The 141,976-nt window shown below is 49.3% G+C and overlaps 4 protein-coding genes and 1 long non-coding RNA gene across 6 annotated transcripts; 2 read left to right on the top strand and 3 right to left on the bottom strand.

Annotated features, from left to right (window-relative positions):
- Nucleotides 1-14,915: 14,915 nt before the first annotated feature.
- LOC125085106 (uncharacterized) lies at nucleotides 14,916-21,754 on the bottom strand. Its single transcript, XR_007122777.1, has 3 exons — nucleotides 21,588-21,754; nucleotides 17,622-17,703; nucleotides 14,916-16,693 (listed from the first exon to the last, which is right to left on the bottom strand). It is a non-coding gene; the product is annotated as an uncharacterized LOC125085106 (long non-coding RNA).
- A 15,295-nt stretch (nucleotides 21,755-37,049) lies between these two features.
- Nucleotides 37,050-40,838, bottom strand: FBXL12 (F-box and leucine rich repeat protein 12). Its single transcript, XM_047703281.1, has 3 exons — nucleotides 40,505-40,838; nucleotides 40,309-40,381; nucleotides 37,050-38,470 (listed from the first exon to the last, which is right to left on the bottom strand). Exons 1-3 carry the CDS (start codon nucleotides 40,588-40,590, stop codon nucleotides 37,649-37,651), a joined length of 981 nt encoding a protein of 326 aa, XP_047559237.1. The 5' UTR covers nucleotides 40,591-40,838; the 3' UTR covers nucleotides 37,050-37,648.
- Nucleotides 40,839-48,897: 8,059 nt separating this feature from the next.
- On the top strand, nucleotides 48,898-50,558 carry UBL5 (ubiquitin like 5). Its single transcript, XM_047703269.1, has 5 exons — nucleotides 48,898-49,054; nucleotides 49,332-49,398; nucleotides 49,599-49,682; nucleotides 49,829-49,866; nucleotides 50,352-50,558. Exons 1-5 carry the CDS (start codon nucleotides 48,922-48,924, stop codon nucleotides 50,393-50,395), a joined length of 366 nt encoding a protein of 121 aa, XP_047559225.1. The 5' UTR covers nucleotides 48,898-48,921; the 3' UTR covers nucleotides 50,396-50,558.
- A 6,845-nt stretch (nucleotides 50,559-57,403) lies between these two features.
- Nucleotides 57,404-69,459, top strand: PIN1 (peptidylprolyl cis/trans isomerase, NIMA-interacting 1). Its single transcript, XM_047703255.1, has 4 exons — nucleotides 57,404-57,536; nucleotides 59,566-59,778; nucleotides 67,806-67,916; nucleotides 68,836-69,459. Exons 1-4 carry the CDS (start codon nucleotides 57,479-57,481, stop codon nucleotides 68,943-68,945), a joined length of 492 nt encoding a protein of 163 aa, XP_047559211.1. The 5' UTR covers nucleotides 57,404-57,478; the 3' UTR covers nucleotides 68,946-69,459.
- A 3,367-nt stretch (nucleotides 69,460-72,826) lies between these two features.
- On the bottom strand, nucleotides 72,827-131,858 carry OLFM2 (olfactomedin 2). 2 transcript variants are annotated; one of them, XM_047703242.1, is made up of 6 exons: nucleotides 131,685-131,858; nucleotides 77,020-77,169; nucleotides 75,905-76,051; nucleotides 75,448-75,667; nucleotides 74,999-75,105; nucleotides 72,827-73,963 (listed from the first exon to the last, which is right to left on the bottom strand). In XM_047703242.1, exons 1-6 carry the CDS (start codon nucleotides 131,748-131,750, stop codon nucleotides 73,286-73,288), a joined length of 1,368 nt encoding a protein of 455 aa, XP_047559198.1. In that variant the 5' UTR covers nucleotides 131,751-131,858; the 3' UTR covers nucleotides 72,827-73,285. The 2 variants fall into 2 exon arrangements, with proteins under 2 accessions (XP_047559198.1, XP_047559190.1); XM_047703234.1 differs by lacking the exon at nucleotides 131,685-131,858 and adding an exon at nucleotides 115,524-115,747.
- Between the last annotated feature and the right edge of the window lie 10,118 nt (nucleotides 131,859-141,976).

The following is a 141,976-nucleotide window of genomic DNA, read 5'->3' as shown; positions in this document are numbered from 1 at the left end:
CACCAGAACCCTCCCACATCTGCAGAGGAGCGAGAATGTGCCAACCAAGCCTCTGCGGAACTGAGAGGAAGTAGTGTGTTTTCTCCCCGTCAAAGGCCAGTTTTTCGCCGGAAGCCACGCCTGGCATCGGAGACCAGACTCACACGTTGACCCAGTGCCTACCAGTGCCTACCACGTCCGTCCAGGGACCCCGGCCTGTTATGGTCCAGGACCAGGGGGGCCAGACCGGAAGCCAATTTCGTAGACTCCGCCCCCCCCCCCCCCCCCCATGTAGTGGGGAAGTTCGGCAGCAACGGCTGTGGCCCCAGAACGCACACTTCCGCTTCCGTTCTGGAGGAAGGAAGGGGTGTGGCCCACCGCCTACCATTTGGAGAGCGGAGAAATCCATGTTCCTTCACCGAGAACCTAGTTAAATATAGTGGTTGGACCAGGCCAGAGGCGTGGCTTGACTCGCATTCCTACCGACTTGGGAGGCCAGGGCTTTGTTTCTGCAAAGTGATATTTTCTTTTCTTTCCACTAGCATCTACCGCCCAGGACCATGACCAGTTATGTTTATAATGGCAGGCCTGCCAGTCTGTGAAATGTTATAGCCTCCCGTTCATTCATTTTTCTTAAAATGTACTTCACTGGTTTGCTTTTTGCCATGTTGGTTAGAGTCGTTCCTGGATGCTTCATATACGCATGTGTATATCTACATTTCATACTGATTAGTTATGATTAATAGAATGGTATTTTCATGTATCGATCACGAATCTAGTAACCTTGACAAAGACTAGTTCTAATAATTTGCTGATTTTCTTGTTTTTTTTTTATGTAAATGGGTCTAAATAGCTATAAACAATAATTTATTTTAAGATATTTTTCTTTTCTGCCAGTAATTGTATTTCATTTTTCTTATGGTGTTGATCAGAATTTCTAATATTATGTCGAGTAATAGAGCAGTGATTTGTAGGCATCCTTGTCTTATTCTTGATGTATAAAGCAGTGATTCTAGGGGCACCTGGGTGGTTCAGCTGGTTAAGCCTCCAACTCTTGATTTCAGCTCAGGTCATGATCTTGGGGTTGTGGGACCGAGCCCCAAGTCTAGCTCTGTGCTGGCTCAGAAACTGCTTGGGATTCTCTCTCTCCCTCTCTGAATAATAGTAAATAATAATAATAAAGCAATGGTTCTAAAGTTTCTCTATTAATTATGATATTTGTAGTGGAGGGGTGTCAATGACCTTAACAGGTAAAAGAAATTAATTTTTATCCTTGGATTGGGAAGGGATTTTATTGGAAAATGTGAACTTTATCAAAGGCTTTTTTATGCTTTTGATTTCTTTAACCTTAGGGAATCATAAGTCATATAAAATATTTGTGTAGTCAAATTTGTCCTTTATAGTTTCTGGCAACTATTGTGCTCTTTAAAGTGAGCTCATGAATGCCTGGGTAGCTCAGTCAGTTAAGTGTCACCTTCAGCTCAAGTCATAATCCCAAGGTCTTGGGATCCAGGCCCAGGTCAGGCTTCAGCGGGGAGCCTCCTTCTCCCTCTGCCTGCCACTCCCCCTGCTTATGTGCTCTACTCTGACAAATAAATAAAATCTTTTAAAGTAAATAAATAAATGTGTATGTTAGGTCTCCCAATATTGGTTCTGTGATTAAAGGAGCGAGACTGATACAAAGCGAAGGTCAAGCAAAGCTTTATTTTGCGCCAAGCATCAGGAATCAGACTGACCGTCAAACACACCAGTCTGGGCTGCCCCTACAGAGAGGAGGACCCCTCCCTGCTTTCCAGACTAACTTTTATAGAGCAAAGGCCATTTGGTTGGGCCTGGCCACACACAGGTGGCCAATGAAATTGTAACACACAGAGAAAGCTGCACAGTCATGCTAGGTGACCAACTGAATTACAATTTACCCTAGTAGACATTTGATATAGCCTATCACACCTTGGTTAGGATTGGTGCCAAAAGGCTCCCAAAGGGCGGGGGCCCATACTCCTTGGTAGCTAGGAGACAGTATGCACCCCCCGCTGATTGAATACCTCCTCCTGGCCTGATCCACCCTTGTACTTGTACTTTGTTACCTGGGACTGGTTTCCCAGACTTGCTTTTAAGTAAGTTCCCCTGGTGGGGGGCGTCAATTTAAGTTTTACAACAAAATGGCAGTTCAACCGGGGTGGGGCTGCTCTGGCTGAATAGGCCCTTACAGTTCTACTCTCATCCTCATGTTAGAGTGAAAAAACAACTTATGCACAGAAGGCTTACACCTTGACTCAATCTTAAATAGTCTGGTTCCACAGTCATCTTGCTTCACTATTGGGAAGACAAGTCTGTCTTCATTTTTGTTTCAATAAATTCTTGGCTGATCTTTGGCATTTATTCCTTATGTAAATTTTGAAATCATTTAGTTATTGTTTTACATTTATATGTTAATCTTGGGAGGACTGGATTTTCTTTCTTTACATAAATCTTCTCATCCAGTAATTATTTCCATTTGTTCAGATCTTGTTTCATTGCATTATTTTATAAGATTTATGTGTCTCCGGGCGCCTGGGTGGCTCAGTCGTTTAGCGTCTGCCTTCAGCTCAGGTCATGATCAGGGTCCTGGGATCGAGCCCCATATCCGGCTCCCTGCTCTGCGGAAAGTCTGCTTCTCCCTCACTCTCTACAGCTCCACCTGCTTGTGTTCCCTCTCTCACTATGTCTCTCTCTGTCAAATAAATAAAAATACTTAAAAAAAAAAAGATTTATGTGTCTCTTGTCCATTTCTTGTTATATTTATTTCTAATTTTTTGAACTCTTCTCCCTATTGAGAATGGAAGTTTTGCCCCATTTTTACTTCTACATGAATCTTGTGTGTAGAGGGGATTGGATGTGTGTGTGGGGTATTGTCTTGGGATGAGTGTGCCTGAGAAAATTAATTTAATGCTAAGTTTTAAAACAGAATATTTCAGGTAGCCTGAGTTGTTCAGCTGGTTAACCATATGCCTTCAGCTTGGGTCATGATCCCAGAGTCCTGGGATCCATTCCTGTATCAGGTTCCCTGCTCATCTGGGTGTCTGCTTCTCCCTCCTCTCCCTAACCCTCCCCACCACTCATGCTCTCTCTCTCAAATAAATATCTTTTAAAAATTTAAAAAGTAGAAGCTTTAAACCTGACCCCTATCAATCTGAAATGGTTTGCCTCTTTATTAATTTTTTAAAATGTAAATTCAATTAATTAACATATAATGTATTATTTGTTTCAGGGGTACAGGTATGTGATTCATCCGTCTTATATAATACCCAACGCTCATTACAACACATACCCTCCCCAATATCCATCACCAGTTACCCCACCCCCTCACCCCCTATGGTACCCCACACCCCCGCCACCCTCTTTTTTCTTTTCTCCCTTCCTATGTTACAGGGGCTGGTTTCAGATTACACCCAGGAAGCTCCCAGGGAGGCTGCAAAGCAACTCTATGTGCCTAAAATTATTTCAAAATAAAAAGAGTTTTTTAAAACATTATGATTAGGGGCGCCTGGGTGGCTCAGTGGGTTAAGCCACTGCCTTCGGCTCAGGTCATGATCTCAGGGTTCTGGGATCGAGTCCCACATCGGGCTCTCTGCTCAGCGGGGAGCCTGCTTCCCTCTCTCTCTCTCTCTCTGCCTGCCTCTGTCTACTGTGATCTCTGTCAAATAAATAAATAAAATCTTTTAAAAAAATAAAATAAAATAAAACATTATGATTAACTTGGGATACTATTCAAACCTTGACAGTTGCCCAAAATGCCTACTTAACATCTCCACTGCTGTGTGTGATCGTCATCTTAATTTTGAGACACCCAAAACTAAATTCATTATTTCTCCCCAACACTTGTTCCTGCTCTACCCCCTTTCAATAAATGACAATTCCATTATTGTAGTTGCGCAAGATGAAATTCTTGGGGTCATCTTTCATTCTTTTCTTTTTCTCATAGCCCACATGTAATCTAACACAAAGTCCTGTCAATTCCCTGTTCAGAATATTATAAAGAACACAAAAAATATAGTTCTAACTCATCCACATATCACTACCTTTAATGCTGCCACTGGACTTCAGGGCTTATCTGTTTCGGCAGCTAGAGTTAACTAGTATGATAGATGATAGATGGATAGATGATTGAAAGAGGATGTAGATTGATAGATGACTGATGGAAGATAGATAGATAGATATAGATCGATATCCTTGTGGCACTTGTGGTATATGTGTTTCTAGACTAAATATCAAAAGGGGAAGTGCTTGGTCACTGGGTATGCTGATTTTTATTTTTAAAATACATCTAATTATCCTCCAAAGTGATTGTTACCATTTATACCCACTCCTATTTGTGTAATAAAGTATCAGTTTTCCCACAAACCTACCATCGAATTTTAAAAATTTTTGCCATCCTGGGGCATCTGGCTGGCTCAGTCAATGCAGCGTGCAACTCTTGATCTCAGGATCATGAATTCAAGCCCATGTTTGATGTAGAGCTTACTTAAAATATTTATTTATTTCAGATTTTATTTATTTGAGAGACAGATCGTGTGACAGAGAGAGAGATTACAAGCAAGGGAGAGGGGCAAAGGAGAAGCAGACTCCCTGCTGAGCAGAAAGGCCTATGTGGGACTCGATCTGACCTAAGCCAAAGGCAGATACTTAACTGACTGAGCCATCCAGGCACCCCAATAAATAAATATTTTTTTAAGATTTTATTTATTTATTTGACAGAGAGAGAGAGAGATCACTGAAAGGTCCCCCAATAACGGGTCCATGATTAAAGAAGCAAGACTGAAACAAAGCGAAGGTCAAGCAAAGCTTTATTTTGTGCCAAGCATCAAGAATCAAACCGAAGATTCGGGGCCGCACCTCTTACAGAGAGGGCGACCTCTCTCTGCTTCACAGACTAGCTCTTTTTTTTTTTTAAGATTTATTTGACAGAGAGATCACAAATAGGCAGACAGGCAGGCAGAGAAAGAAGAGGAAGCAGGCTCCCTGCTGAGCAGAGAGCCCAATGCAGGGCTCGATCCCAGGACCCTGGGATCATGACCTGAGCCGAAGGCAAAGGCTTAACCCACTGAGCCACCGAGGCGCCCTACAGACAAACTTTTAAGGGCAAATGCCATGTGGTTGGGCCTGGCCATGCACAAGTGGCCAATGAAATTGTAACACAGAGAAAGCTGCACAATCATGTTAGGTCACACATACGTGACCAGTTGAATTACAATTTACCCTAGTAGATATTTTTTTTTAAGATTTTATTTATTTATTTGACAGAGAGAGATCACAAGTAGACAGAGAGGCAGGCAGAGAGAGAGAGGGAAGCAGGCTCCCTGCTGAGCAGAGAGCCTGATTCGGGACTCGATCCCAGGACCCTGAGATCATGACCTGAGCCGAAGGCAGGGGCTTAACCCACTGAGCCACCCAGGCGCCCTTTTTTAAAAATTTTTTTTAAGATTTTATTTATTTATTTGACAGAGAGAGATCACAAGTAGACAGAGAGGCAGGCAGAGAGAGAGAGGGATACCCTAGTAGATATTTGAATTAGCCTATCACCTTGGTCAGAAATGGCACCCAAAAGGCTCCCAAAGGGTGGGGCCCATACTCCTTGGTAACTAGGGAGACAATGTGCACCCCCACTCCCCCCACTGATTGGATGTCTCCACCTGGCATGATCCACCCTTGTATTTGGGCTTTGTTACCTGGGACTGGTTTCAGGGACTTGTTTTTAAGTAAGTCCCCTGGGGAAAGGGGGGAAGGGACAGTTTAAGGCTTATACAACAAGGTTATTATTTAACTGGATGGAAGCGCTCTGGCTAAATAGGTCCTTACAATCACAAGTAGGCAGAGAGGCAGGCAGAGAGAGGGGGAAGTAGGCTCCCTGCTGAGCAGAAAGCCCGATGCAGGACTCAATCCCAGGACCCCAAGATTACGACCCGAGCTGAAGGCAGAGGCTTTAACCCACTGAGCCACCTATGCGCCCCAAATAAATATTTTTAAAATAAAAATATTTGCCATCCTTATGGGAGGAAAATAATGTCCCAGTATTATTTTAATATTGTTGGGGCCGAATCCACATTAAAACCTGCTAAACCCCTAGGGCCTGCCTGGGCCTGCTTAGCCAGAGTGACTCCATGTTGCCTAGATAGCCATTTTGTTATCATGTTGCCTAGGTAGCCATTTTGTTGTTTAATAAACGCCTCAGCAGTTAGTGATATCAGTTCCGGGTAACCATTGCTAAAACACACACCTAAAATAAGGCCAGACAGGTAAAAGAGATCCAATCAGCCAAAGCCACATATGTAGAGGTCTGCGGGTTGTGCCCTATAAAAACTAGCCTGTAAGATAAAGGGGGGTCGCTCTCTTCGGAGGTGGCCCTGGCAGGTCAGTCTAACTTCTAATGCTTGGCATAAAATAAGGCTTTGCATAACTTTCACTTTGTCCCAGTCTTGTTCCTTTGATAACGGACCCAACAAATATATTTCTCCCTAACTATTCCTGTGTTAGGCTCCGTAATCAAAGGAGCAAGACTGATACAAAGCGAAGGTCAAGCAAAGCTTTATTTCGCGCCAAGCATCGAGAATCAAACTGAGCGGTCAGGGCTGTCACTTGCAAAGAGGCGACCCCTCCCAGCCTCACAGATGTACTTTTATAGAGGTAGTTTAGCCAGGCTATACACAGGTGGCCAATGAGATTGCAATACACAGAGAAAACTGCACAGTCATGCTAGGTCTGCCACACACAAAACTGCTAGGTTACACACGGGCGGCCAGTTGAATTTCAATTTACCCTAGTAGATATATGCGCACCCCACTGATTGGATGTCTTCACCTGGCCTGACCCGCCCTTGTATCTAGGCTTTGCAAGTAAGTTCCTCTGGGAGGGGCGGGGTCAATCTAAGTTTACTGCATGAACAACAAAATGGCTCCCTCTGATTAAGTAGGCCCTTATACTGAGCAATTGTTTTTTTCATTCACCTAATTTCAGGTCTAATTTTATGTCTCAACATGTGAAATCTTTTTCTTTTCTGTTATTTTTAACATAACCAACCGATGACACCATGTAATAGAAAAACCATTTGTATTTTTATATATTCTACTTTACTAATGAAATTTATTTGTAAACTACCATATTGTTTCAGTTCATTCTTAGACATACTCTTTATCTATTCTTCTGAAGTTTCTCCCATTTCTGTAAAATATCTTAAAGTTCTGCTCATATCTTTTTAAAATGTTAAACATTAACAATAATGTTAAAATGTTACTTTAAAAAAATTATTACAACTTACTGATCTGTTAAAAATAACAAACCATTACATGTAGACATATATAACATTTTTATTTTTGAAAATAGAAGTATATTTTCCAAACCAGAACATTTAAAAAGAAGAGTGGCATTGATATTTTTGTATAACTTTAATGTCTGCTTGACAGGTAAACAGCCGGACTCTCATATCTGCTTCTATAATCTATCTGTTGTGATTTGTTTTAATTGAAGCATATGAAGACTTTCAGCTTCACAAAGAAACATAGATGGAAAAGAGAAGAGGTTTTTTTACAGAATTTTCAGATAATTATGGATAATCTTTTTTGATACTGCATCAAAATTAACAAGTGGTCATTCCTTTTTTTTTTTTTTAAAGATTTTATTTATTTATTTGACAGAGAGATCACAAGCAGGCAGAGAGGCAGGCAGAGAGAGAGGAGGAAGCAGGCTCCCTGCTGAGCAGAGAGCCCGATGCGGGGCTCGATCCCAGGACTCTGAGATCATGACCTGAGCCGAAGGCAGCGGCTTAACCCACTGAGCCACCCAGGCGCCCCACAAGTGGTCATTCCTTAAAGATTAGTTACAATGTGGAATCTAAAACCGTATCAGTAAATTTGTTGTGTTCTGTCGCATACAAAAATAGAGATTTTTTTAAAAGATTTTATTTATTTGACAGACGGAGATCACAAGCAGGCAGAGAAGCAGGGAGAGAGAGGGGAGGAAGCAGGCTCCCTGCCAAGCAGAGAGCCCGATGCAGGGCTCGATCCCAGCACCCTGGGATCATGACCTGAGCCGAAGGCAGAGGCTTTAACCCATTGAGCCACCCAGGCGCCCCCAAAATAGAGATTTTAAATGTGAAACTGAACTTCAAAAAATAAAGAAGACACTAAAGCCAAAAACATTTATAATCACTTGTTTGGGGAAGGATTTCTTAAACAAGACACAAAAACTCACACCAAAAAGGAAAAGACTAATAAATTTGACTAAAATTCAGAATCTCTGCCATCAAGACACCGTAAAGAGAGGGACATTTATAGGCAAAAGTAAAAATTGATATCAAAGTTATCACACTCCTAAAAATCATGGGAAAGACAAAGATACAAAGAAAAATCAGCAAAAACATGTATAGGTAATTCCCAAGGGGAAATTAAAAATAGCCAATATTAGGGCACCTGAGTGGCTCAGTTGGTTAGGCAACTGCCTTCGGCTCAGGTCATGATCCCGGAGATCTGGGATGGAGTCCCACATCGGGCTCCCAGCGACATAGGGAGTCTGCTTCTCCCTATTACTTTCTCCCCTCTCATGCTCTTTCTATTGTCTCTCTCTCAAATAAATAAATAAAAATCTTTTTTAAAAAATAGCCAATATTGGGGCACCTGGGTGGTTCAGTTAGTTAAGCGGCTGCCTTCGGTTCGGGTCATGATCCCACGGTCCTGGGATTGAGCCCCGAATCGGGCTTCCTGCTCGGCGGGGAGTCTGCTTCTCCCTCTCCCTCTGCCTGCTGCTCTGCCTACTTGTACTCTCTATCTCTCTGTCAAATAAATACATAAAATCTTTTTTAAAAAGCCAATATTATTTAATATGCCCATTCTCAATAGTAATCAAAACACGAGTTAAAACAATGAGATACCATTTCCTAACTACTCAAAAATAAAAAATACAAGAAAAAGCATAAAACACAAGACAAATTTTAGCATTTAGATTCTACAGCCAGTGAGTTCAGTTTTAGAGTTAATTCAGTATATATGAGCAAGGGAGATGAGCAAGAATGTTTATGACAGGGGCACCTGTGTGGCTCGGTCAGTTAAGCACAGCTGCCTTCAGCTGTCCTGGGATGGAGCCCTGCATCGGGCTCCCTGCTCAGCAGAGAGCCTGCTTCTCTAGTTGTGTGCTCTCTGTATCTCTCTGTCAAATAAATAAATAAAAACCTTTTAAAAAAAGAAAAAAGGAATGTTTATGGCAGCAATTTTCATGATGGATGAAAGCTACAAACAACCCGAGGAGGTCCATCCACTGTAGATGGATAAATGAGCTGTGGTATATTCATAAAAGGCCCCCATGCGGCAATTAAATAAATCTAAAACTACAAGATACACAAATAAAAGTTTAAAAATGTGAGCAAAAATATGTCACGAGAATGTATAAACATGCTATTCACTTACATAGTGTTTTTCCTCCCTTGATTTTTTTTTTAGTAATTTTATTTTGAAATAGTTTCAGAATCACAAGAAGTTGCAACAATAGAATAGAGTTCCCATGTACTCTTCACTCAGCTTCCCCCAACGGTAATATCTAACATAACCACAGTATATTCTCAAACCAGGACACTGGCATTTCTATAATACTATTCATCTACAGACCTCATATGGATCTTATCGTTGTTATTTGCACTCTTTTCTTTTGTGGGGGGAGATAATATAGTTATGTAGGTAATATATGAGTGATAAAGTTCTCTGACTTTTTTTCACTTCCTATCACATATACAGATAGATTCAGGGAACCATTCTTATAATCAGGATACAAAATGATTCCATCTCTACAAAGTAATCTTCATGTTATCCTTCCCCCAACCCTTGGCAATGTTATCATGCAAGAAATTAATAAATTTAAGAATCACGATAGTTATTTCATCTTGAGAATAATCATGAAAATCCCACACATAAGACCTGAGGTAGAGTAATCTCCTATCTCTTGGCGTGGTTGATGGGTACAAGTTTATTGATCTTTAACTGTATGTGTATATTTTCAACAAATCTCTATTTCCAATTTTTCCAAAGAAAAATACAGAATAGAAATCACAACCATTACTCTTAATTTGGTAGAATTAATCCAAAATATTAGGTATCATAATAAGAGACCAGAATGGTTTATAAATTGAAAGATATTTTCAGATTGGACTTTCTTATCCAGCTACATCCTATTTACAAGGGACACATCTAAAGCTTAAGTACACAGATGGTTTAAATTAAAGGAATGGAGAAATACATAACAGATATTAAGAAAAGAACACTGGCATGGCTTTACTAATAATATTAAATTAATAATATTGAATAAAGATTAAAAAATCTTTCTCTTTCCTAACTCCAATTTTTCTTCTAGTTTGTCCTGAACCCATTTCAATCAGGCTTTTGTGGGCAATAGGTCACAGAATCAACTTTGACAAGGTCATCAAGGACTTATATTGATATTTTGATATTTACTGCCAATTCAATTAGGAAAAAGGGGTAAGGGCCAAGGAGGACCAAGTAAGGAGAATCTCAAACCTCAGCACGGTCTCACCAAGTCTGGGCCAGGCCAGTGCAGTGTCCTTGAGCCACAGACATCACTCGAAGAGCCCTACACAGGAGTGGGCTTGCACTATTACTCCTGCCATGCTTAGTCACTGCTAGGAGAAGTCTTAGCACAACACCAAAGGTAGGTCCTGGCATGGGTAGTAACCAGGGCCATCAGCCAACTAAGTCCCCAGGTGGCTATCCAAGAAGAGGGTTCTCATGGCTGCTACACAAATTTCTGATTGCTCCCCCACTATGAATCTACAATTAGGACTTTGTTTTAAAAGAGTATCTCTTTTTCTCATGTAACATGAGTCTAGAAATAAGCAGTTCAGGGCTGGTGCAGTCACAAACCCCCTGGGGAGCAAGGAGTCCTATGATCTGGCTACACCATCTCTACCTGTGGCTCCTGCCTACGGGTTACAAACTAATCTCCTTCCAACACTAAGCTCTGTATCCAGGGTCTAGGCAGAAAGGAGGAGGAAGGACCCTGAACAAAAAGTGAAAATAACAAGCATGGGGCTGTCCCCTTACCAAGAACTTTCCCAGAAGCTACACCAGTGATTCTGCCTACCTGCCGCAGGCCAGGGCTCTGGAACATGACCACTCCTTCAAGAAAGACTGAGAGAGCTGGCTGGGTTTTTGTTTTTGTTTGGTTTGTTTTTACAGTAAACATTAACAAATTGAGCAAAATCCAAGTTCTTAGAGTTAGAAGAATGAGGAGAATGGATAGAGGGGCAGCCAGCAGTGTCTGCTACACTGGGCTAGAGAGAAAGTCCCAACAAATGCCAAAGAACCTATATCCTACAGACCACTGACTCTGACCACAAAGCAGTTACATGTGAAATGAAAAACAAGCCACCTAAGAACTCCTGGCATTGCACTTGAAAACACATTCCTGAACAACCCACAAGTCCAAGAAGTTGTCAAAATGGAAATGAGACAGCATTTACAATTGGACCATAATAATACAAATATCACCTATCACAACTGGTTCAATAATTAGGGTATTTAGAGGGAAAGGAGTGTTCTTGACTATTTATATTATGAAAGAAAAAAACACATTAATGAGTTAGGGGTCCACCTTAAGAAGGCAGCACAAAGGCAATCCCATGTTCACAACATGAACATGGTCTCTCTCCCTCAGAATGAGTTCTCTTGTGTAGAGCAAGCAAAGATCCACACCTGAAGACCTTCCATATTCATTATACTAACAGGACTTTCCTCCAATGTGTCCTCATGTGTTTCATACAAGAAGGAGGTCTTATGAAGGCTTTCACACTTTCGTGGGGAAAAAAAAAAAAATATATATATATATATATATATATATATATATATATATATATATATATGACTTTTCTGTGCAGTTCCTGCCCTGATTCTGAGTTGAATAAAGTAACTTTTGCCAAATGGCTCTGTTAAGTGTCTGTTATCCCAGAGCTTCGCACATAAGATTTCTTAAAATCATTTTTATAACTAAATTATGTTCCAAATCCTCAATAAAGGATGTTTGGGATGGGAGAGATTTGATTATATTTGTGTGCTTGTAACATTATTTTGTTAATGCTAAATTTCATCAGTGTATTAACGATATTTGATTATAGAGGAAAATGTCTGTGGGAAGGCAATTCTTCATGGGTAGCTCATTTGTGCACACCTTATTCTGCTCTAGACTATGTCTTGGAGGATGTTTATACAACATCCTTAGAGCAGAGGGCGGGTTTTTTGTTGTTCTGTGTAAGAAAGATAACATCTCCCTCTGGGGGAAAGAAAGAGCAGGTTTGTGTGCAGCTCTTTAGAAAAGCTTGGGGCTCCAGCTGTGATACAAATCCACTTCATGTCACCCCTGGGGGACTTGGGAATCAGGAGGAACTGACAGCAATATGACGCTTGTACTGCCCGCTGGGCTGTAATAAAGTCCTGGCCCAGATGTCTGGTGTCTTTCGCCAACATCCATGAAACTGTGGCAGGCTAACTTGTTAGCCTGTAAGTAGGGGGAAATCTCAGATCCTTGAGTTCCTGACAATGTCCCTGTTCTTAGTATAAATGTTGAAGAAGTCTTATATCTGTAATGGCTCATCCATACAATAAAATTATACACAAATGAGAAAAGCTTTAACAGTCAAAAATGTTGACAACTGGTGAATCTAGGTGAAGGAATGGACTTTGGGAGAATTTTCCCAACCAGTACTATAAGGCTACCATATCCTTTAAACAATAACAAAAGGACAACATGAGAAAGAAAAACTGCAGGGCAATCTCATTCAAAGATGCAAAAATCCTAATATATTAGCAAACTAGGAAAAATGATGTGTAACTGATATGTGATGGCCAAGTTATTTAGGAATGCAAAGTTAATTTCACAATGAAAAATCAATTAAAGTAATTTACCACACAAACATGTTAAAGATGTTACATGTATTCATTCATTCATTCATTCATTCATTCAACAAATACTTATTGAGTGCCTACCCTGTGTCCTACCATTGTTCTAGGAGTTTTGAAATACATCAGTGAACAAATATCATCATCTCAGGAGATGCTGAACAAACATTTGATAAAATTCAACATCTGTTCATGAGAAAGGACGCCAACCAACATCCTAGGAAAAAGAAAGAAACTTTCTTACCCTAGTAAAGTTATCTACAAAAATGTTATAGAGAACACCACACTTAAAGATGAAATATGAAAAAAAATGCCCTGTAAGATCAGGAAGAAGACAAGAGTACCTAGGACGGCTTCTAGTCAGTATGGTTCAAGTCCCAGCCAGAGAGAGTCAGGCAACAAATGCATGAGAAAGGTACACAAATTAAAAAGGAGCAGAGGAAATCTGCCTGTATTGGTACATACGATCATCTACAGAAAACATCAAAAGATCCTCACATCGGTTATTAGAGTAAGAGTATAGCAAGTCTGCTACAGGCCAAACTCAACATACAAAGAGAATTATAATCTATAAGGACCAGCAAGATACACATACCTCTAGCCCTTCTCCAGAAAACTTATATCCTGGTTTTAGTCTGAAGTACCCAAAGCCTATGAAAGAAAACCATTCAAGGTCTCACAATAAGTCCAAAAAGACTTTTAAAGATCACAAGGAAAAGAACAAAATTAGAAAGTGTGGCACCGAAACTACTGAGTAAAAGGAGGAAGACTCTGAAAAGGATGACATCTCCAAGCTAAATAAATTCCTCACCTGAATCCCAATAAATGAGCTTATAGAGGGTCATACTCTTCGGTCATGCATCTACTCCAAAAAGGATTCATCAACTGAACTCACGCATCATTTGAGAAAAGATCATGCTGTTGCCCGCTACGAGGATTGCCACTATTGTAACGATGACTTCAGAGCTAAGTATTATGGACATATCCCACCATAATGGAGACCATGGCTCAATTTATCAACATGAATGTACAGTGGAATCTCCTTTTATAACAGCTTTAGTGAGATACAGTTTACATACCATAAAACTCAACCCTTTTAAATGTACATTCAAATGATTTTTAGTGAATGTAGTTGCAACAATCAGCACAAACCAGTTTTAGAATACTATCAACCCAACAAGATACTTTGTGCCTGTTTAATCAAGGTCCCACCCCCCAGGCAAGGCAAACATGAACCTACTCTCTCTATGGCTTTCCCTCTTCTGGATATTTCATATAAATGAAATCATACAATATGTGGTCCTTTGTGACTGGTTTCTCTCACTGAGCATAATGTTTTCAAAGTTCATTCATGTTGTAGCATGTATCAGAACTTCATTTCTTTGTATGGGCAAATATTGCTTCGTATGGAGAGCTAAATTTTGTTTACTTATTCTCCAATTGATGGACTTTCAGGGTTTCCTCCTTTGGGTATTATGAAACATACTATGAACATTTGTGGGCAAGTCTTTGTGTGGAAATATCTTTTTCTTTCTCTTGGGGGTCAAATGGCAAATTTGTTTTAAGAAATTGCCAAACTTCGGGATACCTGAGTGGCTCAGAAGGTTGGATGTCTGCCTTCGGCTAAGGTCATGATCTCAGGGTCCTGGGATTGAGCCCCACATCAGGCTCCCTGCTTGGTGGGGAGTCTGCTTCTCCCTCTTTCTCCCCACTGTTCCCCTGCTTGTGCTCCCTTGCTCTCTTTGTCCAATTAATAAACAAATAAAGAATTAAAGAATCTTAAAAAAAAAAAAAGAAATTGCCAAACTTCTTCAAAATGACCACACATCACTTTACAATCCCACCAGCAACACATGTTCCCTGAATGCTGGAGGCTGCTTTTTTCTGATCCCTCTTTTCCCTCAAGACCCATGTTTGTCAATATAGATGGTTATTTTAGAAACCAATTTCATATTTTTAAGAAATATGTTTTCATTTCATGTTTATTTCATTTCATATATTTAAGAAAATAATATTTTAAATATGTATATATTTATCAAATGTATAAAACTTTACTGAAAGACATTAGAGAATGACTAAATAAATGAAGTTATTGAGTTTAAGGCCTGAAAGACTTAACAATTCTACCAGTACTGATCTAATGAGATGTCAGACATGATACCAATATGACTTTTTGTGGAATTGTGCAAGTTTACTGTAAAATACGTATGAAGAAATGAAAGGCACAGAAGAGAGAAGCTACTCTTGAAGAACAGGTTGTAGGGATCTCTTAGATGTTACAAAATAGTATAAAGTTATTAAAGATGGTGCTGGATTGATACAGGATTAACAAATTTGATTATAATAGAATGGAAGGCCCAGAAACATAAAAACATGCACACAGAAACTTAAAACGGGAGCTTTCAGATTAGAGTTCTAGGAAAACTGGTTATCTACCAGGAAGGAAATTAAATTGGACCCCTCCTGACACCACATATTTAAAATATCATTAATGGATAGGAGAATATGTTGGAAGACATTTCAGAAGGACTTTTTAGAAACATTTTAGATGACAAGAGAAAGAACATATTTATGACTGTCTGTTGTTGTCCCAACATAATCAGCCAAAGACCACCAGGGACAAAACCTATAGTCTAACAAAGTCCAGCTTACTGGCTCATTGCAACAAGGGGGACCACACACCTAAGGAACCATGGATGTCCTACCAAAGAACTATGGATATTATAAAAATCTGGGGGAAGGAGAAAATTCAGGTGAAATTTAAATGAAGTTGTATTTTGATAGGCTCAAAAGAAAGTGACATTGTTGAGTTAAAATACGTCAAACAGAAATAGTATTTAGAATTAAACCAAAATAAAAAATACCTTAGGTCGAAACCCATGTAATGTGCTAAAGGGATGTGCAGGGGATCTCTATGGGTGCTTTTATTCACAAACATGATCTGAAAACTAAGGATTTAGATTTCCATTTTGAGGAGAAGACCCTGCTGAAAGCAATTCTATATTTATAACACTCGTAAGATTTCTCTCCCACTCTGTATTTCTTTATGCAGGAACTGAAGTCCCCGTGGAAGGCTTTCTCAGACGAACGATGTGCACAGAGTTGCTCACATGTGAGACCAATGGGGCTTTCCCATGTGCTTCCAATCCCAGGGCTTCTCTCCACCGTGAGTACTCACGTTTCCTCCGGGGTGGATGACTACTCAAGTTACTACAGTAGCTGCACTGGTCAATCTTCCCTGTATGTACCCTCTTGTGATCAGTCAGGTTAGGGCTCCTATTGAAGGCTTTTCCATGGTTACTGCAATGGTAAAGCTTCTCCCCGTTATGGGTTCTCATGTGTGCCATCGGATGGAATTTCCTGCTAAAGTCTTTGCGACAAACATCACACAGATAGTCCCTCCCTAGTGTGCGCTCTCTTATGCACGGTCAGGTTCCTGCTCCTGATGAAGTCTTTCCACAGTCCTTGCATCTACACAGCTTCTCCCAATTGTGTATCCTCTCCTACTCTGGTTAAACTCATAGGGTTTCTCTCCAGTGTGGATTTGTGTCATAAAGGATGGGTGATGACCAGAAGCTTTCCCACGCACAGGGTTTCTTGCCAGCATGAGAGCACACATGGGTCTGAAGGGATGAAAGACAACTAGACACTCTCCCACATTCTTTACATTCATTTCATTTCTCTCCTGTGTAACTTCCCTTGGGCCAAACAAGGTTAGAATTCCTTCTGATGGCTCTTCCACACAGATTGTATTCATAGGGTTTCTCTCCAGCTGGATTTAGTGCCTGTTGGGTAAGGGATAAGCGATAACTAAAGGCTTTCTCATTTTCACTGCACTCATGGGGATTACCCCCCACCATAGAAAGTCTGCACTAGGGATGCCCGGGTGGCTCCATTGGTTAAGCAGCTGCCTTCGGCTCAGGTCATCATCCCAGGGTCCTAAGATCGAGCCCCACATTGGGCTCCTTGCTCAGTGGGGAGCCTGTTTCTACCTCTCCCTTCCACTTCCCCTTGTGCTCTCTCTGACAAATAAATAAATCTTTATTTTTTTTTAAGATTTTATTTATTTGACAGACAGAGATCACAAGTAGGCAGAGAGGCAGGCAGAGAGAGGGGGGAAGCAGGCTCCCTGCTGAGCAGAGAGCCCGATACGGGGCTTGATCCCAGGACCCTGACTGAGATCATGACCTGAGCCAAAGACAGAGGCCTAACCCACTGAGCCACTCAGACACCCCTCAAATAAATAAAAATCTTAAAAAAAAAAAAAAAAGTCGGCACTATAAAAAAAAAATTCCTACTTGGTAAGTTGCTACCATTTTCAGAGCACATGCACTACTTCTGCCCTGAGTTCTTTCTAATTTTAAGTAAGGTGAATGCTCTGCCTCAAGGGCCCATCATATAGTCATGACACTCATAAAGCTGCTTATGTAGATTTTTCTTGATAATTACTTCAACAAAAACTGAATTATATGTCAACATTCACTAAGTCATATTTATGGAACTGATTACTTATGGCAACTCTCCATAAATAAATACTGAAACTGGTTTAGAATGTTCCCCAAATTCATGATACTCAGAGACTCTCTCCTGAGAAACAACTTCTTTTGGGTGAAGGTCACTGGACCCAAGTGTCTCCCCATGGTGGTTGCGTTCTTCTATGACACAGTAATCCCCTACTGCAGAGAACCAGCAATGTACCCTCATGAATCTTACCATTTTCCTGACAGTGGATGTTTTTTCCAAATTTTATTCCGCTTTGCAGTGGTCTTTTTGGTTTTCAGTTGAAACTTTTAATCTGAAATTAATGGGAGAGAGGAGGAGAAAGATTTAGTTCTTAGAGAAATAAATGATGAGATATATAATTAAAAACAAAAACAAAGAGCCAGGCCCACGTAGCTTTTCTTCATAAACAGACTCTAAACATGAGAGTCTCTAAATATGAAAGAATGCCCCAGCAGTTGGACAGACTTTAAGGATTTCAGCAATATGAAGAATTTAATAATTTTTTATTATATTTTATGTATTATTATTTTTCAAGATTTTATTTATTTATTCATGAGAGACAGAGACAGAGAGAGAGAGAGAGAGAGAGAGAAGCAGAAGAGAGAGAAGCAGAGGGAGAAGCAAGAAGCCCAATGTGGGACTCAATCCCAGGACCCTGGGACCATGACCTGAGCTGAAGGCAGACACTTAACTGACTGAGCCACCCCGGTGCCCAGCAATATGAAGAATTTTTTTTTAAAGATTTTTTTTAGATTTTATTTATTTATCTGTCAGAGAGAGAGGGGGAGAGCGAGCACAGGCAGACAGAATGGCAGGCAGAGGCAGAGGGAGAAGCAGGCTCCCTGATGAGCAAGGAGCCCGATGTGGGACTCGAACCCAGGACGCTGGGATCATGACCTGAGCCGAAGGCAGCTGCTTAACCAACTGAGCCACCCAGGCATCCCCAATATGAAGAATTTGACAGTGACAGGAACAAGGGATGGAAATGCTAAGAAATGATTTTGTTAAGAATGAGACAGCTGCGGGGCACCTGGGTGGCTCAGTGGGTTAAGGCCTCTGCTTTCGGCTCAGGTCATGATCCCAGGGTCCTGGGATTGAGCCCTGCATCAGGCTCTCTGCTCAGTGGGGAGCCTGCTTCCTCCTCTCTCTCTGCCTGCTTCTCTGCCTGCTTGTGATCTCTGTCAAATAAATAAATAAAATCTTAAAAAAAAAAAAAGAATGAGACAGCTGCTAACAGTCTGATAGAAGGCACTGTCAAAGTTTGAGGACAGTAGAAAAATGAATAAATAAACAGGTGGGGCCATGGTCCAATATTTACAAAGGTGGAAATGTTCAGAAAAAAGGAAGCAAGATAGAGCTTTCTCTGGGAGCAAAAGAAAGTTGGGGAGAAAAGGAAGAAGGAGAGGAAGGGAAGCCAAACCTTCAAGAGAAAACTCATTCTAAGTGGCCTGAGATGATTTCTCAGACAAGATAACATCTTAGACACTGTAAAATAGTAGTATGTTGTGGTAGATGCTAGCTACACTTGCGGTGAGCACAGCATAACATAAAAACTTGTTGTCAAATCCCTATGTTGTACACCTGAACTAAGGTAATACTGTGTCAACTATACCTCAATTTTTAAAAAACATTTTATTTATTTGACAGAGAGAGATATCACAAGGAGGCAGAGAGGCAGGCAGAGAGAGAGGGAGAAGCAGGCTCCCCGCTGAGCAGAGAGCCCGATGCGGGGCTTGATCCCAGGATCCTGAGATCATGACCTAAGCCAAAGGCAGAGGCTTAACCCACTGAGCCACCCAGGTGCCCCTGAGAAGAGCTTTTTAAATCAAACATCTACAGCCTTATGAAATGCACCCACATACAGTACCTTACATTCTGTAGATGGTGCGAAGCATACATCATTGTGCATTACGAAGGCAACATCATTTAATAGCACAGAATGTGCTAAAATTGTGGCTTTTATCACCTTCCTGCCTGGAAGATTCCAATGTTTTATAGACTGGCTCCTTCGCTTTCTTGTATCTCTATTCCTAATAGTTAATAATGTTCCATGAGGTCAACACAACTCTACTAGGGAGGGAAAAAGCCTACAAATCAGATCTTGCCCCTCCCAGTTTAGTTTAAGAACTTCCAGAATGTCTACTGCACATAGCACACAATTCCAATCTCAGCAGGTGACACCTTCCCACCTCTGGCCTTTCACACACCTGTCTTGCCCCTCCCTGGTGGGAATGCTTGCTGAATGAGGACCAGGAAGATGACCAGGGTTCTTCTGCATTAGTGCTGGGTTACTGGGACAATCTCTCCTGAGAGTCTGCAAACATAAGTCCACTCTCCCTTGGGTATTGGTGTAAATCACAACACCTCTGTGGTCCAAAACACCTTAAGCAAGAAACTAACATATGAACAAGCACAAAGTTTCTGGAAAAACTCAGTTCCCACCAGGCCACAGAAGAGACCCAGTCACGGGATCCCCAGAAACCGAACACTGACAGTAAAACAACAACAACAACAACAACAACAACAACAACAACAAACAATTTAAGTCAAGGAGGCCCAAATAATAATGGTTATAAGAAAGGAAAATAAGGAGCCCAACTCATTCATGAGCATAAGTGCAAACACCAGAAAGAAGGTATTAACACACTGAATGTACCAGTGAGCAGGAGAATCTAAGACAAACACACAGGGATTCAAGTTAGGGTTAGTGTCTTTATGAAAACGCTTAATAGAATTCACTACATTTGCAGACTAGAGAGAATCATATGATTCTCTAAATACATTCAGTAAAATTATTGATAAAATCATTATTCCATGGCTTCAGGGAAAAAATTAAATAAGAAGGGAACATCTTGGGGTGCCTGGTGGCGCAGTCATTAAGCATCTGCCTTCGGCTCAGGTCATGACTCAGGGTCCTAGGATCGAGCCCCACATTGGGCTCCCTGCTCTGCGGGGAGCCTGCTTCTCCCTCTCCTACTCTTGTGTTCCTGCTTGTGTTCCCTTTCTCGCTGTGTCTCTGTCAAATGAATAAGTAAAATATTTTTTTTAAAAAGGGAACATCTTTATCAGAAAACAGTTTTTTTAGGGCACCTGGGTGGCTCAGTTGGTTAAGCAACTGCCTTTGGCTCAGGTCATAGTCCTGGAGTCCCAGGATGGAGTCCCACACGCATCCGACTCCCAGCACCATGGGCAGTCCGCTTCTCCCTCTGACCTTCTCCCCTCTCATGCTCTCTCTCAATCTGTCCCTGTCTCTAATAAATAGGTAAAAATCTTTAAATTCTTTTTAAACCTACACCTTCCAGAATTTAGTAATTAGACTGAGGTTATAAAAGAGAAGAATGCCTGTTTTTGGGAGATCTATGCCCACTGAAGTCTTCAGAAGTAATGGGTTATGATTTCTGCAACTTACTCTCAAATGATCTAGCAAAAATAGTAGTTATTATATGTACACCAAAAGAGACAAGAAATGTGGCAAAACATTAACAAATGCCAAATCTAGACAAAGAGCAAGTGGGATTTCGTTGTACTGTTCTTGCAACGTTTTCTCCTATAAGCTTCAAGAGGTTTCCAAACAAAACATTTTATTTTAAAAGGGGGAAATATAGGGGTGTCTGGGCGGCTCAGTTAAGCACCTGCCTTCAGCTCAGGTCATGATCCTGGGGTGCTGGGATCAAGCCCCACATCTGGCTCCCTGCTCAGCGGGGAGCCTCCTTCTTCCTCTCCCTCTGCTGCTCCCCCTGCTTGTGCTCTCTCGCTCTGTCAAATAAATAAAATCTTAAGGAATAATAAATTTCCCACAGTCCTAGTACCTGATGTTGGGAGAGCTCCTTCCTCCCTTTTTCCTGGAGATCCCCGCGGTTTTAACTCACACAATTTCATGCATGTCACTTATGCTTTAGACTTCTATTGGGTTTTAGCCGCAAGTATATGCCACCAAAATCCGTTTTAATAATATCGAGAGCAAGAGATCCCCACGTTTTAAAACTTGGGAAGTACGGAGCGGAACCGCCTCCTTTAATTGTAAGGCTTGTTATTCACATTTTCATTCGCGCTGTTTCCTTCTCTCTTCCTGATTACACGTACGTACTGGCACTCACGCTACAATCCTGAAGAAGCATTTTCCCAAATGAATTTATCAAACGTTATTAACCGAAAAAAGTTTTAAGATCTTCTCACCTCAACCATTTCTCACAAAAGTCGCAAAAGTAAAAGTCTCTTGTGTGACGAAGGCAGAAAGGGACCTCCCTGATGTAAATTTCACCGAGGCCTCTTAACCCCCAAAACCAACGACACCCCAGTTCGGAAAAACCGAAGGATCGCGGCAGGTGACCAACTGCCCTTGCTCTACCAGCCCGCGAGACTGAGGTCACGCCCCCTACTAGACCACGCCCCGCAGCCCCGCCCACAGCCCCCTTTGTCCATCCTGAGACCCCGCCCCCCAAAGCCCCAACCGGAGCCCCATTTGTCCACCCTCACCGGAGATGCGCCTTCCCAGAGCCCCGCCTCCTCAGCTTCGTCAAGACCCCGCCCCCACCCCCTCAGGCGCTTCCCCCAGCTCCCGCCCCGACCTTGCACCTGCAGCCACTCTTACGTGCTGGAAGCGAATAACGAGAAAAACCGTGGTGCCGTTAGAGGCAAGATGGCGGCCGCCCGGGGGACGCGCACCCCACTTCCGGTCTCGGGGTTTGGAAAGTAGAAGGCTCCCACGGGGCGTAGGAGCGCTGAGGCAGCGGGAGGGGCGGTGGCCGCGTCCTCGGGCCTCCACAGAGAAGTCCTGTCGTCGGCCCAAGGCACTGCAGCTAGGCCCAGGCCCCGCGGGATCCATTCCAGTGACCCTGGGCTGGAGCCCGGTGGCGGGGCTGGGGGCGGGACCGGAGCCTGTTGAGCGGAGCCTCGTGCCCCCCGCACCTGACTGGCCAGGCAGCTCCCTCTCAGAAAAACGCCTGTTCTCTGAGTTCTTGCTGTGACCGCAAGGATGTGCGAAGCTTGGAAGCGCTTTGTTATGCGGCAGTACTGACTCCTCCATCCTCACTATTCTTAAAAACTTTCTTGTCCCTACTCAGTTTTTCAATTTTATCTTCAAACTTGTCTTACATTTGCATGTTAATCTTGGGACTGTAGACTTTGTTTTTTAAAACCTTGGGTTTTTTAATATTTTATTTATTTATTTGACAGAGAGATCACAAGTAGGCAGAGAGGCAGGCAGAGAGAGGGGGAAGCAGGCTCCCTACTGAGCAGAGAGCCCGATGCGGGGCTCGATCCCAGAACCCTCAGATCATGACCAGAGCCTAAGGCAGAGGCTTAACCACTGAGCTACCCAGGGGCCCCTAAAACCTGTTTTTGTATGACAAACAGTAAACGACATTTAGTCTTTCCTTAGGTATGAGCTTGTGTATATCTTTTATGTATTTCGATTGCTGTTTTAGTTTTATGTGGTTACCATCATGTCTCCTAATAATGCTTTTCCTTTCATTCATTAACTTGCTCAGACCTTCACAGAGCTTTTATTTCTACTGGGGAGGAGGACAGATGGTAGAACTAACAAGAAAACATGCATGTCAATGCCACATTGCAGTATTTCTAGTATATCTAGAAACCTGTGGAGATTTATTGAATCATTTCTTTTTAACCCATTTCAAAAAAATAATATGATAAAGTGTTGACCTTAAAAATAAAAGTTATTTTACCGGGAAAAATAGGTTTATTGAGGAATAGTCAAGAATTAAAATTTGGGACAAGCAAACTATGGCAAAACCATGTGCTAGTCCAACAAAGGACAGGAATGTTATTCACGGAAAAGAAGGATAAGTTGGGAGGAGTTGGTTTTTTGTTTGTTTAAGATTTTATTAATTCATCTGACAGACACGAGATCACAAGTAGGCAGAGAGGCAGGCAGGCGGCAGGAGGGGTGGGGAGCAAGCCTCCCGCGGAGCAAAGAGCCTGATGCGGGGCTCGATCCTAGGACCCTGAGATTATGACCTGAGCTGAAGGCAGAGGCTTTAAGCCACTGAGCCACCCAGGCGTCCCAAGAGGAGTTGTTTTGAAAAAAAGTAAATTGCATAAAAGCAAGAGTTGAGAGTAATGAGGAGTTTCTCATTGGCTAAGTTGCTTGAAGGATAGTCAATTTCTTGTAGGAGATACAAAGTACATCTTTTCCTTTTGGAGGACTGTAATGGACAGTTCTTCCTGTGGTTCACAAGAAGTGGTATAGCATGAAACCCACCCCTTCTGGCCTCCGGACTCCATTTTAGTGAGGTTTCCCTTTATTAATTTTCACAACAGAAAGTAAATTTATAGTTTAAATTTTATTTATTTTCTAAAGATTTTGTGTTATTAAAGATTTTGTTTTTATTAATTTTTTTAAAGAGGGAGAGACAGAATCTACTTCTCAACTCCATCAGGGGGATGCCCGTGGCTTGGTCGGTTAAGCGTCTGCCTTTCGCTCTGGTCATGATCGTAGGGTCCTGGGACTGAGTCCCACATCAGGGTCCCTGCTCAGTGGGAAGCCTCCCTCTCCCTCTCCCTGCCACTCCTCCTGCATAATTATGCTCTCTCTCCCTCTGTCAAATAAATAATATCTTTAAAAAAAAACACCTCAGCTCTTTAAAAAAAAAATAAACTCCATCAGGTTTGGTGACTTAATTGGCAAACTTAAATTCCTTTGGCTGTACTATTTGATGAGAACAAAGGCAAGAGAAATGTAGCTAAAAGTAAGTCTCCTTACAACTTGCAGCCCACTGATAAATCCCCAAGATATGTGGAATGTGACATTCCTCAAGGAATTCATGGCTACTTTACTGTTGATATTTCATTAAAAACTAAAAACAATGTTACCTTAATAGCTAGCCCTCCAAGGTCTTGGAGACCTCGCTTTTAACGTGCACAAATTCTTTAGAGACATACTATCCCTAACCTCCACTAACAAAGTATACAATCGGTTACTCCTCACAATCCCACTGTGGCTCTTTCTGACCATAGGTCCCTGTACTGTAATAAAAGCACCTTATTGCACCAAAAATATCTCAAGAATTCTTTCTCTTTTTTTAAGGTTTTATTTATTTATTTGAGAGAGAGCCGAGAGAGAGCACAGAGAGTGAGAGAGAAAGGAAGTAGCAGACTTCCTGATGAGCAGAGAGCTTGATGAGCAGAGCTCAACCCCAGGACCCCAAGATAATGACCTGAGCCCAAGCAGATGCTTACCTGACTGAGCCACCTAGGCACCCCATCAAGAATTCTTTTTTAATCATTAGCTCACTGGTCCACATCACTATTCATGAAAGCTTGCTGCGTCAATGCCAAAGAGAGGAAGACTCTGGAAACTACAGTCAGCTAGCAAGTTTTACATAATGCAGTAGAATTACAGGAGTGGTATCCCATCACCTCTGCCATATTCTCTTGGTTAGAAAGAAATATGATGGTGCAAATGTACACTCCCACACAGTATGAGCATTGCTGTTCTGCATCCTTATCCAGACTTGGTATTGTCAGCCTGTATATCTTTTTAAGATTTTATTTACTTATTTATTTGTCCAACAGAGAGAGAGCGAGCCAAAGAGGGTACAACCAGGGGGAGCTGCAGGAAGCATGAAAATCAGGCTTCCTGCTGAGCAAGGGCTCTAGGATCATGACCTGAGCTGAAGGCAGACAATTAACCTACTGAGCCACCCAGGCGTCCCAGCCTGTAATTTTCAACACTCTATTAGGTGTGTACTAGCATCTCTGGATGGTTTTATTCCCATTTCATTGATCACTGAAACTAAGCATCTTTTCATATGTTTATTGTTCGGAAACCTTTTTTTGGGAACTGCCTACTCAAGGCTCTTGTCCATTTTTCTTCTGGAACTTTTGTCTTTTTCTTCGATAATGTAGAAGTTATTCTGCACAGCAATCCTTTTCATACATATGTTACATGTATCTTATCCCTCATTATAGCTTATTTTCCCTTTCTTAATGGTGACTTTTTTTAAAAAGATCTATTTATTTGAGTGAGAGAGAGCACATGCAATGGGGAGGAACTGAAGGAGAGGCAGATCTTAAGCAGACACCAGCATGACTCCGTGGAGCCTGACATAAGGCGCAACCTCAGGACCCTGAGATCATGACTGGAGTCAAAATCAAGAGTCAGATGCTTAACTGAATGAGCCACCAAGGCACCTCATAGTGTCTTTTTTTAAAAGATTTTATTTATTTATTTCACACACAGAGAGAGCACAAGTAGGCAAAGAGGCAGGCAGAGAGAGAGAGGAGGAAGCAGGCTCCCCGCTGAGCAGAGAGCCCAAGGCGGGGCTCCATCCCAGGACCCCAAGACCATGACCCGAGCTGAAGGCAGAGGCTTAACCCACTGAGCCACCCAAGTGCCCCGTCGTGGTGTCTTTTTGATAGAGTTCTTTGTGTATTCCAATAGATCTGTCTTTAATGTTGTGGTTACTGTTATTTCCTTATCTATAAACTGCCTATTTCCATGCCAATTCTCTACTGAATTGCTTTGCCTTTTCATCACTGATACATAAGAGTAAGTTGTATATCACATATGCCTTCTCCTGGTTTACTTCCTGTCTTTCAATTCTGTATTAAATTTTGATGTAGTCAGATATCTTTTATATTTACATCTTTTTTAAAAGATTTATTGATTTGTCAGAGAGTGAGAGAGAGTGCACGCACAAGCAGACAGAAAGAGAAGCAAGCTCCCTGCTAAGCAAGGAGCCCAATGTGGGACTCAATCCCAGGACCCTAGGATCACAACCTGAGCCAAAGGCTGACACTTAACTGACTGAGCCACCCAGGTGTCCCGTATTTACATCTTTTTTTGAGGGAGAGAGAAGGCATTTGAGGGGACGTGGGGTGGCGGGAAAGGGAGAATTTTAAGCAGGCTCCATGCCCAGCGCAGAGCCAACAGTGGGCTCAATCTCACAACCCTGAGATCATGATCTGAGCCAAATCAGGAGTCAATGGCTTAACCAACTGGGCCACGTGGGTACCCCTCCTTTTGTATTTACATTTTTAAAAAAGATTATATTTATTTATTTGAAAGTGAGAGAATGAGAGAAAGGAGGGTCAGAGGGAGAAGCAGACTCCCTGCTGTGCAGGGATCCTGATGCAGACCTCCATGCAGGGACTCCAGGATCATGACCTGAGCTGAAGGCAGTCACTTGACCAACTGAGTCACCTAGGAGCCATACATCTTTTTTTTTTTAAGATTTTATTTATTTATTTGACAGACAAGAGATCACAAGTAGGCAGAGAGGCAGGCAGAGAGAGAGGGGGAAGCAGGCTACCCGCTGAGCAGAGAGCCCGATGCGGGGCTCGATCCCAGGACCCTGAGATCATGACCCGAGCCGTAGGCAGCGGCTTAACCCACTGAGCCACCCAGGCGCCCCTCTTTTTTTTTTTTTTAAGATTGTTTATTTATTTGACAGGGAGAGAGAATGAGAGAGCACAGGCAGGGACAGCAGCAGAGGGAGAAGCAGGGAGCCTGATGCAGAGCTCAATCCTAGGACCCTGGGATCATGACCGGAGCCAAAGGCAGACAGTTACCCAACTGAGCCACCCAAGCACCCCTGTATTTACATCTTAAACAGGATATCCATAAACAACATATCCTCCAAGTGTACAAGCTTTCCCCCTAACATGTTAAAGATTTTTTTTATTTGAGACAGAGATCACAAGTAGGCAGAGAGGCAGGGAAACAGAGAGGGGGAAGCAGGCTCCCCACCAAGCAGAGAGCCCAATGCGGGGCTCGATCCCAGGACGCCGAGATCATGACCTGAGCCGAAGGTAGAGGCTTAACCACTGAGCCACCCAGGTGCCCCTCCCCTAAAATTTTAATATCCAAATTTCCAAATACACAGCAAATCTGTACGAATTTTACAGTTACACCTTATAAGCTACCATTAGCATTTTCCTATAATTGCATGATCACATATTTATCTATCCTTCCATCTACTCATCAATCCTTTTTACATGTTTTTCAAAGTAACCTGTGACATCAGTACACATCTTCCCATATTTTTCAGTATGTATATCACCCACTAGTTTAGTATTTGCATACAATATTTTCTTTTGAGGAAATATTTACATAAGGTGAAATTAAAGTGTGCAGTTCAGTCTTGATAAATATGTCTCTGTAACCCAAATCTCTATCAAGTTATAGTTATCCTCGCTTGTGGAAGTTCATGTCCCTTTCCTAGTTACTTCCCACCCAAAACTTCTGCCCAACCACAGTTCTTTTTTTTTTTAAAGATTTTATTTATTTATTTGACAGAGATCACAAGTAGGCAGAGAGGGAGGCAGATAGAGAGGTGGAAGCAGGCTCCCTGCTGAGCAGAGAGCCTGACGCAGGGGCCGGATCCCAGGACCCTGGGAACACAACCTGAGCCAAAAGCAGAGGCTTTAACCCACTGAGCCACCCAGGTGCCCCTGCCCAACCACAGTTCTTAAGTTTTTGCACTACAGATTACTTTTTGTTTTTCTCAGAACTCCATTTAAACAAGATCAAAAGATATATACACTTGTGCAAAGCTTCATTCACACAGCATGTTTCAGATCATCTATGCTCATGATGAGGAAACAGAAGGCTGGCTGAGGACTAGGCAGAAAATGACACCCTACAACCTCTCCCCACCCCCTACTCGTAGGTGGGACATTTGTGACATTCTTCCAGGATTCTCCCATCCTAAGTTAATATCTTGCAAGAGGAGAAAAACCACCATAACCTGACAATGGCAATGTCTCAAGGCCTCCGGTATCTTGTGGGTCCTCTTTAGCATATGAAAGTTCTTCTTCTTCTTTTTTTTTAATGTGTGTGTGTGTTTAAGATTTTATTTATTTGACAGAGAGAGATCACAAGTAGGCAGAGAGGCAGGCAGAGAGGGGGTGGGGAAGCAGGCTCCCTGCTGAGCAGAGAGCCCAATGTGTGACTCAATCCCAGGACCCCGAGATCATAACCTGAGCTGAAGGCAGAGGCTTTAACCCACTGAGCCACCCAGGCGCCCTAAAAGTTCTTCTGAAAACCCCCTTTTCCTTAACTCCCCCAACCCCGTAGTATATAGTCAGCCACCCCTCACAACCCCAGGGCAACAGCTCTTCCTGCCCACGGGTCCTGTCCCCACGCTTTAATAAACCACCATTTTGCACCAAAGATGTCTCAAGAATTCTTTCTTGATCATCCCATATGGATCTCACCCCACTGAACCTCACTTATACTCTAAAACTTCATCACTGACGTCCTTTTAAAAGTTCTCACTGAAAACATAAAAACACGTTCCTGTCCCCCTATACTTTTGGGTTATAACATCAGCCTAGTGCTCTGGAGAAGGGGGCCAAGGAGCAACAGATGAGAACATGGGGGTCCAGAATCATCTGGGCACAGTACCCCGATACAACCAAGCCACCCCCCTAGATCCAAAAAGCCATGGACCAGCAAGGATCTCGCAAAACACACCGCAGGGACCGAACCACACCAACCCTTTGGCCTGGATCCTTCCCAGCAGATCCATCCGCCCGCGACACCAGAGCGCGCCCCAGGAGATCCCGGAAGCAAATCAGCCACCTGTGGGCTCCCGGCCAACCCACACTTCCACTTCCGGTATTGTGGGTAAACAAGGGGCGGGGCCCCAGGGCTGGGGCAGGGCCCCAGGGCTGGGGCGGCTGGGGCGGGGCGGAATGGGAGGAGGGAGGAGCTCGAAGAAGCCCTCAGGGAAGGCTGGGGGCTGAATGGGCCCATCCAGGGACGAGTACCAGGTTGAACGGGCTGAGCTAGAGGTGGGAACAGCCCCTGGGGGGGCGTGGCCTGGCTAGCAGAGACCGCTCCTGGAAGGCGGGGCTAAGAGTAAGCCTCGGGCATCCTCGGCAGGGCTATGGTGTATTCCAGGCTCAGGGGGCGGATCCCGGGTGGGGACCAGGTGTGAGGGCGGTGCTGGGCTGAGTCTCACTTCCAGTTGGCCAGGCCTCAGGATGCCTAATAAAAGCTTTTTTGCTCCTTCTCTCTTCCCTTCTGAGACCCTTTGTGACGAACATCAGGTTTACCAAGGTACCCGTCAGCCCACAATGTGGATCACACCTCCATTCATCCTGCTCCTTCCTTAGGCCCTTAAATTTTAAATTTACTTCTTCAATTGGTCGTATCTTTCAGTTAGGTCTATTCCTAGACACTATATATACATACATTTAATTTTTTAAAAGATTTTATTTATTTATTTGACAGGGAGAGCAGAAACACAAGCAGGGGGCATGGGAGAGGGAGAAGCTCGCTTCCCACAGAGCAGGGAGTCTGATGTGGGGCTCAATCCCAGGACCCTGGGATCATGACCTGAGCAGATACTTAAGGACTGAGCCACACGCAAGCTCCTACATTTAATTGTTTAAAGATTTTATTTGTCAGAGACAGAGAGAGCACAGGCAGGGAGGAGGGTCAGAGGGAAAGGGAGAAGCAGGCTCCCCGCTGAGCAGGGAGCCCCATAGAGGACTCAATCCCATGACCCAGAACCTGAGCCAAAGGCAGACACTTAACCGACTGAGCCACCCAGGCGTTATTGGGTTATTGGGAATTTCTAAAAGATGAGGGGGATGCTCTGGTTTAAATCACGGATGTAAATTGGATGTCCAGCCAAAACAATAGATGCCTAACAAATATACTTTCCTTTCGTTGTCCCTATTTATGAAGGGCGAAGAGGTACACAAATATTAGCAACTTAGAATTACTGTACTGTGAGAAATGACCTACATGACGAATTCGGTGGCGTGCTGCCATCTGGTGGTAACTGGGGGTATTACATACACTCTGTCTCAAGCAGCTGTTCTTCAAACCAACCCTACAAGTTTACTTCAGATTGGAAAGTTCTGTGAAAATGAATAAAAGGAAACCTCAGAATGCAGTCGGGGGACGCCTGGGTGGCTCAGTTGGTTGGGACACTGCCTTCGGCTCAGGTCATGGTCCCGGGGTCCTGGGATCGAGTCCCGCATCGGGCTCCTTGCTCGACGGGGAGTCTGCTTCTGCCTGCCTCTCTGCCTTCTTGTGTGTACTCTCTCTCTCTGGCAAATAAATAAAATCTTTTTTTAAAAAAAGTTACCCTCTTTTTTTGTGGGACTTATCTATGGTTTTGCCATAGTTTGCTTGGGCCCAGGGCTGCAACTTTTTGCTATTCCTAAATAAGCCCATCTTTGCTGGTAAAACAACCATCTTTTGTTTTTAAGGTCAACAGTTCTCACTTTAGAAAGCATTTTCCCTTCCCACTATCCCTTTGACTATAACATCTTCCTGGTGTTTGAGGGAAGGAAGAACAGCGGTTTGACAGTTGAGAAAGCCAAGGCCCAGAATCATGAACACACAGTATTTCCACTTCACCCCCAGCAATTTGGTTGGAGATGAGTATGAATGTCTGGGGGCAAAGGCCCTGAGGTAGGAGAGGTTTGGCCTCAAAACAACAGCAGAAGCCCAGTGTCTAAAATGTTTGAAGTTTAAAATAAATAAATAAATAAAAATTTAAATAAATTAATTAAATGTTTGACGTTGAGTTGGGCAGGATGGAGACTAGCTAGAAGTGAGGTCAGAGAAGTAATGGAACCAAATCATATGAGGCCACCTGGGCAACTGTAAGAATTTCGGGATTTGGGACAGTTGGTTAAGCGTCTGCCTTTGGATCAGGTCATGATCCCAGGGTCCTAGGACTGAGCCCCACAGGGGGCTCCCTTCTCAGTGGGGATTCTGCTTCTTCCTCTCCTTCTGCCCCTCCCACCTGCTCCTTCTCCCTCTTGAGTATGTGGTCTCTGTCTCTCTCTCAAACAAATAAACAAATAAGGGGCACCTGCATGGCTCAGAAGTCTCTGCCTTCAGCTCAGGTCACGATCCCAGGGTCCTGGAATGGAGCCCCGCATCTGGCTCTCTGCTCCGGGGGAGCCTGCTTCCTCCTCGCTCTCTCTGCCCGCCTCTCCACCTTCTTGTGATCTCTGTCTGTCAAATAAATAAATAAAATCTTAAAAATAAATGAAATATTTAATTTCTTTTCAGCGTAACAGTATTCATTGTTTTTGCACCACACCCAGTGCTCCATGCAATACGTGCCCTCCCTATACCCACCACCTTGTTCCCCCAACCACCCACTCCCCCGCCCCTTCAAGACCCTCACGTTGTTTTTCAGAGTCCATAGTCTCTCATGGTTCACCTCCCCTTCCAATTTCCCTCAGTTCCCTTCTCCTCTCCATCTCCCCATGTCCTCCATGCTATTTGTTATGCTCCACAAATAAGTGAAACCATATGATAATTGACTCTCTCTGCTTGACTTATTTCACTCAGCATAATCTCTTCCAGTCCCGTCCATGTTGCTACAAAAGTTGGGGATTCATCTTTTCTGATGGAGGCATCATACTCCATAGTGTATATGGACCACATCTTCCTTATCCATTCGTCCGTTGAAGGGCATCTTGGTTCTTTCCACAGTTTGGCAACCGTGGCCATTGCTGCTATAAACATTGGGGTACAGATGGCCCTTCTTTTCACTCCATCTGTATCTTTGGGGTAAATACCCAGTAGTGCAATGGCAGGGTCGTAGGGAAGCTCTATTTTTAATTTCTTGAGGAATCTCCACACTTTTCAAAAATTGTGGGTTTTACCTTGAGTGCAATGGGGGAGCTCCTGAAGGGTTTTGAGCTATAGGAGCAATATTATCTAATGTGTATTTTTATTTTATTTTATGTTAAAGTTCTCTTTGTTGTGTGACTCTAGGGAGGCAAAGATAGAATTAGGCAGGACAATTAGAAATTTGAGGCAATAATCCCAATGACAGATGGAGATAGCTGGACACAGGTGGCCGGGAGGAATGGAAGGAGTGGGACCAGCTCTGATGCTAAAATTAAGGCAGAGCCAATGGCTATCTGCTATCTGCTGATGGATTTGAGTAGTTTTAGGGCAAGGAGTCAAAATGGCTTAAAAGATTTTTGTTTGTTTATAATTGTCAAAAATTATTCTGGACAATGGTAAAGAAAGACTTCATTCAAAAGGATTATTTCAGGAGGGAGAAAAGCCTATTGAAATAAGAACACTCCAGCCATAAGAGCTATAAGTATCTTAAAGGTTAGTTAGAAAAAAGCTCTTCTTTTAGAGGGTGGAGTAAGGGAACCTGGGGAACATATGTTTGAGGAGGTTCAGTGTAAGGACCTAACATTAAGTTTTTGATTGAAGGGGCATCCATTTTATGAACCTGAATAAAGGAAATCTCATCTAAAATGGAGTCAGGAGTGGGGCACCTGGTTGGCTCAGTCGGTTTAGCATCCAGCTCTTGATCTCACTCAGGTCTTGATCTCAGGGTCCTAAATTCAAGCCCTGGGTTGGGCTCCATGCTGGCTGTGGTGCCTACTTAATAAAATAAATTGGAGTCAGAAAGCCAGAGGGATAACACACCACTTCTCCCAGCCCTTTGCAGAACGAGCAGGAAGAGACATACCTTGTATTCTCAACAGGAAGAAGCCTGCACATTTACTACCCCAGCAGTTGGAGGAAAGATTTACTCCTAGCTCAGCAACAGCCCAGCCAATGAGAGACTTGCACACCTCAGCCAATGAGAAGCCACTATACTTCAAACTCCGTTTACTCCAATGGGCTTTTTTGTTTATAATAACCCTTCCCAAATCCCTTCTTTCCTCTATAAAAGGGCATTCCTCTCCTTCGTTTTCCAGTCTTGCCCATGGTTTTGCCATAACTTGCATGTCCTGAATTGTAATTCTCTGCTATTCCTGAATAAGCCCATTTTTTTTGCTGGCAAAAATAACTTTAATTTTTAAGGTTAACAAAATTCACCAATAAAGGTGAATCCACAAAACCTTAAGCCCTCCACCCCATTCTTAACCCCCAATAAAGACAGAACTCCAAGACTGTTCACTCTCTCTCTCTCTCTCTCTCTTTCTCTCTTTCCTGGCAACTTTAGGTATGCTATGTACCCTCCAGTACATGCGATATATAACTCCTGAGTTATAAGTCTTATTTGTCAAAGTTATCTGATAGTTGTTGCCGAGGTGTATCTTGCAATCATAGTAAGAACCACAAGGGTGGGTCCAGCCACAACATTGGCTCCAGCCAGGGTAATGCCTGTGGGGGCTCACTGCCAGAAGTAGGGGCCCAGATGAGTGCCCCCCCCCCGCATTCCCAGCGAATAGCATCACTATTACAGGCTGAGACTGACACAAAACAGGTATGCATCTATTTTAGTCCATTAGAGAGAAAACATCATTCCCCTGGCTTTCCATATCCAAGGAGGGTAAATGTCAGCTGAAGTGACCTCTGCACATACACACGCATACCCTTTATCTCACTAGCAGATTTGGAAGAAAGAACTGAGGATCTTTGTATCTCACCCTTTCTCTCTCTGCTTGGGAGTCTAAGGGACTCCAGAAAAGGGCTAGTTTGATCAGGCTGGGGCCATACAGTAAGAATCCAAAGGAGGTTTGTGGTCGACCAGTTGGACTATGCCCAAGTACATTTGGCAAATGCAGTAGCAAAACATCGTAAGTCCAACAGGGGATACATAGCAACACCAGCATGCTTCAATCCAAGTTTTGTTACTCATGAAGCTGCTGTTTCCATATCTAACTCCTATGATTGGTCTAAAACTCAGAAGGGAGATTAAGAGATGTCATTGATTAGGGTGTGTGGCTGGCTCAGGTGGAAGAGCGTGTGACTCTTGATCTCAGGTTTATGAGTTTGAGCCCCACATTGGGTCCAGAGGTTACTTAAAAATTTTTTTAAACTTAAAAAAAAAGTAATGTCTTTGATTTTTTCCCTGAAGTCCCGATAGTAGACAAAATTCTAGAAGATTGTACATCTAACTTCTCACAGTGATTTATTTCCTCTGGGGCCTGGGATTAGAAAGAGGTTCACTTTCTATAATTTTTTAAGATTTTATTTATTTAATAAATAAAAGACAGAGAGAGGCAGAGAGAGCACAAGTGGGGGTGAGGGGAAGAGGAAGAGGGGGAAGCTGACTCCCCATGGAGTGGGGAGCCTTATGCAAGGCTCACTTCATCCCAGGACCCCAAGATCATGACCTGAGCCAAAGTCAGACACGTAACTGACTGAGTCACCCAGCCGCCCCTCACTTTCCATGTTAAAATTCTTTACAAACATATGTTATTTTTTTAATATCAGGAAAAATTATTTTAAGGAAAACATATGTTTAAACACAAATATCCATCTCTACTTACATAAAACTCCAGAAGAATAAAAATAATTTATAGTGACAGAAAGGAGGCCAGTGTTTGCCTGAGGACAGGAATGGAGGGAGGGTTAAAAGGAGCCAAAACGCAACTTTAGGGAGTTATGGAAATATTTGTTATCTTGATAGTTTCACAAGTTACACATGTGTCAGAACCATCAAATTATGCACCTAAATATTTGCTGTTTATTTGTGTGAATTATACCTCAATAGAGTTCCTCATTGGGCTGCTAGAAGAAATTCATGCATGAAGGACTGACACAAAACAGACACTCAATTAAAGTTTGCTCTTGTGATTATCTTTACCTTCAATGGAGAGTTTATTAGTCATGTTTTTATTTTCTATGTTTTGTGATGCTTTGACACCTTAGGGTCTTGCAAACCTGGGTAAAGTTTGCAACCAATACAATTACCTCCTTGATCTCAGTCTTACATGCAAACCAATATTCCCTCTGCCCCAAATCACCCCAGGGCCAAGTAGCAAACAACTAGAGACCACCTCTAGAGCCTAGAGCCCACCAAAATTATTCAAACTAGCCCATTCTAAACTTGCTCAGCTTGCCTGCCCTACCTTGCCCATTTCTTCCTGCAAAAGCCATAATAAAGGCTCAGGCCCATGCTTTCCCCCTACTCCTGCTTCCTACAGACCCTGGTTTTCCCCCCATAGTGGCTCTTCATTGCACGGTGAGCCCCCTGCTCTTGGGAATTTTAAGTAATAAAGTTTTCTTTCAAAGACAATTGTCTCCATGTCTATCATCATATGTGATTAAAATGAGTCTCAGGTACATTTAATAGCAAAGGGCATCCTCACACTCCCAAGCCCCTTATCCAGAAGGCAGCGGTCAGGAGTGGAAGGAGCTCTGTCTTATGTCCCATAATCCTATCGCCCCTCAGACCTACACTCAGGGAAGGGGTCACTAAAGTTGGGTGAACCTAGAAGAAAGACACCACTAACCAGTGGCATCCTGAAGCCAGCTCATGCCAGGTCAGGAGGGCCAATTGCTAAAGTTGCAAGGATTTTGTGAGCCAGTTGTTAGACTGGTGGTAGCTTGAAACCAGCCATCATGGGATACTTACACCACAGAAATGGGCAAACACTACAAATTAGGGCTCCCCTGTCCTATCACTACTTGCTAGCGCTGGCCATTAAACACCTCCATGTTTACCACTGCCTCCAATTTCACACCTGCTGCTCCATTTCTGCAGGAAAAGCAAGAATAAAGGAAGGAAAATTTTTTTCCTCCTCAAGCTGCTCCAGGTGGGGCATCAGCAGCCTACTCCAGGACCACCAGCAGATCCCAGCATAAGACTGGGGTTGGCCACCCCATCATACTGCCCACAACAGACCTCAGGTGTCCAGACACCCTTAAAACAGATCTCTTCCCCCAACCTGAGACTTCACCAGTCCCAACGCTCCAGCCTGCATCAGTCTAGCCCCCCAGGTGCCCGGAGCTGGAGCTGCCAGGTTTGAGCATGGCATGGAACAAGTAAAGTAGACCCTAACCATGGCCACACTGAGGGAGTACTCATACCATAGTCCTCATATGGCCTGATGGGGAATTTCTGTTGTACCTGCTAGTGGGAAAGCATGGGAGAGACACCCAGTCCTCTGGTAAGTGAGCTTGGAACAAGGAACCAAGGGTCCTAGCTCAGCCGTTTTCTCTTCTGGCTCTTCCCACCACAGAGCAGGCAGGCTGGGCTGGGGGGCCTCAAGGGTGGGCGCTCCTGATCACTATCAGCCCGCCATCTGCTTCTCTCAAGTGGCTCAGACTCAGCCGGCAGGAAAAGCATTGCCACTTACTGAACCTCTAAAACCCATGCCACCTGTGAGGAGCCCCCAACCTCACCCCATCAGCTGACTTCACTTTCTATGGCTCACCTCTTGTTCCCTCAGCCACACGGTTCTTCTTGATCCTGAAAAATGTCAAGTTCATTTACATCTCAGTGTCTTGGTCTTTTCTTTTTCCCAGCGCTTCCCAGAGTGGGTTCCTCATCCCCTCTCAGGTCTCCAGACTTGAGTGGCTCATTCCGCTCACTCTACCAGACACAGGTACCTCCATCATGTGAGCTTGGTTTATTGTCTCTAAAACTAGCCCATCAATGCATTCACCTGTTGATCGTCCTGCCTTCTACTCAGGGCTTGTTTGTCTACTGCTGTGGCCCCAAGACTTAGAACACGGCGTGTGATAGAGTGGGCACTCAAGAAAATGTTGAATAAGAAACCAAATGCTGGGCGCCTGGGTGGCTCAGTGGGTTAAGCCGCTGCCTTCGGCTCAGGTCATGATCTCGGAGTCCTGGGATCGAGTCCCGCATCGTGCTCTCTGCTCAGCAGGGAGCCTGCTTCCTCCTGTCTCTCTGCCTGCCTCTCTGCCTGCTTGTGATCTCTCTCTGTCAAATAAATAAATAAAAATCTTTAAAAAAAGAAACCAAATGCTTTTTAGAAAAAAAAATTCTTTAATAGCAAAATAATATATACTGTGGAAAAATTGGAAAATATAGAATACCAAGTACAGAAAATACAACTTAGAGCCTTCATTAACACTTTCGATCATCAAAGCCTAAGACTTGCTGGCTTTCTCATCATGTCCCTTGTGTGCAAGTAGGTATATCAATGGTGTGTGGGTGTGTGGGTGCACATGCATAGACAGTCTTTCCAGGCCTCCTAAGGGGCCTTGGCCCTTCAGGTCCCCCTAACTCCTAACACCACCCTTCTGCATCCATCCTGTTCCTGAGAACAACCCTTCATCAAGGACCTTTTCAGGCCAGGGCTGGTAAAGAGTTAAGGCTTTGCAACGTAACCATGAGGTAGCTATGATCTCCCCCATTTCCAGATGTGGGGACAGGCCCTCCAGGAGGCTGGCTGATGTCACAGAGGCCAAACTGGCAAACAGGGATTCCAATTGTCCGGAGGCCCCAAGGCTTCGGTTCTCTCCACCTGTGGCTTTCAGGCCCCATCAGCCTGACTATAGGCCCTCACAAGGTGCCGTTCAGAGGGTGTGGGGCTCCCAAGTGAAAGCTGAGATGGAGAAGTGGTTGTCACATCCACCAGTCCATGGACTCTTTGGGGCAGGCCCTAACGATGACCATACAGTGGGGCAGCCCCCTACACAGGATCCTCTCAGCCTCCTGACCTTCCCACCCCAGACCCTGCAGCTCAAGGACCCTGAGCTTGGGCATAGCAAGGCAGGAAGAGAGGATTTCAGCCGGGGAAGGCATTTCTGGGGTGATGAGAGGGCCTAGCAAACACAGACTCTCCAGGGCTGGCATGCCCTCCAAAACAGATAGGCCAGGGGCAGAGAGGCCCCTCACAGTCAGCCGGATCTTCCGCACATCTCGAAGGTGGCGGCTGATGGCCAGGAGGGTGCTGTCGGCCGAGAGGGTGCAACCTAGCACCTCCAGCCTCTGCAGGTAGCTCAGCTCCTGGAGGCCCGCATCTAGCCCTGTCTCTGTCACGCGGTAGGTGCCGCCGAGCACCAATGACCGCAGGGCACGAAAGCGTGTCAGGCCCTGCAGGTGCTCGTCTCGGAAGGCAGGGACTCGGTCCAGCACGATGCACTCAAGCAAGGGCAGCACGGTGGGGTCCTGCTCCTTGAGGAGCCAGGCCATAGAGATCTCGCAGCTGTGCAGCTCCAGGGTCCTCAGGGTGCAGGGCAAGCTGGTGATGGGCACCATGCTCAGGTCAGCCACGTGTAGGCAGAGGCGCTTCAGATTGGGGCACTTCTGGCCCAGGGCCCTCATCAAGGCGGGGGACAACTGGGGGGCCTGGGAGCCTGAGAACAGGTAGCCACCCATCCGCAGGGAATGGAGCCGGGATGCCATGTACCGTCGAAGGAGGTGCCACATGACTTTAGGCCTCATCTGTAAGAGCCAGAAATGCGGGTGACAGGGTGAGAGATATGGAGAATATTCCACAGCCCCTGACTGCCTGGGGCTCTAGTGCTCCCCTGGGCTTCTGCCCTTCCCCTTCCAGCCTCAAGTGACCCTATACCTCCCCAAGAGTAACAAGACAATATAACCCATTCACTCTGATTTCTAGGTTTGAACAAAAGCAATGAGGGAAAAGAGAAGATCAGAATAGATCTGTCTTTAGCAACAGCAGATTCTCATTACCTGAAGTAAGTAAGAAAGCAGAGCAACTCACCGGCATTTTATTTTATCCCTTTCCTCATGACCACCGCCAACAGAAATAAGCAACACAAAAGCAAACTGAAAAAGGCTAGAACTGCCTAGAGTAAATTAGACCTGTGTTAAAAATCATCACCATCACCATCACCACCTGGGGATGATGAAAGCTGCAAAAATTAACCGTGGAAAGTTAATTACTAGAAAACAAAGCAACTGGAAGCACTGTGCATTTTAAGGTAGGTACACCTTACCTTAAAAAGAAAAGGAAGAGGGGGCAACTGGGTGGCTCAGTGGGTTAAGCCTCTGCCTTCAGCTCAGGTCATGATCTCAGGGTTCTGGGATCGAGCCCCGCATCGGGCTCTCTGCTCAGCGGGAAGCCTGCTTCTCCCTCTCTCTCTCTTCCTGCCTTTCTACCTACTTGTGATCTCTCTCTCTCTGTCAAATAAATAAAATATTAAAAAAAAAAAAAGGGAAGAAAAAAGAAACTGCATAGTGTAAAATTTGTGCATAGCATAAAACCTGGGAGGTTGTTAGAAATTCAGAACCTGGGACCCCATCCCCATTCACTCAATCAGAATCAGCATTTTAACAAGATCCTTCGATGTCTCAAGTTTGAGACACTCCTTTATAACACTGTTTGTAATAAAAAGCTGGAAATAACTAAATGTCAACAGGAAAACAGATAAATTGTGGTATATTCATTTAACAAGTTAAAAGGAACGAACCAGAGTTCCATGTCTCAATTAAAATAAAGTTCAAAAGCAATGTTGTGTGAATAAGGCTAGTTTTGGGTGGTTATACAATAAATAGCTTTTTTTTTTATACAATAAATAGCGTTTAATTACCTCAACAGAATACCATTATTTAAACTTTCGATCAACACATGAACAAAACTATTATGTTGCCTCCTGGCACTCACACAGGAAGTGAGTGAGAAGTGAGAAAGTGAGAAACCTAAGTTTCTAGAAGACTACATTTCCATTTTATAATAGCGATGGCCTCTGAGGAGGGTTTCAAAAAATGCCACGATGTATCTATAAATGTTGCGTGTGTACATGCACCCATAAACCTTTGCATGTATGTTTCACAGACTCTGCAGCAAAAATGACCAAAGGTCAAAGTGGGTTAAATATAGGTGAAGAGTACGTAGCCGTTTCAGATTTATCCTCTACACATATTCTATATGTGTATTCGGAATAGTTCATACTAAAACAAGAAAAATAAATACGATGCAAATGGGGAAAAGTGGAAAAGGTTCGGTTGCACTACTCAGGAAATAAACTGTGGAAATTGAGTTGCATCTGGAAAATGATTCCTCCAGGAAAACTCATTAACAGATCATGTAAGCAACTAACGTTTGTCCTATGCTTACTGTATGCGGGACTCGGCTCTAAGGTCTTCCCCTGCAGGACTTGGTTATCCCCACTTTGGAGATGGGGAAACAGGCTGAGCAGCGAGTGTGCCGCGATGCATCCCGGACCGCCAAGCTCGAAATCTAGGGGGCGAGGGGGTGGGGCTCGAGACCCAGACACCCGGCCGCGGCCCAGGCCCGCCCGGTCGGCCCCGCGTACCGTGTACAGCGTCAGGTCGACATGTCGCCAGAGCCACCGGTCGTCCACCAGCCTCTTCCAGCGGTGACAAACCCTGGGGGAGGGGACCCGGCGTTAGAACCACCCCGCCCTGCGGGGACCCGATCCGCGCGTCCCAGGGGCAGCCCCACCCCCACCCCCGACCTTCCCGTCAGCCCCCCGCGGGCCGGGGCCGCACCTGGAGATGCGGATCCGGTCCCGGACCGGGAGGTAGGAGAAGATCTCCAACAGGACTGAGTCCGGCAGGTCCGCCAAAGTCGCCATGATCCGGCCGACACGCACTTCCGCTTGCCGCTGAGGGGATTGGGGATCTCGCCTGGGGGGCGCCAGCGGGTGACAGGGGGTGCCGGCAGGGCGATGGCCGCCGCCTCCGGCAGTGGGCGGAGAGTCTCAGCTTTCCTCTGACAGGGACACAGTTGGGTCCCGGCGACAGGCCCGCGGGCGATCACGACGGAGCCGGGAGGCGGGGACTGGGAACCAAGCCCGCGCTCGGAAGGCGTGGCTGAGGCTCTGACGCAGCCCGGAGGCGGGGTTGGGGGCGGGGACGAGGCTGGGGGCGGAGCTGGGGTTGGGGCAGTGACAAGGGACCCCGGGGCGGTGACTGGAGGCTGGGGGCGGAGCTGGGGTTGGGGCAGTGACAAGGGACCCCGGGGCGGTGACTCTTACCCGCTGGAAAGAGGCTGGGGACAGGGCTAAGGGCTGGGACGAGACTGGGGCTGGGCTGGGGGCGGGGCTAAGGGCGGGCAGTAGGCTAGTGGGGCGGGACTGAGGACCGGAATCGAGCCCGGGAAAAGCGCCCTGGGGAGGTGACGGACGGCCCAAGGGCGGGGCCAAGGGCGGTGACGAGCGGCCCGGGGTCGCGGCAAGTGTTGGGAGGGCGGAGCTGCAGACCACGGGACCCAGCCTGGAAGGCGCCCTTAGAGCAGTGCTGCTGGGGGACGACCAGCAGTTGTGCTAAGGGAGAGCGAGGCCCTAATTTTTCTACTTAATACCGCTTTTTGATGCCTATGAACAAGAATAAATCTGTAGGACCGAAATAGCTTGTTAACAAAGGGTGTGTTCTATTTTTCGTTTTGATAGCGCCAAACTGTTATCCAAAGAGGCTGAGTTGACACGCCCACCAAATATATATCACTCATTTGTGGGTTTTTTTAGAAATTTTTTTAAAGATTTTATTTATTTGGGGCAACTGGGTGGCTCAGTGGGTTAAGCCTCTGCCTTCGGCTCAGGTCATGATGTCAAGGGTCCTGGGATCGAACCCCATATCGTGCTCTCTGCTCAGCGGGGAGTCTGCTTCCCCTTTCTCTCTGCCTGCCTCTCTGCCTACCTGTGATCTCTGTCAAATAAATAAATAAAATCTTTTAAAAATTTATTTGACAGACAGAAATCACAAGTAGGCAGAGAAGCAGGCGGGCCAGGGGGAGGGGGGGTGAAGCAGGCTCCCAGCTGAGCAGAGAGCCCAGCTTGGGGCTGGATCCCAGGACCCTGGGATCATGACCTGAGCTGAAGGCAGAGGCCCTAACGCACTAAACCACCCAGGCGCCCCCACTCATTTGTTTTTAAAAGTTTTTATTTTTAAGTAAGCTCTACACCCAGCCTGGGTCTTGAACTTACAACTTGGAGATCAAGAGTCGCATACTCTACCACTCAGCCAGTCAGGCGCCCCATATCATTTTTTTTCCCTAAGATTTTATTTTCAAGTAATCTCTATGCACAACACAGGGCTGGAACCCATAACCCCAAGGTCAAGGATCGCATGCTGCATAGATTGAGCTGGCAAGATACCCCATCACTCTTTTTTTTTTTTTTTTAAGATTATTTATTTATTTATTTATTTGACAGAGAGAGAAATCACAAGTAGGCAGAGAGATAGGCAGAGAGAGGGGGAAGCAGGCTCCCTGCTGAGCAGAGAGCCAGATGTGGGGCTCGATCCCAGGACCCTGAGATCATGACCTGAGCCAGAAGCAGAGGCTTAACCCACTGAGCCACCAAGGCACCCCCATCACTCATTTATAAAGTAGCAATTCATTAGAAATTATCAATTGATAGGTGGCTCAGTGGGTTAAAGCCTCTGCCTTCTGCTCAGGTCATGATCCCAGGGTCCTGGGATCGAGCCCCGCATGGGGCTCTCTGCTCGGTAGGGAGCCTGCTTCCTCCTCTCTCTCTGCCTGTCTCTCTGCCTACTTGTGCCTGTCAAATAAATAAATAAAATATTTTTTTAAATTATCAATTGATAAAAACAATGAAATTTATCCAACACTTCTGTATTGATGAGTATTCAGTTGTTTCCAGATTGTTACCACCAACAATATTGGAGCTAAGCATTTATATATCTAATAAGCATTTATATATAAAATATATACAAGCATTTAGATTTTCTTTATATATAATTTGAATTTGAATTATATATATAATTTGAATTTGAATTATATATATATAATTTGAAATATATATATATATAATTTGAAATATATATGTATATATATATATATATATATATACACATACATACATACATTTGCATGTTTTCTACAGGATAAATAACCAGGAACCAGTTTGATGAGTCAAAGGACACATGAAGTTTAATTGTGAGGTTTTGCCAAATCACACCCCCAAGAGCCTATAACAGCAATACAATGCTTTCAATACACACACACAGAGGCAGGAATTGGAGATGCTGAAAACTGTCTTAAAAAGAAATGCAAGGGGGGCGCCTGGGTGGCTCAGTGGGTTAAAGCCCTTGCCTTCGGCTCGGGTCATGATCCCAGGGTCCTTGGATCAAGCCCCACATCAGGCTCTCTGCTCCGTGGGGAGCCTGCTTCCCCCTCTCTCTCTGCCTGCCTCTCTGCCTACTTGTGATCTCTCTCTGTCAAATTAATTAAAAAAAAAAAAATGCAAGAGCCCCCCCCCACCTGCCTCTCTGCCTACTTGTGATCTCTGTCTGTCAAATAAATAAAATCTTTGAAAAAAAAAGTGCAAAACTCATTAAGATGTATGCATTAAATGTGTGCAATTTCTGTGTATCAACTATACCTCAATAAAGCTAAAATATATATATATATATATATATATATATATATATATATATATATCTGTATGCCCGTGCTTATCCATAAACAAAAACACCAGGGCTTTCACCTATCAGATTAAAAAAGATGAAGAAGGGGCACCTGGGTGGCTCCGTTAAGCTGCTGCCTTCAGCTCAAGTCATGATCTCAGAGTCCTGGAATCAATCAAGCCCTGCATAGGACTCCCCACTGAGTGAGGAGTCTGCTTCTGCCTCTCCTTCTGCCCCTCCCCCTGCTCATGCACACTCTCTCTCGAATAAATAAGAAACAAAATCTTTAAAAGCAAAACAAAACAAACAAAAAGATGAAGAAGCGGGGCGCCTGGGTGGCTCAGTGGGTTAAGCCGCTGCCTTCGGCTCGGGTCATGATCTCAGGGTCCTGGGATCGAGCCCCGAATGGGGCTCTCTGCTCAGCAGGGAGCCTGCTTCCTCCTCTCTCTCTGCCTGCCTCTCTGCCTGCTTGTGATCTCTCTGTCAAATAAATTAAAAAAAAAAAAAAGATGAAGAAGCTGGAAAATATCCACACTGACCTTGGTGTGAGGTAACAGGCCCTTTCAACCCTGCAGAAGGGGCAGGATAGATTCAAACTCTTTGAAGCCAGTTTAGTAATTTAAGATTATAGCTTCTGTTGGACCCAACAATACGATCCCAAAATGTTAAAAAAAAAAATTAGGTAGGTCTTTCTATGCTGTTTGGAACAATCTTCAGGATACTGTTTGCTTTAAAAAGCAAAAGGTGTAGAGATCAATGACTATAATTTGATCTCATTGGAGATATATATACCTCCAAAAAATGCACACACAATTTATTGTGTTTCACCCTTTATACAAGGCCTGTATGAAAACTAAAACATTCAAAGGGTTCCTGGTTGGCTCACTTGGTGGAGCATGTGACTCTTGGTCTCAGGGTTGCGAATTCAAGCCCCACAATGGGTGTAGAGATTACTTAAAAAAAAAAAAAAAGTCTTGGGATGCCTGGGGGGCTCAGTCTGTTAAGCATCTGTCTTCAGCTCAGGTCCTGATCTCAGGGTCCTGAATAGAGTGCCGATTCCCAGGCTTCCTGCTCAGCGAGGAGTCTGCTTCCCCCCTCTCCCTCTGCCTGCCTCTCCCCCTGCTTGTGCTCTCTCTCTGGCAAATAAATAAATAAAATCTTAAAAAAAAAAAAAGTCTTAACAAAACCAAAAAACCCTAAGTCATTCGTTTCTGCCCTTTGACATAACTTAAAATATTGTATGTTACCTGAAAATACAAAGTCTCTCTCCATTGAGATGTGTTAATGTCTGAAAAGTTTTATCATTTTTTGGGGAGGTTCCATATCACACATTTGAAGATGCAGGAACTATCTCCAGAAATGGAAACTTTTTTTTTTTAAGATTTTATTTATTTGACAGAGAGAGATCACAAGTAGGCAGAGAGGCAGGCAGAGAGAGGAGGAGAAGCAGGGTCCCTGCCAAGCAGACAGCCCGATACAGGGCTTGATCCCAGGACCCCAAGATCATGACCCGAGCCAAAGGCAGAGGCTTAACCCAGGCGCCCCCGAAAACGGAAACTTTTAATGGTAGTTGCCCCTGGGGATGGCTGGGATCTGAAGGCAAGGACACTTTAGGCTGCCATATACATACTTTTATACTGCTTGAATTGTTACCATGTGCAATTATTACCTTAAAAAAAGTAAGTTCCAAATGTTTATTAATCAATCAAACCCCTTTGATATTTTTCCTCAAACAAAAGCACAGAAAAAATGCTTCATACTTTGGCAGCAATCCTGCAACTGTGGAAAGACCAAAAGAATCCCACAGAGGTCAAGTCACTTGCCAGGGCCACAGGCCCAGATCTGATGCCACAGTGTAGCCCTCTACCACACTACTCCGTGGTCTTGATTCCTTCTGGAAAGCCTATGCCATCATGCATGGGGAATGCCTTCTTTGCTCCCAGAGCCTTGGGCTTCCCCCTCACAGCACTGTACTGAAGACCTCTTCACTCGTCTTATTCTTCTATGAGACTGAATTCTCGGGTGGTGGGTGAGCCTTGGTCACTGCTGTATCTCCAAGGCCTGCTGAAAGGCTAAGGGAGAAGGAAACTCTTGAACAATTCCTTCCACACCTAAGATTATTTCCTCTCTGGTGCTTCCTAGGTGGGGCAATTGCTTTTAAAAAAAAAATTATTTATTTGAGAGAGAGAGAGAGAAGGGAAGGAGGGACAGAAGGAAAGGGAGAGAGAAAATCCCAAGAGGACTAGGCACTGAGCACAGAGCTCAAAATGGAGCTTGATCTCATGACCCTGAGATCGTTACCCCATCTGAAACCAAGAGAGAGACACTTAACCGACTGAGCCAGATTTGGTTTAAAATTGCCAAATTTGGGGGGCACCTGGGTGGCTCAGAGGCTAAAGCCTCTGCCTTCGGCTCAGGTCATAATCCCAGGGTCCTGGGATTGAGCCCCGCATTGGGCTCTCTGCTCAGCAGGGAGCCTGCTTCCTGCTCTCTCTCTGTCTGCCTCTCTGCCTACTTGTGATCTCTGTCAGATAAATAAATAAAATCTTTTTAAAAAATAAAATAAAATAAAATAAAATTGCCAAATTTGGGGGGCACCTGGGTGGTTCAGTCATTAAACGTCTGCCTTCGGCTCAGGTCATCCTGGGAGTCCAGGAATCAAGACCCACATCAGGCTCCCTGCTCAGCAGGAGGCCTCCTTCTCCCTCTCCCACTTTACCCTACTTGTGCCCTCTCTCTCACTGTCTCTCTCCCTGTCAAATCAAGGAATAAAATATTTTTAAAAAATTAAATTGCCAAATTTGGGGGCAACTGGGTGGTTCAGTTGGTTAAGCATCTGCCTTTGGCTCAGGTCATGGTCGCGGGGTCCTGGGATAGAGTCCCACATCAGGCTCCCTACTCATCAGGGACTCTGCTTCTCCCTCTGCCTCTACCCCCAATCCTCCTGTTCCTGCTAGCTCACTTTCTTTCTCTCAAATAAGGCAAAATAAAATCTTTAAAAGAAATAAAAATAAATAAAATTGCCAAATTTGGTTTAAATTGCACCGCTGGGGCAACAGCTTTTAAGTTCAACAAAACCCAGGTGCTCCTGCCCCTGGGGGTCAGTTACGGGGGAGGGTACAGCGGGTTCCACCAGCATACAAAGGTGGAGGGAAGGAAAACACACATATAAACTCCTTCCTCTGGGTCAGAAACCCAAAAAACAAGTGGGGAGAGAGGGCCTTCCCAGCTTTCTCCTTGGGCTGTGATCCAGAACTCTCCCTCTCAAGAAGCACCTATCTCCTCCCCACCCCAGCACCTCTGACAGCCAACCTTCTGCTGCTCAGACAGGGGGATGGGGTTGCCCTTGTTCCTCAAGGGGCACTCACTGAGTCCTTTCATGGGATGCTCCAAATTCTAATTACCAGGGTGTGGGGAGGGGTCTCTAAAGTGAGGTGCCGTATCTCCCGAGGCCCCTCCCCCTCTCACCTGAATGGAGGTAGGGGTGGGGGGGCAGAGTGGGGGGGAGTCCATGCAGCAGTGACAGCCTAGTCCTGGGACTTCCCATTGCCCACCACCCCCCTCAGGATGGCTTAGCCCAGCTGGGGTTGGCAACCCCCCAGTGGATCCCCACCACCTCCCACTGGAGCTCAAATCCCCAACAATCCCAGATTTATTCTCATCCCCAGATTTCCCATTGCCCCTCCGCCAGCCTGTAACTCAGCATCATGATCCTGTGCTTGAACAATCTTTGAATCAATTATTGAGAAATTAGAACTTCTCGTTTTAAAAACGTTACATTTAGGGGTGCCTGGGTGGCTCAGTGGGTTAAGCCGCTGCCTTTGGCTCAGGTCATGATCTCAGGGTCCTGGGATCCAGCCCCGCATTGGGCTCTCTGCTCAGCGGGGAGCCTGCTTCCTCCTCTCTCTCTGCCTGCCTGTCTGCCTACTAGTGATCTCTATCTGTCAAATAAATAAAATCTTAAAAAAAAAAACACGTTAATTTACTTTTTTCCCCTGATTACAAGAGTAATATATGTTCATTGTAGATAATTTGGGAAAACCAAAAAGTGCCAAAGAGGAAGAGGAGATTCAGCAATTCCACCATGGTTAATTCCACAATGGTAACCACCATTAACACCTTGCTGGACACAGTAAATAATGTAAATGCAGTGATTTCCGAAGTTCCCTCAGCTCACCTTTGACCTTCCAACTTCTCCACTTGTCCCATCTGTTCTCGTGCAAATTCTTTAAAAACCGTCAGAAGCTGGTCCGAGACCAATCCTTACTACAATCCTAGGGTGGGAATTGCTATCCCATTTTCATAGATAAGGAAAATAAGAACCAGAGAGGGTAACTGTCTTGCTTGAGATCATACAGTTTAATATTAAGGGGTAAGGTTGGGTTTTTCACTCATCTGTCCAAATTCAAAGCCTGTGTCTCCAACCTGAGCAAGTTTTCCATTCAGATTCCCCACCCTCTGGAGCGCACACAGAATTCTCAGAGGAATGTCAGGCCTGAGTTCTGAGCAGGAAGGCCACTGAGTCTAGTGTTTGTGGTAGGACCTCTTGGGCCAGCTCCCTAAGTCAGGCCAGCCCCCAAAGGTCACAGAGCAGCTGCTCTTTCCACAGGATGATCTCTCATGTCTTCCACCTAATCTCACATCCCAGTTTGAGAAGGTGGATTGGGCAAATCAGAAGCAGTGGCTCATTTTCAGAGCGAATCCCTTTAGGCTCATCAAACTGGGAAAATCCTGTCTGCTGAGAGAGAACGGCTGAATGGCTCCACTGGCAACTGTTTGGTTGAACTTAAAGAAGGGTGCTCCCTGTCCCACCAGCTCTGGACAAACAGACCAGTCGAGGGGCTGCTTTGGGACTCAAAGCAAGGTTGAGATCCGGTACAAGGAGCTCCCTGCCGGGCCAGGGCGATCTGCCTTGAAGACACAAACCTGGGTGATTTTGCCCTTGTGCCGTTTCCAGGTTACTTGCCTGAGATACTAGTCGGCATGCAACTTGGGCTCCATTCTAATAAATGCTGGAATCCAGCACGAGATCAGGCGACCCCCCTGCTTATTGACTGTAGTCTGCGCCCCAGTGTCCCAGGGGGTCAGGAGCGATAGCCAAAGAAGAGAGGTGAGCAAAATGCTTCCAAGGCCCGGCTCCGAATGAAGGTAGGGGGCCAGACGAGATGACTGCACGACTCCACCCAGGCTCCCCATAGCCCTGAGGCTGAGTCTCAACTAGGAGGCTTCGTCGGGCTCAGAAACCGGAAGTCACTAACTCCCACGGGACGTCCCCGGGCTCCCCTGATGTTCCTGTCAAATCCCACACATGACGACGTCTCCCCACATCTAAGGAGCCTCTACCAACAGCTTCCAACGGACTGGGCGCCGACCCCTGACCTCTGACTTCCCTTTCACGCCACTTCCCCCGCCACGCACATCCCGAGACCCCAACGTGGCCCCACGCATCGACGTACAGGAATCCGCTGGGGCCCCCGAAGCCGTGCCTGGGAACCGCAAACCCCTCCTAGACTTGGGACCGGAAAGAAGTCGGAGGGATGTGGAGCGGGGAGCAAGGGACGGGCGCTTCCGGTTGTTCACTTCCGCTTCCGGCTCTTAGAACCCAGTCCGACCCCGGCTCCGCCCTCGAGCGAGGAGGTTGTGGCGTCTGCTGGTTCCAGGCGTTTCGAGGTGAGGGGCCGCGTAGAGAGGTCCGGAGTCGGGGGAAACTGATGAGACCCGGCCCTCAAGGGTGTGCGCGCCTGCGAGAGGCGAGGCGGAGCCTTCGGGCGACCTGAGGTGGGAGGCGCGGCTGCCTGGGGTCCGCCGTCCTGGGAGTTGAGGCCCGGAAGGACTCGGATCTGGGAGGTTGAGGAGGGGTAAACATAAGACTCAAATCCGGAATCTTGGGTCCTTGGAGACCCCTGAAGGCCTGATTCTGCTGCCTTCCACCCCACACCGCGTGTAGCTCCAGACAGGATGATCGAGGTTGTTTGCAACGACCGTCTAGGGAAGAAGGTCCGCGTTAAGTGCAAGTATCCACCGGCGGCCGGGAGGCGGTGGTTCCCGGGGTGCTTGACATGAGGCCGGCAACTCCGTCTGTGTTGTACGGTGACTTTAGTTAAACCCGGGAGAGGGGGCGGGTGGGGTCCTGGCAGAGGGCGTTCAGCCCTGGAATGTCCTCTTGCACGTTCTCCCCTCTCCCTTCCATTTTCCTTAACTCGTCTGCGCCCAGCACGGATGACACCATCGGGGACCTTAAGAAGCTGATCGCAGCCCAAACTGGCACCCGTTGGAACAAGATCGTCCTGAAGAAGTGGTGAGTGCAGTGGCAGAGCTGGGGGCTGGCAGGGCTAGGTCAGGTCTGGGTTGGAGAGTCCTGCAGGCTCAGGCGGAGGTTCCTCAGCTTGCCTCCAGGGTGAAAAGCCCCCTTCGACTTCTGTCTAAGAGGTTTCTATCCCACAGGTACACGATTTTTAAGGACCATGTGTCTCTGGGGGACTGTATCCTTTGTGTGACTTCTTGAGGAAGGGTCTCCGTACCAGACTTGGTTCTCTTTGCTCAGGGCTGGGAGTGCGTCTCTATGAGATGGTGCCCATAAAATGTCTAACTTAGTGTGCAGCACATGGTAAGCATCTGGAAAATGGGAGCCATGGAATTGTTTTGTTGGGGGAGGAGGGTGGTTGGTGAAATACTTTGACTTGGCTTAGAGGACCCTTTAAGGTCAAAATATATACATTACTGAACTCTACCTGAGTGTGGACAGGAGGTCAGGGTGCAGTGAGACTCCCGCAGGTCTGTTGTGCAAAGGGAGCACGAACTTTTTTTTTTTTTTCATAGTTTGGGTTCTTTCCACATCAGAATGACCCAGTTCCAAATGGCTTCCTTGGCCCGGGGTGGAGTCCTCGGGCCACCCTGACCTACTCATGCAAGGTGAGAGGGTGGAGATGGAGGCCACAGTCAGAATTCCTTAACACCTTTACTTCAGATGAAATCCACGATGGGATGAACCTGGAGCTTTATTACCAATAGAGGAGAATTCCTTCCCCCTGCTGTACCCCGCCTTGTCTTCCCTTACCCTTTTTTCTTCCCCTCTCTTCCTCCTCCCCCCAACCCCTCCTCTCCCATCGTCACCCCCACATGGATATGGATACTTGTTTTTAAAAACTCATGTTAATAAAATCCTAGAAGTTGCTTCATTGTTGTCATCTTTGAGTGAGGCCTTATCTAATATGGGGAGGGTTGATGTCTGGTTGTCACTGTTCTCTCAGTCCGCAGCTGCTCAGTAAGAACGCAGGATCAGCTGGGTTGATGAGGGAAGAGTAAGCAAGCAGCCTGGGAACCCCGCCCACAGCTCTGGGATTTGCCATGGGTCGGTGAAGGTCCTAATAGACCAAGGGCTGTCTGGGTATGGACAGTAGATATAGTAGAATACAGGTTCTGGATTCAGACCAAGTATGGTTGGAATCCCAGCTCTGCCACTGAGAGTGATTCTGAGCAGGGTAATTAACTCATCTACACCTTCATTTCCTTATCCAAACTGGAACTAACAGTATTTACTTCATTGCCATGTTATGAAATGCAGATGAGCCAAAGCATGGTGGGTTATGCATCCACAGTTCCTGGACTTTTGAAATCCTAGTGGAGAGAGAGAGACAGTGTGGCATAGGCTGAACTTTGGTCATAGTGGTGGGATTTGGGGAAGCTAGCCCTTTGATCTTCAGATCAAAAAAGCACCATGATGGCACCCACATCTCAATGAGATAATGCAGTCAAAACAGCAGGGTGTCTGGCACAAAGTGTTTTTTAAGCTGTCTCCAGCCTTCCCCCCAGGTGAGAGTAGACAGGACACCAAACACCCCATCTGTGTTTCCCTGGCCACAGATCCTAGGGTCGATGTTGGCCTTTCCCCGGAGCTGCATTCTGGAGCCTGTCCAGAGGTTCACGCAGAAACTTGCCCCATCCCTTTTCCCCTCTACTGTATTGACCTGGCTGATTTCCAGCAGTACATTAACATGCTCAAATCTAGCGTACTGCTCCTTCCCTTCCCCCTAAGCGCCACCCAGTCTTCTGCCTTCATTTCACTACCAAGCTTCTTGGGAGGTGGACCTGCCAGATGCCTAGGGTGCTGCTGGCCTGTACCTCATGGAGGATGATTTCTCCCTAGACACCTCTCTACCCGTCCTCTTGGCTTCCCTTCTGTCTTTAGGATTCAGCTTCCTCCTAATGCCAGAAGTGTCTGTTTCCTGATACCTTGCTCTCCCTACTCTTAGAGCTCTCTCTCCCATATTTGTCCATTTAAAAATAAACCCAACAGGATTTTTTTTGATAACACCACAGCCTTGACAAGGTGATTTACTTGTTAATTTCAGTCAGCATAGAAAAGTACAGGCTGAAAGTAAAATGCTTCTTGTCCATTCTCTCTCCTGAAGTGCGGTCTTTTCCAATACATTTATAGAAATTCCATTCTTTTTTTTTTTTTTTTTTTGACAGAGATCACAAGTAGGCAGAGAGGCAGGCAGAGAGAGAGGGGGAAGCGGGCTCCCTGCTGTGAGCAGAGAGCCCGATGTGGGGCTGGATCCCAGGACCCTGGGATCATGACCTGAGCCAAAGGCAGAGGCCCCAACCCACTGAGCCACCCAGGCGCCCCTCCATTCTTATTTTTAAAAAATGACCATGCTAATATCTACTTGTAAAAACAATCCAAATGTTTTGTTTAATAAGTTTCTTCTTAATAGCACCCCTCCCACCAGTGGCAATTTTTAACAGATTTGATTAAATCCAGAAATTTTCTAAAATACAACCTATAATTTTTATACAATTGGGATAATTATGCATTCTGTAATATACACTATTATATATACACCATTTGGTGCTTTTTTGTTTTAAGTAGGCTCTATGCCCAATGTGGGGCTCGAACTCATGACCCAAAGATCAAATCACATTCTCCACCAACCAAGCCAGCCAGGCACCCCAGTAGCTTGCTTTTTTATGCCTTATTTTTCACCTTTCCACATAAATTACCTCATTCCTTTTCATTAGTTTATTGATACTTGCTTGTTTTTCTCTTTTTACATAAAAAGGAAGTATGGAGGGATTTTTGTGATGGAACTCCCCTGTGTAGAACTGTGGTGGTAGATGAAGGACTTTGCATTTGTCAACCAGGATGTAGGAAGAAAAAGATGGCTTTTTGTGAAGTGAATCTGCCTGTATTATAAATGAATCACATGACCACACCAAAAGGGGTTGGGAAGAAAAGAGCTGACCTAAGTAACTTTTGAAAAAGTATTTTAAACAATACTGTTACGCTGAAAAAAAAAAATTAAAATTAAAAAAAAATATTTTAACTGGATACTGTAAGGCTAAAGACAAAAAAAAAAAAAAAAAAGCATATGCAAGCCCTGTACTCTAGTTAAATAAATTCATCAGTGTTATGATTGAGAAATCAGTGTTATTGATTGAGAAATCTGGAACTACTCTTGTACATATACAACAACACACACACACTTGGACGAATGGGTAGATATACTGTAGATAGAGCCAGATTTTTCACTGCTGGAAGAAGAAGTTACAAAAAAAACCAAGGTGTGATTAAAAAAAAAGGGGGGGGGGTCGCTAAAGGAAACCCTGTGAGGCTGGATTAGAGTTGGAGGCATCAGTATGGACTCATACAATAACTAAACTTTTTAGTATGTATACAGACATGCAGAAATGCAGATATGTATGTTTGTGTTTCCTTGCTTTACCTACTTGGACCAGAAGCAGTGATACTCCAGTAGCAATGGACATACCCAGCACCTAGATCTTGGTTTCTAAATACCATTCTCCAGTGGAAGGAACCAAGCCTTAGAGAAGTGATTGGTTCCCAGAACTAGGGCAGAGAATATACAAACTGAGCCTAGAATATCTTGTGGTGCCACGAAGTAGAAAGTGCTCTAATAGAAAGGATCGGAGCATGTAGAAAGGTCACAGAAGCCAACATGTGATAGAGCTCCCAGTGGCCAAATTTGGAACAACCTGAAAAACCAAATAATAGTATTGGGGTATGATCAAAAGAATAAAATAAGTATCTTTGAGCCTATGCTTGTATCAAGAAATAATTGAGTATGTAAATAAATGCAGGAGAAGGGACAATTCTTTATTACAAAAGATTGCAGTTAAATGTACACGGAAGGAGGGAAATAAATCACTACATCACCATAGTAATAACTGCCGTAGACAAATATTGATAGATGCTAAAATCGGTGGGCAAAAGTTTAAGCAGAAGTAGGATATTAGCACAGCCTCAAAGTATCTCCCAAAAAGAGGAGTAAGTTGACAAAGAAGAGGAAAATAGTAAATTCATTACAAAGAAAAATAATAAGTTTAGATACTGCTTTAACCAAGTGATCAAAGTTAATAACATCACAGACTCTAAGGTGGTCCCTAATGATCCTCTTATCCTGGTATTCACATCCTTGTGTAATCTCTTCCTCTCGAGCCTAGACCAGACCTAGCTTCTAACAAACAGAAGATGGCGAAAGTAATGGGATATCATTTCTGAGATTAAGTCGCAAAGAGACTGTGGCTTCTCTCTTGCTTGCTGTCTTACTTTCTCACTTGTTCACTGATGAAAGCCAGTTGCCTCATACAGAGGCCCCCGGCCAAAGCTAGTGAGGAACTCTGTTCCTCAGTCCATGATCCCCTTAGCAACTAAATCCTGCACAGAACATGAAGGAGCTTAGAAGTAAGATTCTGCCCCAGTCAAGCCTTCAGATGAGACCACAGCCATTCCTGCTGACACTGTCTAAACTGTGCCTGGATTCCTGACCCATAGAAACTGACTTAATACGTGTTAATCCACTAAATTGTGGAATAATTTGTTAGGCAGCAGAAGACGCCTTAATACAAGTGAAACCTTGCAACATCATTGGTCACCTGCTATGACACACTGAGAAGGGCACATTGTCTCTGTGATGTCCTTCCCAATAACGTGTAACTTCAATCAAATCATGAGGATATCAGACAAACACTATCATGGCAAAGCATCAGAATGAGGGACATTCTGCTTTCTAAAAGTATCAAAGGTCATGAAAGTAAGAAAAGACCTAAAAAATATCATGTACTGGAGAAAACTAACAACAACAATGTGCGTCCTGGAACATAAAAAGAACATTAGTTGAAAAACAGGATGGGGCGCCTGGGTGGCTCAGTGGGTTAAGCCGCTGCCTTCGGCTCGGGTCATGATCTCGGAGTCCTGGGATCGAGCCCCGCATCGGGCTCTCTGCTCAGCGGGGAGCCTGCTTCCTCCTCTCTCTCTGCCTGCTTGTGATCTCTCTGTCAAATAAATAAATAAAATCTTTAAAAAAAAAAAACACAGGAAATTCTTTTCTAAAGTCTAGTTTAATTAATAGTATTGTACTAATGTTGATTTCCAATAGTATTTACAAATGTTTGATAATTATTCTATGGCAGGGTTTCTCAGCTTTGGCACTGTTGATATTGGGGCTAGATAATTCTTCATTGGGGTCGCTGTGCATTGTAGGATGTTCAACAACATCCCTGGCCTCTATCCACTAAATGCCAGAGGCATTTCACTATCCACCATTTGTGACAGCCAGAAAAGATGTAAGATATTGCCAAATGTCCCCTGGTGAACAAAAATAACTCCTGGTGATCTCTGTTCTATTACTTTTTTAAGATTTTAAGCAATCTCTACATAGGATGTGGGGTATGAACTCACAACTCCAAGATCAAGAGTCACATGCTCCACCAACTGAGCCAGCCAAGAGCCCCACCACCATTCTATTATTATGTAAGATGTTAACATAATGGATGGCTGGGTAAAGGGTATATGAAAAATCTACACTATTTTTGGAACTCTGTGCTAAGTTAAAATCATCTTTTAAAAAAAGATTACGGTTATGATTATTCTATGTGCTTCTTTAAAAATCAAAATGTTACATTGAAATTAACATTCCTCAATTTTTCCTTCGCCTGAATTACCAGTGGTAATCATTAACATATTTGAATGAATCCAGAAATTTTGTTAGTTTTTACACAATTGAAATAATTATACATATCCTACTACTCATACTGTTCAGCAGCTTCCTTTTTATGCTTTTTAAAGCATTGATAGCTTTCTATAAGAGATCTAATTCTTTTCAATTAATTTTTGTTTATTTTTTTGTTTTGTTTTGCTATGCTTTCATACATACTATAATTGCAACATTTACTGTGACTAGCTTTTCTTTTAACCTATCAAACACATATTCCTGCTATGGGCCAGACACTTTTGAGAGCATTCTACAGATTAACTCATTTAATCTTTGCATCAAAGGTATGTATGAGATATATACTTTTTTTTTTAAGATTTTTTTTAAGGTTTTATTTATTTGACACAGAGATACAGAGTACAAGTAGGCAGAGCAGTAGGCAGAGGGAGAGGGAGAAGCAGGCTCTCCACCGAGCAGGGAGCCAGATGTGGGGCTTAATCCCAGGACCCTGACATCATGAACTGAACCGAAAGCAGCCGTTTAACCGACTGAACCACCCAGGCGCCCCAAGATTTTATTTCTTTATTTGACAGAGCACAAGTAGGCAGAGAGGCCGGCAGAGAGAGAGGGGGAAGCAGGCTCCCTGCTAAGCAGAGAGCCCCATTCGGGGCCGATCCCAGGACCCTAAGATCATGACCTGAGTGGAAGGCAGAGGCTTAACCCCCTGAGCCACCCAGGCGCCAAGATATATATTCTTATCCTCATTTGCAGAGGGAGAAGCTGAAGCACAGAGTAAGTAATTTGTTCAAGGTCATAGCAAATGGAGGGCCAGGTTTTGAATCCAGCAATCTGGCTCCTGAATGCTCTTAACCTACTACATCATGTCTCAGATTTCTTGTTGACGTGTTTCCCTGTGTTTCATATGACTGCGCCTCATTCTTTTTTTTTTTTTTTAAAGATTTTATTTATTTGTCAGAGAGAGAGGGAGAGAGCGAGTGCAGGCAGACAGAATGGCAGGCAGAGGCAGAGGGAGAAGCAGGCTCCCTGCTGAGCAAGGAGCCCGATGCGGGACTCGATCCCAGGACTTGGGATCATGACCTGAGCCGAAGGCAGCTGCTTAACCAACTGAGCCACCCAGGCGTCCCGCGCCTCATTCTTTTTAATGGTCGGTCACATGGGGTCTAGTTATAGATGAATTATCATCGAACCCTTCCCTGTTGGTGTCTTTGCCTCTCCTATCTATCTCCAGCCTGTCCCCAGGCACCTTCTCAGTGTCCCACAGGTGCTACACACTCAATCATAAATCGATTCAAACAGCTCATCCTCCTGTCGGCGCGTACTCCTGTGTCCCCAGCTAAGTGGCCATGCCAACACCCACCAGTCACCCAGGACGGAGGCAGGAGCCAGACTGAGAGGGAATAAGTTAGGTAAAGTAGGTTCCAAAGGAAGTAGAAGATGTTTGGGTCAGTGGCATAGGGAAAGGGTTAGTCTTGCAAAAGGAAAAAAAAAAAAAAAGGTGGGGGTATAGCTTTGGACATCTGGAGGAAACAGGTGGGAAGAGGGAGGATGTAGGAGCCAAATTTAGGCTTCTGGGTTCTTAGCTGCTCATCACCAAGGCAACCACGTTGCTACGGCAACAGCTAAGGCAGCACCGCCTCTTTCAAGTACCTCGTGGGCTGCCGTCACCTCCAAACCACCCAGACACTTCCGCATGGGGGTGCGGGCTGCTGGGAACGGTTTAAGAAGGCGGGAATTACTGCCGCAGTAGCCAATCGGATGGGGCCTGCGGCGAAGGACGCAAAGGAGGGGTCCGGACTTCTCTGAAGCTCGCCAAAGGATGTCGAGAAGGACGGGCTCCAGCCCCTTCCCTACCAGTTAGGGGCCGAGTGAGGAAGGAGGCGGGATCCGGGTGAGGCCGTACGGGGGCGGACCCCAGGTAAACTGCGGGGAGGATCCGCCCAGTCTCGCTGTTACCCAATAGAAAGCCTGAAAGCCTCTCCGGACTGTTTGGGTGCCCAATGAGCATCGTCGCCAGGCCCCGGCTCGAGGCATACCGAGCCAATCAGCGGCGGCGGTGGGCGGGCGCGGGCGGCATAGGCGGTGCGGTGGAGGCGGAGCGGGCGCTGCGGCAGGAGGGAAGATGGCGGACGAGGAGAAGCTGCCGCCCGGCTGGGAGAAGCGCATGAGCCGCAGCTCAGGTGCCGCGGGGGTCGGGGCTGGGGCGGGGCCGCGCGGGCCCGCGGAAGCAGGGCTCGAGCTCGCCCCTCGGGCGCGGCGCCGCCGCCCGATTCCCGTGGGGTCTTGGCTCCTCCGCGTCTTCCCAGGGTAACGGCCCGGGCCCGTCCCGTGGGGGCTGCGAATCTCAGGAGCGGGGATGCCGGAGGAAACTGAGGCAAGGGGTGGGGCCGGAGAGACCCAGCGCGCTGCCGGGGGCGGTAGGGGGGCGGTGAAGGGCCGGTGATCCCGCTGCACTCCCCCGGGTGATGGCTCTGGCCCTCGGATCCGGCTGACACCTTCTGGCCTGATGCACCTGACGTCCCTGGGGAACGTCTCTGCACTCCGCTGGGCCCGGGGGGCACCCCCGGGGAAAGACACCCCAGCCCCATGCTCAGGGCGTGGCCCCCAGGGTGTTACCCGGCCTTGGGCCCACAGCCTACTCTTGCTAACTCGCCTGCCATCCCCACCCCATCTCGTGCTTAGTTGGCCTCATCTGGCCCGGTGGTCTTCTGCCTGAGGATGGACCCTGTGCTGGAATCCCGATTTAAGGCTTATCCTCGATAATAATATATCAGTAATAGGGCACGTTCATCTCACCGCCCAGCATTGTGCCAAGTGTGTTTTAAGTGTGTTCTCTCTGAATGACCACGACTCTGGGAGGTAGGTAGTTATTACCCCCATTTTGCAGGTGGGGAGACTGAAGTCGGAAAACTTAAAGAACTCACCCAAGGTCATTCATTCCAGGGGCGGGGCTGGATTAGAAGTCTGGCTGCAGAGCCCCCTGCCCTTTGTCACTGCAGACTAGTGAGGAGGGCCCAGCATCTCACTGCACTGCCTCCATAACCCATAAAAATCAGTCACAGTAATTTCTGTTAATTGAGTGCCAGGCCCTCCGGTGAGCACTTCCCAGATAACATCACTGTTCTCCACATTAACGCTAGGAAGTTATGTCCTTAATTCTGTCACTTCACCCCCACTTTTCAGATGAGAAGACCAGGGTTCTGGGAGGCAGAGGCCATTGCTAAGGTTTTAAGGTCAGTCCCTGGCTCAGCTCTCCCCCAGCGTGCTCCAGCTCTGCTCTGTGGCCGCAGTCTGCAGCACGAATCTCATGCCGGGTTCCGGGCCCCCTCCTGCCATTTCTGCTTGATTCCACCGTAGTGATTTTCCTCAGCGGTGACAGCTCTTCACGGTGCTGGATGCGAGTCATCCATGCAACCCAGGCAAAATCTCAGCCCCTGGGAACGATGCCTGGGCTCTCCTGGGTCCTACTTCAGTCTTCACGCTTACAGCCTTCACTCCTTCCTGCTCCTCAGGCCCTGGGTAACGTCCAGCCCCCAGGAGTGCTGGGCCCTGGGTGTGGGTTAAGAACAGAGCTTTTGTGTTTGACAACCTGGGAGTAATTCCTGCCTCCAACCATGTGTGCCTGGAGCAGAGTGTACCCTCAGGAAACATTACCAAAGATATGGAAAGTGAGGCCTCCTTTCTGTGGTCTGTAGAATGGAGACGATAGCTGTCATACTCCTACTGGGTCCTAGCCACTACCGTTAAGTGTGGTGAGAGCTGTGAGCTCCCTCCATCCTTAGAACGACCCTACAGGCAGGGATTGTTGTGATCTGCATTTTACGGTGACAAAATCAAGGCCCAAGAGGGGAGGTCACACAGTGAGTGACAGAAGTGACAGAGCCAGATTTGAACAGGCAGCCTGGCCGCTGGGGGGGTGCTCCACACCACTCCCTGCCTGGCCCCCCACCCGGCTTTCTCTCTCCTGTCACTCTGGGTTATTTTCCTCCTTGAAATCACCAGTAATGGAATTATTACATTGTCTTATTTGCTTGTCGGCTGCCTGTCTGTCCCGACACTGAGAATATTAGCTCCCTAAGGGCCTGTGGCACGTGGTGGACACTGGATTTGTTGAACGAAGGCATCCCATTGGCCAGCACCTTATCTTGGCCTTGGGGTGGTGTCCTCTGAGCAGGTCCCCGCTGAATCCCTGCCTCCCCCCTTCTCCAGGCCGGGTGTACTACTTCAATCACATCACTAACGCCAGCCAGTGGGAGCGGCCGAGTGGCAACAGCAGCAGTGGCAGCAAAAATGGACAGGGGGAGCCCACCAGGGTCCGCTGCTCACACCTGCTTGTCAAGCACAGCCAGTCACGGCGGCCCTCATCCTGGCGGCAGGAGAAGATCACCAGGACCAAGGAGGAGGCCCTGGAGCTGATTAATGGTGAGCAGGGCTGGAAACAGGTTGGGGGAAGTTGTGGGTGGGGGGAGCGTCGAAATCACACCAGACCCTGCACCCCAGCCAACTCAGCCGCCCGCATTGACTGACACGGAAGTGCCTGAACATGACATGACACAGCTGCGCCTCCTAATTTTTCTGTCTGGCATCTGAGGGCGAGCCAGGTTAGTCGGGGAGGACCCAGCCTTGGGGACTGGCAGACCTGGGTTCAGGTGGTAGCTATACCCTGTAAGCTCCAGGACCTTGGGGGACTTGTGTAACCTCCTTAAGACTCAGTTTTCACCTCTGTAAAATGGGCATTTTTACGTACCTGCCCCTGAGGCCCAGGTGAGAGTGTTTGGTCCCAGTGGCCCTCAGTCAGTGGGAGCTGTTGTTGATGGTAACGTCATCGAGCAGGGTTCTGGGACACATAGGTGGGTGGGTCGGGAGCGAGGTTGGAAAAGTAGCAACGTAGAACTTGCTAGCAGAGTCCGTGAATTACTTCTGCCCTGACAAAGGAGGCTGTTCCTGTCTCTGCTCTGTGTTTCCTCCAGAGTCTAGAGCACCGATGAGTACACAAACCTTTTCTTTAAGAAGGTCAGACGGTAAATATGTTAGATTTTGTAGGCTGTACAGGTCTGCTTTGTAATTGATAGCATCCTGAGATAATATGTACACAAGCAGGTGTGTCAGTAAAACATTATGAAAACAGGAGCATTTAGTTCATTATGGCCGTCAGTTGCAGAACCCTGTTACAGAGCCGCCTAGCATGGCCGCCACTACCTACATGGGGCTGTTTCCATTTAAATTAATGAAAACTAAGTCCTGTTGGAGATGGGTTCCTCACACTGCCGTACTTGCAGTGCTCAGTAGCCACATGGGGTGAGCGGCTGTCATCTTCACGCAGATCTAAAACACTTCCATCCTTACAGGAAGTTCTATGGGACAAGGCTGGTCTGGATCTCATGTGTGGTGTCCCCATTCAGGCTCTGCCACCACAGACCCCCAGACCTCTCCTGGGCTGCTCTTTTTTTTTTTTTTAAGATTTTATTTATTTGACAGACAATGATCACAAGTAGGCAGAGAGGCAGGCAGAGAAAGAGGAGGAAACAGGCTCCCTGCTGAGCAGAGAGCCGTATGCGGGACTCGATCCCAGGACCCCGGGATCATGACCTGAGCCGAAGGCAGAGGCTTTAACCCACTGAGCCACCCAGGGGCCCCTCTCTTACCCCATGTGACCCAGTGCCTCACCCCGACCCAGCCAGGCTGAGTGCCCTTCTCGCTCTGCCCAGCCCTGGCTGTGTGACCTTGAGCCAGTTACTTAACATCTCTGAACCTGTCTTTTCACTTGTAAAAGTTGTGGGGGTTTTTGTTTTGTTTTGTTATTGTTTTTTTATTAAAGATTTTTTTTTATTTATTTGACAGAGACCGAGGGAGATCACAAATAGGCAGAGAGGCAGGTGTGGGGTGGGGTGGGGAGCAGGCTCCCTGCTGAGCAGAGAGCCTGATGCAAGGCTCCATCCCAGGACCCTGAGATCATGACCCAAGCCAAAGGCAGAGGCTTAACCCACTGAGCCACCCAGGTGCCCCAGAAGTTGTGTTTTGATAATAGGACTTACACCCCCTAGGGTAGTTGTGAAGACTCTGACCCAGGGCAGTAAAGCGTAAATAACAGTTCTGGTGTCTAGTAAACGTTCTCTAATTGCTAGCGGTCATGATGATTGTTGTTAGGAGCACAGGCCTGGCAAAGTGCACACTCGGTCAGTACAGACTGTTGTTCTGCTGGTCCAGTTATCATTTGGTCCAGGATTTGGCCTCGAGGGTATTACACCCACCCACAGCACTCGCCCTCCCCCCGGCCCCTGTACAATGTCTGGCCCCTGCGAGCCTCACACCTCGCCGTTATAAAGAGGAACAGAGTTCACATACAGAATCTGGAAGGCAGATGAAAGAGCTCACCTCATGAGCTCCATGAGGACAGGGACTGGCTCTCTTCTCTCCATAGTCCCACCGCTCTACACACAGCCTGGCCTACCAGCGGTGCTCACAGCCTTGTTTCAGGAGCCAGCAGGAAGCGAGAAGGATTCCTAGCAGAGAAAGTGGCACAAGTAAAGGCCTGGGGCAAGGCCATAGCCAGGACTTAGGAAGGCCGTGTAGGGGGACTGCGAGGGGATGAGAACCTTCAAGGGCACGTCCCAGCAGGGTTAAGGGGACCCCTGAGTGAGGCGAAGGCACTTTGCTTTCAGGAAAGATCTATGTGGCTGGAGTGTGAAGGGCCAGGGACGCTGGAAGGCCCAGAGCCCAGGCCGGGTGGGTCTAGCAGTGAGCAATGAGGGGCTTCTGGCTGCCCCAGGGGAAGAGGAGGAAGTGAGTGGGGAAAGCCCAGAGAATCACACGGTGACTTGGGTCTTCCCAGCTCAAGTGGTCCCTGTTCTGAAGCTTTGGGACCCACAAGAATGGGCAAAAGGCAAGAGGCATTTGGAGACTGAGTGGTAAGAGGGACGGCTGCTGCTGGAGGGGACTTGGGAAGAGGCACAGTCTGGGGAGGGACTCATTAAGTCTGAGGGGTCCAAGGAAGAGCCGTTGGGGGGCGACTGGGAGAGAGTCTAGATTCAGCAGAGCAGCCAGGCTAGAGATGGAGACCTTTGGGACAGTCTTGGCAAGAGATGGCCGGAGGCTGAGGCAGGAGGGCAGGGGGAGATCTGAGCATGGCTGTCAGGCCACGGGGACTGCCTGGGAGGGCCGGTGAGAGTGCCTCCCCGTCTTCAGGATGGACGGGGTGTGCTCTTGCTGGGCTGATGCTGTGGCAGGTGCCGAGGTCATCTTAGGTCTTGGAGAATGAGGATCGGGGAGGTGCTCCCGGGAGCACCAGGTGCCGGGGCCTAACCTAAGTCAGTGCAGACTCGGGCATGTTAGCAGCAGCTGGATGCATGGACCGCGCAGATGGCCTGGGGAGAGCTGTGAGAGGACGTGCAGCTACAGGCAGTGCTGCCCGAGGGGCCACGGAGGGGTGAGGGGAGCAGATGCCGGAGAGGTCCGGAGGCAGAATCAGGACTGGGTAGGGGTTTGTTGGGCGGGGTGGGGTGAGGTCAGAACTCGTGGGACTCATCCTGCAGTCACACACAGATGGAGCCTGTGCCAGCCGTGTGGCCTTGGGCAAGTGTCTCAGAGCCTTCCTTAGCTGCATCATCACAGGGGCAGGATACCGATGAGATCAGGGGCCGGCCAGCGGAGCAGTGGACTCAGTGCCAGGCTCTTGGTGTCTACATGGGGACCCCAGGCATTCAGGCATGTGTGGTTGGAGGCCAAGGTCAGGACAGTGCATCTGCTGCTTCCCTGAAAGAGCTCTGGGCAGCCTGATGGGCTCCACATGTAGACCATCCAGTGACCTTGGCCTTTTTGCTCAGTCTCTTGAGGTGGGGCTGGAGCGGGCCCCCTCAGGGGTCATTAGGTGGGCTCAGTGAGACAGCCCAGGCCATGGTGTGCCTCATAACCAGACGCTCGTGTGCTGGGTTGGCAAGCTGGGGGCATCCAGGCCCGATTTTCTCTTCCACGAAAGAGGATGTTCCCTCTGTCCTGGGGTTGTTCTGGGCAATCAAAAGATCAGGCTTGGGGCTCGAATCTCATCAGTACCCATTTAGGTCCAGTTCTCCCCATTGCCCCAAGGGGACAGGCTGCCTGCGGTAAGAGCCAGCGCGTCTGCGTTTTCTGCTGAGGTTCCTTTTCCTCTGCAGCTGCTGGGCTGTGGCCAGGCCCTGTCAGGGATCTGAGGACCAGCTGCCTGTCATTGCCAGTGTCCTTGCCTAAGGAGGCCAGGCTGTGGAGAAGCCCTCTCCACCTGCTCCCCATCCCTCCACCCGCATGTGCTCAGGGCCTGAGGGTCCCAGGGAGGCCCTAGGGCAAGGAGCAGCTCCTCAGCACACAGCCATGCCCAGGACTTGAGGGTCCCAGGGAGGCAGCAATCCCCTCAGACATACTCATACCGAGGGTCTGAGGGTCAGTGAGCACTTTTGGCCTTGTGTCCCCACCCAAGGTCTGGGAGTCCCTTCCAGACTGCCGGCTTCAGGCTGGGTCTCTGGTCTCTGTGGGCCCCTCCCCCTGGATCTTGGGTGTTCTAGGACAGCAGATCTAATCCTGTCACCTTTTTCTCTGTCTAGGCTCCTTCCCTAGTTTGTCTCTAAATCTTTTTAGAGGTGCTTGGGTGACCCAGTTGGTTAAGCACCCAACTCTTAATTTAAGTTCAGGTCATGATCTCAGGGTTGTGAGATCGAGCCCCACATTGGGCTCTTCCCTTGGGCATGGAGCCTACTTAGGATTCTCTCTCCCTCTCCCTCTGCGCCTCCCTTCCTTTAAAAAAAAAAAAGAGTCAGAGACCACCCCCTTTGTTTACTCACTTTCCCCTAAATAATTGTGGTGCATTAGCTCAGGGTTCTATACAGAATACCACGGGCTAGGTGTCTGTTTGCCACAGTTCTGGGCCTGGAAGTCTGAGATGAAGGTTCTGGTAAAGACGCTCTTTCTGGCTTGACCGCTGCCTTCTCCCTCTGTGCTCCTCTGGCCTTTCCTTGGTGTGTGCACATGGGGAATGAGACACGGAGCTCTCTAGGATCTCTTCTTGTAAGGGCACTAATCCTGTGGGATCAGGGGCCTCCCTTATGACCTCATTTAACCCTGGTCACTTGTGTGAAGGCCCCGCTCCAAAAACAGGCACATTGGGGATTGAGGCTTCGACATATGAATTTGGGGGGACACAGTTCAGTCCGTAACGTAGGGACGGACAGCTGGTAACTCTCAGGAGCTTGCTCTGTGCCAGCAGGAACTACCCCTCCTGGGAGCCTTCCAAGGTGGGAGCTGCTATCATTAGCCCATTTTACAGGCCAGGCAAATAAACCTCCGAGAGGCAGTCAGCCACCAGGGTCATGGAGCTCAGGGTGGGTAGAGCTGAGGTCTGAATGCAGCAGTGGGGGTCTGGAGTTTGCCCTCCTCGGCCTCAGAGACGCACTGAGCAGGCCAGCCTGTGATCTGACCACAGGTGCCCTTTTGTCATTCAGCCAGTTTCAGGGTCTCCTGAGCTCCCCGAAGCAGGTGGGGGTTCCCTGCTTCAGACTGGGAGCTTCTTGAGAGGCCGCCCCCCGGGTCTGCCTCTCTCATCCGGAGCCCCATTGGATGGGTGCTGTCTTGGTGAGGGGAGCAGGCAGGCCAGGGTGTTGTGGGGGCAGAGTGTCTGGTAGGTGCTTCCCTTTTCTCCCCCTCTTGAGCCTTCTGATCTGAGGTGCACGGAGGAAAAACATGAGGTTTCATCATTCCTGCCTAAAGAGCGGAGGGGTGGATCCCTCTCCCTCCTTCCCTGTGCCCTGTTTCTGTCTCATTTATTGATGGATTCCTTCGCATTAGTGAGCACCTGTTCTGTGCACGGAGCCGGGTGCTGGGAACACAGCCATGAACAAGGCCAGCTGGCCCTGCCCTCCTGGCGCGAGGCGGGTGACAGACACACAGACGGGGCACAGGCAAATGCAGGGAGGCACCTCACACAGCAAAGTCTGGGGAAGGGCTCCCGGGTGAGGCCAGAGGATGACACATGAGCTTCCTGCAGGGAGAGACCATTAAGCAGTGGCCTCAAGGTGGTGGGAGCAGGGCGGGACTGGGAGAGATGTCCCCAGGGGATGGAGTAATCCTGAGCCAAGGGGATGCACAGGGGTCTGAAGTTCCCCTTGCATCTTGGCTTGTGGCCAGCCTGCTGAAAATCAGCTTCTAGAAAGGAGAGATCAAAAAGGAATTGGGTGTTTTGTTTTTAATCACTTGAGGCTCCTATCCAAGCAGAAAGTTTCCCGAGAGTTGGCTGGTCAGAGGAAGATTTGGGTGCTGTGAACAATGGCGGGCAAAAGCTTGGCTTTTATTTGATTTTTAGGCTGATATCTGTGTACCTGGTCCAGGCCATCTAGTCTCAGGGTCCCTGCTGCCCCTCTGTCCCAGCTCCTGGACCCTGGCCTGGTGGTGCGGGGGCGGGGCTCGGGGCGGGGCCTGGCGCCGCCGGTGCTGGGCATGCGCGGACAGGGACGGTGGACCAGGACCGAGGAGAACCGTGTGTGCTCAGGATTCTCCAGCCCGCGAATCGAGGTCCAGACAGAAGGGAGAGGAGGAGGAATCTCGAGGCTTCCCACGTGAGGCGGAGAGACGGCCACAAGTCCAAGGAGCGGACATGGGGGGGGTGTCTTAATGACGTCCGCCTCAGGGTGGATCACGGGTGGGTGCAGCTGCCACAGGGGGGCCGCCGAGCAGCCCCAGCGGGGCATGACAGGCAGACACCACCGCTGCCCACAGAGGGCGGGGCTTGTGTCACGCCGGCGAGCCTTTCTGGCCAAGCAGCCTATCACACTGACCAGGCTGAGCCCTACAGGCAAGGGGGCCCCGGGATGAGCACATCACACAGACACAGGGGGAACCTTCCCACTGAGACGCACAGCCCTCATGGAATGGAGAACTGTGACAGCGAGTGTCGTCTGTCAAGGTGTCCGTGCCAGGCGCTGTGCTGCGTGTCCCTGTGGCCTGCTGGCAAGTGACTAATGGTTCAGAGGCAAAGGGATGGTCAGGACAGGAGTGACGGGAACCTGGGGAACACGGGGGTGATGGGGCCAGCTGTGGAAGCAACCAAGCAGATCAGACACCAGGATGCTGGTCGCTGTCATGTCATGCATGGTTGTCGTCATGGTTTGCTGTTCGATTGTAGTCCTTGCAAGGTTTGCACTAGCTCAGCGTCCAGCAGATGAGCCGACTGGGTGTCTGGGCCTCAGAGCACCAGGTGGATTAGCCAGCAGTGTCCCCGTGGTGCTCAGACAGGAGCAATGGACAGAAGTGTCACGGAGGTGTTGAGAAGCCCACCAGCGGGTGTGACAGGAAGAGCTGCATGTTCAGTGTGGCTGGGTGGGTGTGCGGAATGTCCCGGGAAAGTAGCTGCCTGGGAAGCCATGTGGGACCAGCTCGGGTTGAGGGGCCATTCTGGTGGTCGGGAACTGGGTGTCCTGGGAGCCCACCCAGTGGCTGCACCTGTGGGCACAGGGACAAGACCAGTGAGAATGGTATTCGTGTGCTGGGCAGCTGGTTGGAGCAGGACGGGGAGTACTTAGGGGAGGAAAGGATGGGTTCTGGCTCCAAGGGCTCCTGCCTGAACTCCAGAGCGAGTGGGGGCTCTTCTCCACCAGGCACACATAGTCCTCCTGCGCGCTTTGCTCCCCACGTGCTACCCCTGACCTCCCTCGCCCCCCAGGGAGAATCGGTTCCCAACAGGGCAGTTTGTGCCACACAGAGGGTGAAGCCAGTGTGATGCCAGCAGAGCCTCTTAGGGCAGCTGGGAGAACTGTGTCAGCTGCCTCTGGGGCCACGGCCCATGGGAGTGACAGGTGTCCTACCTAGGCTGCCTTGTGGTCTCTTCACAACACCCCAAGAAGCAGCCTGGGCCTTCCTCCCAGTTTTGATAACGTTGGACAACTGAGGCCCAGGGGCTGAGAATTCAGCCGACGCCCCTGGCAGAGCTGGCCGGGTGCCCCAACCTCCCGCCTTTCTCCTAGAAGCCTCTAGAAAATTTCCCCATCACCACTCTGGGGATCTTGGTGGGGGCCCTGGGTCCCAGCATCCCTCTTCAGTGTCTGCCCTGCCTTCTGTTCTCCTCCCCAGCAGGGCCTGGAAGTAGATTTTTCCCCCCAAAATATGTGTTGAGGGTGGGAAGAGGTCATGCTATGTTCATGTTGTTGGCGGGGAGCGGCAGGGGTGACAAAGGGAGCGGGGCTGGAGGAATGGGTGTGAGATCAGCACTGAGGCCACCGCGGGGTCAGGTGTCCACGCATGTCGGGGAGGGGGCATGGCATTTGTGGACGTGTGTGAGGCGAGTGTTCACACGTGCGCGTGTGCAGAGTTGGGCAGGGTTGCACGCCCTCCTTCCAAGTGAAGAGCCGTCCTCCACCTGGAGCCCTGCACCCCGTCCTGCCTGCCTTGATGCCAGGTCTCCCTGTATGTCCCCATGTCATGTGTGTCCACAGGCTACATCCAGAAGATCAAGTCAGGAGAGGAAGACTTTGAATCTCTGGCCTCACAGTTCAGCGACTGCAGCTCGGCCAAGGCCAGGGGAGACCTGGGTGCCTTCAGCAGAGGTGCGCGAGGAGCGGGCCCTACCTAGCCTTAGCGGAGCCTCTGTCCCATCAGTTGGGAGGGACAGCCCTGGCTACACAGGCATTCAGGGTCCACTAGGTGGCAGCACAGTCCTGCAAGCTTCAGAGGGACTAGCTCTGCTTTGGTTGGGGGGGGCGGCGAGGGGAGGGGGAATGCTGCAGAGCCTTCTGCCTGGTGTCCTTCCCTCCTGCGGTGGGGAGTGGGATTGAGGGTCTCTCTGTGCAGTTGTTCCCGGCACAGACCCAGCAAAGCAGGTACTGGCTGCCATTTGCCCCTCCTCTGGTTGAGGGGTATAAGGCTGGGTCCCCTGAGAGCCCTGGGGCCTGTCCCTAGGAATGCCCCTCCCAACACCACCCTCAGGAGTAGGGAAAGCAGTGGGGAGGAGGGGAGAGTTCAGATCAGCAACCCTGAGTGTAGACCTCTCTGGCTCAGTCAGTGGGAAGGGAGGAGCAGGAGCAGATCAGGCCACCTCCTCCTCCTTTCCCTCCTCCACCGCCTCCATCCTGGGGTCTGCAGAGCATCAGGGAGGGGCCCAGGATGGGGTGAGGAGTGTGGGGAGAGCTGGCAAGGGGCTGTCAGCTGCCTGCCCGCCCCAGGAGGCAGGCGGGACGGATGATGCGGCAGGGGCTGCCACCGGGGGCCTTGGGAGGTGAGTTCATCACTGAAATGTGCCTCCCAAGTGCGCAGCGGTGGCAGCCGCTCTGCCTGCCATCCCTCATGCTGTCCCTGGGCTTCCTGGGGCCGCCTTAATGGCTCTGCCGCCCCACTGACAGGGCCATAAACCGCATGACAAATGAGCATGGGGCTCGGCGCAGGTGGGAGCCCCATCTGCCCGCCCCACCCAGGCTTGGCCTGTGCCCGAGCCTTGACCCCCACACGCCACCCCTGCCGCTTCTCCAGGTCAGATGCAGAAGCCATTTGAAGATGCCTCCTTTGCGCTGCGGACGGGGGAGATGAGCGGCCCCGTGTTCACGGATTCCGGCATCCATATCATCCTTCGCACGGAGTGAGGGCTGTGGGTGGCTTAGGCCTGGCCTGCAGGGGCGGGTGGGGCGGAACGGGGATGGCTGGGCCCACAGACTCTGCTCCCTGCTGTCGGCTGGCCAGTGGGTGCCCCTCCCTGCTGACGTCACAGTATTTATTGTTCCCAAAATGGCTGAGGGGAGCGCTTCGCCCTTGGGGGTCCCCCTCTGCCCCCAGCTGGGGCTGTCCCTGCCAGACTCTTCTCCCCTTTAGGAATTGACTTCAGAAGGGCAGGTGGGTGGGGAGGCTCCCGGACTGAAGGGGTGGGGATGACCTGTCCCAAAGAGAAGACCTCGTCAGCCAAGCTGCCCCCCGTGTCCCTCCTCGCCACCCAGGTCCGGACGGGGGCAGGACGGCCTTGTTTCTGGTTATGCTATATTCCTCTGTTCAGCTGCAAAAAGCAAATGCTCCACGTGGGGCCCAGGCTGCCCACCACCTCGGGGCCCTCACTGGGGGGCAGTGCAGCCCCCTCTGCACCCTCGATTAAACTTGGAACCACTACTGTGCTGTCCTGTGTCTCGATGCCGCCCTGCTGAAGTGAGGGGGGAGCTGTCAGGAGCCACCATCTTCCACTGTCTCTAGCGTCCCAGGTATCCAGGCTGCATCTTATCCCTGAGAAGCCCTCCTTCATCCCGGGCCCGGGGTGGAGGTGGGGGGTCCCAGCAGGGAAGTGGGGCACCAGTGTCTGTGGTCCTCAAACTTGGGCGTTTAAGAATGTTCTAGAATGCAGGGGTAGTGCCCTGACCTCACCTCACATCTCTGGATTCAGTGGGTCAGGGTGGAGCTGGGGATCTGCAGGGGATCCTTGGCGAGACAGACCGCAGCCCCCCCCCCACTCCCGGCTAGAACAAATGACACGCAGCACCCTGAGGCCTGCTTTCCTGTTACCACAATTGTTTCTGGCAGGTTGTTCCTGGGTCCTGCCTTCTTCTCAGGTGCTGTTACCTTAGCAACAGGGGACCAGCCACAAAGGGAGGGGGGCTACTCCCGTGTGGCCTGTGGGTGTGCCCTACCTGCTTTCTGTCACCTCCTCCCAGCTACCTCTGTGCCGGGGCCTGGGGCAGGGCCCCAGTTCAATCAAGAGGTTTATGGGCTTAGCCCAGTCCGCTTCCCCTCATTGAATGGGAACCAGCCCAGATTGGGGGCAGGGGCATGCAGGCCAGCAGGGCTTGGGACCTGAACAAAAGAAGCCTTGCCTGGCCCCACCCCAAGGGAGGCCTCTAGGGCTGTCTCGTAACAGTCACCTGGGCCAGCTCCCATCTGGCTGGTTTCTAGAGCAATCGCTGTCTGCTTGTGGCCTGCCAGAGTGTATGTCATTAGGAAGGTTTAATGGGCTTCTCCACTCTGGCAGGCTGGAGGGGGAGCTGCGGGCTGACTGCACCTCCAGACAGCATCCCCCATCACCTGTGGGGGCCAGCAGCACCAACAATTCTGTGGGGTCGGGGAGTGATCACACTCCTCCTGACCCCCGGAGCCTCTGGGATGGAGCAGAAACAAAGGGGGTGGACAGGGGGACTGAGAGGCTGCTGGGGAGCGTTTGTAGGTTTTCCTGTGTGAGGCTGGCAGGGAAATGGTCTTTGTGGCATTCTCTGTCACTTTGGGCATCCAGGTGTGTGTGTGCGCACGCACACATGTGCACCAGCACCCAAGCAGGCCTGTGGCCATGTGACTCTCGTTATCCCTAGGTGTGTGTCCTCTGTGACACTAGGGAGTCCCCGTGACCACCTCCATCCACGGACCTCCTCCTTTGTCTAGCTGTGCAGCCGCCAAACCCAAACACGAAAGAACACCACTGGCCAGTGGATGCGCCCCCGAGCGCACTCAGCCTAAGTGGCTTCCCTCACCTGCTCCACACCCCCGCCCCCCACCTGCCTCCTGCCTGGAGGTGGGGTCGTAAATCCCAGGCCTTCTGGATGGTGACAGCGGTGCAGTCATCCCTCCTGTCCCCTTGGTCTGGCATTCCCCAGCCCCAAATGCCCTGGGGGTGGGGACCCTTTCCAACGTTCTGCCAAGGGCACCAGCTCAGGCTTCTGCGGCCACGTCGCGTTGCTAAGATGGGTCACCTCAACTTGGGGTAACCCAGGCACTGCCACGGGATGGGCTATGACACTTCCCCACTGTAGTCGGGCACACGTCCACAGGGCGCCCGTCAGGGGCGGTGGCCGGCAGCCTAAGGCGCACAGGGATCCTGGCCTGGGTCGGGGATGGACGGTTACTCCTCCCGCCCATCCCTGGTTGGAAGGAAAGCCACAAACGCAAAAGCCTAAGGGGCACAGGGACTGCCTGTGTGTGTGAGAGAGGGAGAGGGCTGTTCTGATGCCAAGCGCTTGGCATCTGCTGGGGGACCGGCGTGCAGAGGTGACACGGACACCCACAGCCAGCCCTGGGTTCTGTGCGCGTCTCCAGGGCTGGGAGTGTTTTGAAAGGACAGAGACAGTCGAACTCAGCAGCCCTTGGTCCCCAACCCTACTTTGGGAGTAGGAGAGACCAGTGAACTACTCTCTACCCACACCGTGCTCATTTGGGGGATTTGCCTGCAAATAAACACAGATAGGAGGGCTGGGCTGGAGCGGTCCTAAGTGGCCCCCAACTCTGCCTTTTTTTTTTTCTTAAAGCAGGTACAAAGTGCCTCAATGGGCTTATCTGGGAATCAGTTCTTTTTCAATGTCATACTTGTTAATTTAAATGGAAATTAATTGCTTTTCTTGAAGATTTCTTTAAAAATTGGTTTTAAATGAGTGCATTAGGCAGTCACATTTATTATTCATTGGTTTCATTTGCAGTATGGCCCTGTGTCCCGAGTTCCTGGAGATGCCAACATGGAGCTGAGATGATTTAATCAGAGAAGCCATTAATTAGAGATGGGCAGGGGGATGGTAGCTCCCAGAAGAGCAGGTCTGGCTTCCTCCATGGTCTCAGTGGGGTGGGATCTAGGCCGCTGGGGCTCTTAACATAATATTCTTCTCCAGACTGTGTGGGGGCCATGTGGTGGGGCGAACGGCGGGGGGTGGGGGGCTGGCGGTCAGCACTACCACTCTTGCCCCCAGAGGGGACTCTCCCCACTCTGGCAGTCTCACCTTGGTCACCAGGGTCTGGCTAAAATAAGGCCATTTGTTTTCCCCCTTCTGTGCCCCCCCCACTCCCCACCGCAGTCACATCACCAAGGCTTCTCCAACCTCCTCCCCGCTCCCTCATACTCCTTCCTGCCTCCTGCTTCCTGTACTTCCTAGCTTGGCTGGTCCTTCCCCGTTCAGGAGCTCTGGTCTTCATGTTAGGGCCCATCTCTGCCCAAGCCCCTTTCAGCAAATGGGCTCCAGGCGTGGGGTGAGTGTGGGTTCCGCCGAAGGCCCCCAGTGCCCCCTTCCGGCTGTTTCTACCTTTTTTGTAGTGAACTTAAAACAGAGGCGACTCATTTAAAATCATTTTGAAATTACAAAGCAAAAAGAGAAAAGGAAAAATCTACTGCCCTACTCTCTCACACCCAAATTCTTAAAAGCAGTCAAATTGTTTAAACAAAAAATTAAAAACTCGCCAGATGTTTCAGGGACGCACCAGCGTGATCACTGAGTGAAAAACCAGTGATGGAGAATATTCATTTGAGGCCTGTTTTCCTCGTTGTGATAGAATCCTCAGTTGTTTGGATCACATTGCCGCCAAACAAACTGTTTTCGGACAAAACAACTTTGGCTTGGGTCTCCTCACCTGTCTTCTGGAAGGGCTCGCCCTGCCATGCCGCCCACCTGGCCCCCAGGCTGCGCTTGTCGGCCTGGGACCCAGGGGGCCCAGCTGGGATGGGTCTCCAGACTCCCACTTAGCCTCCACCTTGCCTCCTCTGCCCCACTGGGACACACAGAGCAACCAAAGCATCAAATGTCAAAGGTCCCGTTTATTCCAGCAACCTGGAAAGAAAGTGTAAATAAAAAAAGAAACATTCATGCACTCAACTCCTTGAAGGGGAGGAGGGGGCTCGGAGGGAGGGCCTTGGGGGATGGGTGGGAAGCAAGGAAGGAGGGGACGGAGGGAAGAGAGGGAGACAGAGCCGCAGACAGGGAAAGAACTGGAGAGTCCGATCCATGAACAGAAAGAGACGGAGGGACATCAATAAAAAGGCGGAAAGAGTGAAGTATCAAAATCAGAGACCAACAAAGGAGAAAAGACACAGAGAATGCACTAGTAGAAATACAGGGGCAGAGAAGGAAAGCCCGGCAAAAAGGGAGGGAGAGGGAAAAAAATGGACGGGAGAGGGGAGAGAGAGGGCCCGACAGAGACAGAAAGCTAGAGGGACCCCCAGCGCCCCAAGTGCGGGCAGCCAGAGCTCCCGCAGCCGCTAGGGGTCCCCCGCGGTGCTGATGACGTGGAAGAGGGTGACGTTGTAGAGCACCTGGTGGCCGTTGTTCCAGGTGTAGAGGGCCCGCTCCCGGGGGTTGTAATCCAGCATGGAGATGTGGGAGTACTGGTTGTGGAAGGGCACGTCTGTGTACTCGTAACTGGACGTGTTGGTGAAATAGGCGAAGTAGACCTTGGCCCCGGCCAGGTGGGAGTTGGTCACATAGAGGACGCCGCAGATCATGAAGGCCTCCCCGGCGCTGCGCTTCGGGTAGCCGGTGTCCCAGGAGCGCACGACCTCGAGGGTGTGCGGGTCCAGCCGGCTGACCACGATGTTGCCCGCGTTCTGGTTGGTGGTGTACACGGCCCAGAGCCCGCTCTCGTCCACCATGAAGTCCATATCCGAGAAGCCGCCCCAGGAGTAGGGGAAGGTGTTGTTGTAGCCGGCCCCTGGGAGGCTCCGCTGCACCAGCACGGAGCGTGAGCGAAAATGGTACTTCACCACCACATTGCTCTGGTACTTGTTGTAGAAGAGGGAGCCGTTGTACACCACGTGGCCGGTGCCCGCCCACGGCTGTGGCAGCAGGTGCTGGATAAAGTTCTGGCCTTTGATGAAGTCCCCCAGGGTGCGGAACTCCAGGACCCGCCGGCCCTTGTAATAGCCATCCATGTACCAGACCTACAAGAGAGCCGCTCGTCGCTGCCCAGCCGCCCCCGGACCCAGCCACCCAAAGGCCCCAGCAACCACACGGGCATCACCCGGGGTCATTAGGGATCCACATCACTACGTGGTCATGAGTCAGTCGTGGGATGCTCAGTGGCTATTTATGACCGGTCATAGTCCCAATAATGACATCATTTGATCAGGAAACACCACTGGTCTGAAAACAGACACTTGCTACCCAAGGATCAGGGGAAGTCGCGGTCCCTGGTGACTCGTGGGGCCCAGGAATTCACCACTCATTGGAGATGGGATGGTTAGTGGCCACTGGACAGGCCTGGGCTGACAAGGTCACTTGAATTCAGCCCTGTAGCCACAGGATGACCTCACCTGCCAGCAGCGTCTCCTCTCCCATCGCCACCTATGGTCGCCATGTCAGTTAGCAGGGGTGAGTGCCCCCATGAGTGCCGATGATCGGGCCAAGCGTTTTAAAAACTTCCATGCCAACACAATCATGACCATTTTGAAGGTACAGAGATTGAGGCTCAAAGACACTAAGGAACCTGCCCAAGGTTCTCTAGCTAAGAATTCGGGGGCAGCAGGATGCAAATCCAAGTCTGATTCCCAAACCCAAGCTCTTTACCACTTGGGTGAACCACCATAATCCTGGGAGGCCAGTGATCCTAGTGAGACACTGGCTATTGACTACCTCTAGTCTGTGACACTCAGTGACGGACTGGTGATCGGTATCAGTCACTAGGATAGTCACTGGGCAGTTAGTGGGTGGTTCCTGTGGGTCAGAGGTGATGGGAATTCGTGACCATAGAGACCACTGGAAGTCTGAAGGTCAACAGACTTGGTTATTCTCAGGGCTGGGAGGTCCTCTGTCACCTGCTGGTTGCTAGACAGTAGAGGGGAAGGCCAAGGGCCCTGGAGATCCTAGGACACTTCAGGCTACAAGAGAGGCACTGGTGTGGAATTGCTGGGCACCTGTGGACAGCCACAGGTTGTCTCCCCCAGGCTCTGACCCTTAGGGTGGACACAGTCACTCACCCGGCTATCCGCACTGGGGGCCATTGTGTCGGTCATCCAGGAGCCGAAGCGGGACCCCATGGCCCGAATGGTGATGGGGTTACTGACCCCAGTCAGCTTCCCACAACCTGGGAGGCAGGAACAGCGTAGATGAGGGTAGAGGATGGAAGGAGCCCAAATGGAACAGGGCAAGGATGATGTGGTATGATCCAACTGGGAAGAGCTGGGACCAGGGTAAGGAGGGATCCAGAAACCTGGTCCCAAGATGGAGTTAGGTTGCAGGTAAAGGGACTGTGAGTCAAGGGTCAGGGCCATTTCCAGTTTGGGGGTCTATTTTAGGCATTGGGTAGAGAAGTCAAAGGTCAAAGTTTATAAGTTAGAGGTCAAAACTATGTCCAGCTTTTGGGCCCCCAGGGTGTATTAGGGATGAGCATGGAGGTCAGGGGTCAAAGTCAAGGGTCAGGGCATACCCAGCTTCTGGGCGCAAGCATGGAGCCGGGCCTCCAGGGCCATCACCCGCTGCTGCAGGTCCTCGTAGCCGTAGGCGCCCATCTCCTCCTGGATGGCCGCAAGGCTGCTGGAGAGGTTCCTCACCTCCTCCCGCAGGCGCACGATGGTCCGTGTGTCCGCCTTGTACTGCTCCAGGACTGAGCTCAAGGGCAACAGCTCGGACATCCTGTCCTTCAGCTCCTGCCCACCAAGAGGGAACCCTCACTGATCCTAACCCCTGACCTTTGACCCAGCCTTTGACCCATAACTTCACCCCCCTATCTCTGATGCACACCGGGCCCTTGACATTTGGTCCACGGTAAGACCCTGGAGCCCAGCCTACCCTTGGTCCTTCCCAGACATGACCCCACTCTCAGAACTAACGGACGCCGATCCCAATTCTTCCCGTGGCCTCTGACCCGACCCAGAAGGACCCACCTGGAAGCTCTTGGTTGAGAGGGACCCGTCGGCTGCCCGGAGTCGTGCGTCCAGGCTTCTCATGAGGGTCTCCATGCTGCGCACGTACTGGAGGTCGCGGTACGTCCGCAACTCAAGGACCTCCATGGACTGGGAGACGTTCTGGACCTAGGAGCTTGGGAACATTATGGAGAGCCAGATTCCTGCCCTCCCCGAGCCCTGAGATGCCACAGATGAGGCCTGGTGGAGCCAGATGGAGGCCAATGGCCCTCTCCTCCCCCCCAGTCAGTTCTTCACACAGCAGCCAGAGAGAGCTGTTTAAAAGGAAGACCCTGCGGGCCAATCCTGCCTCCTCACCATGTTTATCCACAGCGACAACCAGCCCCTTTCCTCTCACGGACTCTAAGCAACTTCCCTCCTCAGAGCCTTCCCACCGGTCGATTCCTCTATGGGGAGCGCTGCTCCCCCCTTCTTGCCACGCTGGCTCGCTCATCCTTCCGGCCTCATCTCCAGCGTCACTTGCTCAGAGTGGCCTTCCCTAACCCCCCTGCTTCCAACAGCTCCTCATCCTTCCTCCCATCCTTTCTCCCTGGTTATCTTCTTCCCAGCCACAGCTACCACCTGGAACATTCTAACTCATCTGCCTCCTTCAGGTGAGATCCTCACAGGCTGACCCAGTGTCTAGCTTGTCCCCAGCGAAATCCCCAGTGCCCAGCATTAGCCTAAATTAGATGCTCAGTAAGTGCTTTTCAGCTCTGAATGAACTGAATTCCCTTGCCCTGTGTGCTTCTTGGGTTGGAGGGTGAGACGACTCCCCAAGGAACACAAGACATTTTTCTCAGCAGGTGAGTCTGGTGAGCTGAAGAGCTGAGCAGGGTGTGTGTGGTGAGGCCCGAGATCACACACGGGAGACTCGGATGCTGTCTGTCCTTTCCCCACACAACCCTCAGCTTCTCCAAAGAAGCCCCGAACAGATATTCACTAAAATATCCACGTGGAGGGGAGCCGAGTGATCCACCAGCTCTGAACAATCTGCATGGCTAGATCTGGCCCCCAGCTGGCCTGGATGGGGGCCGAAGGCAGGGTGGGAATTGGGAGATTTTCACGGTCTTCTGGGGTACCCAGAAGGCTCTTACCTTCTCCATCAGCTGCCGCAGCTCCCGGCTCCGACCATCGCGGGAGCAGGTGCTCTGTGCGGGGATCACAGCCGTGCAGATGCATTTCCCGTCGGGGGCCTGGGCCGAGGTGTACAGCTGCCAGCCTTCCTCTGGGCTTTGGAAGAGGGTCTGCAGGGAAGTCAGGGGTCAGAGAGCAGGAACCCAATGGGGGAGTCACCCTGACCGTGCTGGGGGAGAAAGAGGACCCAGGGAAATGACAGATGCCCTGGAATGTGCTGGACCATGTGCTGAATGCCTGATGCGTGTGATCCCAATCCCTCCTCAAAGAAACCCATTTTACAGATGATGAGACTGAGGTATAGGCTGTTAAGGAGCATGGCAAGGAATTGAGGGTTTCAAGCCCTTCCACAAGACAGGAATTCATTCTCTCCCACATGCTCACTACACGCAGCACTGCCTCCATAACTGTCAACAGGGCACAGACCCACTGGTACTGATCCCCAAACCTGGACCTCCCTCTCGGCTTTCCCAGTGCACTGTGAAACATGGATTCTGCATACAACTCAGGGGCTGCTAAGTGCAGCCCTACTGTTGTTATCTCCCACCCCTGCTCCTGAGAAGCCCAGGTAATGGCCAAAGGGTGACAGAATCCTTATAGGGACTTCTAGGCCCTTGAAAAGAAAGCATCATGGCAGACTCCTACATTCAACTTCAGGTCAGTTTATAGGTTTAGAGGTTTAGATAATTCAGGGATCAATCGTGGCTGTTGTCCAAGCCACACTCCTTGGAACACTGGCAATCTTTCCAGGCATGTGCGGTGAGCAAATAAACCCGGGCATTGCTGGGTAAAACAAATCCCTGTGATGCAGGACTTAACAGAGCCCTTGAGGGCTAATGTGCATCAGGAACTCCAAAATTTTGTACACCTACTAGAAAATACAAGTGCCCATTCTATGCATGGCATAGATGGTCTGGGATAGGGCTAGGAAGAGAGGGATGAAGAGAATGTCTGGCCGCTGCCTGTGGATGGAGGAGGCAGACATCAAACATGTAACCCCCCCCCCCAATACTTCTAGAACTACTCGTGGCAGTCAATGCTGCAAAGAAAGTGCAAGGAGTAACACGGAGTCTTCCTTGGGCTGGGGATTTCAGAGGAGGGACATTTGAGTTGAACTTGAGGGATGAGTGAGCCAGGAGAAGGGGAGAGGGGAAGGGACACTTTTGACAGCACAAATTCAAATCAATATCTGGAGGTATTTAAGAAACATCGCTCAAAAAGCACTAATTAGGGATGCCTGGGTGGCTCAGTGGGTTAAAGCCTCTGCCTTCAGCTCAGGTCACGATCTCAGGGTCCTGGGATCGGGCCCCGCATAGGGCTCTCTGCTCAGCAGGGAGCCTGCTTCCCCCTCTCTCTCTGCCTGTCTCTCTGCCTAATTGTGATCTCTCTGTCAAATAAATAAATAAAATCTTTAAAAAAAAAAAAAAGAAAGAAAGAAACATTGTTCAAAAAGCACTGAGTAGGGACGCAGGGACGCCTGGGTGGCTCAGTGGGTTAAAGCCTCTGCCTTCGGCTCAGGTCATTATCTCAGGGTCCTGGGATCAGGCTCCGCATCGAGCTCTCTGCTCAGCGGGGAGCCTGCTTCCTTCTCTCTCTCTGCCATCCTCTCTGTCTACCTGTGATCTCTCTCTCTCTGTGTCAAATAAATTAAAAAAAAAAAAAAAAGCACTGAGTAATACTGGGTGGAACATGGGGGGCCCCCAGAGCAGGCCCCCTTGAACTTCCCCAGAACATTCTGGACTTAGTCACAAGTCTCAATCTTTTCATTTTTATCAGGGCATAATGGTCTCCTTTGTTCAGCAAATATTTCGTAAGTTCCTACTGTGTGTCAGGCTCTATTGTGGACACTGAAAACACAGCAGTAAACAAAATGCACAAACACAAAAGCTCTTCTAGAAGCTTATGTTAGACAAAGACAGAAATAGACAAGTAAATGCCAAATATTTAAAGGGTGATGAGTGCCACAGAGAAAAGTAATATAGGGAAGTAATAATGGGGGGGGGTGCTGTGGTTGGGGGTTGCAATTTTAAGGTGGCTTGGGAGGGCCTCCAAGAAAGTGTCATTTGAGTCAAGACCTGAAGGGGGTGAGGGATGAACCATGCAGATACCTGGGCATGTTCCAGGCAGAAATAAAAGTAGGTGCAAAGGCCCTGAGGCAGTACCATGCCTGGTATGTTGAGGAAACACAGGGAAGGCTGGCATGGCTGGAGGAGGGAGAAAGGTGGTGGGGCAGAGGGAGGGAGCAGGACAGCTTGTTCAGGACCTGTGCGCTATTGGAAGGACTTCACGGTTTTTCCTGAGGGAGGTGGGAACCACAGATGCTTCCGAACAAGGAGGGAGGTCACCAGATTCAGGGGCTCACAGGTACCCTCTGGGGGCTATTGGGGGGACAGACTGGGGAGCAAGAACAAGACCAGGGCCAATGAGACCACATAGGTCCAGGTGAACAGGATGGGTGGTGGCTGTAGAGGTGGGCAATGGAAGATTCTGGTCCTAACCAGGATGTGTTCCTACATACCTGGAAGAAATTTTGATAAAACCCAAGTGTTTTACAGAGAAACAAAGCCCCACAATAATTGTTCATTTGGACAGCTGTTAACTGATCGCCCCATAGAAGCTGTTCCCATGAGCTGTAGCAGAGATAAGCCAGGCTGTGAGTTATGAGCAATCCTGGAGATGCCAGCTATTAGCGCACCTTTTTTTTTTTTCTCTTCCACTCAATAAAGTCTTTTTTTAAAGCTTATTGTAATGTGAGCAACTGATGTAATTGTACAGATGAGCTTGACTCCTCCACTAATTTATAAGGGAAACAAACCATTCATAAACGCCATCTGAAATTATTGTAATTAGTCATTCTTTGTGCCTTGGGTTCACCCTTTTGAAGTTGGGGAGATCCCCCTTTTTACCAGTCCATGTCTCCTCCATGGAGCAATGAAGTCACCCACCTTCCCAGCCTTTCTCACACACAGGGATGATTCAGGTAGAGCCAACACTCATGGCTCCCCAGGCCTTCAGTGCAGCAGCACCCCCCCGCACACCCCCCAGCAGTCCCCAACAGTGCCACATAGGAGTTAGTGATAGATTTCAGCTGCCCTCTCACCTCTCCGGTAGGAAGGCTCTGACGGACGTGCTGCAGACAATTCTCCAGGGGACCCCACTGGGAGCTGTGCTCCAGGTGCCCATGGCAGCGCCCTGCTCCTTAGCTCGCTCTGCATGGGGGTCCTTCACTTCCCTGACCGGTTCCTGGTGGTATCACCTCCTAGGTGGGTACTTGCACTCAACCCCCTCCACTAGCTCTGCTTCTGAGGGAGTCCCACCTAAGACAAGAAGGGGGGACCCAAGAACGCCTTCCGCCTCAATTCCAGGAGAATGTGAGACTAGCTTTGTCTCCTTTCATCACAAATCCGGTTCTTTAAAACAAAACAAAGAAGTTGGTGCCTAAGCACCCCCATCCGTGTTCCCTTGGCTCTGATCTCCAAGTAATTTGGACAGAACCCCCTCCCCCTCTCCAAGATTCTCATTTGTGCAGAGACAATGCAGCCCGGTTCAACATAATTAACATCTCCTTTCTACAATTCCTAGTGTGTCCTTTGAAGCAAACAAGCCATTTTCTCTCAACATACGAAATATTGAATTGTAAAAGAGAACCAAGATTTAAGTGGCAAGGAGAGAAGGCCTCCACGGCTTTCCTAAAATAATTGTCTGCGTTGGACGCACCTCGCTGAAGTGTTCTCTGCAGCAGTGTAATTAAATGCCTGGGGCTTGGCTGCCAAATCTGAGCACAGCAGAGATCCCCAAGTTTCGCCTGGCAGGTTCAAGTTCAAATCCACAGTCAAGTTCACGTCCCCGGGAACCACTGGAAATGTCCTGAAAGGCTCCCTGTTGAAGAGTGCAAATGCCAGCTCTCTAACTGTGTTTAGCTTGGAACCTCGGTCATGAACTCTTGGAGGTAACAGTCCTAGGGACAGAGAATGGCCCATCCTAAGAAAAATGTTTTTAACAGCAGGCGCAAGAACACAGGAACTGTCCAGGTACAGAAACCTGCGATCAGGTGGCCTGTCTCACCTCACAAGTGGCAAATGTACTGGAGAAGCCAGCTGCTCTCTTGGCTGAGCTGCTGGTTCTGAGTTTGATATTCCTGCTAATGGGCTCTAAGCGGGTAAGCTCTGAGCTCGAGTAGCTGTTTCTCAAATTGTCTTTTCTGGCTGGGATTTCTTTCAAATGCTTTTGCTGAGGATGATGCCCCAATTAAGCAGCAGTCCCCGTAACAGGTCCAGGACTGACACGCAGGAAAAATTGTTCTCACTGTCACACCTGGAATCATCATCTCAGCCTCCAGCATTGCCACCTCCCTCTTGGTTCCAACACAATCCCTGGTTCCTCCAGGGGCAGGGGGACGGCTATAGAACCTCAGGACAGCCACCCATGGAGAACTGGCCATCCAGGGTTAGCCAGCAGGAAGAGAGCGAGCGGCTGCCTCTTAATAAGACAAGGATATTATTGCATTTGAGGCTGGGTAATTTAATCAGGAGGCAGAAGTGGCTTGGGGCTTATGTATTTATTTGTACCCTGCCCTGTTCCAGAGGACTCCAAGTGGTTTACAAGGATATGTAAACTACCACACGATAGCTCCAATTAGATAGCTGAGAGGATATTCGATGTTTCTCGAAGGCAGTCTGCCAATCCTGAGCCAAAGCCTCAAGGTTCCTGCATTTGCATTTAACCCAGCCAATCCCAGAGGAAGAATTTAGCCCAGGGGAATCGTGTGGACCAGCTCGCAAGTGTTACAAGGATGCTCATTTAAAGCGCTGTTTCAAATTGGACCACTGGAATTTCCCCCTGCAGTGTTTGAGGGTAGGGGGCTTTTGCACCTGCACAGCAGGGAATACTATGCAGCCATGAAAAGGGGAGTTTAGTGGCGATTTTTATTGTCATCTTCAGATTGGTCTTATCTTCTAAATTTCTCGATCCTTTAAAAAAAAATTTTTTTTTTCAAGGGAGACAAGGAAGGAAGGGAAAAGTGGGGACATAGAGCCAGAAATTAGGCTAAGAACAACTCATCCCTTTAAAACCCGAACAACCAGCATATGGTCAGGCCATAAATTCAGCTCCAAGTTCCTTAGCAGCCAACTCAAAAAGGAAAAGCTGGTCATTTATGCGGCTCCCAGTGTCCCGAAACAAAAACGCGCCAGATGCTCAGGGGCTGGCTTCCCTATTTTCGGTACCGAGAACAGGCAAGGATCTCTCCCACGATCCTCCCAAAAAGGAGTCCCTGTGATGTCACCAGCATCTCTCCCAGCAACACTCTTACCCCGGGTGGTGGGGGGAGGGGCAAAACAGGTGATGGGGATAAAGAGGCACAAACTTCCAGTTATAAAATAAATAAGTCACAGGGATGAAAAGCACAGCATAGGGGACATAGTTGATCTATTGTAACAACGTCATATGGAGACAGATGGTGACTACACTTCTCATCGTGAGCCCTGCATAAAGTATACAATTATCAAATCACTATGTTGTACACCTGAAACTAATATCACATTGTATATTTTTTCAATTAAACAAATGTATGCCATGGGACACCTGGGAGGCTCAGTCGGTGAAGCGTCTGCCTTCGGCTCAGTTCATGGTCCCAGGGTGCTGGGTTCGAGCCCCATGGCAGGCTCCGTGCTCGGAGGGGAGCCTGCTTCTCCCTCTCCCTCTGCCCCTCCCCACTGCTCGCGCTCATGCGTGTGCAAGCGCTCTCTCTCTCTCTCTCAAATAAATAAATAAAATCTTGGGGGGGGGGCTTCTGACAGAAACAACTCATTTCCTTTAGATGGTTCTCACTCCTACTCAGATGGTAGAGCAGAGTCTGGGGGTCGGGCTGCCTGGGTTTAGGTCCTGGCTTGGCTACTGGCTCATCCTCTTTCTGGAGCAAGTTACTTCATCTCTGATGAGAGTCCCATGGGGCTGGGGCTGAGGCCATGGGATGAGGAACAGCCCCAAAAGGCCAATGTTGGAGAGGAGTGAGCCCCGTGGAAGATGGGAGGAGATGCTTCCTCCGTCTTCGGCCCCATGCGGCTCAGTCGGCTCCCTGTCCCGGAGGGGAGTCCTGTCTCATCTTGGCCAGCCGGCAGTCAACAAGTCTACACCGCCAGCCCTTGTCTCTTGTCCATCCTTGGGTCTTCCTGAAACACCTGCTTTTCACCAGGTCTTTGCCCTAGCTGGACCCTCTGCCGTCAAGACTCTTGTCCCAGCTCACGGCCGGGCTAACCCTTCCCATTCCTGGGGGCTCTTGCGTAAATGTGTCTTCCAAAACCAGCCGTAAGTAGGTGATTGGCAGGCACCGTCATTCGGGCCTTTGACAGGGGAAGAAACTGGGGCAGAGGGTTCAGATCTCCAGTCTACACCTCCATGCCTTCCCTTCCCAGCGCTGCCTCAAGGCCTGATCACAGTGGCCGTTAGGACCTCACGGGGTGGCCACTGGCTCCGCCTGCCTGCCTCTGCCCCTATCTGCTTGGCTCACTGACTACATTCCTTGGGGTCTAGCATGCTGAATGTTTGTTGAATGAATGACTGGATGGCCGGGGGGACAGAGAGCAAAGCCCTTGACAGAGCCACCATGCGTTTCCCGTTCTGCCACTGAAACAGCTTCTGTCTGTCCTCAGGAGGAATCAGAGATTGTGTGGTATCAGGCTAGAGGCAGGCTCAGAAGTGGTCACAGCTTCTCCCTGACTGCAGGGATGGCAGAAGGGCCGTGATGAATACTCAGGGACATGTCTGCCACATCTGAGCCATGACAGGGGTCGTGTCCCTTCGGATGGCTTGAGAGTCTGACAGTCTGCTCCTGTCAGACCTCGAGATATTGGGCAAATGCCCCCCTGAGTGATAAGCTTGACAGGTTTTAAAGACAGTTATCAGCTCACCCGTGCCTCCAGAGCCAAAGCCCCTGGGGCTTTTCCTGCGACAGCCTGTGGCTGGGGGCGACTGTGAGCCCATCATTCATTCATTCATTCATTCCCTCCTTCCCATCTTGCCCCAAGCGGCTATCCAGGCTAGTAGTGCAGCACAACCTTCTACCGTCTGAAGCCACCCACGCCTTGGGGACAGAAGATCCCGAGTGCTTGAGCCCCAGGTAAAGCCAAGACTAATGTTCCAGGTTGTCTTAGTTTCTGCCATCACAGTGCCAACGGGGACCAGTAATCAATGACTCAGACTCTCTTGGGAAATGCAGGAAGAGACCCAGGTCGTTCAGTCCGACTGACCTCTGCCACTCAAGTCCAAGGACGATGTGGGGAAGGCTTGCCTTGCACAAGTATTTACACACTCAGTCCACTCCATCTGAGTGTGGCCCACACTGCAGCAGAACCAACATGAATTCCTGCAGACAGCCCTAAAAGTAGGGTGTATGGGCAGGGGTTTGCATGAAGGTGACAGATTCTCATACCAGGGTCACGTCAGTCATCACTCAAGCTTGCATTGAAAAAGCACAAGTCCCCACCATCCCCACCCGTAACATTCGAGGACACCCTATTTGAGAACTTTTGGGGTGGGAACAAACCTTCTCCTGAGCCTGCTGAGTCTCCCAGGCCTCTTTCATGTCCTCTATGACTCCTGAGCTCTTTATCACCCCAGGGTCTTCGAACTTGCTGCTCACCACACAGTTGTCCAGGTGAACCATAATGCGGGCCTCCCCAGGGTAGATGCAATTGGGACAGGGAGGCCCGAGCTCAGGATCTGCTGAGGAGCCAGACCCGGGTGGAAGGAAAGAGGAGGAAGATGAACGATAGGGTGGGTGGACCGGGGTGTCATTTACTGAGATGGAGAAGGCTAGAGGAGGGGCCTGTGGCAGACCAAGGGGCAGGAGGGGGGATGGAAATCCAGAATCCAGCCTGACACGTGCATCTGGGGGCTGCCTGCAGAGAGATGGGATTTAAAGTCACAGAATGGATGAAGGAGAGGAGCCGACACCGAGCACCCCCACCGAGGCCTCATATTTTATTTAACACCCATAGAGCTTGCCCTTTGCTATGGACTGAATGTCTCTGTCTCCCCAAAATTCATCTGTTGAAACCCCACCCCCAATGTGATGGCATTTGAAGGTGAGTCCTTTGGGAGCGAGATGGGGGCCCCATAAGAGGCCTCAGAGAGCTCCCTCCCCCCTCCTCCTCCCAAGGACACAGCAAGAGGGCGTGGTTTGCAAGCCTGGAATCCGGAATCTGGAATCTGGTTCTCTTCAGACACTGAATCCCCCCACCCCACACCTCGATAGACTCCGTAGCCTCCAGGACTGTGAGAAACAGCGGTTGGCTGCTCAAGCCCCTCCATCTGTACCCGTGTGTTCTAGACCCCACACAGACGAAGGCACTAAGCTGCTTTACATGCCAAGCCCTTACGGCCTCCCCTGGCGCAGCGAGGTGGGTACTAACACTAGCTCCATTTTACAGAGGGAAAAACTGAGGCACAGAGAGGCACGTCCGTTGTCCCAATTCATGCTGTGGATAAGTATCTAAGCCAGGATTTGGACCCTGACCTGTCAGACTCTTAAATCCTTGAATCCTCAAATCCAGACTCTCAAATCTTAGCCACGATGCTCAGGGGAGAAGAGTCTCTCCCTCCGTGGAAGTTTGGCCTCAAGACTTGCAGCTCTGATCCACTCCCCCCCGAAAAGCCCGATCTGGCTTTTGACATGTCACTTACACATTGAACCTTTTGTGGCTCTAGGTGCCCTCCGCCTAAAGCCAGTCATTAGTTCTACCCCGAGGAGCCCAGCTAAATTCTGAGCCTCCCCACTTGCCTGTCTCCGCCCCATAGTTATTTTAGTTTCCTTTTCCTGCCACTGGACGTTCGTCTGTACTCTGTTCTTTGCTTAGGACACTCTCCCCCTCCCCTTCACATGGGGAAAACCTGCTAGGGCCTTCAGAGAGTGGGGTGTTCTGGTTTCAATGCTTTAAATGGCATTTTAAAAAAAGATTTTATTTATTTATTTGGCAGAAAGGGAGGAACACATGCAGGGGGAGCCGGAGAGGGAGAAGCAGGCTTCCCGCTGAGTAGAGAGCCCAACACAGAGCTCGATCCCAGGACCCCGGGACCAAGACCTGATCCGAAGGCAGATGCTTAATGACTGAACCACCCAGGCACCCCTTTAAATGGCATTTTTAGTATTGCCCCCACAAGACAAACACACACAGAGTCCTGTGACCATGAGACATGCCCGTTCTATGCAGAGAGGTCCCTCAGCATCATGAAAGTGGTAGTAGTAATAATAATAATAACTATAATAAATAATAAAAATAATAGCATTATCATCATTATCAGTAAAGCTGACATCAATGGCACACATCCTGTGAGCCAGACCCTATTCTGGGTGTTTTTGCAGCTTAGGAACTCACCCTTTGTGAGTTCCTAAGCTGATCACTTAGCCTCTGTCATTTGTAAAAAGGAGATCAAAACTGTCCTCTTCTCCCCAAACTCACACACACACACTTAGGTGTAAGCTGCTGGACAGCTCCCCCTGCGCTGTAGGTTGGGAACTACATTTCCCACACTGCCTTGCTCTCTGGCTTCCAGGAAGGTCCAGCCAATAGAAGGCATTCGGGGAAGACCTGAGGGTGGGGCAAAGGGAGAAGCAGGGGTATTTCCCCCCTTGCTGTGTCTTGTGTTCTGGCCATGGCTACATCCCCTTTGTGGCTTCAGCTTTCACTAATGGTTCCACTCCTGGGCTCTGTACCACTTTTTCTATCTGACCCCAAGTCCTAGGGGAGACAGACTCTCTGGCTGTTGCTAATCTCTGGGTCTCATCTCCAACCCTTGTTTAGTTTTATATCTCTTCCATCATCTTTGTATCCAGTTACCCAAATTAAAATCCCCACAGTTCCTCAAGGAGATGTTTCTTTAGTCAGACCCTGAAGGAAACAGTAGCTGCTCAATAAATACGTGCACACAGACAGGGAGCTCTAGAGTTTAAACAGCACAGGCTGGTTTCAGTCCAAATTCTGATCTGTTCCTTCCTGTGTGACTTGCAGCAAGTAGCTTAACCCCTCTGCCTTTTTTTAAAAATATTTTTTAAAGATTTTATTTATTTATTTGACAGACAGAGATCACAAGTAGGCAGAGAGGCAGTTAGAGAGAGAGGAAGGGAAGCAGGCTCCCTGCTGAGCAGAGAGCCCAATAAGGGGCTCGATCCCAGGACCCTGGGATCATGACCTGAGCTGAAGGCAGAGACTTTAACCCACTGAGCCACCCAGGCGCCCCACCTCTGTGCCTTTCTTAACCTTTCTGCTTTCTCATCTAGAAGCTGTGGTCGGAACAGCCAGACTTCACTCAGTTGTCATCAGGTTGAGGAGTTAGAACATGTCAGGAGTCAACTGTAGCACCCAGCACACTGCGTGCTCAGTCAGGAGGACCTTTTCTAGCAACCTGGAACCAGCGATGTTCTAGAATAGTTCCATGTGCCCTGCTGACTTTTTCTAAATCATTTTTTTATTCTGGAATAACTTCAGACTTACAGAAAAGTTGTGAAGATAGGATGGAGAGCTCCCATATGCCCTCCACTCAAATTCCCCTGTTGATAACATCTTACATGCCCATGGTACCCTTGTCACAACTAAGAAAGCAACACTGGTGCACCACTATGACTAAATTTCAGACTTTATGGGATTTCCCCAGGTTTTCCACTAATGTCCTTTTCCTGGTCCAGAGTCCCATCCAGAATCCCACATTGCATTTAGTCCCCACACCTCCTTCATCTCCTCCTTCATCTTCCTCTCACGTCTGTGATCGTTTCTTGGTCTTTTCTTGTTTCTCAGGACCTTGACAGTTTTTAGGACTAGTGGTCAAGGACTTTGCACATGCCCCACTGGCTTTGAAGGGCAGGAACCAGGTCTTAGTTTCTCCCCGCGGTTCCCTGGCGCACCGCCCGATGCCTAGCACACAGTGGCTGCTTCACAGACACTTCCTCCTAAGTGAATGAATACATGAATGGCAATCATTTATTTCTTTATTCTCCCACACCCCGTGTTCTGTAGGCATCCCTGCCAGAGGCTAGATCTAGAAAAGTTCACAGTGAAATAAAAGCTCTTCTCTCTTCAGAAGGGTTCCTTTTTGATCCTTTCTTTGTAGACATCAAGGATTCATTTCTTTAATATTTAGGGGGTTTTGTACCAAAGAGAAGCAGCTACATTTGCATCAGACGTCTCATTTTTCAAGGCAAGGGAGAGAGATCTTTCCTGCAAGATGGGTTTCTTCCTTCCCCGAGCTGTCACTTGATTTTTCTGCCTCTCCCTCCCCAGGCTTTGGGCCGCTGGCAGGGGCAGGGTGGGGGTTTGGGGCTTTGGAATCATCCATACTTTGATGTCCTCTCTGTCACAGCCCAAGGAAGCTTAATTAGAACTCCACAAAGTTGCTGAGACCAAACCAGCCTCAGGAACTGGTGCAGGAGCCTGGCTGGTGATGGAGATGAATTAGAAGCTTTATTTCCCATCCCTCTGAATGGTTCAATATTTGCCACGGGGACTTGGAGGCCTGCCTTTGGGTACACAGAGTGTGCCCTCTTTCTAACATTAGCAGGTCAGAAATGGGAACCCCCTTTAGCCATGCAGGCCTGCAGGTCTGGAAGCTTTTTACTTCTCAGCCCTGGCAGGGGATGTGGAATGCAGGGACGTGAGAAAAATGCCCCTGTCGAGGGCAATCCCCACCCCCCCTCCCCAGTCCCCACTGCTGGAAGACACTGGCCCGGGTTTAATCTCTCGCCTGAAGTTTGTCAGAAGTAAAAATGAGCCTGGGTGAGCTTTTCCGACACTTCCCTCGACTTACAGGAATTCAATTTCTAGACTGGGCATAAATTTGCAGCCATCAGCGCCCGCGGTGGGGGCTGGGGCTGGGCATATTGGCCGGGGATGGATTTCTGAAATCAATCCGTCGGCATGTGGAAAAGGTCGTCATGGGGGAAATTTATCTTCCATGGCTGGCTGAGGCATTTCACGCCGATAGCCAGGGACGCCCCTGCACAAAATGGAGTTGTTTGCTGCGAGGTTCCCAGGTGGGGGCTGGAGGGAGGAAACCTTGAAGGCTGGAGAGTGTGGTCAGGAGGTGACAGGAGACCAACCTGCTGGCTAATAACTCATAGGAACAGCCAGCAGCCAGCACTGCCTGAAAAGCCACTTCCACTGGCTCCGTGTATGAACCTGGGGGGCAGCGAGTTAATGTGGGGTCCAAACCTTTTGTCACTTGGCTGCATCTTTGACAAACATCCTGGGGTTTTGAGGAAGTGAGCCATAAAGGGCGTTCAGTTCCTCCAGCCCCGGGGAAGTCACAGAGCATGGTCATTGAGGGCTCTGACTCTGGAGCTGGACACCTGAGTTCAAATTCCAGCTCTGCTGTGTGACCTTGGGCAAGCAACAGGCAGCCCAAGCCTCCGTTTCCCCAACTGTAATGTGGGGCTAAGAATAGGAGTGATGTTATTGAGATTGTTGTTAATGGATTCAGATGACTTAACACAGGCAATGTCATATACAAGGGAGTATGATAAAATTGATTATGGAATAAAAATAAGCAGATAGGTGCTGACAGAGAACACAAAAAGGCAGCCAAGTATCTGGGGGATAAATTTGCATTTAAATCCTGGCTCTGTGTTACCTTGGGCAGGGTACTTACCCTCTCTGAGCTTCAGTTTGCCTGTCTCTCCAAAGTGTGGGGGGAGGGTGATGACAATGTTGGTTGTTTTGAGGGTTAAGGGAGCGAATGTATTTGAAAGACAAGTGAAGGGGCAAATATAAAACAGTACGACAAGTGCTGTATTGAGGGCCGCATGGGGTGCTGTAAGCAGAGGCTGGCTACGGACCCTGGTTTAAGGGTTTAGGGACAGCCTTCTGGAAGAAGCTAGAACCAAACAGACTGGATGAATGGGCAGGAGTCCACAGGCTGAGTGAGAGGGTTCTAGGCAGAGGGAGCTGTGTGGGCAAAAACCTGGGTCGGGGGGGGGAGAAATGGGCATTCTACAAATATTTACTGAGCACCTGCTATGTGCTCGGCACGCTTTAGGCACTGGAGACACGGCAGCAAGGGAGACAAAGATCTCAGCCCTCATGTCAGTTCCACTCTGGTAAGAGGAGACGCAGCACATGCAAAAGTCATGCAATGGAGTGCCAAGCCTCAAATCGGGAGGCGGGAGGTGAGCTGGGTATTCTGCTAGTCTGTCCAGATTCCCTCTCTCCATTCCTGCAACCTCTCTGTGCTCTGGGAGGCTGATCCCTGCAGCTCTTACCTCCCAGAAACCCCTGCCCTCCGCTGGAAGCCGGTCAATGATGGCAGCCATCAGAGACAGGGGAGCAGAGGAGAGTTTGGGGGTGTGGGGAGACACAGTTCAACCCATAACCACATATGAGTAGGGAAGGATCTGGTCGGGAACATCATGGAGGATGGACTGGCCCAAGCAAGACAGAGACACAGAGAAGTCCACCAGGTGAGCACACTGGAGGGCTGACTTGGCCCATCCTTGTAAGTTTTCCAGAGCTCTCAAAGAAACAAATCTCAAAGACAGAAAACAGTCCGGCCACGAGACACTTCCTCCTTTCAGAGGGGAAGGGGCAGTGACAGCCACCAGGGTCACCGGAGCCCTTTGTTAGCGAGAATGGGCCACTTGAAGGGAAATCGATCCCAGCTAAGCGTTGAGCAGCTGCTCCCAGCCAACGCTTCCAGAGAGAGGCTCTTTGCCCCTTCTCCTCCAGGTCTGGGACGGGAGCCAGCAGGAGCCTGAAGATTGTTCTGCCAGGTGGCAGGTCCCAGAAGGGCCTTCAATCAGCATGCATTGTGGTGTCCATCCCAGGTGGCATTTCGGCATCACCTCCAGCCTCAGTACTAAGCAGAGACCAGCTCCCCATGTAATGATTATTATCGTCCCCGGCCTTGCCAAGCACCGCCTGTGTGCCAGGCACTATTCATGCACAGTGCATGACCTCCTAGTGTCACCTCCTAGACACGTGACCTTGGGCAAGTGACTTGGAACTCACTGTGCCTCGGTTTTCCCATCTGTGAATCGGGGTTGTCATGGATATAAATGAGTGCCTGTGCCCAGAGCTTTGAACCATACAAAGAACCATGAAAGGTGAGGGAGGAAAAGTCAAGAGGCTGAGCCTGATAAGGAAAGGGGGAACAGGCACCACACTGGATGTTTCCATGGAGGGGATTTAATACGGCCAGTGTGAGACTGAAGAGCCAGAGAGGCTGAAAGAGGGAAGTTGGGGGAGTGAATGATCAAAAGAATAGTAAAGGCAAGAAGCTTCAGGGCTGGGCAAGAGGAGGAGCCCAGGAGCTGGGACCACTAAGCTGGAATCGCGGCCCCCTGAGTGGAGGGCAGGTGGGAGCTGGACCCAGGAGGAGACAAGGCCACAGCCTATGGCAAAGAAAGGAGGGAGAAATCCTCCAGCTTCTCTCTTCCTCCCACCTCCATCTGCTACCACAGCCTCCCACTGGCTGAACCTAACAGGAAGCCAGCGAGCAAGGGAACTTGGGAGATGTAGTTTTCAGGGGTCAACTGTCCTGCAGTACAGAGAACAAAGAAAGGGCAGGGAACAGAGCTGAGGGACACCAGGTAAGTGACCAGCCCACAGGTCTGTGGCCCCATGCCGCCTCTCCCTGAAGTTGTCTTAACCACCAAGCTACAAACTTACAGAACATTTGCTTGGGTCACCTCTCCCATTTCCTGTGCCACAATAAGTCTGATGGGACGGAGATCATGCTGGATCCTTCTTGTCCATAGTTAAGAGCAAAGTTTAAAAGTCACCTACTCAGAGAAACATTCCCTGATTACCTTTTTTTTTTAAGATTTTTTATTTTATTTATTTGACAGAGAGATCACAAGTAGGCAGAGAGGCAGACAGAGAGGGAGGAGGGAGCAGGCTCCCTGCTGAGCAGAGAGCCCAATGTGGGGCTCGATCCCAGGACCCTGAGATCATGACCTGAGCTGAAGGCAGAGGCTTTAACCCACTGAGCCACCCAGGCATCCCACCCTGATTACCTTCTTAAAGAGGCCCTTTTCAGTCCCCATCTCCCTGCCTGCTGCTTGTCATGGCAGATGCCTTACTATATACATTTGCTGGCTGCTGTGGCTCTTTCCCACGGGGAAGTAAATGTACAAGTGTACATTTGTACAAGTGTACAAATGTACAAGTACAAACACCTCAGATCTTGGCCACTACCATGTTCCCAATGCCTAGAACAGCACCTGGCCCATAGTAGGTGCTCAATAAATGTTTGTACAATGTTTTTTGTTTTGTTTTGTTTACAATGCTGCTGGTTTATATATTAAGTGGTGGGGCTGGAATTACAAACACAGGTCTGTGGGGCTACAGAGATGCTGGTGTTTCTACTCTGATGCCCTCCAGCCAGCTACCCAAACTCTGCCTCCTCCAGCACTGAGAGTAAACATCACCGCCTCCAGGAAGCTGCTCCATACCTACAGACAGATCAGGGACCTCTCCCATGGTGTGTCTCCATAGTTCCCTAACCCTTCCCTCTCACAAGGTTCTTACATTTTATACCTTTACTTGCCTGGGTGGGTGTCTGTTTGCCCTACTAAGCTGTGAGCTCCACAGGGGCAGGGCTCCATCTACTTTCCCAGTGGGGCCCCCAAACTAGCACATGCTAGACAGAGTAGGCAAGCCTCATCAGGACATGAATGAATGAATGAATGAATGAATGAACAAATGCCTCCTGCACACTCTGAGTCCTCCATGGGACCTCTTCCTCCCACCCTCTGTGCCACCCTCTCTCAGGCTCACTTCCCTTCTTCCCCCTCCTTCTCAGGGTGGGTATGAGGGCTCTGGGTTTTGAAGGAGTCATGGGATCTAAGGCAGATGGGGGTAGTTTGGAAGCACATAGACCCCGGAACCTAAAAACCTGAGTTCAAATCCTGGCTACTCCGCTTTCTAGCTTTGTGACCTTGGGCAAGTGACTTAACCTCTCTGTGCATCTGTTTCCACACCTGCAAAATGGGTACCCTAGCAGTGTCTTTTGATAGGACCACGGGAGAATTAAATGAGCTGTCCTGACCTGCTTCAGAGCAGCATCTCTTCCTCTCAGTTCCCATCTGAAATTCCCAGACAAGTCTGGGAAGCAGAGGGCTGAGTCTCCAGCAGTTAATAAATCCAGAAAGGACCTCAGCTGTGTCAGGGGAGCCCTGGTGCCAAGTTGGCCTGATTTTCATCCCAAGAGAGCTGAGAACAGTTCTGGTGTCAGACATCCGTGCTACAATTGGCATAAATGCCCTATGCTCCTGTGACCCTGTTCGTTGGAGCCTGGGGTATAGGAGATGCTCCTGGTTCTTGGGTCTCTGCCCAGGTCTCCTTACTGGGCACACCTACCCCACAGATGCTGAGTGGGAGCTCCCAGCACTTGCAACCTTTTCTGGAGACCTGCCCTTGGCTTTGGGGAATCACCACTCCCTGGAGACCCTGAGAGGCATCATCTGCCCCACCGGAGCAGCCAAAACAGGATTGACATGGTGGTCCAGAAGCCCACCCTTCTGCAATCCAAGTTACCTTTCAGAGGGACCTCCACCCCCATGAAGCAGGGAAAGCCCGGAATTTACCTGAGACCTCACCCAGTTCCTCCCCACTCCGCTTCCCTTACCCTCCACTCACAATTAACCATGTGCTCCAAATCCCTGACTCGGGATCAGTTTCTCGGGAACCCAACCTAAGATGGGGGGAAACAATGAACATTCAACCTAACGGTATCTGTATGGGTGTCCCTTCAAAGTTCACGTTCATACCCAGGCACCACGTTCTGTCATTTCCACCTACACAGGCAATCCGCCTGCCAACCCTGAGAGCAGCTCTGGCTTCGAAATGCATCCCAAGTTCTGCCCGGTCCAACCAATCTCCGTGTGCAGCCCCATCAAGGCTCTCCAAGGCTCTCTCTGTTGCATTTTTTCACATAAAAGGGCACTAGCCCTTGATCCTGCTTTAAAATGAATCTTGCTTCTTGTCTCTCTCCCCCACGATACTGTCAGCTCCCCAAGGGCAGGGATGTTTATTGCTTTGCTCATTGCTGCGTTCTCAAACTAGAACAGTGCCCAGCATACAGTACGTGCTCAATAAACATTTCTGGATTTAAACAAGGAATCCTTGAATGCATTCGCTTAGAGACTGCTTTAATCGCCTCTTTCTTGTACAGCTTTACAATTTCTCATTCTTCTACTCACTTCTCACCATCTCAGCAGTCATCTCCCGGGGGAAGGGGCCTCTGCCCTCATGCCCCTGCTGCCAGCCTGGCTCCACAGCAGCCAGAGGGCGCCTGTGAGAACCTCAGGCCATATCTTCCACTCTCTACAACCCTCTATGGCTCCCAGCTCCTCTGGGCAAAATCCTCACCACGGCTCACAGGCCCCTGAGCAATCTGTCCTGTTCCCTCCCTGCCTTGTCCTGCCCCTGTTCCTCTCTCCCCCTCCCCCATTCTGCTCCAGCCCTGCGGGTCTGCTCCCTGCTCCTGCAACACCTCGAGCCTGCTTATCCTCTGTCAAGTCTTGATGCTGGCTGTTCCCTCTGCCTGGAATGTCCTTCCACCTCCTTCAAATCTTTACTTAAATGTCACGGTTTCCAGAGCCCTTCCTTGACGGCTCCCACCCAGGTCAAAAGTACAAGCGTCTCACCACTCCCCACCCCCTTGCTTCTGACTTGCTTACCAGCTTCTGACATGTTTGTGCACGTATTATCATTCTTCCCTCCAGAACGCCAGGCAGGGATTTTTACCTGTTTTTGTTCACTGCTATGTCACCAGCACCTACAATAGTGCCTCACACACAACAGGTACTTGGTATCGGTTTGTTAAAATTCTGCATAAACACGCTAGGAGGCAGGGACTCGAAGTGTCCCCCTTACACAGATGAGGAAACCAAGGCCCAGCGGGAGGTCACGGGTCAGGCAGTGGGCCCATGCACTGGGGCCGCAGACGTTTCCCTGGTGTGTGAGATTGTGCGTGACTGTGTGTCATGTGGGCTGGTCTGAGCCTGAGGGGCTGTAACTGCCTGACCATGGACATAGGAAGCCGCCCGGACACGTTCAAACAGATTTTGCATGAGTCTCTGTGTGCAGAAGGGAGGCAGCGGGCCAGACCACAGGCAGGTGCAAACGCGTGTCTGTGTACTCGCTGTGGGTATGTGACAGTGCAGGGGAGGATGGGAATTTGTGCAACTAGAGCCAAGCTGTGTGTGTGTGTGTGTGTGTGTGTGTGTGTGTGTGTGTGTGCGCGGGGGGTAGCTCCGGGAGGCTTGGATGGGGTTGGAACTGAACTTGAAGGAATGTGGTGGGTGAGGGAAGAACCCCGTCAGCCACAGGCCTGTTATTTATAGACGGATCTTGGTTCATAAATTCTAAATGTTTTTTTTTTTTTTTTTATCTCTCTCACTGCCAGGCCCCTATAAATATTCATGAGCTTCCTGCCTTGGAATATTTAAGTAGTTGAAAGGAGGAGTGGGTGGGCCATGAGGGGAAGGAGGGGGTCTCCTATGTTGTTGGAGGACATGCGGGTAGGGAGAACGGGGGTCTCTCCGGATTTGCCTTCTCCCCTCCGGGCTCCCCTTCCAAGCTCAGCTGGCAAGACAGGGAAGGTTCTCGGCCAATACAGAGATCTCCCAGTGCCTATTATTATTCTTCCCCAGTGTCTGTGGAAAAATACCGCCCACTCCGGGGGCAGAGAAGGTGTCTGCGTTGTTTTCTCAGCTCTGGCTTGAAAACTCATTACCCTGGGACCCCCGGCTCAGGAGGGAGGGGGAGGCCCCTCAGATGTGCCAGGAGGCAAAGGAGCTCTGCAGGCAGGCCACTGGGAGGGCATGTGGAGCCCCGTGCCTGGCCCCGAGGAGAGGGACAGGTCATAAAGGTGGGTCCCTACAGGAGGAGATGAAGTGTGCATGTGTGACACTGCAGGTGTGAGCATGCAACTCTCTGAATGTGTGAATGACCGTGATGGTCAATGCAACTATTCACAACTTACCCATTTCTTCTCTCTTGGGCACATGATAGAGCTGTGCTTCTCCAGCGTGGCCCCATGACTCCCTCTAACCAACGCCATGTGAGTGTCGGTGACTTGCCGGTGACAGCTTTAAGAGCCACTGCGTGATTTGCCACGTTCCTGTCTCAGCCATTGTGGAAGTGTGTGCTGATGAGAAGCCTATGTCAGCTGGGGTCCCCAAGTAACCATACAAGGCAGAGACCCCTGTCAACTGCATGAGTTCATTTGAAGAGTGCGTGGATGTGTGGCACCTCTGGGTGGCCGAGAACACACAACGGTACGTAGCCCAAATGTGTGAGCATCAGCGAGTGTATGAAATTACACATATGCACGCGTCAACCAGGGACAAGGAAGAGCGTGCAAGACTGTGGGGGAAAGACTGTGAGTGTGAAAGGCAAGACACTGCACTGCACACCTCCAGGGGGACGCTGTTCTCAGAGCACACCACTCCCCTAGAATCATGCCATCGTCACAAATACAACAGTGTCGTCACCTGGGAGGCAGTGTCTGAGTGTGCTGCCTCGGTCTGCTGACCGTGTGTCTGTGAGACCGTGATGCAGTCTCTGCATGTGGTACATGAGGATTTGTGTGAGGCTGTTGTGTCCCTATGTACATCTGTGCAAAGCATGTTGCTGTCTGAGGCACAGGCATGGGTTTGGGGCTGTGTGTGTGTGTGTGTGTGTGTGTGTGTGTGTGTGTGTATCTGCTGCAGTGTGAATGTGTGAGCCCTTGTGTGTTACATGCCTGTGAAATGTAGGGACTACTCTAGTCTGCACCAGATGGGTCACAGTCAACATGGAGGGATGGATGGCCACCTTTGGCATTCCCAAGCTGTCGGCTCCACTGAGCATGTTTCCAGGCTCATGGGCCTGCACGGGCTCAAACTCAGGTCCTAGGATGACCTTACACTGGAAAATAAAATTCATGTCCCCTCATTAGTCCTGGGACATGCCATGTCACTTGCAATGGCTATTAATCAGAGGTACTCAACAGTTCAAGGGAGGAGTCTCAAAAAGCCGGGAGATCCCCACAGAGCAAACCTGCTCTCCCTCATCTGCCCCAAGATAAGTCCGTTCTCTGTTTCTGTCATCCTGAACTCTGCTCTGGTCTACCCCAGGACCTGGGTTTGGGCTTGTCTATCTCAGGTTTCCACTATAGCTCTGATGTACTCAGGACCTGAATTTGTTCAGGCTTATCTTGGGTCTTTCCCTAGACCCCAAGTTTAGCCTCTGTCTACCCAGGGTTTGGGGCTGACCCTCATCTGTCTCAGAGTCAACCATGGAGTATCTTAAGATCTCAAGGATATATCCCTGTTCTGTCCCAGGACTTGAACTAATCCCCAGTCTTAGAACCTGAGTTGAGCCTGGTCTATCTCAGTATCGGGTTCCACCTTGACTGAGCTTGACTTCATAACTGGCTGAGAAATCCATTAGCTGAAGCTTCCTCTTCCTGAGCATCTCCCCACTCATGGAGCTCAGGTCTCTGAATGTCCACTGCAACTGAGTCTTGTATCCCAGGATTAACGAGGGTAGGGGAACTTTATTTTCCAATGCCATTACCTGAAGTTCATCAAAGTGGATTTTATGGGTCTTTTTCAAGGATTATTACAAGGCTTTCTTGATGGGCTATTACGGCATTAATCTTCAAGAACGGGGGACTTTATGGGAACCAATCACAAGTCTTACCTCATAAATTCTGGAGCTGGACATCTGAGCTCTCTCTAGGCTCAGAAGCCAACCTCAGGCCAGGAGTTCAGGAAGGGACTTTGAAGAAGGCTTTCTTCATGGTGGTGCAGCACAAGGAAGGCATACTGTCATGGGGCCACTTGAACTTAGGAGAAAGACTCTAGACATTCTCCATTCTCCTCTAACCTTCCTTGATTTCCCAGGGAAAATTAGAGGCATAAAACAGAATCCTGGGGCACCTGGGTGGCTCAGTGGGTTAAAGCCTCTGCCTTCAGCTAAGGTCATGATCCCAGCATCCTGGGATTGAGCCCCGCATCAGGCTCTCTGCTCCGTAGGGAGCCTGCTTCTCCCTCTCTCTCTGCCTGCCTCTCTGCCTACTTGTGATCTCTGTCTGCCAAATAAATAAATAAAATCTTAAAAAAAAAAAAAAAGAATCCCTCTTCTCCTGTCATTATCTCCAAACTTCTTCCACATCCTGGCCCTTACTTCCTGCTGCAGTGGAGGAACTGCCCTGCCTCTTAAGGTCCACGCAGCTGTTCTTGTTTTGTCCCTTTCTCCCTTCTTGGGAGTCTTACACAATCAATATCCTGTCTTTGTCTTGCATATTCAACTTCTCCCTTTCAGGCAGATCTCTCATTAGTTTTTAAAGAACTCAAGTGTCTCCTATTAAAAAACCAAAATACCTTACTTGATTCCTCCTTCCATCTGTCTCCCATTTCTTCCCTCTCCCTAGTTGCCTACACTAACTCCCTCCTCTACCACTCCTACCTAGTTTCTGACCCCACCATATGACCAACACAGCTCTTGCGAAGTCCACCAACAGCCTCCATGTTTATAAATCCAATGGACATACTTCTCAGCCCACCACCTTTCTTGACCTCTCAGCAGGATTTGACTCTGTTGAGTGTTCTCTCTTTCTTGATACATTTCCTTCCCTTGGACACTATGACACATGCTTGCATGGTTCCCTCCTACATCGACGCATCTCCTTTTCTTCATCATCCACCTAGTCATTAAATGTTACTCTAAACCAGGGATTCTCAACCTCAGCACTAGTGATATTTTGGCTGGGTAACAATTCTGCACCCTGTAGGGTGTTCAGCAGTTTCCACCCACTAGACGCCAGAACTACCCCCTCCCAGCTGTGACAATGAATGTCTCCAGATATTGCCAAATGTCTCCTGGGTGTGAAATCGCCTCCCAGTTGAGAACCACTTACCCTTGCCAAAGCTTCCATCACCACCTGCATGCGTAAATGTCTTCAGAACTCCAAACCCATATATACTGCTGACTCTTTGACCTGCCCCACTTTGGTTGTCCTGAAAGCATCTCAGTCCCAACATACTCAAAATGAAATGCAAGATCTCCTCTCTTGAACCTAGTTCTCATCATCTTCATAGCACCTCCCCCTCCCACTGCCGCCAAGTCAGTGGTTCAGATGCCCGGGCGTTATCCCCACCCCCATTTCCATTCCCTCATTGATTTTAACTTCTTGGTATTTTGTGTTCATGCATGGCTCTCCATTTTTTTTTTTTAAGTTTGATTGATTGATTGACTGATTGACTGATTTGACAGGGGGCAGAAAAGAGGGAGAGAGAATCTCAAGCAGGCTCCCTGCTGAGCATGAAGTCTGACACGGGGGCTCAATCCCACACCCCAATATCATGACCTGAGCTGAAATCAAGAGTCAGACACTCAACAGAGTGAGCCACTCAGGCACCCTGGTTCTCTATCTTTATCACCACTCAGTAGTCCAATTGAGTCCGAATGGTCTACTCTCATAGTTCAGAAAGTCTGTCTGGTCTACCCTGATAGACCTTTTCTTTTGCCTTTCTACTCTACAGATGAGAACCTCAGGGAACTTTCACAATGCGTATCTGATTATAACATCCTCCCAACCGAAACCTCATTAATAGATTCCCTTTTTCCTTAGGATACAGACAAAAGTCCTTAACACAACCATAAAGCCCTGCAGGTTTACCGTAACTTTACTTATCTCTGCTTTCATCCCATACAGTCCTTCCCCTCCAAGGTCTTCTTTAATCTGTCATACTGTCCACACTTTCTCTCACCCCAGAGCCTTTGCATAAGAAGTTCCCTCTGTCCAGAGCACCCTTTGCTCTTAGCTTCAGATCCCAGCTCTTGCTTTCTACACCTTTCCAAATTACATCAAATCCCTTTATTAGAAGCTCCTATAACACCATGGATCTTTTCCTGAAAGCTGTTATCACAGCTGCCATTTATACTTATTTGTGAATATTTGACCATTACCTGTCTCCCCATTTTGAAGGATGCCCCACGCACTCTGTCTGTCTGACTCACCTCTTCTCTCCTGTGATGTACATAGTAGGTCCTCACAAGTACTTGTTGAATAAATACATGGGTGGAAAAATGGCCCCACTGCTTTCAGGATGAAGTTTGAGTGTCTTCCCTGGCATTTAAGGCTCTCCATCACCTCAAGGACTGAGCTCTCAGTCTATGTAAAAGGTCAGGGCAGACACCAAAGGGCACAAGATGCCAAATAGAGAATAATAATTCAGCAGAAGCAGGGCATTGAAGACAAGGGATGATCAAGAGAATATAGGTCCCACTGAGAGGGGGGAAATCTTGTGGAGACACTGGTTTTCCATAGAGCACAGAAGGGGGTGCAGACCATCATCTCTTCCTGGCTATTAAGAGGCAGGATGACCTAGCTGTCATCTGGCCAGCTCTGGTCCCCACTTCTTTTAGAAATTCTCCATAGGGGGCATGTGGGTGGTTCAGTCGGTTAAGCATCTACCTTCAGCTCAGGTTAGGATCCCAGGGTCCTGGGATCAAGTTCCACATCGGGATCCCTGCTCAGCAGGGAGCCTGCTTCTCCCTCTCGTTCTGCCTGTCCCCCTGCTCGTACTCTCTCTCTCTCTCTCAAATAAATAAATAAAATCTTTTTTAAAAGGAAAGAAAGAAAAGAAATTCTCCTTGGGCCTCATGTTTCTCTCCAGCTACCATCCCATTCCTATGTTCCATTTTCTCACCCTCACATATGATCCATCAGCAAGTCCTGGTGGCTCTACTTCAAACATGTACCAAATCTGCCCACTGCTCACCATTCTGGATGCTTCTATCCTGGCACAGCCACAACTGGTTTTGCTTGGACTCCTGCAGTTACCTCCTCCCTCACCTCCCTGCTTCCACCCTCACTCCCTGAAACGCATTCCCTAACAAGGAAGTTAGAGGGATCTTCCAACAATGTGAGTCAGTCAGATCATGGCACTCTTCCCCACTGCAACTGGTCCAGCAACTTCTCATTGCACTTAGAATAAAAACCAACAACTCAGACTCCTGGGTGGCTCAGTCGGTTGGGCATCTGCCTCCGGCTCAGGTCGTGATCCCAGGACCAGGCAGAGCTCCGCTTGGGCTCTTTGCTCAGTGGGGAGTCTGCTTCTCCCTCTCCCTCTGACTCTCCCCCCCTGCTTGTGCACAGTCTCTCTCTCAAATAAATAAATAAAATCTTTTTTTTTAAGTTGCTAAGAAAGTGGATCTTCAGTTGTCACTACACACACATACACACACACACAGGTAATTATGTGATGGAGATGTTAACTAACCCTATTGTGGTAATCATTTCACAATATATATGTGTATCAAATCATGTCGTTGTACACCTTAAACTTGCACAATGTTAGATACCAGTTACATCTCAATGAAGATGGAAAAGCATGTCACCTCTCCAGAGAGCCTGCCCAGATGTCCTAACAAAACAAGCCTCCTGGCTACTTTATTCCCCATCTCCTTGTTGTCTTTACAGCGCTTATCTATCTGAAATGAACCTGTATATCTATTTGCTTACATGTTTAGTTTGTGTCCAGTATAAAATACACATTGCAAGACTGAAACAGATCCGTCATATTCACAGTTGTGTCTCAGCACCTACAATAGCACCTGCGACTCTCTAGTTTGTCCAATCAGCTTGTCCAGTGAATGAATGAATGCATGAGTAAATGATGGGTGCTATCACTGCCTCCCCACCCCCGCCCCAGGTCCCCTTCCAAGAGAAGGCTCCTACCTGTAAATCCCTACTGAGAAAGAGACCTCCATAACAACATGTTCCCTGGTACCCAAGGTATCCAGTCTCAGCGAACTGGACAAGTTCATTCCTGATACACATTGAAACAGGCAAATTCTCCATTCCAGGGAGATGGGTTTAGAACATGAAGGTCAAGGCAATTAAAAGATGTGGGATTGTGGCACTGAAGGGGATCAGGGGCTGCTGGGCTGAGGGGCACCCAGAGTGGAGGGGGATAGGAGAGTAGGGATTCATTCCTGAATCCAAAGCATCCCAACCTCTGCCACCATTCCTTGCCCAGGTTTAACTCTCGGCACAGTGCTACTACAGGATTATAACTTCTCCCCGTTACCACTAAAATGCAAGCTCCACGAGAGCAAGCGTCTTGTTTCTCTTTCTACCTGGTGCATAGTAGGTGTGCAGTAAGTATTTGCTACTGAATTGAAGTGAGTGTGTGAGCAACGGCTTTCCAAGGTCCTGGAGCCCTGGGTATTGGGTTTTGTGAGATTCCCTGCATTCCTTATCTAAAGCTCCTCTTAAGCCAGGCCATTTTAGGGGGCTTTCTATTCCAAACACATTCTGACACCCACCCAAACCGAGGCAGACAGACCAGACTGTGATGTTTAGAGGCAAATGAGAACAAAGAGGGATGTCAGGGAAGAACCAACCAACGAGAAAGGCTTTCAAGGACTGACTCTCTCAAGCGAGAGCAGGAGAGAGACAAAGCTGGAAGGCCTGAGGGACGCTGCGGTGGGTGCCAGGACAGGACAGTTGGGAGGATGAGAGAAAAGGCTGGAAAACTAGACACAAAGAACAAGGATCTCTTTGCATTTCAAGGAGAATATTCATAATGGTAATAATGATGCTACTCAGTGATAATTATGGTCCCTAACATTCACTGGGCTCTTCCTTGTGCCAAGCACTCCAACCATTTGCCAGCACTGGCCACCATAATTAGCTCTGATGGGAGGAGGGCATCAATAGGGGAGAATCTCAACTGAGACAGTCTGGTGAGTGAGGCTGGGCTCAGGACACTATATTCCTGGATGGTGTCACTGGGCCACCCAAGTCCCCATGTGACTTTGGATTTCCCCTCCCTGTTCTTCTGAAAAGGACCTGGGGATGCCAAGGCTGTTCCTATTGGCTTTGAGATCTCACTTTGCCAGGAATCCAAGAAACTGAGGGGAGGAGGAGAGCTTGGTCATTCACTTCTCAAAATAGTAGCATGTGGAGGGACACCTGGGTGGTTCAGTCAGTTAAGCATCTGCCTTCCACTTAGATTATGATCCTAGGGTCCTGGGATCAAGTCCCAAGTTGGGAATCCTTGCTAAGAGAGGAGCCTGCTTCTCCCTCTGCCTGCCATTGCCACTGCTGGTGCTCACTCTCTGACAAATAAATAAATAAAAATCTTAAATTTAAAAAAAAAAAAAGAGCGGGGCACCTGGGTGGCTCAGTGGGTTAAGCCTCTGCCTTCAGCTCAGATCATGATCTCAGGGTCCTGGGATCGAGCCCCATGTCAGGCTCTCTGCTCAGCAGGGAGCCTGCTTCCCCCCCCTTCTCTCTCTGCCTGTCTCTCTGTCTACTTGTGATCTCTGTCTGTCAAATAAATAAATAAAATCTTTTTTTTTTTTTTAAAGTAGCTTGTGGACACTGGGGCACACAGGAGTTCTGACTGTGTGGACATCTGTGTTTATCTACAGGCACCGGTGAGCATCTGTTTCTGGACGCACAGAACATCCAGGCTCATCTGTGACCAGCCATGTCTATAGGTGCACACTCGTGTAAACCCAGGCAAAGCCTGATGTGGCTCAGTGGACAAGTGCAAGTGTGTGTGTCTCACACTGTCGCCGACTGGCCACGAACATTCCCTTCACTCTGAAATGGTCATCAGCGTTCTATTCCCATATGCTCTGCGCACAATTCACAAGCCCCCATGTCAATCTGCACAATCGGTCTTCAAGTGTGCACAGACACGTTTGTGTCTCTCTGCCTTCTCCCTGAGCATCCGCGTCCCGTGTCCACGCGCGGCTCTAGATCTACGTCCGTAAATGCATGTTGCCTCTTCCCACAACCAGTTCCGCCACCATGTGCGATCACGCACGTGAATGCCTCCCTATAAGACACCCATGACCCTCTACGTGACCCCACATGCATGTCTCCCCAGAAGCCATGAACATGTCACAGATCTGCGTCCATCCAAGAACACCAGGTGAAACAGGTGAATTCACTGGAATTAAACTTTAAAGAAGAAGAGTCACGCTTTCACATGTATAATTCTCCATGTCCATCTGTGTCTACCTGCGAACATTCCCACCCTTCTCTCAGTAGGAACTGACATCTGTGCACATTCTGTCAGTGGCGCTCTTAGGTCTCCCTGAGTAACTCATTAGCATTGCAGTCAGTCCTGAAATATTCCCGCAGAATCTATGCTCTACTAATAAGCCTGATGTCCTGCTGAGGTCACATGGCACTTGCGAGGGCTAATGGAGCCAGCATCAGCCAGCAGGGTTGGGGAATCCTGGCCTCCTGGAAGAGCCAGAGAATGCACTCACCGTAATGAGCAAACTCTTCTTCCTTCTCACTGCACCAAGGCGTCCCAGCCACTGCCTGTTGAGATGTTTACAGCCCCCAAACCACCACGGAATTGCACAAAGGGGTGCATCTCCAGAGCTGTCATTGTACAGAAGACTGCATCACCCATTAGAGTGCTCCACTGAGGGCGACATCAACAGATAGGTCATTATACTGTGGGCTGCATTACCTTGTCGGGCATTACACCGAGGGCTACATCATCAAACCTGTCTTTATACATGAAGATGGGCTCATCATTTCGGTCGGAACACTGAGGGCCCCAATCCCAGGCTGGTGAGCATTATACTGAGAAGCTTTGTAGCCAGAAAATAAAACTCGAGAAGCAACTTTTTCCCTTTGCATTGATAACTCCTCTGAGTGAGGCTGAGAAGTAATCCTAAGGGAACCGGTAGGACCACAGCAGTAGGGGAACCAGGGATCCCGAAGCGATGCACTGGGGAAGGGAAGCTGCTGCGGACAGAGGAGCACACAGTACATAGAGGGCTAGAATTCAACCCTGCTGACCCAGCGATGCTGGAGGGGCTGGGGAAATTCCGAGTGTATAGCTGCAGGGCTGCCTGACTAGTTCCTCCTGGAAGCTATAGATACTGTCACGCCTCTGCTATTCCTGCCACCGAGGTCTGCAAGACATATCTTGTCCTGCCTTCGAGGACAGATGCCTCGCCTGCCAGTGCAGAGCTCCAGAGCACGGCATGTGAGCGTGCATGCTATGACAGGCCCCGTCATGAGCCACATCCTCTGCTGGGCTCCATGTGTCCTGTGGCACCCCGACACACTCAGGCGTGCTACGCTCAGACGTTCCCACGTGAGAGACACGCTCCACCCTGCTCCAACACGTCCCATGGGCTCAGACATGCCCAGCCGCCATCAGATTCTCCTTCTACAAAGGGGCATGCCTGCCCATGAAGACATGCCCTGACATGTTCAAACATGCTAGGACACATAACAGCATGCAGGCAGTCTCCAACAGACATCCATGTGCTCCAGCAGGCTCTGGGGAGCTGGCAGGTCTCCAGCCTCCGCCTGTGACCACCTTGCCCTTCCAGATGGATGGATGGGGCAGTGGGGAGAAGGCTGTTATAAATTAAACATTGAGACACCGCCTGAGCACGACTCCTGCTATCTACTCATTGGCTGGTTCTCTCCCAGGAGGCTGTGGGACCACAGGGTGGGGGAGAGGGCAGGAGAAGTGGCTCATTTAATTAATTAGTCCTAATTGAGATATCTTTGTAAATATCCCTTTATTGAAGGACACGAACCCATTGTTTCCTGGGAATTTGCTGTCTCCCTCTCTAGCCCCTGAGTATCGCAGAAATGACAAGAAAAGAAAGAGCAATCCAAAGAGCTGCTTGAACCCTAGCCATGCTTCTGACAATGACAGCAGCGCCGAGGGACAGGCAGGGAGGCTCGGAGAGACACGGAGATCCAGGCAGAACTGCAGGCGGAGAGACCGAAAGATATGGGCAGAGAGAGATCGGGAAACACAGGCCAGGAGACAGCACAGCAGGCAACAGGGGGGTCACACGATGCCAGCAGAGTCGGGATGCAGGCCCCAAAATGAGGGAAGAGGGAGAGGCCGCCAGAGACAGGAGGAGAAACTTTACAACAGGGAGACCAGAAGTGGGGACAGATGGACCACAGCTCCTCTGCCTTTTCCTGCCTCACCTGGTCTCCTCATCTCTTGGGCAAACTAGCCACTGCAGCAGCAGCAACAATGAAGCCTGATTCCTCTTTGGCCCCTGCTACTCTCCTCTTCTCTCTCCCTCCCCCAATCACCCCTGCAATCATCTCCCTTGTTCAAAATGAGCTTCTGCAGCTGCAGTCCAGACAGCTGTTCCATCTTGGAGCCAGTGCTGGGGCCTGATGGCTGGGTCCTAGAGGGAGGCCTTCCTACGTGGCAGCAGGGGAGGAGGAATGGGGGGTGGAGGAAAGGGGCTCACCTGGAGCTCAGGCGCCCACCCACACCTCACCGTGAGCTCCCATGAAAGCTTGGCTCTAATCCCCGGCACCCCTGGGGGTCCAGATATCCCAGGCCCCCTCTGGGGCCTTCATGGGCTCACACTGGTCTGGCTCATCCCGTCCCATTCACTGAATGCTGCCAACACCCACCACGGGTTGTGGCTCTATCCTGTCTCAAGAGCCCTCTCAGGTCTGAGAATTCCGGTTTCTCCCCGGACCCCTGTCAGAGTCCTGGACTGTGATACAGCAACTATGGTAACATAGAAACAGGATCCCAGAGACAGACAGACAGACAGACAGAGGATGATAGACAGACATAGACCTAGAGATAAGGATGGAACAGATATAGAGACAGAGACACCAAGAGGCAGAGATGACAGAATCAGAGACAGAAGGGACACAGAGAGGCAAAGACAGAGACACACAGAGAGGACTTAGGGACAGACAGAAACATAGAGAGAAGACAGAGAGTATGACAAAGAGAGGCAGACACTGAGACACAGGCAGACAGAGATAATCACCAACATTCACTTAACAAACATTTACTGAATGTCAACCATGTGTTGTAAATACACAGTTAAGACAGAGAGAGGGGAATATGGTTGAAACAAAAATGTGAGGAAAAGATGGAAACAGAGATTCAAAAGACAGAATTTAAAAACAGTGAAGTATCCAGGGTGAGGCAGAGAGAGACAAGATTGGGAACCAGCCTGCCCCCTGAGGTCTCCCCGTGGCAGCCTCTTCCCTCCCACACACAGAAAGACCCGAGCCCACATCAAACTCTCTTAAAGCGCCTGGGGCTCCCCCAGATGGCTGCTTTTCTTCCTCGCCCAGCTTTGTGGCTGCTCCCCACTGGTACTGCACAAAGAGGTGTCAGCCATCCAAAGTCAGAGGGGAGAAGGATGCTGGGGGCATGAAAGACACCAAGAAGCAGAAACCAGATCCTCCCTCTGGAAGAGAAAGACGACAGTTTTAGCCACACGCGAGTGGCCCTAAAGCCTAGACCACCTTCCCTTTGTGGCTGTCCATGGTGCTGACTGTAGAGACAAAGGCTGCACCTTAAGCCATTTCTTATGTTGGCATCAAACTCGGGGTGCACAAGGTCTAGGTAGTCAGGAACACCCTATGGGCTCAGGCCGCTACCTACCTCACCAGCTCCTCAGTCACACCACCTGCCATCACACCTCAACACCTTCCCATACCCTGTTCTCTCGGCCTCTCTCCCTCCACCTTACCAGCTCCGTCTCTGCCCAACTCTTCATATCTCAGGGCAAATGTCACCTCTTCAGGGAAGCCTTCCCTGACCGCCCCTTCCCAATCTCGGCTACATATCTTCTCCTCTGTGGCCCCTACCAAACTGTGATTATATAGCCATTTGCACAATTCCACATTCACTATGTCTCCCTATGAAGCTCTAAGAGGGAAGAGACAGTCTCCCTTTTCACTGCTCTATTTCCAGTCCCCAGCACAGGACTTGGCATATGGAGGGACTCAGTGATTGCGGGGTGGGAATGACTCTGCTCTCTGATGGCAAGACTACTCCATGCCTTGATGTGGGAAGTTGGCAAAGTGCACATCGTCAGACATCCGTTCAAACAGAGAAGGATTGAAAAACAAGGGCACATGAAAAGAAGCTTTAAGAAACAGATGCTTCTGGGTTGCCTGGGTGGCTCAAATTGGTTAAGCGTCCAACTCTTGATTTCAGCTCAGGTTATGGTCTCAGGGTTGGGAGACTGAGCCCCATGTTGAGCCCTACATCAGGCTCTGCATTCAGTGGGGAACCTGCTCAAGATTCTCTCTCTCTCCCCCTCTGCCCCTCCTCCTGCTCTCTCTCTCTCTCTCTCTCAAAATAAATAAATCTTTAAAAAGAAGGAAGGAAGAGAGAGAGGAAGGAAGGAAGGGAAGGAGGGAGGAGGGAGGAGGAAGGGAGGGAAGGGAGGGAGGACGGAAAGAGGGAAGGAAAGAAGGAAGGAAGGAAGGAAGGAAGGAAGGAAGGAAGGAAGGAAGGAAGGAGGGAAGAAAGGAAGGAAGGAAAACAGACACTTCTGGTTCATAGGAAAAGACTCAGAAATCACAGAAATACTCTTCAAAGTTCAGAGGTGCCGTCAGGAGGAAGAAGGGGAAGCAGTCTCATGGGGGCAGAAGGAACTGAGACCATTGAGGACACACCTACTGCCCTAAAGGAGAAAATCCCAGTAATAAACAAAAGGGACAAAGTGCTTGCATGGCACTTCTATTCTGTTGGTGGCAAATAATTACCAAGATGATTTCAGATAATTATGAGTGCTGGGCAGAAAATAGAACAGGTCCAAATAACAGTGTGGGGACATTCTAGCTGGGGTGGTCAAAGGAGGTCTCTTTGAGGAGGTGACATTTGAGTTGGGACCTGCGTGGTGAGAAGGAGCGGGCTAGAAGACATCCCCGAGGATGGCAGAGCAAATGCAAAGTTCCAGATGTGGCAGGAACAAGAGGAGGGATGGAAGAGTGGTCCAAGACCTGAGACTCAGGCAGGTAGGGTCTTGTAATAATAACAGCAATAATAATTAAAATTGTTAACCTTTATAGGCACCTTCCATGTGTCAGGTACACTAAGTACAGTGTTACATGGAACATTCTACCATTATCCCCATTTCATGGATAAAGAAACTGAGGCTTAGTAAGTTGGACAAGGGTCAGCAGTTTAGATTTCGTTCAAGTGAGGCAGGAAAAGTTCAAAGGAGGCAAATTTCACACTCACAATCTAGAAGGATTTTCTAACAACTAGAGATCTCTTTAAAAATGCAACAGGGAGGGGCACCTGGGTGGCACAGTCAGTTGAGGGCTGACTCTTGGCTTCAGCTCAGGTTGTGATCTTAGGGTCATGAGATCGAGCCCCGTGACAGGCTCCACATTCAGTGCAGTGTCTGCTTGAGATTCTCTCTCCCTGCCCCCCGCCCCTCCCACTCATGCTCACTCTCTTTCTCTAAAATAAGGAAATAAATCTTTTTTTAAAAAAGGCAACAGGCAACTTCATATTCCTTTTCTGCTCCAAACCCCTCCAAATCTCCCATCCTTTGACACTCAGAATGATGTGCAGGCTCTTCCAGCCAAATCCTTTCATGACACGGACCCCTGTGGCACCTCAGGCCACTCCCACACTCCTCCCAGCATAAAACATAGATCTCCAGGAACTCTGAACTGCTTGGTCTCTCTGTGCACACCAGGATGCCCCTTGCCTCTGAGTCTTTGTTCATTCTGTTCCTTCTTGCTCTGTCTTTGCCTGGCCAATTCCTTCTCAACTGTTAGACTTGGTGTGAGCACCATCACCTCCAGGAAACCTCAGCCGTACCCTGGCTAGTTTCAGTGTCCTCCTCTGCACCCCTATAACACTCCAGAAATATCCTTATTATCACACATACCATGTCACGTCACTGTTGAAAAGGCTACAATCTGGCTGAAGTCAGGGATGTTATTCATCTCTATGTCCCATAGTCCAGAACCCTTCCCGGTACAAAGTAGGTGCTCAATAAATGTTTCCTCCTGCTTTGAAGTGTTTGAGCAGAAGCTGGAAGTTCACAATTTAGGAGCAGGTAAATACGGTAGGTGGGGGCTCAAATCCACAGTATGCCTACTTTTCTCCACTCCCTTGGCCCCCACCTTGGTCCAGCCCCCATCATCACTCACCTGGACCAGCACAGTGGCCTCCTCCCTGGTCTTCTGGCTCCCACCCTCATACACCCGCCCCCCAGTCTGCCCTCCTCATAGGGGCCAGAGGGAAACTGAACATCTGAGCCAAGTCTTGTCCCTCTTCCGCTCAGAACCTTCCCTGGAATTCCACTTATTCACTCAACAAGTATTTACTGAGCACCTATTATTGCTAGGCCCTAAGCTAGGCACTAGGGCCACAACATTCAATTAAATTTTTAAAAAGCCCTGCCTTCGTGGAGCTGACATTATAGCGGGAGTGAACCAGGTAGCAGGATAAACAATGGACTGTCCAGAGTATCTTAGAAGGTTAAGACTGCAAGGAGGAATGGAAAGCATGAGCAGTTACAAGTTAAAACTAAAATCCCGGGGCGCCTGAGTGGCTCAGTCATTAAGCATCTGCCTTCAGCTCAGGTCATGATCCCAGGGTACTTGGATCAAGCCCTGCATTGGGCTCCCCGCTCGGTGGGAAGCCTGCTTCTCCCTCTCCCACTCCCCCTGCTTGTGTTCCCTCTCTCACCATGTGTGTGTGTGTGTCTCTCTCTGTCAAATAATAAATAAAATCTTTAAAAAAAATAAAAAATAACTAACATCCCTACAAGGTTGCCCCATCCCTGAACATGACACAGCTCCCCCCCCACCTCCCTGTCTTCATCTCCAACTGCTATCCCCCCTTTTCTCACTCTGCTTTGGCCACTGGTTTCCTCAGTTTTTCCAAAATTTCAGGCATGTTCCCACCTCAGGGCCTTTGCACTTGCTCTTCCCTCTGTTTGTAACTCTCTTCCTTTAGATACGAGCCCTCTCTCGCTTCCTTCAGATCTCTGGCCAAATGTCACCTGCTCAGAGGGGCCATTCAATCTAAAATAATCCCCCCTCACTCTCCACTCCCCTTACTCTGCTCTTATGCTTCTTCATAGTACATGCATCACCATCTAAAATATTATAGATTTATCTATATGGTTATTTATTTCTCCCTATCCCGGCTCTAGAATGTCAGCTCCCTGAGGACAAGGGTATCTGTCCGTTTTGTTCACTGTTTTGTCCCTGGCCCCTAGAATAGTTGACACGCATAAAGTATATGGTCGATAAGAATTTGTTGAATAAATGAGTGAATGAACAAGTGGAGATATGCTCCAAGAGAGCTCTTGTTAATTCAGATGAGAGGGGGAGGGATCAGCAGTGTAGGGTGTTGTTTAGGGCTGTTCACAAGGATCTGACCGCCCCTCTCTCTGTTCAGGTCAAGGTAGGACCACACTTCTCACCCTCTTTGAGGTTAGGCATGCCATGTGGCTTGTGCGGACCAAGGAAATGTGACAAAGTAACATTCCAGGGTAGAGCCTTAGGAACGGAGGCAGGATTTGCTGTGCCTCTCCCTTTTCTGTTTCAATGATCATTCCCCACACAGCCTCCATCCTCCTGGGTCCCTGAATGACTACTATGGATAAAGTTCTCCAGCCAACAATGGATATAAAGTACAAGGGAGAAACGAACCTGTGTTGTGTTAAACCACATGGTACCTTGTGTACCTTGACCTCTCTTGACTGATATGGAGTCTCTGGTGCCTTCCACCCCAACCCATACCTCCACCCCGCCCCCCCAGGAAACTGTCAAGAAAAGACATGGAATCTGCACATAGCTGCTCAGACCCTCCCCCCCATTCCTCCCATGAGGAAAAGGGTCCTCCGAAATGGAATACCTCTTGTTCATCTCCCCTTCCTTTTTCTAGCCCTTAAGGAAGGGTGAGTGGATGGGCAAGGGCATAACGTATAAGATGCAGGTAATTCTCCTCGGTCGCTGTAATGACAGCAGCCACTGGCAAGGGGCTGACAGCTTTTAGTCTGGTTCTGGATTTATGACACCCAGGTGAAGAGCCATTCCGCCAAGGGCTCCCACCCCACAGGGATGGTTTATGGCTGAGTGCTGGCCAAAGGTAGAAGCGGTGGAAGCTTCTTCCCCATTCCTTCCCAGAGACGGCCCGTAATAGCATTCTTAGAATCTCTTAGAATGCTAAGCTGCTTCTCTAGATTGAATCAGGGAGGGAAATCCTGAGACAAGAATGTCCAGAGGGTCTGGGCTCACCCCCACCTCAGCACTGAGCCCCTTTATTAAGTCAAACACCAGCATCCAATCTTCTGCCTTATGACTGGAAATTCTTGCTACATGGGTCCCTAAACCCCTCCGTTAACCCATATTGGTGGACTAGACTCTTCTACAACTCCTTACTGAGCACCTCAGATATGCCTAATAATTTCCATTTGTTCTCCCCAACCCTTGGAAGATGCATTCTTTTTTTTTTTTTAGCATTTTATTTTTAAGTCTTCTCTACACCCAACATGGGGCTCGAACTCACAACCCCGCGATCAAGAGTCATGCTCCACTGAGCGAGCCGGCCAGGAGCCCCAGGAGGGCAGATTCTTGATTTAGACACTTGACAGATATTTCTTCTGTGCCTACTATGTGCTTGGCTATCACAGCAAACAAAGCAATTCCTTCTTACTGAACACCTACTATGCTCCTGGCCATTTGCTTCCATTTGAAGGTGGGATCCATAAAACTTTATGAAGATCTGATTGTTGTTTCAGTCACTTGACAAATATTTATTGTAGCCTCCCTATGCGTCAGGTCTTAGGGTTTAGTAACGAGCAAAGCACAGGAGTCCTCTGTGGTTTCTCATGGATCCCATAGTCTAATAGGGACTCTAAACTCTCCTTGACTAATGAAGATAATGAATCTTAGAGAGATTAAATAACTCCCCCACAGGCATACTGCTAGTAAAGTGCAGGGCCAGGATTCAAATCCGGATATGTATGACTTAGAGCCCTATCACTAACTGAGCATCTACTATGTCAGGCACTGAGCTGGAGATTTTAAGCATAAACATGCTTGACACAGAGGAGGCAAATCAATAGTTTTGCTGAATAAACAAAATAGATGGAATGATGGGTATATAGAGGACAGATGAAGAGATGGCTGGATGATGGATGGAGAGAGGGATGACTGAATACACGGACAGAGATGGATGGATGGAGGGATGGATGCAAGGAAGGAGAGATGGAGAGACAGATGATGGATAATGGCTGGCTGAAGAGACAGGTGGATGGAGAGATGTATGGGGGGATAAAGAGATGGACAGATGGATAGATGATGGGTGGATGGGTGGGTGGGTGGGGAGCTGAGCTATGATCTGTTATCCACAAGAGTTCCGTGAGGTAGGAGTTATCATCCCATTTTATATATGAAGAAACCACAGCTCAGAATCATGAACTCACTGGTGCCAAGAGTCAAGAACAAGTCATAGAGCAAGATGGGGGAGAGTGGGTTCCAACCTTAGTCTACCAGACTCCCAAAACCCTTTCTAGAGCACTATCATCGCAGTTCCCCTTCAGGTCCTATCCTAAGTCTCCTGGCATCTCACTCTAGAGAGCCTTATGCAAGGCTCAGTGGGACTGAGGGACGGGGTGGGGATCAGGGATGAGAGTAATACTTTCAGATGGTAACTTCATGGAAGCACTAGATTGTGGTCCTATTAGCTATAGATAGGTCAGAATGAAGACCAGTTCTATTTGGGTACACATACATGTACACACACTTACAGAAAACACATGGTTCACACAGGAATCTGCTCACATGCATACAAGGTAGGTACATACACCATTCATACATACACACATATGCACACCCTTCTAAAGACACATGTCTACACTTACATGCACACACACACATACATATTAGCACAGACAAAATCATAACTCAGAGACATACTCTCCCACACTTATGCACACTTTCCTCACACACCATATGCTAGACATATTACACGCACACATTTACACAGACTCACACTCCGTGAGAGTGAGGGAGGGGAAAGCGGCTTCCGACTTCAATGAGACCCATCTCTTTTCCCCCTCAGAAGGCAAGAGCAAGAAGGCTGTCACAAATCCCTACATGCACATGCAATCGTGGAACACATGCAAACCCACAGTCAGGGACACAGAACTGCAGACACACACTTAGACACATCCACATCCAGACACACTCAGGGACACACAATGAGGGACACGTTCATCCTGGGACACACCTTCACACACAGGAAGACACACCTGGACCCTCACGTTGGCAAAGCTCCTAAACTTTCTCCCTTGATTCCCACCCAACCCTATTCACACACCGAAACTCATGCCTAAATAAACACACCAGGATATACTTGAATCATATCACGGGATGTGATAGATACAAAGAAAGACATTGTTTCACACATTAGCTTCAAGTCTGAGAATTTGGACTGAAAGCCCTCACCAGTGCCAAGCCCGATATCATTTCACCCCAGGGGTGGGACAAAGCCTGGGCACAGTGTTTGGCGCCACCAACAACCCCCCCTCCAACTTGCCTTCAACCCTTGGGAGCAAAGACTTCTTTTCCTTTCAGCAAGGAGAAAGAAAGAAGTGGGGGGGGTTGCCGCTGGGGGCTGAACCCGGGAGCTGGTGAAGTTAGGGAAATACTGGGCAGGAGAGGGAGCTCCATGCATCCCAGTTCCACCTACTGGGAGGAGTCCCACAAACAGACTGAAGAGGGGAAAAGATGGGAGGGGGAGGCCATATCTGGAGGACTCCGAGGTAAGTTTGCAGTAGAGGGTGCCTTCTCCCCTCTCCCCAGGACACCAGAAATACTGTTACTGATCACCACTGAATCTCCCTGCCCCTTCCCCAAAAAAACCTCTGTGGCAAGAGAAGCTGGAGGATGAAGGTGATGGAGGAGGACAGGATGGGCTAAGGGAAGGGGCAATCCTGTGCTTCTGGGGGCTGTGCCAGCCCTTGCCCCTACCCCAGTCTTGAGAGCCATCTGCCTCCTAGAGAGAGCGAGTTCTGGGAATAAATATTCCGCACATGGTGAAGCAGATAACCAGGAAGGAGATGCTGCGGTGGGGGTGGGGGGTGCAGGGGAGAGAAAAAGACAAACTAAAAGAGACACAAAGTCAGAGACAGAGCAAAAGAGATAGAGACAAAGACAGGGAGAGACAGAGAGAAGCAAACCAGAGGAGAAAGAATAGATAGAGACTGAGAGAAAAAGACAGAAAGGGAGACGGGACGACTCAGAAACAGGCAGCAATCCTGAAGGTGGAGACACTCGGAGACCCCGTGGTTCCCCCATTCAGAGGCAAGGTCCCTCTCAGCCTGCCGAATCTACCCTCCCGCTCCGCCCCACTCGGCCGGACCCGGCTCAGTTGCGCAGCCCTTGCCGCCTGCGCGGGGAGCGGAGCGAGCCTAGTACGTTGTTGCCACTCGGACTCTGCTCACTAATAATGAGAAGCAGTAATAATAATAACAAGAATAAACGGCGCGGGGTGGGGGACTCGGGGTCTCGGGGCTCCTCCGCATCCAGCCCCCAGCCCCGGGAGGGCGCCCCCAGGCCGGGGGCTCAGGGAAGCTGGGGGGCGAGGGCCCCCGGGGGCTGCGGCGGCGCCGGCGCGGGCACCACGCCCCCCGGGAGTGCCCCCCGCGCGGCGGCCACTCACGATTTTCTCGGAGGCGCCCGCGCGGGACACGGTGCCGTTGAGCCCCACGAGCGAGGGCAGCGTCTGCGACATCCAGTTGGTGACCATGGCCATGGTGCTCAGCACGGCCCCGATCTTGAGCAGCGGCACCGACATCGCGCCCCCGCCTCATGCCCCGCGGCCGCCCGCCGCGCGTCCCTTCTCCGGCCCGCCGCCTGGCGCTCGGTCCCTCGCCACCCAGCCGCCCCGGGGGCGCGAGCGCGAGCTGGGGGCCGGGGCCGGGGCCGGCCGGGGGGCTCGCGGACGCGGGCTGCGGCTCGGCGCGCCTGGCGGGCTCCGCTTATAAAGCGCCGGCTCGGCCCCCCACCCCCTCCCGCGCCTCCGCGCCGGGCACTTCCAGCCGCCGTGACGTCACGGCTCCGGCCCGGAGCCCGGCGGGGGCGGGGGGCGCCCAGACTGCCCCCCCCCCCCCAGGCCCCGGCGCCGCCCCGCCGGGACCGCCCCCCCCCCGGGTGAAGGCCCCCTGCGGCGGTGTTCCCCCCCCCCCACCTGCCCCACCCCCACCGCCGCGGCATTCCCAGCCCCGCCCCCCCATCGGTGTTCCCGCCCCTCCCCAGCCCCCGGCACTCCCGGGCCACCCTCCGCGCACAGTCCCTTTCGGAGCCCTCGGTGCTCGACCGCCCCCCACCAACCCTTGGGTTCAGTGGGCAGCTGCCCCACGCGGACCACCCGAAGCTGGCAGGGGCCCGGAGTCGCAAGCCCCCACCCTCCTACGGTTAGAACACCGACCCGGCTCTCTGGAATCCGGGAGCGCAGGCGTCGCGGGCCGTGGGGGCGAGACCCGTGCGCGCCCCTGAACCGGGCAGCACAGGGTCTCCTTTCCCTAGGGGAAGGGGCTTCCCCGGTTCCACTCTGGGAACCCCTCGGTGTATTCGGGACCAGGGAAGCCCAGAGTGGTAGGTCTAGAGCCAGTAGACGCGACCGCTTGGATGACGGTGCGGCAGTGGGGGGTCACCCGGGCAGCCCGGAGGATTTCCCACTACACCGAGGGGCGCATCGTAATCGGGGGCGGCTGAGACGGAGGAGCCAGCCTTTTGCAGACTAGTCCCAGGCGGGTCTCCACTCACAACTGGAACTTGGGGTGGGGGCGGGAAACTGACACTTGGGACCTTCCTCCGGTCCCCAGGGCTCGGGGGTCAGCCCCTTCCACTCGGAGGGAGTGCAGAGCGGTCCTCCACCCACCCACGCACCAGCCGGCGGCGGGGGCGGCAAGGCGGCCGGGAGGAGCACCCGGCGGGTTTTAATTTCCTCTGTTTTCCCTGCACTCACGCCCCCTCCCGGCGTCCCCGCATCACCTCGCGCTGCCGCCCCGGCCGCCGCCGCCGTCGCCCGCAGCCCGCGGCCGCCGCCGTCTGGAGGCAGCGATGACTCAGGCCTTTCCGGGCGGTGGCCGCTAGCCGAGGGCTCGCCGAGGGAGAAGCACTGAACACGGTGGTAGGGGTCTTGAACTGCCCTTTTTTCTGAGCTTAACTCCGAGGCAGGTGCCGAGCCCTGGTGACCCCCAGGTCACCTCCGCCTCAGTTTCCTCATCTGCAATGTGGGTGGTTGTGAGGACCCATGTAAAGGGCTCAGCTGTCCTGAGAATCAAATTAAAGATATACTGAACATCTACTATGTGCAAGGAACTGCGAACAACAGATAAAAATGCCTTTGTGGAGCTGAACATTGTATGGGGCAAGGTAGATAAGAGGTAGAAGGGGGAGGAGGAAGAAAAAGTAAAATAGGTAGGCTAAGGGGAGGAAGGGGCATCCAGACAAAACAGGAGAGTAAACTTTAGTCAGGATGGTTGGAGAGTGATATTTGGGCAGAGACCTGTAAAACTTAAGGGAGGAGGCCATTTGGGTATCTGAGGGAAGAGTTACAAAGAGAACAGCAAGTGCAAAGGCCCTGAGGCACTAAGATAACTTCAAGGAAAGGCCAGTGTGATTGGAGCAGAGTGAGCTGGGAGAGCATGTGTGTGTGTCTAGCAGAGTGGGTGCTGTGCTTGTAAAGTACTTTGCAGTGTGTCTGGGCCGTGCTAAGCATTTTATAAGTAGCAGCTGCCTTTGTTATTATTTGCAACTGATGATAAACTTTAAAAAATGAGATGTGTCCTACCTCCTTTCACTACAGCTTGCATTTACAAGTGCTGAACACTTAGCAAATGTGCTGGCTGAGCCCCAGTTGCAACCTCCCGGGAAAAGTACAGCAACATCCCTATTTGCAGGTGAGGAAACTGGGCTTGAAGAGAGGGGACCAACTTGAGGCAACGCAGCAGGTAAACAGGGGCTCAAGATTTTAACCCAGGCCTGTCTGATTTCAGACTCCAAAACCACTGGGCTCCAAGGTCTCCCCACCTAGAGAATTTGGAACCCACTGACATTCTCTCACTCACCATTGGTGCTGTGGGAACATGCCCTATAGCTCTTCCCATCAGGCTCTTCCAGGGAGTGGTCTACCCTCACAGCTGCTTTTGCTGTCTCTACTGCCTCACCTCCTGCCTCCTTGAATGCTCCCAGACTCCTCTCACCAAAGGCAGTAGCGAACTTCCAACCTGCCCATCCCACAGCCTCACATGAGCCCTTATGTAGTTATCCCCTAGGTTAGTCTTCATGAGTCATTCCCTCTTCCTTTTTTCTTTCTTTTTTTTTTTTAAGATTTTTATTTATTTGACAGAGGGAGAGAGATCACAAGTAGGCAGAGCAGCAGGCAGAGAGAGGAGGGGAAGCAGGCTCCCCGCCGAGCAGAAAGCCAGATGTGGGGCTTGATCCCAGGACGCTGAGATCATGACCCAGGCTGAAGGCAGAGGCTTAACCCACTGAGCCACCCAGGCACCCCTCATTCCCTCTTTCTTGAAAGTAATTTCTCTTTTGACTTCACAAACACCTTATCATTTCCTAGTTCCACTCTCCCCTCTCTGGCTGCATCATCACTATCTCCTGTCTTTTCCCTAAATGTCTATGTCTCCCAGGGTTTTGTCCTGGGTCCCCACTCATCTCATTCTGTGTAGTGTGCCTGGACCATCACACCCACTTCCAAAGTTTTGGTTCTGTCTGGCACACTCCCACCTCAGGACCTTTGTACTTGCTGTGCATTGCTGTCCACTCTACCCAGAACACTTTTTTTTAAGATTTAATTAATTTACTTGAGAGAGAGCGCATGCATACGAGTGGGGAGGGGGCTGCAGAGGGAGAGAGAGAGAGAATCTTCAAGCCAACTCCCCACAGAACTCAGAGACTGACACAGGGCTACAGCCAAGCACCCTGCAATCATGCCCTGAGCCAAAACCAAGAGCCAGATGCTTAACTGACTGAGCCACCCAGGTGCCCCCCAGAACTATTACCACAGAAACAGATATTTAGCTGTTCCTTTATTTATATCTCTGCTTTATCATTGTGTAGGTCAGAGGCATGCCCTACCTTTCTCCAGAAAACTACATTTCCCAGGTTTCCTTATACACTGGCTTCCTGTTGGGCTTATCCAATGGGAGGCACTGGAAGGAGACTGGAGTGTGGAAGGAAGGGAGAATCCAGGGTATTTCTCCCTGCTCGTTCTGCTTGGGGTTGTGGTGCTTTCCAGTGGTGGCTACATCCCCCACCATGGTCCCAGCTCCCACAGAAGAGCCCCCTTCTCATCACAACACCCATCTGTAAGGTCCCTCAAGCAGTTCTGTACTCTGGTCTGTTGATGGACTCCCTGATCAACCCCACAGTTTGGCTTCTCAAGTCTTCCATCTTACACTTAACCAATTCCCTGTATTAAATTCCCTCTCCTTGAAACACCTAGAGTGGTTTGTTTCCCCAGCTGAAGTCTGAGTGATATGGCCATCATGTCTGAAGGACCTTCCCTGACCACTTCATTGACGATAACAGCCCCCACCACACTCTGTCCCTTACACTTCTTTATTTTCTTACACAGCATTTATCCCCATGTGACATGATTTTTATTTGTTTATGGTCTGTCTCCTCCACCAGACTTTCAATTTCACAAGGGTACCTACATAGCCATATTTTTCACAACTGAAACCCCAGGGCTTAGAATAGTGCTTGGCACATAGTAGGTGCTCAAAAAAACTGTTGTTGATTGACTGACTAAATGAATCTATAGCTAAGGCTCCCAAAGGTATATCTACAGCTCAGATCTTCAGCTGGAGTTCAGACCCTCTACCCATCTGCTTCTTGAACATTCTCACCTGTGTTTCACAGGACCATAACACATGACGCCCACCAGAACAACCTCAGTCAGAAAGAGGGGCAGTGCTGCTGATGATGTAGAGATATGGGAACCTGTGGTTACGGAGAATATAAAATGTTGCAACCACTTTGAGAAACAATCTAACCCTTTCCTAAACAGTTAAACAGGGGTGCCTGGGGGGCTCAGTCGGTTGAGCATTGGACTCTTGGTTTTGGGTCAAGTCATGGTCTCAGGGTCATGAGCTCAGCGTGGAGTCCGCTTGAGATTCTTTCCCTCTTTCCTTCTTCCTCCTCCCTCCCCCACCAAGCCCCTGCTTGCACTCCCTAAAATAAATAAATAAATAATCTTTTTTTAAAAAGAAAGTTAAACAGAAATTTACCACAAGACCCAACAATACCATATACCTGAGAGAAATAAGTCCATTCCAAGACTTGTATGTGTATATTCGTGCCAACATTTTTCATCATGAAGGAGACCATCCAAACGCCCATCAAGTAGCAAATGGATAAACAAACTGTGGTACATCCATACAGGAAACGTCACTCAGCAATAAAAAGAAACAAAGAACAAACATGTGCTACAACATGGACAAATCTTGAGAGTATTTCACCACGTGAAAGAAACCAAATACAAAAGGCCACATTTTGGGGCACCTGGGTGGCTCAGTCAGTTAAGGATCTACCTTCAGCTCAGGTCATGATCCCAGGGTCCTGGGTTCAAGCCCCACATTGGGCTCCCTGCTCAGGGGGGAGTCTGTTTCTCCCTCTCCCTCACCCTCTGCCCCTCCTCTGGCTCTTGCGCTCTCTCTCTCTCTCTCAAATAAATAAAATCTTAAAAAAAAAAAAAAAAAAAAGGTTGGGGCACCTGGGTGGGTCAGTGGGTTAAAGCCTCTGGCTTTGGCTTGGGTCATGATCCCAGGGTCCTGGGATCAAGCCCATGTCGGGCTCTCTGCTCAGCAGGGAGCCTGTTTCCCCCTCTTTCTCTGCCTGCCTCTCTGCCTACTTATGATCTCTCTCTCTCTCTCTGTGAAATAAATAAATAAAACCTTAAAAAAAAAAAGGCCACATTTTGTATGATTCCATCTACACAAAATGTCCAGAAAAGACAAACCAATAGAGATAGAAATTAGATTAGTGATTGCCTGGAACTAAGGGTGGGTGTGGGGATGGACTGCAAATGGGTATGAGGGATCTTCTGGGAGTGATGGAATGTCCTAAAACTGGACTGGGGTGATATTTGAACAACTCTGAAATTTTACTAAAAAGTCACTGAATTGCACACTTAAACAGGTAGATTTTATGGCATGTAAATTACACCTCCAGAAAACTGTTCAGGGGGAGCATTCTTAAATTGTCCCTTTGGGCCCCCTCCCCTGATGTGCCCTGCAATTGCACTGATGTGAGGAGTCCTTAAATTTTGTGCCCCTGTTTCCTTGCTTGCTCCCCCATGGTCCTGGCCCAGATGTAACCTCAGTTAGAAACTATGGACGGTGCCCCCATATCCTTCCTTCTCCTTCCCTACTCCATTCAAACCAATGCTCACTGATCTTGATGCAGAAATGTCTCCAGAAACTATCCTTCCTCCCTCTCTCTCTCTATCTCTCTCCTTTTCTCTTTCTCTCTCTATATATATATAAGATTTATTTTTTTATTTTACAGAGGTGGGGAGGGGAATAGGGTGAGAAAGTCTTAAGCAGACTCCATGCTGAACTTGGAGCCCGACACAGGGCTTGATCTCACAACCCTGAGATCACATACTGAGACGAAACCGAGTGTGATGCTTAACCGACTGTGCCCTCCCAAGGAACCCCTGATATTTATTTATTTAAGTCATCTCTACACCCAATGTGGGGCTCAAACTCATGACCCTGAGATCAAGAGTCACATGCTCCTCCAACTGAGCCAGACAGGCACCCCAAGAATATATCCCTTCTTCCCCATCACCACCATCACTCTAAGCACTGTGGTGGGGAGTGCCTTAGGTTGAATGTTTGTGGCCCACCCCCCCCCCAATTCCTATGTTGAGACCTAATCCCATAATGTGATGGTATTTGGAAATGAGGCCTTTGGGAGGTGATTAGGTCATGACTGTGGCTGAACGGATTAGTGTCCTTAAGAAAGAGAGCTCCAGAGAGCTCTGTCTCCTTTCCACCATATAAGAAAACAGAGAGAAAACACCCAATCTGCCAGCACTTTGATCTTGGACTTCCCAGCCTCCAGAACTGTGGGAAATACATCTTTGTTGTTTATGAGTCACTCAATCCATGGTATTCTGTTAGAGCAAACTGAATGCACCAGGACCAGGAGCCACGTCAAGAAATGTTTCTCCCCTGACCTGAAAATTCTCCGGAGGGAACAAGTTGACAACTGTCGGAAATAATAACCATGGTTGCTAAGGTTTACGGAGTACGAATCCCATGCTAGGTATCATGGGCAGCAATGTACATGCAATAACTCACTTTGCCCTCAGAGGTAGATAGGACTACAATTCCTATTTTTAAAATGAGGAAACAGGGACGCCTGGGTGGTTCAGTCATTAAGCAGCTGCCTTCGGCTCAGGGCATGGTCCCAGGGTCCTAAGATTGAACCCCGCATCAGGCTCCCTGCTCGGCGGGAAGCCTGTTTCTCCCTCTGCCCGCTCCCCCTGCTTGTATTCCCCCTCTCACTGTCTCTCTCTCTATGTCAAATAAATAAAATAAAACCTTAAAAATAATAAAATAAAATGAGGAAACAGAGGCACACAGATGCTAAGAGATTTCCTGAAGCCACCCAGGACACAATCCCAGACGGTCAGGCTCCCAAGTCTACATGACGCTTGGTCAACTAGGTCTATTCACAGGGGAAAGAAAAAATGTTGATCCCTACCTCATATCCTATGCAAAGATCAATTCCAAATGGATTGTGTATCTAAAAGTGAAAGTCAAACAATAAATCTTTTAGAAGAAAATACAGAAGAACATCTTCATTACTCTGAGGGTAGGCAAAGATTTCTAAAACCGGACACTAACAAGCACTAACCTTAAAAGGGGACAAATATTATCTGAACTACATTAAAATTAAGAAGTCCTATTGATCAAAGACTCCATTAAGAGAATGAAAAGACAAGCCACAGAGTGGGAGAGTTGTCTGCAATCCTTACGTCCGACAGAGACTCATATCTTATTTAATCTCTATGAGGTCTGTATAGATAAATACAGATCCATATCTAAAATCTGGATACACAGGGACACATAGATTCCTACAAATCAGTAAGAAAAAGGTAGGCAGTGGAATAGAGCATTTCACAAAAGGGAACACTGAGTGGTCCATAAACATGTGAAAAGGTATTTAATATTAATCATCAGGAAATGTAAATTAAATCCAAAACATGTTACCGCTCCACAACCACCGGAACAGCTAAAGGAGAAAGGAAAGACACCACCGAGTGCTTGGGACGATGCGAAGCAGCTGGATCGCTCAAATCCTAAGAGTAAATGGAAAGACTGAAGAGTCTTTGAGACTTTGGAGGAATGGCAGCATTTCCTAAAGCTCCATATATTCCTCCCTATAGCTCGGCATTCTGCTCCTTGATGTATACAGTGGAGTCTCATTATTTGCGGATTCCCTACTGGCAGACTCACCAACATGCTACGATTTATGTGTAACCCCAAAATCAACACTCATGGGGATTTTGTGGTCATTCATGGACATGCATATCCGGGCACCAAAAAAAAAAAAAAAAAAAAAAAATAGAGTCACCAACCCGCAGGCTCCCAACTAAAGTCCAACACAGCCATACTCTGCCTTCTTGCTTCAGCTCTTAAAACTGCAAACAAGCATTTTTTTAAAAAGATTTTATTTATTTATTTGACAGACAGAGATCACAAGTAGGCAGAGAGGCAGGCAGAGAGAGAGGAGGAAGCAGGCTCCCCACTAGGCAGAGAGCCTGATGTGGGGCTCGATCCCAGAACCCTGGGATCATGACCTGAGCCGATGGCAGAGGCTTTAACCCACTGAACCACCCAGGCACCCCAACAAGCATTTTTTTCACTGATTATTTGGTGCCAAGGTTTTCACTTTTTTAGTGTACTTTTCATTATCATTGGTGATTTCACTATTTCTTTTAAGATTTTTATTTATTTATTTGAGAGAGAGAGGGAGAGAGCATGAGAGCGGGGAGGGTAGAAGGGAGAAGCAGACTCCCTGGTGTGCAGAGAGCCCGATGGGGACTTGATACTGGGACTCCAGAATCATGACCTGAGCCAAAGGCATCGCTTAACCAACTGGGCCACCCAGGTGCCCAGTGACTTCACTATTTTAAGTGGCCACCAAGCACAGTGCTAACTGCTCTGTCGTGTTACAAAGTGCACACAAGCTGTGACATGTCTTTGGAGAAAACACATCTTGTCGATAAGCTTCGTTCAGGCTTGAGTTATAATGCCTTTGGCCATGAGTCTGATGTTAATCAACCAACAGTACATATTAAATAAGGTGTTTTTTAAGCAGAAACATACATAAAACTAGGTGGCATCCTATTTGGTCAACAAAAAACGCAACCAGAGGTTTACAGAACTCTAACCCTGCTTCAATCCCACGCCGTCAGTTGGTACTCACGAAAACCCAACAGAAATGCAAACAGGCATTTGCTGAAGACGGAGTGTCAGAATATTTATACCAGCACTGTCTGTGTCAGCCGCAAACTTTACCAACCCAAATGCCCAGAAAGAGTATAACGAATATATCACGGTAGAGTCACACAATGGAATGCCATAAAGTGGTGACAACAGGCAAAGACCACAAAACGGTAATATGGAGGCATCTTACAAACATAATGCTAAGTAAGACCAGCTGGGTCCCCAAAACAACATACCCCCTGACTTCACGAAGTTACAAAGCTGGCCCAACCCGTGCATGGTGAGAGATGTTAGCTTAGAGCTAACTCATGGGGAGCAGGTGGTAACTAGAGGGGGCACGAGGGGGCCTTCTGGATATTTGAAAAATTCTGTTTCTTTACCGGGGACTGGTAACACCATGTCACTTCAAGACAATTTCTCAAGCTGCACCTTTATGATCTGCACACTTCTTGGTAGATAGGTTTCACGTCAAGAAGAAAATTGACTCGATATATGAATTCAGGCATAAGTTCCTTCCCTGTTTGATGTGCAGCAGGTAAAAACGATGGAACTTTCCAGTAGAAAAGCTAAGAAACACAAACCCAAAAGAAAACAAAAACAAAACACAAAGCAAGCGAAACTAAGTGTCCTCTGCAAGAAGCCCTGTGGCCTCCTTTATTCACACATAAGGAAGACGTGAATTCATGTCCACACACACACACACACACACACACAACTTCACGTGCCTCAGAACACAAATGGCGTTACTCTCCTGGCCCGTGCCTGCTTTCCACGTTTTGCTTGGCGACAGCAAGTGTTTGGAACTGGTGTTGAAACTTGTCTCGCTTTTGTCTCCCTGAAAGTCTCAGAGCCCCACACCCCTCCTGTCATCTCTGCTTTCCTGCCTGGTTCAGAATTCCAGGGGGAGGCTGGGAAAGAGACAGTTGTCCTTGTTAAGGATCCCAGACAGAGGTTCGAACAGAGACGTTCGCTCCTTCCATGCCCCAAATGTTAGTCCTGCTAGGCCACCGGCTGCCACCAATTTGCCCCAGGACTGCCAGCTCCTGTGGTAATCCTGTCTTTTTGCCTTCACTCTCCCAACTGCAATGTCTTTCCATGTTATAGCCAGAGGCTCTGGCCCTCACTCAAATCCAACCAGGTCTCATTCCGGGCTTTAAAATCTCTTACTAGGGCGCCTGGGTGGCTCAGTGGGTTAAGCCTCTGCCTTCGGCTCAGGTCATGATCTCAGGGTCCTGGGATCGAGTCCCGCATCGAGTTCTCTGCTCCGCAGAGATCCTGCTTCCCTCTCTCTCTCTGCCTGCCTCTCCATCTACTTGTGATCTCTCTCTGTCAAATAAATAAATAAAATCTTTAAAAAAAAATAAAATAAAATCTCTTACTTAGGGGCACTTGGGTGACTCAGTAGGTTAAGCGTCCAACTCTTGATTTTGGCTCAGGTCATGATCTCAGGGTCCTGGGATTGAGCCCCGCGATGGGCTCTCTGCTTGGGGGAGAGCCTGCTTTCCCATCTCTCTCTGCCTGCCTACTGACTGACTACTTGTGATCTCTGCAAATAAATAAATAAAATCTTTAAAAAAAAAAAAAAAGATTCTCTCTCTCCCTCTCCTTCTGCCCTTCCCCGTGCACTCTCTCGCCTTTTCCTTAAGCAACAGAGAAACAAACAACCTGATTTAAAAATGGACAGGAGACTGGAGGTATTTCGGAAGAAGACACACAAGCAACAATAAACACGTAAGAAGCCCCGCATCACCATCTCTTCGCGAAGCGCAAATCAAAACCACAGCGAGCGATGACGTCACACCCGTGGGCTCAAGTCAAAAAGCCAAGGAGTAACAACACTGCCGGCGAGACGCAGAGAAGTGGACCCACGGGCACAGGTGGTGGGAGTGTGATCTGGTGCGGCCGCTGTGGGGAACAGCCGGGCGGGAACCCCACTTCTGGGCACAGGCCCAAAAGAGCTGGACGCCAGGTCTCAAAGAGCCATTCCCGCCTCCTGTTCACAGCGGCGTTATTCACAATAGCTCCACATTCTGCTTATCCCTTCATCCTTCAGTGGACATCTGGGTTGCTTCTGCCTTTTAGCTATTGTGTGCGGCGGGGAGAGTGGGCACAAAGCACGGGGAGCGGCAGGCAGGGGGAGAAGCAGGCTCCCCGCTGAGCAAGGAGCCTAATGTGGGGCTCGATCCCAGGACGCTGGGATCACGCCTGGAAAAGGAGGCAGCCGCTTAAAGGACTGAGCCACCCAGGAGCCCCAGCGAATTGTACATTTAAAAATGGCTAAGATGGTAGATTTTGTTACATGTATTTTGCCACAATTTTTAAAAATCTTCTTTTTTGTTTTAAAGATTTTATTTATTTATTTATTTGACAGACAGAGATCACAAGTAGGCAGAGAGGCAGACAGAGAGGGAGGAGGAAGCAGGCTCCCTGCCGAGCAGAGAGCCCAATGCAGGGCTGGATCCCAGGACCCTGACATCATGACCTGAGCCAAAGGCAGAGGCTTAACCCACTGAGCCACCCAGGCGCCCCCGTCTTCTCGTCTATTAAGCAGGGCTGAGATGCGAGCTGTCCAGGATGTCCAGAGCTATGTGTAAGTGAGAGTAAACAGGCTCGGAGAAAGCCTACGGGGGCTCCCAGAATCAATGGACACAGACTTCATAGACTCTATTCTGACTCCTCTCTGTTCTTCCTGGTTTCTCCTTGGTTTGTGGCTGAGCCCTAGAAGGATGAAGCTCGCTGTGAGATGCACGGGCCTTCCACACAGCACAAAGACATATCCGTGTTCTCAGGCGAGAGTTCCCAAAAAGTGGGAAACAAGCTCTCCCACTCCTGTCACAACCCCCTTCTTCCCAGCACAGCCAGACTCAGCTTCGGAGAAGTGCAATCTACCATCCCACCCCCTGAGGGCTCACGTCGTCACCCAGACCTTGGTGTCTGGTGTGAGGCTCAAAATGCAGAAGATTCCCAATGAGCACTTTCTAAATAAGTGAAAACAGCAAGTTACCGCCTCCCTGGTGCTGATGCTGAGTTCTGGGGACAAAAGTCATTGCCCAGACCAGTTGCCAGGCTCGTGAGAAACCCATCGTGAGCACATGCACGTGCTCAAACCATATGAAGATAGTCACTGTGGACACCTATCCACGTACGTGATTATGGCACACATATGCCCCTGTGCCCAGCTCAGTCAATGCCAAGTACGGGGTTCTGAAACATACGCACACCCCCGTGGACATTACAGATGAGCTCCTGTAGGGCCAGGGGTCGTGAGGCAAGTGATATGAGTCATTCAAGGGCAGAAAGAGTTCCAGGGTTTATTTAAAATTTCGATATTTTGTATCACAGATTTTTTGTATTAATTTTTATTTTCTTAAAATATTATTTATCTTAGTTTCTGACTCTTTTTTTTTTTTGTCATCCCCTTCAATTTTGCACCTGAGGCTAGTGCCTCAGTTACCTCACCCTGGCCGGGGGCATTGATACACTTTCTGCCTGCACACCTTCAGCAGAGCCACATGCGGACACACACCACCTCTGCACAAACCTCATTTTACCACTAGGTGTCATCCCAGCTCTTTCATCTTGAGCCCGGGTTTGACTCCAGGCCCCCCTCCCCCTTCCCTAGGAAGAAAATGTCCAATTCACTTATCTGAGTGTCCTCAAGACTTCCTTTTACTTCCTTCCACCTGGGAGATTTACATTTTCTAAAGGAGCCCAAGCGAAGAGGGTGTTAACCCCAAAGAGTGGAGCCCTATAATAGTGGGATTTGAGGCATAGATGAAGAAGGTGGGGTTTCCTGATGCCTCCCATCCAAGAGCAGAGGTTGAGTTGAAATGGGTAGGGGATGGCCCAAGGGGACAGTTGTTCCCTCATTCCTCCTTTGGTACAAGAGTCCCACTGTTTGAGAAAGAAAGAAACTCTATGGGAGGAGGAGGGAGATTCATCCGTTCATTGAAGTTTTTATTTTAACAGATGCTTGTTGAGCACCTACTGGGTGCCTGGCTCAAAGTCCACCGGACCCTGAGGAGCTGCCACTCTAGGGGGAGTCAGACAATGAATGAATAAACAAATTGTGGAGAAGTAGTGACAGGCTATGAAGAAAAACAACAGAGTGAGAGCTCAGAGAGTGGCTGTGGGGAGGTCATTTTAGGCTAGTCAGGGTGGGTCTACTGGAGGAGGTGTCACTGAAGTAGAAGGAGAGGGAGGGAACAGTGTCCCAGTCAGAAGGAATGGCAAGTGCAAAGACCCCGAGGTATGCCGTACAAACTGAATTATTCTTCCCTCCCATCCTGTGGGGACCCCAGGGAAGAGATGATGTCAAATCCACAGAGTGGCCAGTCCAGATCTATAGCTAGATCTTAGGGAGGACTTCCCAGTAGTCAGGAAGTGGGCCTCTTTCACTCAGGGAAAGCTATCTGGTAGTCTCCAAGGCAGTCACAGGCCAGACCCAGAACATCTGACACAAACCCTGGATGGATAGATGGATGGATGACTCCTCGGACAGGTGCTACTCCCTGTTCTCAGGGTCAAATCGAAACTCCCATCTATAGCCCACAAGTTCCCACTGCATCCGGCCCCTGCTGGCTTCCCTGGCCCCATCTCTCTGCCATGTCCCCTCCCCTCACTCCTCTCCAGACACAACAGCCTCCTTATCTGTTCCTCAAAAATACCAAGATGCTCACACCTCAGGGCCTTTGCACTTGTCTTCCCTCTGCCTTGAATGCTCTTCCCCCAGATCCTCTCTGACCTCCTTCAGGGGTCACCTCAAATACCACTTCCTTAGAGACACCATCTCTGGCCACACCTGTTAGAATAGCTGCCCACACCACCACTATCCCTCTTTAATCCCCTGGTTTTTATTCTTCACGCCACCTGCACTGTATTATACATTAATTTTGTTGCTGACACTGTATTACACATTTACTCAGGTCTTGCCTGTTCCCCTGCCCTGAAGAGGGCGGGGATTTGATAACTTGATCTCCCCAGTGCTTAACCACAACTGTTGTTCAAATGGACAAGTAAAGGATTTCCAGCAAGCACCGGTGGTGGAGCCCAGGACCCATCAGGGACTGAGAAGGGGACTCTGGGACCAGATGGGGGGTGGACAAGGGACAGAGCATTCATTCTTCAGAGCCTTTCCTTCTCTGGAGCGCCAGACTGGGTGGGCCTGCTAGGCACTGAGGCCCGTTTAGGACGCTGTAGTTCCCGTGGTGGCCGCCTCGAGGCACTGCAGCTAGTTATAGGACCCCGCCACCCCCAACTGACTACCCCAGTTTGGCCCCGCTCCATCCACTGTTTAGCCCCGCCTTCCTAACCCAGTTTAGTCCCGCCCCCAAGCAACTCCATTGGCCTCAGGGGGTCCATAAACTCACCCCCCACCCCCACCCCCACCCCCACAGCACCTTTCTCTGCACTCTCCAGCACCACTAGCCAAACTCAGGGCTAGCAAGGATGGAGGAGAATCCAGAGGTGGTGATTCCCAAGGGTCCTTCTTGGAAGCCAAATTCACCTTCCCTCCTGGTTCATTTTTGTGCCAGCGTTCTCTCAACCTTCTTCCTCTTTTGGTCTCTCTTCTCTCTGGCTGGCGTCTCAATTGAGCGTCTACTGTGTGCGGCCTGATGCCAGGCACTGATCACATTCCCCATGCCAGCCAGGATGTGGGTCCTGAGATGGGAAACCAAGAAGTGAGGGCTGGGGCCCCACAACCTCTCTCCCTATGGCCTGGAGGTCTATTTAAAGTCGGACCTCCAGCCCTCCCATGGCCCCCTGAGGTGGGCATTTCTTCTCTTGACCAGGAAAGAGAAGGTGCCAGGACTGTTTTCCCTCCGAGCTTCTACCTAAAACACTCTTCTAGTTTCTACACAGGCACTGTCTACACCCACGGAGTGGATTATTTAACAAGAAGGTAAATGCGTGGGCTCAGGCACGGGACTGCCTTTGTTCAATCCTGTCTTGCCACTCCTAAGCTGTCTCAGCTTGACAAGCGACTTAACTTTTCTGTGCCTCCGTTTCTTCGTCTGCAAAATGAAGGGAACAGTCACGCCCACGGGGGGGGGGGGGGTGCCAGGAGGGCCTTCTTTCTCGTTGTGTGCTCCAAACAGCGCCCAGCACATAATGAGCACTTAATACATGTTAGCTGTATTATAATTATTATTTTAGACTCCAGCTTCCCTCTGAGCTCCTACAGATCTGGGAATTGAGGGGGCTCCCGCCTCCAAGATGGAGGAGGAAAGAGGTTTCCCAACAGCTGAAGAAAACTGGGACACCCCCTCCCATTCTACAAGGCCCCCCAAGCCTGCCCAAGAGATGGGGGAACTATGAGGAGGAAGACTTGTTTCTGGGAAACCATGAATGGGGTGTACGAGGCACCAACACACATGTACACGCACACACACATGCATGGATGTACCCCTTTGCACACACAGCTCCTGGTCTTCCCCCTCCCTTTCAAAGCGATTTACTCAAAGGCACAGAATAGCACACAGTCACCCCAAACTCTCACACAGCCACACACCTGGTCATGCACATTTTGTACAACACCCAGACAGACAGAAAGAATCGTGGGGACACACACAGATCTGTATACACAGACCTTTATACACAGCTTCAGTTGCCCAAACACGGCCAGGATTAACACAATCCTCACTCGCTGTCACACCACCAGCCACACAGACACACAACTCCAGGTGGCAGGCTCACAAGCTTGGCACTGTCACATCACCCCTCCAGCCACAGCCTCCCACTGTCACACACAGGCTCTCCCTCACACACAAACACCCTCTCCCATCACACCCCAACTCAAAGCCGAACACACAAACTCTCAGTCACACCCAGCCGTGACACAGACACACACATTTACCCAGCACCCCTCCAGCACCTCACACACGTTCCCATCAGTCACTCACACGTGAGTCCCGCCCCCTTCCCCACATTAGGGGTGCAGATGAGGAGAGGGGGGCTGCAAAATTTGGGCACCTCCTGCCATAATGGGGGGGAGTGAAGGGTAAGCAACACCCCAAGGCCCCCCTGAAGTTGCCCCCGCAACCCCACTCAGCTTCAGTGAGATGGCGGGTGTGGGCTCCGGGTCACCGAGAGGATGAGAACCACGAAGCTGGGGTCAGACTGTCCCCCAAACCATCTCAGCTCGGGGCTGGATGTGAAGCCCCCTTTCCTTTCCCCAAAGCCAGGGTAGATATCCCAGCCCCTCCCTCGTTGCGACCCCCGCCCCTCTCAGCCCCGGGGCGCTTATGAAGCCCCAAACCGCCTTTCCGTCGGGACCCCCTAAGACCCTCTCCCCTCCTGGAGCCCCTTGCGCCTGCACCTGCCCGCCGGGCCCCTACCTGTCCGGCGAGGCCTGAACACAGCAGCAGCAGCAGCAGCAGCGGCGGGACTGTGAGCGGCCACATGACGCGCCCCCGGCCCGGCTTCCCGTCCCCCCGCCCGCCCTAGCGGCACCTGGGCGCGGGGACCGCCACCTTGCGCGACCCCGCCCGCCCGGCCGGGGCGACCCTCGCCGCCGCCTCCCCCGCCTCGCCGGCGGCTGGGATTCCGCCCCACCCCCGCCCCCCTCGCACGCTCCCAGTCTTTGTTACGGGCTCCGCCCCCCGCCCCGCCCCCAGCTCGTCTGCGGGCGCGGACCCCGCTTGGGTCTGGGGGCGGGGAAGGGGGAGGAGCTGGCACCCGGGAGGAGAGCTGGGGACAAGGCCCGGCAGTCCCCTAGGCCCTATGGGGGCGGGTCACGGAGATGGGGGAGGGAGTTCCGTCACGTGTTTGTAAATTTCACCCTCCCAGGATCTTTCCCACGTTGAAAATGGGGGTGGGATGGGGGTCAAGGGGTAGGGGGAGTAGGAGGAAGACCTGGTAACGTAGAAGAGAAATGGAGAGGCCCCCTCCTAAAAGAACTCAAGAATCAACTGAGAAACTGAGGCAGAGTTTCTGAAATGGGACGTTGAGGGAAGGGGGTCAGCGCTGGGACAAGGGGGTCGGACGGAGATGGAACGAGGAGTGAGAGACCAGTGACCGAGGGGGATGGCGGGCTGGGTGGGCCTGGCTCCGGGCTACCTTGTTTTCCCTCTCCCACCCCGTTCTCCAGGCTCCTCTTCCTCAAAATCCGCTCTCCCCCGCCACACCTGAGACAGTTTCTCACTCCCGGTTCAACCACCTGGGAGACCAGACCTCCAGAGGATCAAAATATTAACACCGCCTCTAAGTAGAACCATCTGCATATGAAGGGCGTCCTTGTTCTGCCTCCAGCCTCCCTCTACTTCTCCCTCCTCTCTGCAGTCATCTTCCCCGCCCATAACCCCTCAGTGGCTCTTTTTTGATGGGGAGAGAGAGGAATGAGCCAAAACCTACCCGGAGGGGATTGGGGTGGAGGACAGGTATTTTTCTGACTCTACTGTATGCCAGGCAGATAACAGGTTATGGAGAGTTTTGTCCACGCAAGAAATGAGCTTGTCCAACAGAATTGGGTTTGACCCTGGTTCTGTCACTTCTTGGCCATGTAACCTTAGGCAAAGAGCTTTCCTCCTCTCAGGAGACCAGTTTCCTCATGGAGGTGTCGGGAGACATGTGTGAGTCTTGAGCAAATAGGGCACCCAACCAGCACTCAGTCACCGCAGTGAGGCATGGAGCTGAGACTTGCCATGGGAAGTGGGACATAGAACAGAATCTGAGCCCGGGAAGGCATCTCCATCCCTCTATGTCCTCTCCCCAGATGAAAGATGGTCCTTTGCTGACTCCTCAGACCCAGCCCCAAGTAGGTATAGAGTTAGGAAGGGACGTTATGTTGGTTGGTATGAACCAGAAGCTTTTGGCCAAGTGTGGGCTGTGGTCAACACTGCGGGGGTGGGCAGGGGGAGTCCCTGCCAACTCTCATCATGTCTGTTTATCACAGAGCGGCACTCTTGTTACAGCTGTGTCTCAGGACCATGAACAATACCCTCTGTGCCCTGAGATGGTCATTGTAATCGTCCAACATGGCCTGTGTTACGAGGTTGACAGTGGTCAGTGTCCCCTTAGGTCCATGCCGCATCCTTCCCCAGCTCGGCTCTGTTTCAGGGGTGGGGCCCCTGCAAACTACATTTCCCAGGCTCCCTTGCATCCAGTTAGAATGAGCCGGAGGGAGGCCTGAAGAGAGGTTGGGGTGGGGAGTGGGGAGAAGCCCAAGTGTTTCTCCCTCTCCTTCTACTTTGACAGTGGCAGTTGAGGATCCTCTGTAGTCTCAGCACCCTGGGATGGGAGTCCCCACTGTGGTTCAGGTCCTGACAAGGGGTGGCAGGCTCTGGACTCTGGTAAGTACTTCCTCTCTTCAGCTTCACCAGCTCTCGGGAAGATGGTGGTTGGCTACTCACTCCAGAGTCAATTCACCTTCTCCCATATATTCTTTTTTTTACTTAAGATTTTATTTATTTATTTGACAGAGAGAGCACAAGCAGGGGGAGTGGCAGGCAGAGGGAGAGGGAGAAGCGGACTCCTTGCTGAGCAGGGAGCCATATTCGGGGGCTCGATCCCAGGACCCTGGGATCATGATCTGAGCTGAAGGCAGATGCTTAACCATCTGAGCCACCCAGGCGCCCTCTCCCATTTATTCTTAAAGGTCAACTAACATCTCTATGGCTAAATCCCCATAGGAGATTTTGCTATGGAACCACCCTGTGTGAGTTTTGTTTTCCTGACTGGATCCTGGCCAATACATTCTGCGCTGTGGTCACGACCACAGCCATGGTCAGTAATAATTTGTGTCCCAATCACACTGTGGTCAGTGTCCTGTGGATGTGCGATCTGTGCTAACCATCAGCATTCTGGTTCTATTGGGGTCAGCAGAGTGGTCAGTTTTGTGGTCTCCATGGGTCATTCTTGGTGGTGTTGGGATCAGCGTGCTGGTCAGTTTCCTGGCTGTGATGTGCTCAGAGCCACAATCACTGTCCTGTCATGCCGTGGTCATTGTTCTGACCTTGCTTTGCACGGTGACCTGGCCATGGTATGGTCAAAATTACGGTCAGGTCACACCGTGATCAGGGTCATACCCAGAGTCCTGGTTGTGCTGTTGTCAGCCTCAAGGTCAGCACTATCACCAGTGCTATGATGAGCACAGGTCTCTCTTCCTCCATGGTTAGTGTAGTGGTTAGAATTCCAGACCATCACTGAAGAGAGATCAGCTTCTCGAGGACCTCATGCAGCGAAACTGATGAACCAGGTGACTCAGGAGCTGGCACTGGACAGTCTGCTCTCCATAATGTGTGAAGGCAGGACAGAGGATCATTGGGTCCCTGCCAACTCTCACCAGCTCACCATTGGCTTTTCCTAATTGGTGCTTGGACAGCCATTGACTTTACTCTCCCGTGACCCCTTCCTGGGTCTAGCCAGAGGGAGACACATCCAGGCCTTTGTTTTCCCATACTCTGAACAGGGCCCACACAGAGATGACCAAAAGGAGTTTAATGAGTGAATGAATCAATGCCACACATGCCTACTCATGCTTTTGCTCTTGTGGGTTCCTCTGTGTATCATTCAGAGGGCCTTTGGTAGCAAGTGGCAGAAAGGCAACTAGAACTGTCTTAACAAAAATTAATAATAATAATAATAATATCAGCTCATGTAACTGAAAAAAAAAATTTCAGGGGTAACGGAATTCAGGCATGGTTGGATCCAGGGCTCCTGTTATAGCATCAAGATTCTGTCTTTCTCCATTTCTTGTCTCCAAAGCATTATACTGGGTTATGTGTTGCCCGTCTTTCCTTTCTTGTCAAATCCACATGGGCAACTGAGGGTCAGTCCTGCCAAGGACCCTTGGTCTCCAGAGAGGGTAGAACCTGCTCCTTCCCGTTGCCCAACCTGAGGGCGAGAGAGGTGGGTGCTTCTTCTCCAGGTCATACATGTCGTTGAGGGAGGGCCCTTCCCTGGGGCGCCCACTCTTTAGCATTTCTAGCCTATCCAGTGTGTGAACTGAGATAGCCCTGAGGTGGGAAGAAGTATGCACAGGAATGTGTCAAGGCCAAGGGGATGTGGGCAAGGCACTGACCTCATCTGCCTTTGTCCCATTTTTCAGTTGGAGACATTGAGGTTCAGAGAGCTTAAGACACCGCCTGAAGGCCACAGAGAGGATATACAGCATGGCTGAGACCGTAATTTTGTTCATGTCTGAGTCCAGACATGAGAATTTTAATGCTGTGTTTGCAGGGGAATAGCTGGGCCAGATCCCATGGTGTTCACGGCACCGGGAAGGCCTGGTTGCCCAGCTTACCGAGCATCACCTCTATGCCTCCCAAGCCCATGCATCTCCACGGACATCGTTCCAGTGTGCTTCAGGTCCAGGGCTCCCAACTCCACACCCCCAAGCGCTCCCACGAATGGGAGCTCAGCCCTCCTTCCATGTCCCAGAAGGTTCCCAAGCTCCACGCTCAACCCTGGGGGCTCCCTGCAGTCTGTCTCCATTGTTCAGCCCCATTCTCTCCTTCTCTGGGCCATTACTCACTGTGGAACTGCAGCCACCCCTGGGACTCCCTCCCTTCCAGGTTTCTCTCTCTCACACACACACACACACACACACACACACACACACCATGGACACACAGTCACCCAGGGGCACCACACCACACCAGGATAAAATGGTGGTGTTCGGAACTGGCACACAAAAGCACATGCGACTCACAACCCAATACACACCTCCCAGGCCCGAGGGCGCACAGAAATGCACACGCACGATCCGATAGTAGAAGAACATCAGAGGCAAAACAGCCATAATTACCCAAGACCTGGCACTCGTGAATACAGTGGGTCCAACACATACAGACCCACCCAACACAAAAAAATGCACAAACCCACAATCTGGACACACAGCGCACATGCACACAGATCCCCAGTGTGGACACAGAATTCACACTGTACAGAGAAACCCCACATGAATACGCCATCCCATATGGACATCTGTAGAACAGCACATAGCTCCTACACAAACACATACACCAGGCTCCAGGACAGTCATACACGAAAGGCAGGCACTTCCTACACAAGCACACAAAAGAGAAACATGGCTGGCACCCGAAACACCCAGTGACCCGCGATTCAGACCCAGTCACACGCCCAGATGCATGGTACGAGGCACACAGTTCACACACACACACACACACACACACGGACCCATAGGGGATCCACAGACACCCTCTGACACGCAAAGCCCAGGCCAGGGCAGCGTGGGAATGAGGTTGTGGGAAGGGGGAGGTGGACAGAATGACTAAGGAGGCCTCTCTGGGGGAAGCGGGGAGAAGGAGGGAGGGTAGGCTTGTATCCAGCACATGTGGTTCCCATTACCCGCCTGGGAATTGAGGGATGAGTTGGCGGGACAAGGAGACCCAGCATTGCTTCCCAGCCCTGCCAAGCCAGGAAGGAGCGAGGCCCTAATCGAGGTTACAGGCCCGGAACTTGGCTCGGAATCACAGCAGCTCCTACCAAGAAGGGTCGAGCCTGAGCCAGACCTGGCTGGGATTCCCTTCAACCCCTGCAGCAGTCTGGGGAAGGGTTTCATAGGAGAGGAAAGTGAGGGACCCAGAGAGGTTAAGCCGCTTGCCTGAGGTCACACAGCTAGGACATGGTGGAACTAGGATTGGAGTTCAGGTCTCTGGGCGGCCCTGACTCAAGCTCCATAGTAGACACAAAACTCCTCCGTTCATCCACAAGTAGAGACAAGGCACTCACTCCAGGTCCAGCCTGCCCTAGATTTGTGACTATGAGTAAGAAAGCCTCTGCCCTCAAGTAATTGAGAGTTCGGTGTATACACAGATGGACAGAGTTCTCTTTGAGCCCTGCGCATGTTTGGAGAGTCCTGACTAGCCTGGGGGCAGGGCAAGTCAGGGCCAAAAATTGAGTAAGAGTTGGCAGGGCTCAGTGGGTAGAGAGAAGAGCAGATGCAAAGGCCCTGAGGCTGCGGAGTGCAGGAGGTTTGCTCACCTGTTCAGGGATGATGACAAGTGAGACCAGAGCTGCCAGACAGAAAGACTTGGGGCCTGACAGGGAGTCCTGGAAGCTTGGGAGAGTGGTGAGCGGGAAGGGGAATGGTGTAGTTCGGCCAACTAGCATGAAGACTGCACCCAGGACAGCTAAAGATGTGTCTTCCCCATAACACATAACACTGAATTTCCATTCGCCTATATTCATACACCCCAGAGACATGTATCCATGTGCACAAAGACACATGCCAGCATGTGTGAATGGAACAAAATGGAAAGCACCTAAAAGTTCATGAGTACAACAGACAGCTATGCTGAGGTAAGCATTTAATGACAGGATTAGCTAGCAAGGCAAGTTGCCAAAGACATGTTCAATATTGTACCAGTTAGAGACAGTTCAAGAACTTGCCAAACTATGTGCGTCACCCATGGATACGGGCCCCCGGGATGCAGTAAACATGGAGGAATACTCCAAGGACAGAAGTTCCCATGTTCAAGGGAAGAGAGAAAGCAGGAATCGTGTTTAATGGGCATGGAGTTTCAGTTTGGGAAAATGACACAGTCCCAGAGACAGACAGTGGTCATGAACGCACAAAAATGCGAATGTACCCAAGGCCACCAAACTAGACACTTAAAAACGGCTACGTGGTAAATTTTATGTGAGGTATATTTTATCTCAATTTCAAACAAAATTTGAGAGGCACCTGGGTGGCTCAGTGGGTTAAAGCCCCTGCCGTCAGTTCAGGTCATGATCTCAGGGCCCTAGGATCGAGCCCTGCATCGGCCTCTCTGTTCGGCGGGGAGCCTGCGTCCCCCTCTCTCTCTGTCTGCCTCTCTGCCTACTTGTGATCTCTCTGTCAAATAAATAAATAAAATCCTTTAAAAAATACATTTTAAAAAATTTGAGTTCATACTCTCTTACCCATAGTGGGGAAAGGAAAGGCAGTCTATGGCAGAAATGTATACAGGGGCATAAATGTGTGTATGATGCTTTGTTTTTTAGGCGGGGTGGTGGGCACATGTTTATTATAAAGTTCTTGCTATATGTATTTTTCTTTTTTTCTTTTGTTTTGAGAGTGTGTACTCACACGTATACACACACACACACACACACACACACACACGAATTGGTGGGGCAGAGGGAGACAGATAGAGAAACTCTTAAGCAGGCTCCACGCCCAGTGGAGCCCAAGGCGGGGCTCGATCTCATGATCCTGAGATCGTGACCAGAGCTGAAATCAAGAGTCTGATGCTTTTTAGCGTCTGACCGACTGAGCCACCCAGGTGCCCCCACATTGTATGTATTTTTTATAATAACAGTCTTTTAGCATTTTACCACATGGCAGACATTGTTCTAAGTGACCTATTTTAAGGAATTTAACCCTCACACAACCCAATGCTTAGGTGCTGTTATTCATGGTGGAGACCATGGTTCACAACAGTGAAAGTCACACTTGCCCCCGCAGAGGAGCTGGTACTGGACCAGATGGCTTGGCTCTAGCCGGGATAGCACACCGCCTCCATACACCTTCCATATTTCATTCATCGGCTTTGTAACACTAGAAATGGATCCAAGAAGAGGTGGTGTCTTGGAGGGGGCGTGGGAAGGGACATGAGGAATTTCTGGGGTGCTGGAAACAAGTCTGCATCTTGTTTAGGATATGTAGACATTTGTCAAAACTCATCAAACGGAACCCTGAAGATCCGTGCACACAAATGTTTAAAAAGAAATATACCGGATCCAGCAATCCCACTTCCGAGTATAGGTCCAAAAGAACAGAAAGCAGGGTCTGTAAGAGATATTTGCACACCCGCGTTCACAGCAGCATTTTCACGGCGGCCAAGAGTTGGGAGCAACCCAGGTCTGTTGACGGGGTGAAAGGATAAACAAGATGTGGGGTACAAGCTAGGCAGGGATAGCATTCAGCCTTAAAAGGGAGAGGAGCTCTGACACTACACAATGGATGACCCTTGAGGATATTATGCTCAGTGAAATAAGCCAATCACAAAAGACGAACACCGTGCAATTCTACTTATATGAGGTCCCTAGAAGAGTCAAATTCACAGAGACAGAAAGTAGATGGTGGGTGCCAGGGGCTGGGGGAGGGGGAATGGGGAATTGTTCACAGAGGACAGAGATACAGGTTTGCAATGTAAAAAAGTTCTAGAGAGCAGCGCCTGGATGGTTCAGTTGGTTAAGCATGGGACTCTTGATTTCGGCTCAGGTCATGAGCTCAGGGTTGTGGGATGGAGCCCCGTGTCAGGCTCCTCACTCAGCGGGGAGTCTGCTTGGGATTAATAAATAAATTATTAATTTATTATTAATAAATAAATCTTTTTTTTAAAGTTCTAGAGATCTGTTGCACAATGTGTATCTACTTAACACTAATGAAGTGTACACTTAAAATGATTAAGATGGTAAATGTTGTTATATGCTTTTTACCACAAAAATAAGATTAAATAAAATAATAAAATAAAAGAGATCTACCAAGAGCAGGGAAAGCCTGTAGAAAGACAAGACCAGCATCAAGTAAGAGGTAGGACAGCCTTTCAAGACAGTTTGTTCCTCTGTCTGCTCAAGGTCCCTCGTCTCCCCAGTATCCCCACTGTCCTTTTAGGGTACAGGCCCACCCTCTTAAAAGGAAACTCTGGCGTGCAGAGCACTCTAGACACAGGGCACACATGCGCTCTTGTGGGGACAGGCCTTTGTAAGCTTGTGTGGTCTGTACCTGTTTGAGCCCGGACCTTGTTGTCTTGTGTCTCTGGGTCTGGCTGTGTGAGAAGTCACATGGCACCTTCCCTCTCTCTGAATGAGCCTGTTCTTCAGGGATGCCTCCTCCAGGCAGGCTTCCCTGACCACCCTGTCTCAAAGAACACCTTTCTTGTCCTCCTCTCTGTCTTATTTTTCATCACAGCACCATGCGACACGTCATATACATACTTGCTTACTGCCTGTCATCCCCACCTGAGTGTGAACTCTACGAGGACAGAGATCCTTGTTTGATTCACTGCTGGATCCCCAGACCCTATAACAGTGCCTGGCACAAGTAAGTAGGTGCTTCATAAATATTTGCTGATTGAAAGAATGGTTGAATGTGCGGAGTCGGGGAGGGGATCTCGGAAACATCGATGACATCAGTTTACCTGAGCCTGTGTGTGTAGGTTATATGTTGGTGGCATGTCTGTTTGGGTGGGGCTGTGTGTCCTTCTGCCTGCATAGCATGTACCAGACCCCAGGATGCAGCAGTTCTGGGTGTGACAATGGGGGTCTCGGGTGTGGCTGCGCATCTGAGTGTGGGTTTATGAACATGGCTACGTGGCCGTGTGAGGGCGGCTTTGGGTGTGTGTCCAGGCACAACTGGGTGTGCACAACTGTGTGTTGTGCTGCTGTGTGTGTGGGCTGCTATGCGTGTCAGCGTGTCTGGATCTGGCTGAAGTGAATGGGTGTGTGTAACACGGGTCTGCCTCTCTGAGATCGCCTGTGGATCTGGGATGTGACACAATGAGGGTCTGATTCTCTGGGCGGTTGGTCGATGTATGTTGCTGAATCTGATTGTTCCCAGTGATGCTGTCTGTGTGTGCAAAATTCGCTACTCCACCCACCTCCTACAGTCCTGAATGAAGCCATAGGCGGCTCCCACACTGGCTGCCATGCCCCAACCCCAGTTCAGAACACAGAAGGTGTAATTGCTCAGGAAGCACAAGTGGTGGGATTAATTATGGCCACTGGATATGCAAATCAGCTGGGGGTTTTCCCAGCAGCTGCCTGGGTGCCAGCGATGATGCTGGGTAAATACACAGACCTGAGTGTGAGACCCAGAGCTCCCTTCTTACACCTTTGTCAATTACCTTAATTCAGTAGGGCTGAGAGTCTAATACTTTAACCAGCTTTTAGTTAATGAAAGAGTACCCATTACCCAATTTATTGTTCCTCCCCTCTAAAATACCTGCACCAGGGTAGGTCTGGACTTGCAAAAGCAGAGCCCAGTGGACCTGCAGTTATAAAATCCTGGGCTGTGTAGAGATGTAATGATTTTTATTTATTTACTTATTTATTTGAGAGAGCGAGCACGCAAGCACACAGGCTTCGAGTGGGATGGAGGGGGAGGGGCAGAGGGAGAAGGAGCAAGAGAATCCCAAGCAGGCTCTATACCCCGGGCAAAGCCCGTAGGGTTCAATCTCACGACCCTGAGATCATAACCCGAGCTGAAAACAAGAGTCAGACGCTTCACCAACTGAGCCATCCAGGCGCCCCTAAATGTAGTTTTTTTTTTAAAAACGATGGGAAAAAAATCCTCTAAAAGAGATAATGGCTTTTTGTTAAGCAAAAATCTCTAGCTCTAGACTCCGGGCAAGTTACTTTACCTCTCTGTTCCTCAATTCCCTTAGCTGCAAAATGGGGATAGTAACAGAACCTTCCTCAAATGTTGTAATAAAGAATAAATTAACTCATCCAGGGAAAATGTTTGATGAACGAGACCTGGCAGGTAAATGCTCAATCAGTAGTCTTTGTTATTAACAGTGTCAGTTGAACTAATCATGGATTGCATGGGGATGAAGATTTGGTGTATAACGGGGCGCCTGGGTGGCTCAGCGGGTTAAAGCCTCTGCCTTCGGCTCAGGTCATGATTCCAGGTTCCTGGGATCAAGCCCCGTGTCGGGCTCTCTGCTCAGTGGGGGGGCCT

The sequence above is a fragment of the Lutra lutra genome, chromosome 1 (genome assembly GCF_902655055.1).
Source record: "Lutra lutra chromosome 1, mLutLut1.2, whole genome shotgun sequence".
Classification (NCBI taxonomy): Eukaryota; Metazoa; Chordata; class Mammalia; order Carnivora; family Mustelidae; genus Lutra; species Lutra lutra.
The sequence above is the reverse complement of the archived record's forward strand: the minus strand, read 5'-3'. Positions and strand labels throughout refer to the sequence as shown.

Excerpts from the sequence above, each read along its gene's own strand:
- UBL5 (XM_047703269.1), top strand. The coding sequence starts at position 48,922 with ATGTGGAGCGGGGAGCAAGGGACGGGCGCTTCCGGTTGTTCACTTCCG. Across the intron at positions 49,055-49,331 it reads CTGGTTCCAGGCGTTTCGAG|CTCCAGACAGGATGATCGAG; the intron begins GTGAGGGGCCGC and ends CACCGCGTGTAG. Across the intron at positions 49,683-49,828 it reads AAGATCGTCCTGAAGAAGTG|GTACACGATTTTTAAGGACC; the intron begins GTGAGTGCAGTG and ends TCTATCCCACAG.
- OLFM2 (XM_047703234.1), bottom strand. The coding sequence starts at position 115,658 with ATGTCGGTGCCGCTGCTCAAGATCGGGGCCGTGCTGAGCACCATGGCC. Across the intron at positions 76,052-77,019 it reads TGCGGCAGCTGATGGAGAAG|GTCCAGAACGTCTCCCAGTC; the intron begins GTAAGAGCCTTC and ends CCAAGCTCCTAG. Across the intron at positions 75,668-75,904 it reads TCTCAACCAAGAGCTTCCAG|GAGCTGAAGGACAGGATGTC; the intron begins GTGGGTCCTTCT and ends CTTGGTGGGCAG.
- FBXL12 (XM_047703281.1), bottom strand. The coding sequence starts at position 40,590 with ATGGCGACTTTGGCGGACCTGCCGGACTCAGTCCTGTTGGAGATCTTC. Across the intron at positions 40,382-40,504 it reads GACCGGATCCGCATCTCCAG|GGTTTGTCACCGCTGGAAGA; the intron begins GTGCGGCCCCGG and ends CCCCTCCCCCAG. Across the intron at positions 38,471-40,308 it reads TCGACCTGACGCTGTACACG|ATGAGGCCTAAAGTCATGTG; the intron begins GTACGCGGGGCC and ends TGGCTCTTACAG.
- PIN1 (XM_047703255.1), top strand. The coding sequence starts at position 57,479 with ATGGCGGACGAGGAGAAGCTGCCGCCCGGCTGGGAGAAGCGCATGAGC. Across the intron at positions 57,537-59,565 it reads GCGCATGAGCCGCAGCTCAG|GCCGGGTGTACTACTTCAAT; the intron begins GTGCCGCGGGGG and ends CCCCTTCTCCAG. Across the intron at positions 59,779-67,805 it reads GGCCCTGGAGCTGATTAATG|GCTACATCCAGAAGATCAAG; the intron begins GTGAGCAGGGCT and ends GTGTGTCCACAG.